This window comes from Acomys minous (genome assembly GCF_964271855.1).
Source record: "Acomys minous genome assembly, chromosome: 5".
In the NCBI taxonomy this organism is placed as follows: domain Eukaryota; kingdom Metazoa; phylum Chordata; class Mammalia; order Rodentia; family Muridae; genus Acomys; species Acomys minous.
In genome coordinates this window covers 64720146-64863487 of record NC_140494.1, presented here as the reverse complement: position 1 = coordinate 64863487, position 143342 = coordinate 64720146, and the positions used below count along the sequence as shown (strand labels likewise).

General features: G+C 41.5%; 2 protein-coding genes, 2 long non-coding RNA genes and 2 pseudogenes across 7 annotated transcripts; 3 read left to right on the top strand and 3 right to left on the bottom strand.

Moving 5' to 3' along the window:
• Nucleotides 1–6757: 6757 nt before the first annotated feature.
• On the bottom strand, nucleotides 6758–10331 carry LOC311597268. Its single transcript, XR_014779160.1, has 2 exons — nucleotides 10263–10331; nucleotides 6758–9110 (listed from the first exon to the last, which is right to left on the bottom strand). It is a non-coding gene; the product is annotated as an uncharacterized lncRNA (long non-coding RNA).
• Nucleotides 10331–15941, top strand: LOC311597262 (uncharacterized protein). Its single transcript, XM_084781479.1, has 4 exons — nucleotides 10331–10712; nucleotides 11085–11169; nucleotides 11395–11452; nucleotides 13437–15941. The coding sequence occupies exons 2-4, from the start codon at nucleotides 11136–11138 to the stop codon at nucleotides 14044–14046; spliced, it is 702 nt and encodes a 233-aa protein (XP_084637605.1). The 5' UTR covers nucleotides 10331–10712; nucleotides 11085–11135; the 3' UTR covers nucleotides 14047–15941.
• Nucleotides 15942–33575: 17634 nt separating this feature from the next.
• Nucleotides 33576–34305, bottom strand: LOC311597487 (annotated as a pseudogene). The gene is made up of 2 exons: nucleotides 33787–34305; nucleotides 33576–33593 (listed from the first exon to the last, which is right to left on the bottom strand). The product of its transcript is annotated as an uncharacterized misc_RNA (transcript).
• A 1785-nt stretch (nucleotides 34306–36090) lies between these two features.
• Nucleotides 36091–106019, bottom strand: LOC311597265 (zinc finger protein 431-like; the record flags this gene model as incomplete). The annotated part of the gene is made up of 3 exons (XM_084781488.1): nucleotides 105954–106019; nucleotides 36407–36533; nucleotides 36091–36155 (listed from the first exon to the last, which is right to left on the bottom strand). Exons 1-3 carry the CDS (start codon nucleotides 106014–106016, stop codon nucleotides 36091–36093), a joined length of 255 nt encoding a protein of 84 aa, XP_084637614.1. The 5' UTR covers nucleotides 106017–106019.
• Nucleotides 37552–40159, top strand: LOC311597237 (CREB-regulated transcription coactivator 2-like; annotated as a pseudogene). The gene has a single exon. The product of its transcript is annotated as a CREB-regulated transcription coactivator 2-like (transcript).
• Nucleotides 106020–106735: 716 nt separating the features above from the next.
• On the top strand, nucleotides 106736–136618 carry LOC311597586. 2 transcript variants are annotated; one of them, XR_014779272.1, is made up of 3 exons: nucleotides 106736–107974; nucleotides 108785–109532; nucleotides 136464–136618. It is a non-coding gene; the product is annotated as an uncharacterized lncRNA (long non-coding RNA). The 2 variants fall into 2 exon arrangements; XR_014779273.1 differs by lacking the exon at nucleotides 136464–136618 and adding an exon at nucleotides 122269–122845.
• The last annotated feature ends 6724 nt before the right edge of the window (nucleotides 136619–143342 follow it).

Genomic DNA, 143342 nt, shown 5'->3' with positions numbered 1-143342 from the left:
CTTCAGCAGCCCTATTTGTTTTATCAAACCTTGAATTTTCTTGCCTTTTACAATAATCCCTTCTTGGTGAACAGGAAATGAATGGCTCATGTTGTTGTTGTTGTTGTTGTTGTTGTTGTTTTTGTGTGTGTGTGTGTGTGTTTTTTTTTGTGGGGCCTTGAGCATAGCCCCTTAGTCAGTTTTCCAAAATCAAGGAATTGCCTTGGATATCTGTGGATGACCTACATTCATGAGCTATATGACCATTCCTTCCACATCATCTACATTTTACAGGAAACTCCCTGAATTATTATCATTATAAAATAATTTATCTTTAGGAATATTTTGCTCAGTATGATTTGAATTTTTACAATCACAGCAGTGAGCATTTTGTTTTGATGGCTCCTGTAGTTTTTTGTTCAATCATAGCTGAGTCACAAGTATTTACTTCTATACCTTAAGTGATTTTACTCCATTCATGAAGAGGTGCAGATCTTGCCCTCAAGGGCCTAATAGCTTTTTTACATTCATCATTTGCATTTTCAAAAGCTGGAGATGGAAGTAGGAGTTCTCTAGCATTTGGATCTGCTATAGTTCTAGTCAGAGCTTTAATTATTCTCTGGAAAAAAAATCAGTGAATGTTTCATTTGAAACCTGGGTTATTTTTTAAATGATTCCGTTTGTCCCTGTTGTTCAACCTTGTCCCAAGCATTCATGGATATTGTTCGGCATTGATCTAAGACGCTTCATCAAAGGCAAACTGTACTACTAATTCAGAATATGGGCCTTCACCTAACAACTGATCCCTGACAATGTCAATGCCGCTCATCCTATTGCACTGCTCCACAAGTGCGGCCTCATCTTTCCACCCTGCCAGCCATTGTAACTGGGGACCTGGCTCTAAAATGGCAATCATTAAATCTCTCCAATCTTTTGGAATTACATGATTGTCTGTGGACCAATTATTAGGTATCTGTCTAACATACAGCGAGTGTGAACCATAACTGCTTATTGCCTCCTTAAACCCTTTTAATTCTTATGCCTCTATAGCTTGCCAATCAAAACCTTGATAACCTTGTGGATTTTTCACATCTCCTGGGAGTTCTCTTATGAAAGCTGGGAAAATCATTTTTGGTTTATTAACAAATAATGAATGCCTTGTAGACTTTTTACAATTTTATGTTTTATGTTCTGACCTTTTTTCTTCAGTTTCTATCTCTGTATTACTATTCTTAGTTATAAGCTTTTCTAACTTCTCTTCTAAAGTTTGTTTCCAAATTTCATATTTTTCATTTTGCTTTGTGTCCCATCATCTAGTATTTTCCTCAGTCCTTTCCCTAAATTTTTTCTCTAATGCCTCTTCCCTTGAAGAATTATAGAAAGCTGAGTAAAATAAAAATAGTATCCATAATCAGTAGCACAATTTCTTTCTCTCTTATTTGTATGACAGTATTATTTAAAAAGACATTTATCAAGGCCCAAATATTTTGTTAGTATATCTTGCATCTTTAAACTACCAAATTATAACAAAGTATAACTTTTCTTTTTGAGCTATTTCTCCCACCAAACTATAATAAGGTATCCTTTTTCAAGGGTGTGGTTACACAGAATACGCTAGGTACCAATTTATTACAGTATTTTGTATCCGTTTGGCCTACAAAGCAAATAACTGATGCAGGAAGACTGAAATGTACTTTAAAGCTGCCAGCACTTCACTGGGCAGAATCTGAACTGATTCTAATCTACTCATAAACTAACAAACTACTCTAAACCTTATAACATACATATATTCCAAGCACTTGCCACTATGATCCCTGGGCCGGTCCTCATCAAGTTCCCACCATCCTCCAACCATCAAAAAACCTTCTTCCTTCTCCAACCATCAAACTTTCTCCTCCCCTCCAGTAAGTCTCGCCTTCCACTTCCTGTCCTTCTGCCCAGCTGATTGGCTAAACAACACTTTATTGACTGTTGATACATTCACTCAGCATTCTGCCACATAAACATATTGTCATCTTCAAATGAAGGAAAACAGGATGATTTGAATATAAGTCCTATTTGCAAATGAAAATGATATATACTGCTATTTTTTTTTCTTGAATGGGATACTTTACTCTCAGGAGTAGACACTTGCTCATAACACTTTCTCAGAAGCATAAATGAATGCTAGAAAATTGTCAGTTGTCTCAGTAGGTAAATAAAATTGGTTGTTCCTAACCCTGATGACTTGAGTTCAGTCTCTGGGAGACCCATATTACTCCTACAAAATTTTCTCTTACTTCTACACTTGGGCTTTTGGCATATACATACTCACAGACAAGTACATACCTAAATAATTTTAAACCCAATAATGGCCAATGAGGTCACAGGAAACAGAAGATCCCCTGGGTTTCATGTCTAGAACTCACTTAGGGGAAGCATATAATAGACAGTAATAAGTTCCTCTCTCACTTCCACATGCACACCGTAGCACAGGTGTATACTCACAAACACAGTTCAAACACTTGTAAATAGATAAATTAACAAAGCAAAGAAAATAACCATATTATTGAGAACATATTAAATAATTGGCCAATTTAAATGATTGTAGAATTTCAAGAAGTAGTAATGTTCATCAAAGCAGTTATGGCTCTTCTTAAATCTTATTTTATCCTTTAATTCTATCATTCAAAGATGGGTTATTTTAAAATCATATCTCAGCTAGGATTAGAGGTGTATTTCTGCAATCTCAGCACCTAGACGACTGTGGCAGGACAATCTGAATTTGAGGGCAGCTTCGCCCACATAGTGAGTTCTATGACAGCCATGGCTATGTAGCAATATCCTGTTTCAAAAAGATTACTGAAACAAAAATGTCTCAAATTATGGAGATTTTCCTAATAGAATCTGACTGGAATCTAACTAGTTTTAAAAAAATACTTTGTTATGTATACTCACATGAAGAGAACTGTCTTAACAATGAAAATGAGAAGCAATTTGGAGACTCCATTCACAGAGGAATCGAAATCCATTGAGTCCTTCAACAGCCAACTAGCAGGGACTTCATCACCTTCAAATGATAGGACACACAGGGAGTATTGGAGCATCTTCATCCTCTGCATTATGACATATTGAAGAGCTGAAAAATTAGTTGTATGGCTCCTCTTGTGGACCTAAGTTTGCTTCCTAGCTTGCACATCAGATGGCTCAAAACTACCTGTATTTCCAGGTACAGGAGTGAGGCATTCTTTTGACCTCCTACTCAACCAGGTACTTATCTATCCATCTATCTATCTATCTATCTATCTATCTATCTATCTATCTATCATCTATCTATTCAGTTTATATCCTGATCTTAGCTCCATCTCTCCTCACCTCCCAGCCCCACCCTCCCTCTTTCTCCTGGTCCCGCTCTGCTATTCTTGCGAAAAGGGGAGCTCACTTCCTGTCCACCCAAGTTCATCAAGTTGTATTAGGGATGAATGTGTCAAATTCACCTGTGGCCTGGCAAGTCCCACCAAAGGGAAATAATTGAAAAGCTGGCAAGAAAGTCGATGTTGGAGAGAGCTCCTGCTCCACTTACCAGGGGACCATATGAAGCCTGTGTTGCACATCAGCTACATTTTGTAGAGGCCCTAGGTCTAGTCTATGCAAGATCTTGGTTGGTGTTTAAATCTCATCAGGCCCCTTTGGGCTCTGATTAGTCACCTCTGTTGGTCTTGTGAACTTCTTGTCACCTGCTAGTCCTTTTCTCCTTCCTCCCGTTTTTCCATAAGGCTCCCTACATCTTGTACAATGCTTGGTTTTCAATCTCAGCATCTGTTTCGAGGAGATGCTCTGTAGCATCTCTCTCTCTCTCTCTCTCTCTCTCTCTCTCTCTCTCTCTCTCTCTCTCTCTCTCTCTCCACCCTTTGGAGGAAAAGGCATAAGCCTCTAAGGACAAGTCTGTTTGGAAGCATAGCAGACTGTAGTTAATATTGTCAGGGGTTGAGTCATCTTCCCAATATTCTAAGTGCCAGATTGATTTCCAAGGTAGTTGTACAAATTTGCGTTCCCACCAGCAATGGAGGAGTGTTCCCCTTCCTCCACATCCTCACCAGCATGTGCTGTCATTTGAGTTTTTTATCTTAGGCATTCTGACAGCTGTCAGAGTTGTTTTGATTTGCTTTTCTCTGATGACTAGACACTGAGTATTTCTTTAATTGCCATTGCACCACACAACAACACTAGAATGTGGAAACAACCTAGATGTCCCTCAACCAAAGAATGGATATAGAATCTGTGATACATTTACACAATGGACTACTACTCAGTACTTATTCATTTTATTTATATCAGTATTTATTCAATTTACTCATGTAAATTTTCTAGAGCAGTGAGCACTGCAATGATCTCCACTTGTTGAGTAGAAATCTGTGGTGACCTTTTCATAATTGGAGATCTACCTTTAACATATATTGATGAAGTTCTACTTGAGGATCCATCAGTAAAAACCAAAAGGGCTCCTGTTATAGGATCCTTTGTTATTTGTGAAGGAAAGATCATGTCTGTCTCTTCCACAGATTTTAATATAGGATGCTTTTGTGTGACCCATATAATATGATAGAGCAATTCCCAATTGTCACATATTTGTAAGAGTATCCAACTGTTCTTTATTACAAGGAATAATTATTTTTTGCATTTCTTTTCCAAATAACTCTCGAGATCTTAATCTTCATTTATAATTAATTAGCTACACATATATGGATAGGAAGAAACCATTTTTACTTGTATATGAGACAAATGAATGCACTCTAAAATCTCATCTTGTCAGAGGCAGACAGTAGGCACATAGTTAGTTTTTAATATAATGAGAGACCAAGGCTTAGTATAATTAATTTGTTGTCCTCTGGCGTCCTGCATCCTTTGTTTTATTAGTTCTAGTTGTTGGAAGGCTTCTTGAATTAATCCGCCTGGGAGATCATGGATCTGCATCTCCTTTCAGAGTTTCAAACAAATGATGCAATTATCCAGTAGTTATTTTAAAATAGGGTCTAATCCAATTTATATTTCCCAATAATTTTTGAAAATCATTAAGTGTTTTTAATTTATCAATCCTCAGTTGTAACTTTTGTGACATAATAAAGTTGTCATACATAGTATTCTCTAGGTAACTAATTGGTCTATGGTGCTGTATTTCATCAGGGGCAATTACCAATCCACACTGAGTTAAAGACTCAACCATATCTTTAAGAATGAATTTAGTCAATTCTTTTGACTTTTCTGTTATAAGGATATCATCCATATAATGCAAAATACAAGTCTTCCCATATTTACATCTAACAGATTTTAGTGCTTGAGCTGCAAATTTCTGACAAAGAATGGGACTATTTTTCATTCCCTGAGGAAAGACTTTTCAATGATTTCTTTGATAAGGTCTCTGAAGTTACCTGAAGGTATGCTAAATGTAGATTTATGAGAATCTTCATAATGTAATTTAATAGTGAAAAACAATCTTTTAGATCTATAACAATAGTATAATAACCTTCAGGAATAGCTATAGGAGAAGGGAGGACAGGTTGAAAGGCCCCCATATCACACATAGTCTTATTTACAGCCCTTAAATCTTGTAAAAACCTCCATTTCCCTGATTTTTTCTTACTAACAAATACAGGAGTATTCCATGGACTATTTGGTTCTTCTATATGTCCTGCATCAAATTGTTCTTTAACAAGTTGCTCTAATGCCTGTATTTTTCCTTGTGTTAGGGGCCACTGATTAATCCAAACAGGCTACTACTTCAGTAGACCCAAAGTCCTCTTTGCCTGTGTCTTGCTTTAAAGTTGGATTAGGCAGTTGAACATAGGGAGCAACAGAATCTGAGCCACCAGCTGATTTTTGTGTAATTATACAGTTTCCTTAAAAGGCCTAATCATAATTTTTATTTTCCCCTGGAAGTCAGAGTCAATTACTCCTGGGGAACTTCAAAGTTTTTCTTACAATTTGAACTCCTTCCAATTATAAGACAGAAAGTACCTGAAACTAATGGCCCATTAAATCTTGTCACTACCAATTGTACTTCCTCATAAAGAGAAACCAGATAATCTTTGTCTATTGCAAGATCTAACCTTACATTTCCTGGTGTTGGTCTTAGCAGATCTAAGATGTTAAATTCAGGGGTGAGAGGATTTAAGTTACTTTGTTCGTCCTCTTTATGCCCTCTTTTTACTTCAGGGATGAGGGCTTGCCCCTGGAGGCTAAACTTCGTTATTGGAGGTCTGCCTTTCCCTGGTGCAGTCACAACTAATGTGATCCTGCTGATCACAAGAAAAGTATGAAAATTTTTGATTGTTACCTCCTTTTAAGTTCTGAACCACAGGTGCAAAAACCTTGCAAAGCTACAGCGTAGGTCATACCCTGAACCACCGCTGGTGCGGCATCCATACATGATTCAATTTAATCTCGCCTAGTCCCTGGTTTTCTAATTGGTCTGATTAGTTTCTGCCAGAGAGTATATCACTCTATACTGCCAGGACCATGCCCGTTCTTGGACTGTGAATGCCCCATGATTCTTACCTACTCGCCTTCTTAGTTCAGCCTTTTCTCTGCTGAGGAGTCTGCAGCACTCTGGCAAGGTTCTATTCTTATGTGAAAAAGTATATAAGAAAGAGGGCAGAAAGCTTACCTTACTTCAAGCCCCATGAGTTGAGTGCCACCTGTCACAGACCGTCTCAGTTGGGCCTAGGTTCTTGGGAACAGGAATTCTCAAAGCGTTGGTGCACAAGAATTTGGCAAAAATGACAAACAGACAAACTCACGAGAGAGTTTACATCTCAGTGTATTTTGTAGACAAACAGTCTAGAATTTTATACACATTTTTTTAAAAGAGAGAGTGTTTTGTGGCTACATTTTTCCATGGAGTAGATTCAAGGAAATCAGTGAGCAATCAGACATACACAATGCAAGTACAAAATAAAAAGTAATAGTGTTGTCATAATTTGAATTACAACTTTAAATGAAACAATACAGGGTACAGAATACACACTTAAGTCATCATCACTTTTAAGTTACTGACTTGGTATCAGTATATATGTGTCCCCTTTTTAAAGGGTCAATGTTCTCTCATAAACAGAACTTATGTCTAATACCTCTGTGTCAAAACAGTTTTTTTTCTTTAGTTCTCCTTTCTAATATCTGAATGTCACTATTTGGAACTTTTTAAAAAACACTTTATTTCTTTGTAAGCCATAATATACATTCTTAATCAATGATTAATTCTTAACCATGTTTCTTCTAATAACTGGAACAAAACTTAGTGGTAAACTCCAAGGCTGAACAGTCCCTGGCTGCAGTCCCAAGTTAAGGGTGTCTCATAACAACGTTGTCATACCTTAAAAGTCCTGATATAAGAGTAAAGTTAGGAAAATGAATAAAAACAAAATATTCCAATACAATGAAAAAGAAAAGAGCTACAATCAGTTACTCCTGACAGGAACATCAGACCCATTGCAAGAGCTCTCCCTGGCCAGGGGTCGTCGCCTCGGGTTGTACAGTAACATTTGTCACACAGACTCCACTAGAGGGGTCATGACAACCTTGGGTCCAGGTAAGTGAGAAGCTGAGAGATCTCCAATCTGAAAGCCTCTTAAGTGCCCAACAGGCTTCCTTGGTACAGTGGACAATGTGGGTTTTGGTTCAAGCCTGACTCACTTTGCTGATTTGCTGTCTTTGTCCCAAGTGGGCCAGGCTGTCAAGGAGCCAGTGGAAAGAGAGCCACACCCAAAGCTACTCAGATATCCCAATGGCTTCATTTGCTTATTTTCTGTGCGTCCTAGATGGACCAGTATAGAGAAGAGTATGTGGAGAGAGGTTCAAGACTAAAGCTGCTCGTGTGTCCCTCAGGCCTCCTCAGGAAGATGGGTAATGTGGGGTGCAGCCCATGACCACCTCATCTCTGCTGTTAACTGTCTGTGTCCTAGACATGCCATGCAAGTGAGGAGTGGGCAGAGAGTGATCCAAGCCTGAAGCTTTAACATATTAAATGCACTTATTGTTTATTTGCAGTATATTTTCATGACTCAAGATAACTGCCATTCAAGTTTTACCACATTGCTTACATTCATAGGGTTTCTCTGCAGTATGTGTTCTTTTATGTATTACAATATGACCATGATATACAAAGGTCTTTCCACATTCGTTACATTCACAGGATATCTCTCCAGCACATACGCTTTTATGTATTAGGAGACAGAGTGTTACATGCAAAGGCATTATGACATTAGTAATATTCATAAGGTATGAATGAAAGCATAAATTCTTTCATGCCTTTGAAGAAAACTGTGCTGTGCAAAGGCTTTACCACACAAATTACATTCATAAAGTTTCTATCTCATATGAATTCTTTCATGCCTTTGAAGAAGACTCTGCTTAGAAAAGGTACTACCACATTGATTACATTCATAAAATTTCTCTTCTGTATGAATTTTTTCGCAGAAGACTGGCCTGAGAAAAGGCTTTACCACATTGATTACATTCATAAGGTTTCTCTCCTGTATGAATTCTCTTATGCATTTGAAGATGACTGTGCTGTGCAAAGGCTTTACCACACTGATTACATTCATAAAGTTTCTCTCCTGTATGAAGTCTTTCATGCATCTGAAGATGACTGTGCCATGCAAAGGCCTTACCACATTGATTACATTCATAAGGTTTCTTTCCTGTATGATTTTGATCTTTCCTGTATGATTATGCCTTTGAAGAGAACTGTGATCTGCAAAGTCTTTACTATATTGCCTACATTTATAAGATTTCTCTCTTGTAATATTTCTCTCATGCCTTTGAAGATGACTCTGACATGCAATGGCTTTAACACACTGATCACATTCATATGGTTTCTTTCCAATATGATTTCTTTCATCCCTCCAAAGACGACCTTGACATGCACCAGTTGTACCACATTGGTTATCTTCATGGGTTATTTGTTCAGTGTGTGTTCTTTTATGTATTTGGAGACTACTGTGATGTGCAATGGCTTCACCATATTGAATATTGTCCTTTGCTTTCTCTCCAGTATGAGTACTTTTATGCCTCTGAAGATGACTGTGATATGCAAACAATTTACCATGTTGAGTAAATTCAGAGGGTTTTTTTCTCCACTATGACTTCTTTCATTCCTGCAAAGATAATTGGCACAAGTGAAAGCTTTAACACATTCATTACACTAATGAATATTTTCATCTGTATGATTTAATTTTACATTTTAGTCTAATTATAAAGAAGAATAACCAGAATTATGGAATGTTCGCTTTTTTTTACGTTCATGGTGTTCCCAATCATTATGGGTTGTTTTGCATCCTTGAAGATAACTGTGACGGTAAGAGCATTTATTACATTTAATACATTTACAATAGCCTTTTAATATATAAGAAGATTTTCACATAATGGAAGAGAAATGGTAGAACTCAGAGCTCTATCACAATGATTGCATTCATAAATTTTCCTATAGTGTGACTCATACTATATTTGCAAAGTGAGCTGAGAGAAACAGAGGAATTTCTCATTCCCATTACTTAAGAAGATTTTCTACAGTCTAAGTTTGTGGATTAATTGCCAATGAAGTTGGAAAACCAATTAATCGTAACCTTGTATTAAATTCAGAAAGTCTAGTCACAATAGGGACTACTACATATCTTCTTATTCTTCTGAGTTAGAGGGGAGCACATTGCTTCTTTCAATACCTCTAAGGTCACATGGCTAGCATCCATTGTGACATATGACATATTTATGAAAGGGAGAATAACAAATTAAAGGGTTCCCCACTATAGTCACACAGTTTGACTTTTGCTTTCCTTATACACATATGTAAAGATTAAAGTTTCTCCATAATAACATTCTTGCCTCTCATAAACTTCCCACTCACTAAACTTTGCAACATTCCTGCATAAGATGAGGAAAACAAGCTTTATGATAGAGTATTTGATTATTAGCTGCTTTGAACATAGACTTATTGCCTATGCAATGGACATAACTCCTGTAATATCTAAGTGGAATGAGACTAAACAGTTGTATAGCCTAGCTCTCATGGGGCTGTGATTCAAATGGTAATATCTGTTAATGCATGGTTTTCTTGTCTTCTTTCTTAGAGAAATGCTTTGTAAACATAAACCAGATACCAGCCATTGAAGTACCTGGTTTTGTGAGAAATTAATAATCATCACTATACTTAAGGCAGTGCATTTTTACACTGTTGATTTTTCCTGAAAACTTGCAGGACATATTGAAATTGTTCAGAGGCACATTTGTATCAACTTGTGTATGGTAATTACCTTCCATGTCTTCTATAACATTAAAAATGTTCTTGAGAATTGTATTGTGGTCTTCCAAATTGTAGCTTAAAATGTAGTAGCAGAAATTGATTAATTTTTTTTTTTTGGAAATAACACAAAATTTAAGTTAGCATCTTCAGTAAAGATTAGAGACATCACTGATTTATTTACCTCATTCTCAATTGAACTTACAACAAATAACTGTATCAACAAAACAGTTGTCCTTACATTGTAAAAAGATAAAAGAAATCACTGTCTTATCTATATCAGTGAGGTTCTTATAAGTCTCCAGCATCACATCTTTGTAGAATCTCTTCTAGGAAGGATCCACATGGCATAGACCAGGTTGACATCCAGTTCAATGAGATATACCTGCCTCTGCCTCCTGAGTACTGGGATTAAAGGCAAGAGACAGTACAACAGTCTGCCCATCAACCATCAATTATTGTAGTTAGTAACTATTCATACAATTTCTCTGATGTGCTCTCTCTCTCTCTCTCTCTCTCTCTCTCTCTCTGTGTGTGTGTGTGTGTGTGTGTGTGTGTGTTAATTGACATTTCTTTTGCAATGCTATATCCTATTCAAATGGTGCAGAAATTACAGAGGTGAACTTAATTATTCAGTTTCCTTCTAAAATGACTTAGTGGTTGCATTAGGACTTCTGTGTCAGGAAATGAGTGGGGAAAGCACCAGAATTATATGAACATATTGTCAATGAAGTATACATTAATTGTTGTCACTACCATGCTTTCTGTTTTACACATGTATGGGACATTTAAGGATGCAGTGACTTATGATGATGTGCATGTATTCTTCACTCAGGAGGAGTGGGCTTTGCTGAATCCTTCCCAGAAGAATCTCTACAAAGATGTGATGCTGGAGACCTACAAGAACCTCGCTGCTATAGGTAAGACAGGTAATTTCCCTTACCATTTTAAAGGAGAGGACAACTATTGCTCTTCTGTTGGTGGTGTTGCTGTTGTTATTGATGCTTTTCTCTAATTTTAATAGAGAAGGAAGAAGAATGAGGTGTATAAATCAGGCATGGTTCTAAAGTTGACTGAAGATAATAACTTAAATTTTGCCTAATTTCCAATAATATATATCATACATTTTCTGTTATATATTTTAGGCTACAATTGGGAAGACAATAATACTGAATATTGTCAGAGTCCTGGAAGACTTGGAAGGTAATTTTTATGTGAGAGCTGATATGCATATGAATTTTCATAATGCCTCTGAGGAAATTTTAATGTTTCCCAGAAGTTTTAAAGAAAAACAGCGGTGCAAAAAAAAAAGTTACTACCTTAAGTGTATTGATGATTATTAAATTCTCACAAACCCAAATACCTTAATGCCAGGTATCTGATTTGTGTTTGCCAGGCATTCTTCTAAGAAAGAAAACAAGGAAACCATGCCATAATAGATATTACCATTTGAATCTTATCACCATTAGAGCTATGCTGTAGAACTGCCAATCTGTATAGTCTCATACCACATAAATATTTGCAAAATGTATGCACATTGAATAGTTGATAAGTATATGTGTAAAATCTTCTAATAAGCAAATAGTCCACAGTAAAGTTGCTGTTGTTCATATACTGTAGAAATGTAGCTAAGTTTAGTGACGGGGCAGTTCATAAAAGTCAAGATGTTGCTCTGGAGAAACTTTAATCCACATACTACATGGACAAAATGTCACACTGTGAATGTGGAAATCTTTTATTCCTTATTTTTCCTTTAACATGTATATAATTTGTCAAAATGAATACAAGCCATGTGAGCACAGGGATCCTTAAAGAAGCAATTTATCTCTCTCTCCCCCCCCCAAATAATCAGAATATATGTTACAGTCCACACTTTGTGTATTCTTTCTGAATGTGATAAAATTTTATAATTACTTTATTATTAAATATTAATTAATAATGATTAAATTGTTAATTAAAAAGTGAAAGAAAATTCACTGGCCACACTATAGCAGGGAGGTTCTTGTAGGTGTCCAGCATCACATCTTTTTAGAGGCTTTTCTTGTAATGAATCTAGCAAGTGTGAAGTGAAGTGACGTTCACATACTGATCATCATTGGTCATTGCATTGTAAAATATCCAATACATGTGAATTACAGAAATCATGATAGTAATAACACTAAATCTATACTGTAGGCTCAGTTTCCTTAACCAATATATTTTATTAACAACTTATTAACCGAGCCTACATCACTTATAGCCCGACTAACCAAAACCATAGGAAATAAGGATTAAGGAACACAACAACAAAACTGTAAGGATATCAGTCCCGAGGAATGATTCTTCTGGTGTAGTGAGCAGGATTTCTTCTGCTGGAACCTGGAGTAACCAGATCCTGGAACCACAACAGGATCTGGAGCCCCAAAGCCTTCCCTCGAGTGGTTCTCTCTAGGAGCGTCTTGAAGTGAAGAGATGAATAGCCAAAACTACCCGACGTCTCCAATGAGCCCCCTCTCTACTTCTGGGCTCATTTATATATCTCCTCCCAGAGTCTGTTCACGGGATCTTTTCAGCTGGCAACAATCAAGCTCCCACACAAGGTGGTTGTTCTTCTAGTGGATTAACCTCACCTGTTCTTTCACAAGACCGTTTACCACTATACTGTATTTGGAATTAACTAATTAGTTACTAAATATTAATAAGTTAATTGTAAACTTGTATCACATTCAGAAAATCTACTCTAAATTGGAGAAATGATAATAAACCTAGCTAATAGAATTAGTTTTCCAACTTCATTGGTAATACATCCACAATCTCCTGGGAGTACTAGGAATGTGAAAATTCTTCTGTTTGTTCTGCTCCTTACTAATGTAATGTGACTCACACTATAGGAGAATTTATTAATTCAATCCTGTGGTAAAGCTCTGAGTTCTTCCAGTTCCCTGCAAATATGTGAAAGGCCTCATACAAAAACGGGTGCTATGATATGAGCCATGTAAAGAGTGGTCTTACAACACAGGCATCTTCAGTGATGCAAAACAACCCACAATAAAGGGGGAAACTATGTATGTAACCTACTTGATAAAACCTTGAGATCTGATTCCTCTTTACAATTAGACTGAATTGTAAGATTAATTTATACAGATAAAAAGATTCATCTGTGTAATGAATTTGGTAAAGCTTACACATGTACCAATTATCTCTGCAGGCATGAAAAAACACATGCAGGAGAGAAACTATACAAACACAATCAATTTGATAAAGCCTTTTCCAAACACAGTAATCGCCAAGTGCAAAAAAGAACATCTACAAGAAAGAAACCCTATGAATGTTACCAGTGTGGTGTGGCCTTTTCACGCTGTGGTTATCTCCGAATACATGAGAAAACACATACTGGAGAGAAACCCTACAAATGTAGTCAGTATGATCAAGCCTTTTCAAAACACTGTAAACTCCAATTACATGAAAGAACACATACAAATGTAATCAATGTGGTAAAGCCTTTTCACATTGCAGTTATCTGCCAATACATCAAAGAACACATACTGGAGAGAAGCCCTATGATTGTAAGCCCTATGACTGTAAGCAGTGTGGGAAAGCTTTTTCATGTCCCAGTAATTTCCAAATACATAAAAGAACACATACAGGAGAGAAACCCTATGATGGTAACCAGTGTAATGAAGTATTTTCACATCATGGTTATCTCCAAATACATAAAAGAGCACATACTGGAGAGAAATCCTATGAATGTAACCAATGTGATAAAGTCTTTTCAAGAAAGAGTTGTTTTCAATAACATAAAAAAAAGCACATACTAGAAAAAAACACTATGAATGTAATCAGTGTGATAAAGCCTATTCAAAACCCAGTTATCTCCATTTACATAAAAGAATGCATACTGGAGAGAAACTCTATGAATGTAACCAGTGTGGTAAAGCTTTTGTACAGCATAGTGGTCTCCAAATACATGAAAGAACACATACTGGAGAGAAACCCTATGAATGTAACCAATGTGGTAAAGCCTTTTCACAAAACGGTCATTTCCAAAGACATAAAAGAACACATACTAGAGAGAAACCCCAGGAATGTATCTAATATGATGAAGCCTTTATATATTTCTATACCCTTTATTATCATGAAATAATGCTGGGGAGAAACCCTATGGATATATTAATATGTGTGTATGACAAATGAAACCTTTGCATTATCATCTATCAGGAAGAGATGTCATCAAGTAGTATGATCAGCAATCAACTGCATGTCTCACAACATTGCTTGATGTGCTATGGATATGTATATATTATTTGATGTTCCTTGATTCTTCATGCTTTCATTCACTATCCATTTGGCACCTCATCCCTTATTAGGGAATTATGTATTGATGTTAGATATTGTAACAGCAAGGAGCTCTATATTGAAAACATATTTGTCATTAGGGGGTGGTATTGGGGGTGGTGTAATATGATTATGGGTTTTTAACCCATAACAGATATGTGGAGACTGTTAGACAACATTTTTTTGGTCTACGTTTTGCCTTCTTAAATATGGTGAGCAAAGGTCTGCTTGCCAGAATTGCCTGCCACAGACATTTCCCACTGAGCCACCGCACTGATTCTCAAATAAGATTGGTTGAAACATCAGTAAGATATTGTCTTCTTTTCAAATTGCAAACACAATCATCTAAGGATAGAGGAAAACATGATTTGAAAATGACTTTTGCTATATTTTTTAATGTGTTAGTTTATTCATAGGAGTAAACAGTTGTTCATGCCACTTGTTAGAACCACAAATCTGTGCCATTCAGAATTGTCTCAGTGGGTGAAGTTAGTTGCTGCTAAGCCTGATACCCTGAGTTCAATATCTGTGAGATTCATGTTACTCCTAGATCTTTTTCTCTCTCATTTGTGCCCATGGGCTGCAGACTACGCACACTAGCACATATATAAATAATTTTGAAACCCAAACAAGGGCCAATGAGGTCACTTGAACCAAAGGACTCTGAGTTTTGTCTCTATACTTTAGTGTAGAGTTTAGTGACATGTTATACATAAACATGGTTACATAACAACCTCATTTTCAGAGTATTCATAAAATGACTGAATTGCTCTAGATCAAGCGATCTCATTAGATTTTCATGTGCATGAAATTAGTACTGTTCATTGCAGTTATATTCATGGTGGCCTACATATGAAAATAACCTCAGTGCTTATTGGCTGAGGACAAACCGGTGCCTTAGGAGGACATCAGGCTAAGAGAATGAAGAGAGTTGCAATGGTTAAAAGATTATATACACTTATAAAGGGCTCTCACAGGCAGTTGTGGTTGAACCATGAGACAGCATAAAATAACAGCAAAGGCCCTCTCAAATTCCATTTTCTACCATCTGATTTTAATTATGGTGCACACTTATTTCTCAGGTGGGTGTGAGGGATTCCTCAATCTTCTGTAGGGAGCAATAGAAAAGGAAGCGCAGAAAGCAGAGAGGCTAGCTGAGACAGTCACCTTCAAACTTTTTTCTTTTAATATTTTAGTTGCTACATGGAGGAGCAAAATAAAATATCAACATGTTGGTAGCAACAGTTGTTCTAAAGATGAGAAGCAAATGTGCTGTTACAGTATGTTGTAAAAAGAAAAACAAAACCAAAAAGTTGTTTTATTCGGGTGGTATGAGAGATTTATGTCAATAAATCAGCACTGCATTCAAAAGTAAAAATTGCTTGAAGAAAGATTGACTTGTTCGAATGACAGTAAATTATAGTTGATCAAAAATGTAATAATTTTAGACAAGTGACTCATCTCTTTTCTTTGTTCTAATTAAATGACTTTCCTTAGATGGTAAAGCTTTTATTTTTGTTTTGGAGAATGTGTGTAAATGTTTAAATTTTTATGTATCCATTTGTTTATTTTTAATGCACTATATAATTAATAGGGCTATACTGTATAATATTATATATATTTCTAATATTTTAATAATTATACAAACACTAATTTTCCTTTTAAGAAGGAAGGGTTCCTTCTCTTCAACTGCTTTGGGTGTCTAGTCTACTTGCCCTTCTAAATGTTAAGCATCCTCCCTAGGGTCCTCCTTGTTATTTAGCTTCTTTAGGTCTGTGGATTGTTGTGTGGTTATCATGTATTATGTGGCTACTACCTGCTTCTATGTGAGTATATATACTATGTGTGTGTGTGTGTGTGTGTGTGTGTGTGTGTGTGTCAGCATATGGATTACCTCACTCAGGACGATCATTTCTAGTTCCATCCATTTGTCCTAAATTTTCAAAATTTTCTTGTTTGTAACAGTTGAGTAGTATTGAGGATGCAGGAAGTCCAGATGAGACCAGATACCTTGGGGTCAGATGATAGGGAAGGAGTGCTCCCCCTTTCTGAAGACTGTGGGGGCCAAGGGAGCATGGGATGAGCGAGGGAAGATGGGGTTAGGGGGTGATGAGAGAAGAGACTAATATCGGGATGTAAAGAGAACAAATTGAAAATAAAATTTTTAAATAAGAAGCAAGAGTGTTCTTTTGGAATGAAATGTGCAGGAAACTCTGTAATCCCACAATAATAACTAGTGACAATTAAGACAAGAAACTGACCTGAGTTTGTTTTCTTTATGATTTTTTTTTCACTTTGCTGAGAGCAAAACTTCTGATTTCACATATCTAGAAAGGGCCCAAGAATGAGCTTGTCATGAACTCCAGTGTGATGCTAAACCACAGACTGGGGTAATGCTGCAATAGGCTTTCCATGGTTTTGTTTGGAAAAAGAGTTGGAGAAGAGGAATAAAGGGAGTGGTGACCCGAGGGAAAGACCCACAGCCAATTAAGTGTCCATCATGTGGAAGAGCACCTTAGGTCCATCCATGACAGTACATAGCTTTAACCGCAGCGTTTAGGAGACAGAGACATGTAGAAGTCTGAGATCAAGGTCAGTCTATGAAGTTCTAGGAGAGCCAAGCTTAACCAATGAGGAAAAATATTGAAAAAAGAAATCTTGTGAAGATTTCATTGACCAATGGGGCCATGTTCCATCCCCAGCAAGCAGAACTTGGCAGCTTCAGGAAGTGGTTCTTGTTTTCAAGTGGAGACTAGAAGGGAGGGGATAGAGTCAAGAATAGAAGAGATGGGTTATGGAACCTTCTCCTGTGTCAAGGGAAGCTGCTGAGGCCAGGCATGCAGAAGGGTTTTCTCTGCATGGATGCCTAGAGATGCCACTGTGTGAAAGCAGTTATGGAACCTCCCTCCGGTACTACAGAAAGCCTCTGCGGCCATGCGTGTGCTAGTGCTGCCTCTGCAAGGTGACCAGGAGACACTATTTTGTGAGACAGTGAAATTGAAGCCTGGATTGCTGAAGTCCCCAACATAATTGGGATCTCAAGACATTGGCTAGAGCCTTGAGTTACCTGCTAAGGGAAGCTATTACAAGGGAGTATTACCTGCCCCTGAGGAAGAAGTGTTTTGCTGTCAACAGAGCTGAAAGTAGTTGGAAACTTGAAAGGATTTTGACATCAGACATAGAGATGGACAGTTAAGAGTTTGCCCAGTTGGTTTTTGGATGATCTTCAATCCAGTGTTTCCTCACTATGATTTTTTTCCCCCGCTTATGGATGGTAATGTCCATAAGTCTTAGAAAAGACATTGTAGTTTGGACATTTAAGCAAGATTGAGACTATAATAGACTATGGGGACTTTTGAAGTTGAACTAAATCCATTTTGCACTAAGTTATAGCTATAAGCCTATGGTGGCCAGGGAGTGGAATATAGGTTTGAATAGGTATAGCCCACAGAGACTCAATATGCTTGAATACTTAGCCATAAGGAATGTCACTGTTTGGAGGTATAGCCTTTTTGAAGGAAGTGTCTCTGTGGAGGCTGACATTCAGGTCCCCTATACTCAAACTAAGTCCAGTGACAAAAATCTCCTTCTGCTACATGTAAATCAAGGTTTAGAAAATGTAGCTCCTTCTCCAGCACCATGCCTTCCTTTACTATGTCATGTATCCTTCCATGACGATAATGAACTAAAGTTCTAAGAGCGTAATCCGGTCCCCATTAAAATGTTTTATAAGAGTCGCTATGAAGCTGGACATGGTGACGCACACCTTTAATCCCAGCACTTGAGAGGCAGAGGCAGGCAGATCGCTGTGAGTTCATGGCCAGCCTGGTCTACATAGTGAGTCCGGGACAGCCAAGGCTACACAGAGGAAACCCTATCTCAAAAAAAAAAAAAGTTGCTATGACCATGGTGTGTCTTCACAGCTTGGAAACCCTAAGATATCAATGACCTAACAGCTAATATTTTCTTATGTGTTAAGACATACTATCTTGTTTGACCATAGCAACACATATGGAGAAAACCATTAAATTGGGTCTGGCCTACAGTTTCAGAGGTTTAGGCATTGCCATCATGATCAGAAGTATGTCAGCATGCAGGCAGACACAGTGCTGGAGTGCTGAGTGTTCTACATCTTGAAGACAGGAAAAGGAGACTCTGTTCCACTGTTGGGTGGACGTTGAGTATATATATGTATGAGACCTCAAAACCTGCCTCCACAGTGACACACTTCTTCCAACTAGGCCACACTTCCTCACCAAGGCCACACACCTTAATAACGCCTCTCCTTATGGGCCAAGCATTCACCACACACATGGGCCTATGGAGTCCTTACCATTCAAACCAGTACATTCCACTCCTGATCCCCATAGGCTTGTAGTCATAATATAATACAAAATGCACTTGGTCCAACTTCAAAAGTTGCCATAGTCTATCACGGTCATAGCAATGTTCAAAAGTCCAAAAGTCTTTCCTGAAATTAATCCTTTATAAAAAGCAAAAGCAAAAAGCAAGTCACATACTTCCAACACATCAAGGCATTCCCACTCCAAAACATAGGGAAGGCAGCCTTGTGAGGAAACACCGGAGCAACACAAGAGCGAAAACAAGCTCAGCAAACTCCAAAGTCTGTGTTTGAAGTCTGATGTCAAAGCGTGCTTCAGATCTCCAAATCTTTGCATCATTGTTGAGTATAGCACACTTCATTCCCTTGCACTGGCCCCATAATGCCCATTCACAGCTTCACACAATGGCCTCCCTGGGCCTCCATGCAAGGACACCCTTGCCAGACTCCTGGCCTCAGTGGCTTTCATTCACCACAGAGGGAATTTGCATGCTTGATTCTAAAGCCAGAACAACATGTTTGCTTGGGGCTGGAACACGGCTCTTTTATTCAATGACATCTTTACCAGCTTTCTGTTTTCCATGGTTTCATTTACTGAATAAGCTTGCCTCTCCTCTCTTGGAATTTGCTGTGTGGACCATGATGGCCTTGAACTCAGAGATCTGCATCCATCTGTCTCCTTAGTGCTGGTATTAAAATCTATACCACCATGCCTAGACCTAAGATTCTCTTTAATTCCTTTCCACAAGATGAAAGCTTAGCTGAGTGGGATCTTGACCCCAAGATATCATTCCCTCAATTCCATTGGATATCCTTGATCGTAGTATTCAGCTCCATTCCACTTCCTCATGCCCCTCTTATCCTTCAACCATATATTTTGTATTTTTGTCCAGCTTCCTCTGCTTAAAAATGTTCCCTTCATAAGAGTTAAGCACAGGACAGAGTCTATACAAGGCTGTCTTGGATTTCCAATTTTGGATTTCCTATGCCATTGAAATTGATCTAAATCTCTTCACCTTGGCCTCAAGCAAACCCTTTGGCCTAAGGCAACAAGCAGTCACATTTGTCACCAAAACATCACAATAAAGATAGTGCAGACATTGACGGAGTGTCCAACCAATGCCTCGCCCAAACCAAGACCAACCCCATGGAAGAGAGCCAGCCCTGACACTACTAATGATACTTTGTTAAGCTAGCAGGAAAAAAGCCTATCAGAGTGGTCCTCTGAGAGGATTCACCCAGCAGCTGTCCAAAATAGGTGCTGAGACTGACAGCCAAACATTTGGCGAAGCATCAGAAATCTACATGAGAAGTTGAGGGAAGGATAAAAGGACCTAGCAGTGACAGGAGCATCACTAGAAGAACAACAAAGCCAACTAACCAGGGATCAGAGATTTATTTATTCATAATGTATACAATGTTTTGCTTGCATGTACGCCTGCAGGCCAGGAGAGGGCACCATTTCATTATAGGTGGTTGTGAACCCCCATGTGCTTGCTGGGAATTGAACTCAGGACCTCTGCGAGAGCAGCTAGTGCTCTTAACCACTAAGCCATCTCTCCAGCCCGGAGGGGCCTGTGGAGTCTGAAGCACCAACTCCGCAGATGCAGCGGATGGGCAACTCGGGTTTCCTGTGCGTTCATTGGCAGGGGTAGCAGAGACATGGACTCTGTTAGCTGCTTTTTGATCTCTTCGTTGTGACTGCCTTGCCAGGCCACAGGGAAAGAGGACAAAATCAACCCTGATGTGACTTGGTGAGCTGGGGAACAGGGCAGTGGGGGAGGGGAAATTTAGGCTGGCCCTGACGGAGAAGAGGAAGGGGCTATAACTGAGACGTGAAGTGAATGAATGAATGAATAAATAAATAAATAAGAAAACTTCCAAAAAAGGAAAATGAAAAGAAAATCAACCAGATGCAAGGTGATCACCTAGAACAAGAAAAGAGGATCAGGAGTCCAGCCTGTGCTACCGAAAAAAATTGAGACCGATCTAACTTATATAAGAAACAATCACAATTTATCTCAGAAATGGAAGGAAACATTTTAGAAAAATGGAAAATCATGATGAATACCAAAAGTTATTTTGGAAGAAATAATCCAAGGACTGTTCAAGTGATGTGGAAAATTTTTTATGTGTTTGCTAATCTGGAAGCCTGGCCACAAGTTTTGGTGCTGTCACTCACTCATCACTGTGCGATCTTATTCGCATTAGTAGCCTTTGCTATGCTGAACTTGTTCATTTGTAACCAAAAGGGACTGAAGTACAATAGAGTCTTTAAATTTTTCTGGGTCCAGCCCATAGAAAGAAATGCATTTTAGAGTAATCTCTACTTGTGCATGCCAACAAAACTGAGTCAAATTTTTATAAATGTATTTGTACTTGCTACGCATGAGTGTTTTGACTACACATACGTCTGTGCACCACATGTATACAGTGCCCTCAGAAGCCAAAGGAGAGTACTGGATTCCTTTGATCTGGAGTTATAGGCATGTGAGCCACCATGTTGGTTCTGGGAACTGAACCCAGGTCCTTTGGAAGAACATCCAATGCTTTTACCCACTATACCCTCTCTTTAATGAAATGATTCTTGTGATGGAAAATATTTGCTATGACTTTTCTGTTTGTCTTGTTTTTATGTCCAACCTATGAGCAATAAATTGATTTTGTAATTTAAAAAAAAGAATTGCTAAAGGGGAAAAACACTGATGACTTTTGAAAAAGCCACAAAGAATATTATTCTTATATTTCATAATTATAAGTAAGATATGTAATTGCATAAACATAAACATAGTTTTTTAAAAAGTTATGACACATAGGATGACAGTGCTCCCCACAGATTCCATAAACTACTATAAAATAAAATCACCATTACTATACATGAAAAAGAAAGCCTTTTTCTCTTTCACATGAGGAGAGTTCAAGGGGCTTAAAAAACCACAGGTACTCTGGTGCCTCATATTTGACCACATCCCCTGGATGGGGAGACCTGGTGGCACTCAGAGGAAGGATAGCAGGCTACCAAGAAGAGACTTCATGCCCTATGAGCATATACAGGGGGAGGAAGTCCCCCTCAGTCACAGTCATAGGGGAGGGGAATAAGGGAAAAATGGGAGGGAGGGAGGAATGGGAGGATACAAGGGAGGGGATAACCATTGAGATGTAATATGAATAAATTAATAAAAAAAACATTTATGTTGCTCTTGTTCCCCTCATTTGTATTCAGGAGGTTGATGGCAATCCTCTATTGGTGAAGCCAACATGCACTTCATAAACTGGACTCAGATAATCCAAGTTGAACCTGACCTGACCGGAAAGCCTCACTATATGGTTTTATGCAGACTCCTAATTTAGGGAAGCAACCAATAATTTTCCACAGCTATACCTATAAACTACAATAATAACTTGCATGGCAAGAAATCCCTAAGAGTTCCACAGTGGCACTCATATCTTGTTTGTGACTAATACCTGTCTAACTGAATTTAAGGCCCAATTCACAAAATGGAAAACATATCCAGTACTAAAAACTTAGTCAAGATCTCAGGTTAGTGATGTCATGGATCTTAGTGGAGAAATTTCTACATTTATTTTAATAAGCCACCACCATAATCCTTAACTGCATTCTGATATATACATGTCTATAAAGAGATAAATGTAGCTCTTTTGCTCATCATAAGATCTCATCAAAACATGAGAGTTTGATCCAAATGGAATATCAATTTATTGTGCAGTAAACAGGACCAAAAAATACATCTACCATACAATGTCTGTTTCTAAGCCTAAGTGAACATCATGCTATAACCACGCAAAGACAACAAGGAACAAAGATATTGTGAGATTTTGTTTCCCAGAAATGGCAAAGTGTCATCTTTGATTCTTCAAAAATGTGGATGCCTAAACCAGATATTATCAATAGACATTCTAAAATGGAAGGAAAATCACACAGCCCCCTTGAGAAAAGGAAATAAAGGAAACTAAGGCAGGCTGAGAAAGGAAATATTTGTCCTTTCTAGAGATGAACCCCAAAACTGGTTATTCAATTCAAGTGGCCACCTCTGACTTTTATATACAAAAAGAAAGCATATATATATGTATATTACATGTATTAATATATGTATATTATATCTTACACAAATTGGCTTATATATGTATATGTATATTACATATATTAAAACATTTATAATATACATCTTTTTCAAAACCACTTCTAATATACATATTTCTGGATATATAATTATATATAAATTATTACAATTATAAGAGATATATAATTACAAAAATTATAATTCCATGCTATGGTATAGTACCCAAGTAATATGGTAATCAAGTAAAATATTAGGATCAAGAAGCAGTAAGATTATGACTGCGTTTTAAACAGTTTGATAAAAGTGGATTTCAAGCTGGAGTGGGATGGTACAGGGGCTTCCCTTTTCTGAGGAATAGAGGTGGGTTAAGGGTGAGTGTATTAAAATTTTAATGTACAAAGCCAGGCGTGGTGGCACACACCTTTAATCCCAGCACTTTGGAGGCAGAGGCAGGCAGATTGCTGTGTGTTCTAGGGCAGCCTGGTTTGAATCCCGGACAGCTAGGGTTGTTACACAGAAAAATTCTGTCTTGAAAAACCAAAATAAATAAATAAAAAGTGCACAATCTAGGTATAGAACAGAGTGTGAACACTGAGTACAATAATAGTGATTCCCTATGATATACGAAAATACAAAGAATTATGTGAAGCTCACAGGCTCCTGACCTATGATTTTTATTCTGATTTTTGAGGTCTTGGAGGGATCCTAGAACACAACTGAATCTTAGTATTGTGAATATCTAGGAGATGCCATTGATGAGGATGTATTCTTAATGTCAACAGAAGCCCAAGGTTTGAAGGAAACGTGGAGAGGTTAATGATTAACATCACGCGGAAGCGTTAGAGTCATCAAAGAGAGCCCAGAAGAGACTATTGGTGAATTTTAATTCCAGTTTCAAAAGACACCTTAGCATCTCTGATATTGCATTGCCACGTGATCTGCAGCAACTAGGAAGTAAAGCCAGTGTGAGCCAGCAAGAGAAGCTATGTACACCAATGATGGGTGACATGGAAAGAGGCTAGAGATGTAGGAAATGGTGCCATATCAAATCCAAAGATCGTGATTATACAATACCCAACACTGAATTTTATATAGTGGAATTTGATTTTACTGGATCTGATAGTTTGGGGAGGATTAGGGAAAGAGTTTGAAATGCTTGGGCTAAAAAAGTTACGTAGTACTCAGCAACAAACGTGAATTTGTTCATGAGGTCTAAGACACAAATGCTTGAGAAAAAATAAAACAGAAATATGATTGTCGGATTCTCAGGTCGGGTATAAGCTATAGAGAGGTTTTCAAATAGTTACAGGTAATATACTAAAGTACAGCATAGGTACTTTCATAAGTTTGATTAAAATCTTATATTTTTTAATGACAGTGAGTTAGATAGATTTCACTTTTATAAAATGTGCTTTGGAAAGTGTAAGTCGTTTCTTTAGCAACATGATGATACCTGATGCGCACTTTCCTAAAGAGAAGTGGTCACACATATCCAGCTGTCGCCATTGCTTTATGGAAAAGATCCAAGAGATTTTAGTAAACAATGTGGAAAAAGAATACGAGCTTTTTAAACAACCATTACAAATGTTACATTATTCCTCTTCAATGTTGTAATATGTATGTTACTCAGGTGTTACACATTTGATATTTGAGCCAAATTATATTGCTCCTTCTTAAGAAAACAATTACCATTAGCAAAAGTTGTAAATAGGGTATATAAGGAATTAACTTCAAATTGTGTAAGGAAAAATTACTAAAATGCTGGTATGCACAAGAGAGAATATGTTGCATTCCATTTCAACATTTAACATATTTCTAATACATATTTATTGATCTGCACCTTTGTATTCAATTATGGCTATGCATAAGTCATACAATGTCAAAAATTCTACAGAATTTGAGACATTATTTTTTATAATTATAGGAAAGAATGGTACACAATCTTTGTGTAAACCTTTTCGTTATCTACCTATTTGAAATAATAAAAGTGTTATCCCTAAAACTGTATGTGGTTCAATCCTTTTGAAGTATGAGTTCTTTGCATTTATCATAATAGATTTTTTCCTCTGATAGTAACAAGTACGTTATTCATTGACTTTGTTATATGGTTGTATAGGAGGATACTTCTCCCTGAAGCAACATGGGCTTTTCCTCTACGTACATATTACGTGGATTCCACACTTAAGCTGTGTCCATCCTATCTAAGTCACAATTAAAGAAGATACCTTGGGCTACACATCAGTGCCAACACCCTCACTTAGGATGACTGTTTCTAGTTCTATCTACTCATCTGCAAATTTTATGATTTCACTTTTCTCAGTAGATTAATAATATTTGAAACTCTATTGTGCCATATTTTCATTATTTGCTCATTATGTGGCATAGAGCTGGGGTGTTCTAATGTCTGGGTATGATATGTAGTGCTGTAATGAACATGGGTGAGTACACATTTCTGTCATAAGATGTAGAGTCCTTTGAGGTTATGCTCAATAGTGGTAGAGTGGGATCTTGTGGTATATCTGTTTTCTTCGTTCCGAAACACCTCCACATTGAATGACACAGTAGATTGACTTCCAACAATAACCAACACGTCTTTCCCTTTTCCCATCATGCTTGCTATCATTTGCACTCACTTATATTAGTAATCTCAAGTATCCTAACTGCAATAAGGTAAAATCTCAAAATATGGTTAATTTGCATTTACTTCATCCCTAAATTGAATGCTTAAGATCGAAAGCTTCCCCTCATGGGGAAAAGAAGACAGATCTATTTATGCATTCCAATAGCAGAAATAAGAAGATGCTTTCAATTTTCTGAATATTATTATCGTAAATAGGCATAGAGAAAAATAAAAAAATAAGTTAAAAAATAGGCATAGAGTTCATAAAATATTATTGCCCGCTTATGTTAACTTTATCATAAACATTTTTCTCACATTTTAAATTATAGTGAATCTTGATTAATTGACCTAAGAGAGGTGGGACACTGAGATTTCTTAAGCTGGAGGAACACCACTCATGAAACCACACTGTTGCTACTCTGTTTCTCCTGAGAGATCACCTTTCCAATCAAGCCTAGGTTTGGGGTATGCTGGAAGAAACACCAGGCATGGATCACCTAAAACTGCAGAATGAAAAAGAGAAGACAGAATCTCAGAGCTTCCTTTAGGCTCACACTAATCTGTATATTTCAGGGAGAAAGAGTGTACCAGTCACAAAATGGGTCTCTGTGTCCTGCACCCATATTAGTCATGCCGTGCCTCCTCTCCATCACCAGGGGTCAACGCTGGTATGTTGGAAGCTCCAAATGGACAGGAGCACACCTATAGACACAAGGCCTTGCCTTCCTCCTGGGTCAGAGAGGAAGTTCCCTGCCAGGAGAGGAGATGCTACCCTTTGTATTATCCTTTGGCCTTTAAGATTCTTGTGAAGGGGTCAGCAAGATCCCAGTGTTCCTATGGGCAAAAAAAAAAGTGTGTCACATTCTGAGTGACTATGCCTCCCTCAGGTAATCTCACGCCCAGCACAGCCTTGTGTGGTATCCAGGTATTTCTGGTCAAACTGTTTATGAGCCTCTTCTAAAGAGTTTCAAACACATTATGAAAGGACCACGAGCAGAACAGACTTACTGCAATAACAGGCGGCCTTCAAGGTCCTGAGAGATAGAATGGCCTCTTTCGCAGGTTCTTCTCCTCATTTAATACATTGGTTATACCTTGCCCAAATCAATGGGTGGACAATGGTTAGGTTTAGGAAGTCCTAAGAAGGATATGGTTCCTCTGTGGAAGGGCAATCTTCTGACACAGGGTCTCACAGGATAGATTAGGCTGGTCTGAGGCTAAGGTGATCTCAGGTGTTAACCACCAAGATGGGGACCATGATGTTTATTCATTTGTCTTTTTTCTCTCTTCCTTTTTCTTTCTTTCTTTTCTTTTTTCTTTTTTTATTTTACAGGGTTTTGCTATATATGCAAAGTCTCCTAAAACTCATAATCTTCTTGCCTTTATTTCCAAAGTGCTGGGGGTTATGTATTAGGCTCCAGGTGCCAACTGAGGTCTGGCTCCTTTTCTCAATTTTTATGGGCTTCTAAAAGCCTGAGCCTTGTTCTGGCAATATGAGTTAGAGGGTAAAAACAGTTGCTGTCAAACCTAATCAACTCACTTAAGTACCCTGTGTTTATTTAATTGAAAGAAAAAACAAAACCATAACTTCAGGAATATGTCCACTGAACTTTATCAATGTGCTGTTTTCCCTGATGCTCACACACACAAACACAGAGACACACACACACTGAGACACACACACACACACACACACACACACACACACACACACACACATACACACACACAGAGAGAGAGAGAGAGAGAGAGAGAGAGAGAGAGAGAGAGACAGACAGACAGACAGACAGACAGACAGAAAGACAGAAAGACAGAGATACAGAAAGAGACAGATACAGAAAAGGAGAAAAAAATCAAATTTTTAATGAAATTAAAATACGCACAACTAAATAATCTCACCAAGCCATATTATTAAATTTTCCCACCCCTAAATCTTTCCCCAGTTCTCAGCTCTTTTCTCTCCTGCAAGGTATGCAGATAATGGCTTCAAGCTTCTTCAGCAAAGAAACCTCATCTGGAGGAATCAGTCTTTTTCAGAGGAAATTCAAATTTCATGGAATCTATTATTTTACTAGATGTTAGACTAAGGAAGACATAAATATCTCTTTAGACTATCCTTATTGTTACCAGGGAGGGTGGGACCAATGGGGAGGGGAGAGAGGTGGCTACAATCAGAATGTAGAGTGAATAAAGAAGAAAGAAAATAAAGAATATCCTTATTCCTAACATGCAGGCAGGTTACATGGATCACATAGTGGGGAGGAGGAGCTTGGAGCTCCAATTGGAAACCAGCAAGTGGTGGTCCTGTAGGGTGCTGTCACTGACACCTACATCTAATTGCAAAAAAAAAAAAGATCTGGAGTGGCTGATCCACCACAGCTGAGTGGATACAGAGACCACAATAGGTGCCAACTTGTCCTCAGATCCTTTGCTTAGCATCCAACGCTCCATGCCTAACACCTCATCCATACTCTACAGCTCTTTGTAAACGACTGATTTCCCTAGGCTTTGATTGACTTCTATTTGAGTCACAGGTTCCCCTGACAACAAGATCAGTATCATCAGGAGTAGCCACTGCTCAGGGCTCATAACTGAGTGTTTTGCAGGCATCCAGGAAGCACACAAGTCAGTCTTCATGCCTGCAAGTCCCTTTTTTATCCTTACAGTACACATAAACTCCAGCAGGCGCATCCCTGGTAGGTTTTCTTCTAGACTCCTATAGCTGCCTACTCACTGCATGTGAGATAAACCCAGTGCTGTGGCTTTGGTCAAGTGGTCAGCCACTTTTTAAAGACTTGTCAGTTTCTCTCCTGATAATTTTTTGGACTCCTCCCTGGTTTTGTGGAGATTTGGGCTGAAGAACATTTTTAAACACCAAGCCTTAGTTTCTGATGCTATCAATCTTATATTTCTTCTGGGTTGTCAGGGCAGCTTTAATTATGAACTTTGGATCAACCGTTCATACTTTACTGCTATTAATGACATGCTCAAGGGGCTGAATAGATGGTTCAATCCATAAAAGCACTGGCTGCTTTTTCATAGGGCCTAGCTTTGATTCACACCACCCAAAAGATAGCTCACAACTATCTGTAGCTTTAGTCACATGGATCAGACACACCGTTCTGGCCTTTACTGATAACCTGGCATGGACTTGGTATGCACAGTGACAAAACTTATGCCCCTAAATTAAATCAATTTAATTACAAAATAATATGTCCAGCTGGGCAAGGTGGCACTCACCTTTAATCCCAGCACTTGGGAGGCAGAGGCAGGTGGATCTCTGAGTTCGAGGCTAACCTGGTCTACAAAGCAAGTCCAGGACAGCCAGGACTGTTACACAAAGAAACCCTGTCTCGGAAAAAAAAAATGTGTACGTGAAGAAAACCTTTTTTACAATATAGAATCACACGTGCAGGTGTCTTTTCACCATTTGCATATCTCCTGCACTCAGAGACCAGAAGGATGTGTCAGATACTCTGGACTAGGTAACACAGGTACATCTGAGCCACCAGATGTGGGTGCCAAGAACCCAATTTGGACAAGCAAGAGAAGCAAAATTACTAGCTCTCCATTTCTTAAATATGTCATTATAATGTAAAAAATTAAGGTGTTCAACTACTTCTTTGTCTCCTGTCTAAGTCCCTCCTAGATAGTTGTTGAAAGCATCAATGGATTTTTATTTCTCTGTGAATAGACTTTCCACGTTGCTTCCTATTTTCATTGTTAACACATTTCACTATTTTTTTAAAGATTTATTTATTTATTTTATCTGAGTGCTCTATCTGCATGTACAACTTCATGCCAGAAGGGGGCATCAGATTACAGTACAGATGGTTGTGAGGCACCATGTGGTTGCTGAGAGTTGAACTCAGGACCTCTTGGAAGAGCAGACAATGCTCTTAACCCCTGAGCCATCTCTCCAGCCCCATTTCACTCTTTTTAATTAAGTAATTTTATTCACTTTTCATTCCAATCATAGCCCCTTCTGTCCTCTCCTCCCAGTCCCTGACTCTTTCTTCGTCCATCCCTTCCCTATTCTTCAGGAAGGAGAGCCACCTCAACCCACTACAGCTCATCACGTCACATCAGGACTAAAAGCCACCTCTCCCCCTGTGGCCGGGTGAGGCAGCCCTGCAAGGGTTAAGTAATCAAAGAGCAGGCAACAGAGTCCATGTCAGAGACAACCCCTAGACACCTTATTAAGGAGACCCCACATGAAACCTGAGCTGCCCATTTGCTACATACGTGTAGGGGCTTAGGTCCAGTCCAGGCATGGTCCTTGGTTAATGCATCAGTCTCTGCAAGATCCAAGGGTCTGGTTAGCTGGCTCTGTTGGTCTTCTTGTGGAGCTGCTGTCCCCTCCAGGACCTGCTCTTCCCCCCACCCCTTCCAAAGACTCCCTAGGCTTTTCCCAATGTTTGGCTGTGAGTGTAAGTGTCTGATGTGATGCGATGTTGGATGGAGCCCCTCATAGGGCAGGCATGCTGGGCTCCTGTCTGCAACCCTAGTAGCTTATTGTTATAGTATCAGGAGATGGCTGTCTCCCATGGGGTGGGTCTCAGACTGGGAGCAGGCAGTTGCTGGACATTTTGGAATCTTTTAAAGATAGAAATCCCTACATAGCCATGGCTGTCTGGGAACTGTCTATGTTGACAAAGCTGGCCTCAAACTGAGACAGACTGGCTTGCCACTGTCTCCAAGGTGCTAGGATTACAGGCATGCACCTCTAAACTCCGTGGAGATATATTTTTAAAAGACCTATCTTTGAATCAGAGAAGAAAAGGATTAAGATTTTAAAGGGAACTATCATTGTTTTATTGAACAGTAATAGTTCCTGAGGTTGTGTAATAACAATTTAATCTGGCAAATCATTTCATATGTTCTCTTCAACTTGGTTATTTTCTTTGATTTGTTAATTTCACCCATTTAAAAAAATGTTTATGTTCATACACTGTGCCATGGTGTGCATGTGGCAGTGAGAGGACAACTTCCTGTTCTCTATTATCTACTTCCTGTTCTCTATTATCAACTTCCTGTTCTCTTTTATCTACTTCCCCTATGTGAGTTCTAGAGATGAAACCCAGGGAGCAGTTTCATTCAAGTGAACTCATTGGCCATTATGTGGATTTAAAAATTATTGATTTATGTGTCTGTGTGTGTGAGTGTGCATCTGCCACATCCCAAGCCTAGAAATAAGAGAAAAATATGTAAAAGTAACATGAGTCTTCCAGAGATTGAACTCAGGTTATCAGGTTTAGCAGCAATTTCACTCACTGAGACAATTCTCTGGCATACATTTGCGGTTCTGTGAAATTTTATAAGCAAGTGTTTACTCCTAAGAATAAACTAACAGACTCCAAAAATTTAGCAATATATCATCTTCACTTGCAAATAGGATTTATTATTGAAATCATCCTGTTTTTCTCCATCATTAGGTGACAATATGCTTAAAATCCAACAAGAAAACAGTAGTTTATCATAAATCTTCATTCGTGCCATATGAAGAATGCCATCTAATAATAATTCATAGGGATTCTATAGCCAACAAGAAGCATTGTCTATGCCTAGACATTCATGTCTCAGCCAGTCTTGGAGCTATTCCCATATAGTGAGATTAGTAATATAAGTTACCTTCTTGTTCGGCAATTTAAATTCTTCACATGCTGACTGTATCCCCCTCCCTCGTCCTCTCTCACTCCCTCCTCCCCTAACATCTGACCTCAGTCTACCAAGTCTCATCTGCACTACCTGTAACCTCTTCCCTGCCAGAGGGAAGTGATCAGAGTTTGTTGGCAAGAGTCCATTACCCAAGTAGTCCCTACTCTCCATATTATAGGATCCACAAGGAGACTCTGCTACTACATCTGAGCAGAGGGTCTACGTCCACATCATATATGGCCCTTGGTTGATGTATCTGTCTGTTATTGTAGTGTAGTTATCCTGTATTATGTGGCTAATATCTGCTGATGAGTGAGAATATACCAGGTGTGTCTTTCTGGGTCTGGGTTACCTCACTCAGGATGATCTTTTCTAGCTCCATCCATTTGCCTGGAAATTTCAAGATTTCCTTCTTTTTAATAGCTGAATAGTATTCCACTGTGTAAATGTACCACAGTTTCCTTATCCATTCTTCAGTTGAGGGCCATCGAGGTTGTTTCCAGATTCTAGATATTACGAATAAAGCTGCTATGAACATAGTTGAATAAATGTCCTTGTTGTATGGTGGAGTACCTTTTGGGAATACTCCCAGGAGTGGTATGGCTGGGTCTTAAGGTAGGATTATTCCCAATTTCCTGAGAAAGTACCAAATTGATTTCCAAAGTGGTTGCACAAGTTTCACTCCTACCAGCGATCCAGTAGTGTTCCTCTTCCTCCACATCCTTGCCAGCATGTGATGTCACCTGAGTTTTTTTTTATCTTAGCCACTCGGATAGGTGTAAGATGGAATCTCAGAGTCGTTGTGAGTTGCATTTTCCTCATAACTAGGGATGCAGAGCATTTCTTTAAGTGTTTCTCAGCCATTCGATAATCCTCTGTTGAGAATTCTCTGTTTAGTTCTGTACCTCATTTCTTAATTGGGTTATTTGGTTTGGTGGTATATAATTTCTTGAGTTCTTTATATATTTTGAATAATAGCCCTTTGTCAGATGTAGGGTTGGTGAAGATCTTTTCCCAGTCCGTAGGCTGTCGCTTTGTTCTGTTGACAGAGTCCTTGACCTTATAGAAGCTTTTCAGTTTCATAAGCCACTGGACAAAATGTTTTCACTTCTACCACAGACAGAATTCTGCCTTAAAAATGGGCAAGATTGGATGCAAGTAGAGTCCATGGCTTAATTCCATCAGGACAGGGTAAGCAAGTTTCCAACAGTTCCTGCATCACAAATATGTCTGTCAGATGTGTTGGGCAGGAAGGCTGAAGATGCTGCTTCAATGTTATCGAGAGTTTTGGGTGACTGCTCAGGTAGCACACTGTCTCTGTCATTGTCTCATTTGGAAAGCTACTAGCCTGCACTCCCTGTAAACTCGGGTAATTAATTTTATTCCTTCTCAAGTCTCTCATGAGGTTGAAGACCAGATAGTTAAGTTTTACAATTAACCATAGTCATTTAGGGGTTAAGATGTTTTTAGGTGTAGACAGATGTTTTAAGTTAATAATGATGAGATATGATATTGATTTACATTCAGAATTTTAGATGCACTAGGTAGGAAAGATGTTTTCTTCAAGGCTGCCAAATACAAATAGCCAAAACACTAAGAATGTAACATTTACATAATTCCTGATTGTTTCATGGTTCTTCATGCTGTAGTTTATTGTATATATGTGTAATAATATAAATGTATATGTAAAAAGCAAATATTTAATAAAAATGGAAAAACAGTAATTTACTGATTTAATGTTTCCACTAATCTTATTTGAGCATCACTGTGATGGCTCAGTGATGGGAAACGTCTGTTGTATGCAAACTTGGCAACCTGACCTTGATCACCATATAAAGATGGTCAAAGTTGACCCCACAAATTTGTATTCCAGTCTGCACATATCTGTTAAGGCCTAAAAACCCATAATCATATTACACAGAAATACACATCAGAATTTTTAAAAATAAATGCCACTGCTGTTACATTATCTAGCATCTCCACATAATTCATTTAGAAGGCTGTACTTCAAGATGAAGTTCCAAATGGATAACTAATGGGAAAGTGAAGAATAATAGAACACCAAATAATATACACATTTTCATAACACATCTGGCTCTGTTGTGATACATATAATTGATTGCTGATTATGCTACCTCATTATGTCTCTACCAGATAGATGAAAATGCAAAGATTTAATTTACCATATTAAATACATTCACAGTTTCTCTCCAGTACGAATTCTTTCATGATAAAGAAGACTATAAACATGTAAAAATGCTTCATCATATTAAATACATTCATGGGGTTTTTTCTCCATTATGTATTTTCTTATGTCTTTGGAGATGACTATATTGTGAAAATGGTTTATCACATTGATTACACGTGTAAGGTTTCTCTCCGGTATGAGTTCTCTTATGTATTCGGAGACTACTATGGCTTGCAAAAGCTTTACCACACTGATTACACTCGTAGGGTTTCTCTCCAGTGTGTGTTCTCTTATGTATTTGGAGACTATTGTATTGTGAAAAGGCTTTATTACACTGATTACATTCATAGGGTTTCTCTCCAGTATGTGTTCTTTTGTGTATTTGGAGATTATTGTGTTGTGAAAAGGCTTTACCACATTGATTACATTTGTAGGGTTTCTCTCCAGTATGTGTTCTTTTATGTATTTGGAAATGACTGTATTGTGAAAATGCTTTATCACATTGACTACATTTGTAGGGTTTTTCTCCAGTATGTGTTCTTTTATGTATTTGAAGACTACTGTGACATGCAAAGGCTTTATCACATTGATTACATTTGTGGGGTTTCTTTCCAGTATGTGTTCTTTTATGCTTTTGAAGATTACTCTGATGTCCAAAGGCTTTATCACACTGATTACATTTGTAGGGTTTCTCTCCAGTATGTGTTCTTTTATGTACTTGGAGACTATAGTGAAATGCAAAGGCTTTAAGACATTGATTACATTCATAGGGTTTCTCCCCAGTATGTGTTATTTTATGCTTTTGGAGATAACTGTATTGTAGAAATGTTTTATCACATTGATTACATTCATAGGGTTTCTCTCCAGTGTGTGTTCTTTCATGCCTCTGAAGAGCACTATGATGTGCAAAGACTTTATCACATTGATTACATTTGCAGGGTTTCTCTCCAGTGTGGATTCTTTCATGCCTTTGAAGATTGTTGTGATATGCAAAGTCTTTACCACACTGATTATATTCATAGAGAATCTCTGTAGTATAAATTCTTAGACACCTGTAAATTAATTGGTACATGTGAGAACTTTTCCACATTCATTATCCCAATGTATCTTTTTATATGTATGTATTAATTTCACAATTTGGTCTAATTGTAAAGAAGAATCAAATCTTAAGGTTTTATCAATATGTTTGCTTTCACAGTTTCCCCCTTTATGGACTGTTTTGCATCTTTGAAGATTCTTAGGATGGTAAGACCATTTATGACATGACTTACATTATAGCATACTTGTCTTTATTAGGTTTTTTACATATTTGAAGGAAACTGGAAGAACTCAGATTTACCACACTGATTGCAATTATAAATTCTCACATAGTGTGAGTCATACAACATTTGTAAAGTGAGACAGGAGAAACAGAAGGACTTCATATTTCTAGTACTCATAGGGATTTTCCAGTGTCAGCTTAATCTATTAATAATCCCCCACTTTGAGTAAGCCTTCTGAATGTGATACAACTTTTCAAGTAATTTGTTACTAAATACTAATTAGTTTATTAAAGAATGAAACATATATACAGTTTAGTCACTTATCATGCTTTCTGCTATACACATGTATGGGATATTTTATAATGCAGTGACTTATGATGATGTGCATATTGACCTCATTTGGGAAGAGTGGACACTGATGGATCTGTTTCTAGAAAAGTCTCTAAAAGATGGGATGCTGGAGACCTATAAGAACCTCATTGCTGCTGGGCATAGTGGCCCATGCTTTTAATCACAGCCCTCAGGAGGCAGAGGCAGGTGGATTGCTGTGAGTTCAAGGCCAGCCTGGTCTACAAAGTGAGTCTAGGACAGCTGAAAAACAAACAAACAAACAAAAAAAAGGAACCTCACTGCTATGGGTAAGGCAGTAAATCTTCTGTCACTATTTTAATTAATAATTGAATTGCTTAAAATTAATTAAGAATTAACAATAAATTAACTATAAACTTTTATCACATTCAGAAAGTCTACTCAAAGTGGGGAGAGAATAATTAAATTCTTTCTTTCCATATCAATCTACTCAAATGAATTGTATCCTTTGTTACATTTATCTATTAAAAGAATAAAAAAGGAAAGACTTCCACAGTCACACAACTTGACTTTTTGTTCCTTATAGACATGTGGTATAGGGATTAAAGTTTCTCCCCAACAATATTTTGGAGTCTCATAAACTGCCCCTCTCACTAAATTTAGCAATTTTAGTGTAAGAGTATACACAACACCAGATTTTTTATGGAATATTTGTTTATTAAAAGGTTTTGGACATATACTTATCTCCTATTCAATGTATACATTGTGAAATAGATGAGTGGTATGAGAGTAAAAAAAAAATTGGCATTTCTACAGAGTACCTGTAATGTGGGTATGATTCAAATAATAATATCTGTTAAGGCACTATTTCCTCGTCTTATTTCACAGGGGACTGCATCGCAAACAGAAGTTATATACCTAACACTGAGGCAAATAGATTTGTGAGAATTTAACAATCAATAATACACTTAAAGCAGTGCATTTTTATACTGTTGCTTTACATTAAAACTTCTGGGAGAATTAAAAATTTTTCAGAGGCATATATGAATCAGCAATCACATGAAAATTACCTCCCATGTCTTCTAGAATTTTGACAATGTTCTTCAATATTATGGTGTTCCCAATTGTAGCCTAAAATATGTACCAGAAAACGAATGATATATTATTGGTAATTAGGTAATTTAAGTTACTATCATCAGTGAACCTTACAACTGTGCCTAATTTGCTCACCTCATTCTTTATTCTCAATTGAAATTACAGAAGAGCATCAATAACAACAACAACTATTACTACTACTACTACTACTACTACTACTACTACTACTACTACTACAAAAGATTTGTCCCTTGTTTTAAAAAGTGAAAGGAAATTAACTGTCTTACCTATAGCAGTGAGATTCTTGTAGGTCTCCAGCATCACATCTCTGTAGAGACTCTTCTGGGAAGGATCCAGCAAAGCCCACTCTTCTCGAGTGAAGTTCACACGCACATCATCATAGGTCACTGCATCCTAAAATATATGATTCATGTGTCCAACAGAAAGCATTACAGTGGCAACACTATAAATGTACACTTCGTTGACAATATATTCATATAATTCCAGTACTTCCCTAATATATTTCTTGATACAAAAGTTCTAATGTAATCACAAAGTCATTTTAAAAGGAAACTGAATAATGAGGTGCAGCTCTTTCAGTTCTGCACACTTTGAGGAGGGTATAGTCTTGCAAGAGAAATGACAATTAACAGACATAAAGACACAGACAAACACCCAAACAGTACTGAGCACAGAGCAGAGAAAGCATATGAGCAATTACCAACTACGAAAATAATGGGCCAACTTGGTGTATTGGCTCCTGCTTTTAATCCCAGCACACAGGAGGCAGAGGCAGGTGTATAATATCGACCTGGATCACAGTCTGATCTAAGCAACGTGATCCCGGATGCCCAGAGGGACATATTTTTTTTAAGATTTATTTATTTATTATTATGTGTACAGTGCTCTGCCTGCATGTACACCTGCAGGCCAGAAGAGGGCATCAGACCACACCATAGATGGTTGTGAGCCACCATGTGGTTGCTGGGAATTGAACTCAGGACCTCTGGAAAAGCAGGGACTGCTCTCAACCTCTGAGCCATCTCTCCGGCCACCACCCCCCTCAGGGGGACATATTAATACCCTATCTCCCTTGCAAAAATAGATCAAAGGAACCAAGAAGATAGAAAGGACTCAGAGGGTTTTACTGAAGGTCCTACAAAGAATTTTACATTCCCTCCAGTTCTGTATTCATCTTCCACAAACCTGAAGTGGCTCTATTTCAACTGTAACATTAATAAGATCTTAATAAATGGGAATGCATGTTTAAACAACTGCAAACCCACAGATGAAACCATTAGCAATGTAAATGTTGATTATAAATAAGCAACATAGGACAAGAGAAAAAGCTCAGTAGTGAAAGGTTCTTCCTGGTCTTGCAAATAACTAGGCTAAATTGTCATTGCTTACTTGGGAGCTGACAACTATCCATTACTCTAAGTTCAGCAGTTCTAAGGCCATTTTCTGATGACTGCGAGAACCAGGTACACATGAGGTGCATATTCATGCATGCAGGTAAAATACACATATTCATTAAAAAAAAAATCAAACCAAGCACACAGGTAAGAAGAATGTCATGCAACTGTAATCCAATAACTCAGAAGCCTCAGTTAGTATTAATATCATGAATACATGCCATCCTGAAAAATAGAATATACTTTGCCAACTTCCAAATTTTGTGGATGTGGATTTGGATGTAGACCAGCACAACAGCATATGCGTGGCAATTACAAATCCTACATTCCCGGCCCATTGCTCAATATATAAAAACAAAAAAGCCAGGCATGTTGGCTCACACTAAATCCAAGCACTCTGGGACCAGAGTCAATTGGACTTCTATGGTCGAGGCCTGCCTGGTCTACATCCCTAATTTCAGAACACTCAGTGTTATGGAAGAAACTTTGACTTCAAAATCAAAAGCAACAAAATTAAAAATAAAAAACATCAGTGGTGGCTGCTAAGGCTGGAGGAGCCGGACCAGGCCTGCGGCGGAGGCCATGGCTGGAACTAGGAAGGTGGCGAGGAGGGACACAGAGGTAAGATGGCAACGTCAGGAGTGAACAGGGCAGCTCTGCCACATCGTCAGCATCCAGCCCATTTAAGTTTAGGGGGAAGATGGCGCTGCAGGAGCAGCGTCAGGCCGAGGAGACTGCGGCCTTCGAGGAGGTGATGGTGGACACACTCCACACGGGTTACAGGCCCAAAAACCGCGACTGGCTTACACAAGGAGTTGCCATTAAGGTGGTTCTCTGCCCAATGTCAACCAGACTGGCTGTGGCTTGGCAGAGTTCCAGAAACCCCTCCATTGGTCTGGATTCATCTCAGAGCATTCGGCACCATAGGTTGGTGGAACGGGCACTACGAGATCCCCGCAGAATGGTGTCCCCACTCTGCCAATAACCCCACCACATTGACAGGTTCTCCCCATAGCCCTGCCTACTTAGCTCCTCCCCCATGGTCTGGCTGGCGAAGGATGATGCCCTGGGGCAACCTCCCAGCTGAGAAGGGGCAGTTGTGTTGACTGCGCTTCACACAGTGTAATGAACCCCTTATCCCAGCCCCACACCTGCCAGTGTCCTGCCCAGGCGCCGAGGAGGTTTTCTGGATGGCGAGACGGATGCTAAAGTCCCTGCTATTGAGAAGAACTTGGTAGATGGCAAGCATTTGCTGAAACCTTGGGATGCTAAGAAGCTGTCTTCATCTTCCTCTTGGCCTCGATCATGTCAAGTCCCTGGAACCAATATTTTTCAATCTCCTGACCAGCCTGCCAATGTGCCTGTCCTCCTAACTGCCATGAACACTGGGGACCCCCTACCTGACCTCACCAACTTGCTCTTTGCCCCTCCATTGCCCACTCCCCTGGACCCTGGGGAGACAGTCTACTGGAGCCTGCGTGGGGGCAACAGTACCTGCAATTTGACCCACACTATGACCCATTTGGGCATCAGTGATCTGGGCTTGGGCCCCAGCTGATGTAACAGGACTTCTCTCACCTCTCAGCCACCCATCCCTGCAGTTCTCCCTCAGCAATCCCAACCTCCAGGCTTCCCTAAGCAGTGCTCAACCCCAGCTCCAGGGCTCCCACTGTCACCAATCACTGCCTGCCTCCTCCTTGGCCCAACCATGCACTGCCCACCACCTCCTTGGGCCACCAGTCACTTAGTGACCCCGCCCTTTCCTCCTCCTCTTCCCCTTCATCCATTTCATCTCCTGAACTGAGCGCCCCTCCCCCTTACCCAGCTTCTACTTCTGGGGGCCTCTCCCCACCATCACCCTGAGCTTGCCCATGGGCACAGCTGACACCGGAAGGTCCCAACAGCTGCTGCCTAAGCAGTTTTCGCCAACAATGTCACCCACCTTTTCTTCCATCACTCAACCATCCCCTTGGATACCAGTAAATTGTCTACTGACCAGCGATTGCCCTATACCTATATAGGGCCCCTAAGTCTAGTTATACCCACCCATCCACCCACCCCAAAGTCTCTGCAGCAGTTACCCTCTCAGGCGTGCTTAGTGCAGCCCTCAGGTAGACAGCCTCCAGACAGGTAGCCACATTATGGAGCACTGTACCCACGTGGGTCCAGTGGACATGGGCAACAACAGCTTTACCACTGGGCAATAAGTGACTTCAGCTTGGGGAATCTGGAGCACTTCAACACAGGGAGTCCATCAACCAGCCTGGTGCTGGATCCCCCCACCATTTCTGAAGGGTCTGGATTTTTAGGGAGTGGGGGATCAGTGAGTGATCCCCAGGACCTTCATGTCCTCAACCACCAGAACTTGACCCACTGTTCCTGCCATGGCTTGGAACCTAATGTCATACTCACAGAAGACTCCTTCCTGGCTTTCTCTAAGGAGACTGCAGCAGCCCTGGCTGGCATACCTGGCTTTGAGGTGTCAGCATCTGAGTTGGAGCTGGGACTGAGGCTGGAAGATGAGCTGTGCATGGAGCCTCTGGGCCTGGAAGGACTGACCATGCTGAGTGACCCTGTGCCCTGCTGCTTGACCCCTCTGTGGAGGATTCATTCCATAGTGACTGACTACAGTGAAGGGACCTGACTGCCCTCCTTTTTTATGGCCCTGCCCTATCACTGTCCTTTTTAATCCCTTCCCCCTGGCCAGCAGAGACTACTCTCTGCCCCCAGGTCCTTTTTTTTTTTTTTTTAAGATTTATTTATTTATTATGTACACAGTGATCTGCCTGCATGTACACCTGCTCACCAGAAGAGGGCACCAGATCACATTATAGATGATCGTGAGCCACCATGTGGTTGGTAGGAATTGAACTCAGGACCTCTGGAAGAAGAGTCAAGTGCTCTTAACTGCTGAGCCATCTCTCCAGCCCGGTCTCTTCTCTAATATGAATGAAGGATGCTAACATAAGGAAAAGGAAGGGGCTTGGCCAAGTGGCCCCTGAATGCTGTACATCTGGTGGGGATGGGGAATCACAAGGGAGGGCATAAAGCACGTGTAACTTTGAAATCACCCGTCTGGAGGCCAGAGCCTGCTGGAAAGCAAGGCAGAGAGGGGGAATCTTGGAGGCTGGCCTTGTCCAGATAAGAGTGGGCATTACCAGCCCCTCCCTATCTCTCTTACCCTTGCAATGGAGGAGAGCCAGAATGGATATTATTTTTTATTAAATATATTATATGTTAATTTTTAAAATCCTTTCAAAAAAGCATCACGCTAGCAAAATAGCTTAACACTGGATAGCAATTGTCTCTATTCTATCTTAAGTTATTTAGCAACAGAATCTATAATGGGGAAGGCATGACAGCATGAGAAGGAAGGTGAATGGTAGGTTTCAACCACAACACAGTAGACACAAAGAACAGGAAATGGGTTGAGTCCACAGACACTCAATCCCATCCCCAATAAGGAATCTAGAAAGGTTCCTCCTAAAAAAAAAAAAAAAAAACTTCCATAAGTCCTATACAGCAAGCCACAAAGAAGAGACAAGTGCTGAAAGACATAAATTCTATCTGGAAGATATTTGATGCAATCAACTACATTGTGAAACCCGTCACTATAAGCTCATGGTCTACCCATGATGAAAATGCATTTAGTCTAACTTCAATGATCCTCATACTCTGAGACAGCTCATACAATGCTCAAATGCCCAAAGTCTCTTCTGACACTCAAGGCAATCTCCTAACTGTCATATTTTATAAACTCAAAAAAACAAAACAAAACAAACTAACAGCCGGGCGTGGTGGCGCACGCCTTTAATTCCAGCACTCAGGAAGCAGAGGTGGGTGGATCTCTGTGAGTTCAAGGCCAGCCTGGTGTACAAAGTCAGTCCAGGACAACCAAGGCTATACAGAGAAACCTTGTCTCAGAAAACAACAACAAAAACAAACAAACAGGCAGACGTAGTGGCGCACACCTTTAATCCCAGCACTCGAGAGGCAGAGGCAGACAGATTGCTGTGAGTTCGAGGCCAATCTGTTTCTACAGAGTGAGTCCAGGACAGCCAAGGCTACACAGAGAAACCCTGTCTCGAAAAAACAAACAAACAAAATAACAAACAAGTTTTATCTTTCTAGCACACAATGACACAGAATACCACATCACATTCCAATAGAGATTGTGTAAGGCAAGAAACCCAGAAGGGCCAATACCAAATCTTGTAGCTCTGTCTCAGACACACAGGGCTTCAGTTTCAAAGGGTTTATTTAGATGGCCCTATCGCTAAAACTTCTCACACATCTTTTGGTTTGCTTACTTCCTCTCACTATATGCAACTCTCCATGGTAGGTGTCTCATAGCTTAGGAATCTCAAAATCTTGTGGTCTCAAAGTGCAACTCAACTAAGACCTCATCCTCACAGCTTCACGTAATGTACTCACAAATAGTCTCACTGGAGCTATGACTCTGCCAAACAGAGATGGCAGCTGAAATGGTGCTGAACTGACACCACAGAGGAAGAATCCATCACCTTAAGTTTTGCATCATTCTTGTTTCCAGAACCAGAACAGCGTAAGTGCACCTGCCAAGTATGACTTCTAAATTGGGATGAACCCTGCCATGTTCGGAACACAGCTGCAGCAGGTGTTCTGTGACGTTCCTGCCTAGGACTAGGAATCACTTTGCCTTCTCCTTCCATTAATTGAAGGCTTAGCAGGAGGGAGTGTTACCCTTGGGGCACTTTCTTAGGCTTCAAATCCAGAGCAAGGGCCTTCCCTTGAATGATGATAATCTCTTTGAAAATTCCTCCCTCTTTTTAAGTACCTGATTGCTATCTAAAGCTATCCAGTGCTGTTTTTCTCTACACAGCACAGACTTTGCATTTCTCTCTGTCTCTCGTGTTGCTTTTTTTTTCACTGTAGTCCTGAAAGAGTCACTACTAATAAGCATTCAACAGATTCAATATTGCATCTAAAAAATCAGCTCATTATGTTTTAATTCTGCCCTTAATTTCTCAGTCATGGCAGAATAAAAAAAAGAAAAGATTCTGAACAGGGTGTGGTGGCGCACGCCTTTAATCCCAGCACTCGGGAGGCAGAGGCCGGCGGATAGCTGTGAGTTCGAGGCCAGCCTGGCCTACAAAGTGAGTCCAGGACAGCCAAGGCTACACAGAGAAACCCTGTCTTGAAAAAACCAAAAAAAAAAAAAAAAAAAGGTTCTGGACAAAAATATAACACAAATAACTTCTGGCTAAGTATTTCATGGAGCTCATTTTCCACTGACATCCTATGATCTCAACTTCTTCTGTTTGTATTACTCTCAACACTCTGATCTTCCAAGTTCTATTAGAATAGAAGATTAAGCTCTGTATACAGCTTTCTGTCATCTAAAGTCTGATATTTTCCACATTCCTCTGAAAGAGAACATTCCCAGGTTTTGTCCAAAACTAAAATCACTTTTTGCATGCAATTTTTTGTTCTAACTTACTGCTCTGCTTCTGTGATTGAATCCTCTAGCCAAAAGCATCTCAGGGAGTGGACAGCTGTACGTGTTTAGTCCTGCCAGGTCACAGTCCACCATTTTGGGAGTTTAAGATAGAAACTCAAGCACCAAGAAAATTAAGACAAAAAAAAAAAAAAGATGTGCAAACATTGTTTACTGGCTTGTGCGCTTGCTTTGCCATTGTCTCATGCTCAGCTAGCTCTCTCATCCAGCCCTGATCCATGTGTTTAGGGATACTGTCACCCTCCGTGGAAGAGCCTTTCACACCAATTATTAATCAACACAGTCACTCCCAGACACAGTGGTCAGGCATTCAGATGAGGGCATGCCCTCAACTGTGGCTCCTTTGGATGACTGGAGGTTCTGAAATGTTGAAAACTGAAGCTAATTTAAGACATAGAGTCAATAATACATTAGAAAGTTTAAAAAACCCAAAACCAATGTGTTATGCATATGAATCATGTAAGTAGAAAAATCCCAAACACATTTGATTGCGACAATTGATAAACACAGTTTTGCCAAGAGATGAGTAGAGACAATCATTTCAATGAGGTGAGGAACAAGAAGAGAAAGCTAAAACAGTTTCTCCTCAACAAGCCCCCCAACTAACAAAAACTAAAAGAATTCATAGCTAAATATAGTAAATTTTCAGAAGACAAATAGGTAAAAGTTTATCATTTTCCAGAGAAAAATATAATTAGATTATAATTAATAAAAACCACACAATATAGATGGCATCACAAATTAAAGGACAAAGAAAGACTAACATATAATTCCTTTAAACAAGAACTACAAGATTATAGTCAAAGTCAATGTCAAAGAAATCACTGGCCAGCACTCATCTTGTGTTCTCTGTTTCAGTCCTTTGCCAATAATAGAAAATAGATTGGAAGTGGAGGGTTATTCCAGAAAAATTGGAGAGATTCACTTAAACCATTATGATGTGAGTTTGAGGCCAGCCTGGTCTACAAAGTGAGTCCAGGACAGCCAAGGCTAACACAGAGAGACCCTGTCTCAAACTTCCCCCCCCCCAAAAATAAAATAAAATAATGATGCTTCAACATTGGAGACAATAGTTTTGACTGCTAAAAGTATCTCATTCTCTTATGATAAAGAAAAGGACATCTGTTAGAATCATTTAGAAAACATTTTGTTTCCTATAATGGATGATAGGATGTAAGTATGAATGAAATAGGCATAAAAGTATGGAAGTGAAAACTGTGGAAATCCAAATGCAAGAAAGCAGTTTTTTTTTAAAAGACATGGTGTATGATTTGTATTATACAGCTGAAGTAGCTTGTTTTGAATTAATTGCTTTATAAGTCGTAAGCACGTTTGAAAACAAGTTTATCCCCATTTTATGTGTATGTTTGCATTTGTGGGAGAGAATGTCTTCCATGTATGAACAGGTGACACATCAGAGAGGAGAGTGTGAGATTCATGGCATCCGGAGTAGCAGGTGGTTATGAGCCTCCAGAATGGGTGTTGATATCTGAACTCAGGTCATCCCTAAGAATAATACTTCCTGAGTGACATGCCCAACCCACGTAGTAGGTTTTATTATGAATGAATGCCTTTAGCAGGTTAACAACAACAAAAATCTAAATAAAGAAGTAAATTAATTATTCCTGGGAACCTGATGGCTCAGAATTAAGATGTTGGGTATGGGGCCTGTACAACCACAGGCCATGCCTTCCAGAAGACTAGACAGTGTGGCCAAAGATGTTCCCACCTATCTGTCACCCCACACCCATTTCTCACAGTCACCCTTAGGCCTGGAACAGATTACCAGGGGCAGTTTTCTCTCCCCTTCTCCATACCTCCTGTGTGTCCCACAGACCATATCCAGTGGCTTTTCCTTTCTTGCCTCCTCATCACTGTGTCCCAGCCCCAACTTGACACACACAGCCTGCTCACCCAATCAAATGCCACCCTTGCCAGAAGACTCAGTAGGCTTTCTACAGATCTATCCACTATCTGTTAACCCAGACACAATTTTCACAACTGCCCCTAGTTCTGGAAGAGAACAAATGAGGAGGATAAATTTTCATTAGCCAGCCTGACTCCATGACAGCCTTCAGAATCAGCCTCAGGCCGACCAGGCCCGAGTTTCAATTTCTCAGAAAATGAAACTGCACTTCCAGGGAAAACAGTAAGTGTGGGAAACCAATCAGCTTCTGCACCCAACACCCATTCACCTTACAGGAAACACAGGATCCTACATGGGCACTCTCCATTACGCTGTCAACACCCAGTGTGACCATCTTTACCTCCTAGCTGGGAAATCCTACAACAAAACTGCAATCAAATTCAAACCATAACAACTGAAGCAAAAATGTGCCAATGAATTTGAAAGCAAGGAGTGGTAAATAGCAGGTAGATGAAAAAAAAAAAAAAAACAGAAAGGACATGACTGCTTCTAGTTATGGTGGAGTAGAAAGCAGAAAGAGCAGCCAGGCGTGGTGGTGCACGCCTTTAATCCCAGCACCCAGGAGGCAGAGGCAGGTGGGTCGTTGTGAGTTCGAGGCCAACCTGGTCTACAAACCGAGTGCAGTACAGCCAAGGCTACACAGAGAGACCCTGTCTTTAAAAAAAAAAAAAGAAAAAAGAAAGAAAAGAAGGGAGGAAGGAAGTAGACAGAGCATTCCCACAAGCTGGGACATCACAGAGAGTCCAGAGTGGACAAGGCCTTGGGCCATGTGAGGAGAGGGAAGAAAGGGGGATGGGGAACCAGACCAAAAGCCCAGGGTGGGAACTGATAGATAAAAAGGACCAGGTAATCAAAGTGGTTGAATTACATAAGGAAGGGCAACTCGGGAAATAACAGCCCAAACCCTGGGCTAAAGGATGGGGATGCCACCCACCCATTACCCTGGAACGGGTAAGGACTCAGGGATGCTGGGAGCCAGCTCTGCTCTGATTTGCTCAATAGGCACCGCAGCCATCTGTCCCAGGGTTTGAGACTTAACAGCAGGAAGGAATGAGAAGGTGAACTGATTTAATTATAATCACAAACATTATTTTAAATTATTGGAAAAGGCTTTATGGTCCATTATTCTCCAGGGACTAGACATACGTATGAGAGAACACCAAGTATTACGCTTTTTCTCTCAGGTTGTGCATTTTCAGAGAGAAAAAAATAATAATAATAACATTCCTGTTAGGCACAGCCACACCAGTTTGTCAAGATCTTCTGTGTTGGTCGAGATCTATTGTAACTACAATAATTTGGTTTCTATGAATAAGTTTAATTCCAGATTCTTTTTTTTTTTTTTTTTGGTTTTGGTTTTTTGAGACAGGGCTCTCTGTGTAGCCTTGACTATCCTGAACTCACTTTGTAGACCAGGCTGGCCTCGAACTCACAGAGATCCGCCTGCCTCTGTCTCCTGAGTGCTGGAATTACAGGTGTGTGCCACCACGCCCCGACCCTTTTCCAGATTCTTGAGTGCCCTGGTCTATGAATCAAAAAAGAAAGAAAGAAAGAAAGAAAGAAAGAAAGAAAGAAAGAAAGAAAGGAAGGAAGGAAGGAAGGAAGGAAGGAAAAAAGAAAAAGGCTAGGTTGGACTTTATTGATCACCTAAAATTGATTACCTGACTACTCACTGCTAATGCCAACTACTGTCAAAGCAGGAAAGCTCTCACTTTCGTCCTCTGTGCTGTGACTACATCAGCTTCAAAGTTGGCCAGGAACTCAATTCTTACACAGGATCTTCTTTATTTGTAAATTCCCCCCCCCCCCACCTCCGCAAAGCCAGGGAAGTCAGGGGGCATTCACTGATTGGCATTTTTTTTTTTCCTTTCTCACTGACCAGTCATGACCCAGGCTGGAAAGAGTTGCAGGTCTGTCTTCCAGGCACTGGGCAGCAGAGGCAGGATTCCGTGATAATAACAATTCTCAAGTAAATAGCATGGGGCAAGCCTGAGCTACAGAATATATTGATCTAAACAGAAACAAATGATCAACACACTATGTTCCATGTCAGCTCCTGAGATCTGTAACCTGACACCCTCAGCTACAGCCAATGAGATGTAGCAAATTTTTCATCTGCCTTAACTATGTCAACAATATTGTTCATCTCTCCAGTGCACTAAAGAACAAACAGTCCCTTTACTGGAAATTCAAACTCACTGACTCAACCTACCTCCTTAAATTGTAGAGCCTCTAATCTGGTCTGTGTCCATTCACATGCTTGAATTATTTCCTGCAGGTTAACTAGAAAATCCCTCACCCTGCTTCAGTCAGTTCTCCCTTCATAATGGTGATGCCAGTGGCTGACTCCCTTACACATTGGTCTGTGATCTAGCTATTGTCCACCCTGTTGCACCTGCAGTGTCACAGTCAACTCTTTCTTCTGTTCTGGCCTGAAGGCCGAAGCCATGCTCCACAGGCAACCCTGTTTCCTGCTACTGCAGTGGAGAGGTCATTACATGATCTAAGCGAGTCATTTTAAAACTCTGCAGTGGTACATCCTTTAACTTAAGAATTTAGGAAGTTTAGGGCCGGGCGTGGTGGCGCACGCCTTTAATCCCAGCACTCGGGAGGCAGAGGCAGGCAGATCGCTGTGAGTTCGAGGCCAGCCTGGTCTACAAAGTGAGTCCAGGACAGCCAAGGCTACATAGAGAAACCTTGTCTCAAAAAAAAAAAAAAAAAAGAATTTAGGAAGTTTGATCAAGAGGAAAGCAAGGCTGGGGGTGCAATAAACCGGGAACAGTGCGACCTGAGGCAACATAGCTTGTCTCAGAAATAATTCTCTAAAAGGCTAAAGCTATAGCTGTTCTAGAATATGCCTTCCCAGGAAGAAATCACACCACACACAACTAAAATGCTGAGAAAGAGAATTCTCTCTCATAGCACCATGCAACCAGCTCTGCTTAATGTTAAAAGAGAAGCCGCCTGGAATGGATTTTGCTTTCCATATATGCTGTCATCCTTGAGTCTCTTTGAGATTCAGGCCCCAGGTTGCACAAACAGGTTTTAGGGCACACCGTACTTCAGTGACAGGGTCCTAAGTGGAAGGTCCAAGAGGACGCAAATGATAAGAAAATTAGAAGATAGAAAATACAGAACCTGGGGTGGGGAGGTCTGACGCAGGCTACATCTTATACTAAGTGACGTTCTTAAGGAGAACAGCATCTTGTATACTACTTCCCGGATGGAAGTGGGAGGCAGCTATGAAGTCAGCAGACGCTATCATACAGTGGGGCAAACTCAGGAGGAGTCCAGCAAAACAGTGCTGCCCAAAGGAAACTCAGGCGATCAAGAACCTTACTTACCGAGACCACGGTGGCCTTGAAACTGACAACCATAGCTCTCTGTGGTGGGAATAGACGGAGTCTCACAATCTGAAGCAAGCCCTGCTCAAAGGCCCTGGCCCTACAGCTACCCCAAGCTTATTCCTGGTTTTATTCTGAATGCCTCTGAATCTTTGGAGGAAGCTCCTAAGGCATTGGGCTCAGGTTATTAGTGGCTCTGCCAAGCATGCTCCTGGGTTTCAGAAGGAGCTAGGTCATTCTCAATACGTTAGGACCTCAGGGAAAGCTTGCTTGATCAGGCCAGCTCTCAACACAGCAGTGTTTTTGTTGTTGTTGTTGTTTTGTTTTTCCTTTTCAAATGGTTGCCACCAGATAGCTTGCTCATGTGGCAGAACTATGCTTTTCTCAAGAAGGAAACTTCAAGTTTATGCCACACACCAGCCACAAATGCTGGCTGAGATCATGTAAATGCCCCATCCAGCAGCTTGTTAGATCGCTCTTTGACATGGAGATGGGCCTGGTGGCTGGTATGCATCATGGTGGGGTCTCCTTGGTTATGGGTTGGAGAGAAATTTCTAGACAACCCTGGCAGGCAAAGAGGTATATCCTAGCACCTAATCTCTAACAGGCCTGGGTAGCGTGCTGCATATGTGTGGGGTGTTTTAGAATATCCCGTATCTAAGTTGTACTTGGTGTGACTTCCTATCTCCTATGCACTGGTAAATCCTTTACACCTACTCCTTTGCATCACAACTTTATATGGAAGTGCCACTCAACACAGGAGATGTCATTTAAAACCTCTACAAAATTAACTCCGAATGAACTTGTAGAAGATACTAAAGAAACTAGCTAGGCCTCTCCGAGTTTGGCATCCTGCAAGCTCACACCCCTACTGCAAATGCTTTGTGTAAATGAAACCCCCACAGCGTAGTTGATGCCACTGCAGCATTCATGGAGTGGCTAGGACAAGGGACCTCACTGGTGGCTGCATCTGGCTGCTGGCGCCCACCCGTCCCCAGGAAGGACAAACCATACTGGCTTGCGCTGTTCAGCAACCTGATCCACTGGGATGGCGGCGCCACACACTCACCATGTCGCGACTTTGGGACTCGCCTGATCTCCCCTCAGAACAGCCAGAAGCTCTGCTCAGATCACATCACAGGAAATAATCATGCTTGCTCAGCTATGGCGCTGAAGCTGCAGCACGGTGCTCGGAAGAACCCTCCTCCTCTTCCGACTGGAGGGTTGGCCAAAAGGTCCTGATTGGCCAATGAGTCTTGAGTGACATAAGCACCTTCCTTAGGTTTAGCGTGTGCTGAAAGCACAAGGCATAGTGTGGTTCTTGGTCCAGGCTTCCATTGCAAGGACAGACTTTTTCCAGGTCTGCAAAGATTTATTATTTCAGGAGCACTTGTGCCTGTCCTCCACTAGCCTACTCTTCTGTTTTCCAGTACCCAGTAGAAACATCCCCCTTTTCCTCCTGGTCTACCTGGATAGCTTGCCCAGCCCATTATTCAATTTGAAATGGATTGTATAATCTGTCCCACAGGTGGAAGGGTACCAAAAATATCAACAATTAAAGAGAGATTTTAGGAAACAGAATGAGATTTTTTTGTTTTGTTTTGTTTTGTTTTGTTTTTGTTTTGTTTTTCGAGACAGGGTCTCTCTGTTTAGCCTTGGCTGTCCTAGACTCACTTTGTAGACCAGGCTGGCTTTGAACTCACAGCGATCCGCCTGCCTCTGCCTCCCAAGTGCTGGGATTAAAGGCGTGCGACACCACCGCCTGGCCCAAATTGAGACTTTTGTTCTGTGACTTCACGCTGGGGGCAGGTGAACTGCAGCTGATTTCCACCTGATAGGAGACAAAAGGGGGGCGGGGGGGGGGGGGAGAGCAGGAAATAGACGACAAACACTCTGGAGCACTACTGTTAGCCAGCACATCTTCCTCGGTGAGAAGATAAAAAGAAAAACAAACAAATGCTGCTATCTTAGCAAAGGCTTTCTAGCTGAACAGAACAGCTAGAATGAATCTCTATGTATGTAGAAAGTAGATTTATAAGAGTGGGTCATAGGCTGTTGGCCAACTAGTGCAACACTGCCTGTCTACCAATGGAAAGCTGAAGAATCCAGTAGCTGTTCAGACCATGTGGCTGGATGTCTCAGCTGGTCTTCAACATATACCAGAATTCCAAAGAAGGGGGCTCTAATGCCAGAAAAAAAAATTTTTGCTTGCCACAAATAGAGAAAGCAGAAAAAGAGATAGAGCCCTCATCTTCAGTGTCCTTTATATATCTAGGCTGCCATCAGAAATGTGGCTTAGAATAAAAAAGGATCTTATCACCTCAAAAGCTCCAGACTAAAGAAGGGTTTTCTAACTTCTAAAGATATAATTAAGATAATCCCTCATGGGGCTGGAGAGATGGCTCAGAGGTTAAGAGCACTGTCTGCTCTTCCAGAGGTTATGAGTTCAATTCCCAGCAACCACAAGGTGGCTCACAGCCATCTATAATGAGATCTGGTGCCCTCTTCAGGCAGGCAGGCACACATGCAGGCAGAATACTGTATATATAGTAAATAAATAAATCTTCACACACACACACAAAAGATAATCCCTCATATTACCCCAACTGTTTGGGTTGTAGTTAATTGAACTAGTGTAACTACAGTATCTTTATTTCATGATAAGTTTAGTTCTTTGTCCAGATTATTGATTGCCTGGTCTATACACCAGAAAAATGGCTATTCAGGAAATGTACTGATGGTCTAAAATAGATTACTTCACTACATAATGCTAATGTCAACTACTGGCAAAGCAAGAAAGCCGTCTCTTTCTTTGTTGCCCATCCCTTTCTATGCTGTGACTACAAATGTTTCAATACTGGTCAGCGAACCCACTAAGTCCTCAATAGAAGCCAGAGAGGTTGGAAAACACTCACTCACTAGACTACTTTTCTTTCTCAGTGACCTGTCAAGGCCCAACCTGGAAGAAGTTACAGGACTGTCTTCCCAACACTGGGCAGCAGAGGCAGGTTGGGTGTTTAAAACAATTACCAAGGGCTGAAGAGATGGCTCAGCACTTAAGAGCACTAGCTGCTCTTCCAGAGGTCCTGAGTTCAATTCCTAGCAACCACATGGTGGCTCATAACCATTTATAATGTGATATAATGCTCTCTTCTTGTGTGGAAGCGTACATACAGGCAGAGCACTGTATACATAATAAATAAATAAATCTTGAAAAACAAAACAAACAAAACAAAAAACAAAAACAAAAAAACAATTACCAATTACTGGTACTTAGCATGAGGCAACTCAGGATATAGGAGACATTGCTCTGTATAGAAATAAAAATAATAGCACTTGAGGAAAAAAAGAGAAATTCTTAATGACCTGGAAACATTGGGAAATAAAAACACATAAGAAATTAGAGTTGTACCGGGCATGGTGGTGCATGTCTTTAATCCCAGCACTTGGGAGGCAGAGGCAAGTGGATCTTTGTGAGTTTGAGGCCAGCCTGATCTACAAGTGAGTCTAGGACAGCCAAGCCTACACAGAGAAACTTTGTCTCGAAAAACCAAAAAAAAAAAAAAAAAAAAAAGAAAGAAAGAAAGAAAGAAAGAAAGAAAAGAAAAGAAAGAAATTAGACTTGTGATGCATTCAAGAAAATCAAATTTAAAGAACAAAACCAAATATTGACTTTTTAAAAGATAATTGATAAAATGCATAGTCATACTGACTTTGAAAAAGAGAAGGTCAGGTCTTTAATTACAGCACTCAGGGAGGCAGAGTCAGGTGGATCTCTGTGAGTTCCTGACCAGCCTGGACTAAACAGTAAGTTCCAAGGCAGCTGCAGCTGCTACACAAAAACCTTGTATCAAATAACAAAAAAGAAAGAAAGAAAGAAAGAAAGAAAGAAAGAAAGAAAGAAAGAAAGAAAGAAAGAAAGAAAGAAAGAAAGAAAAGGGCTGGAGAAATGGCTCAGTGGTTAAGAGCACTGTCTACTGTTCCAAAGGTCCTCAGTTTAATTCCCAGCAACCACATGGTGGCTCACAACCATCTATACTGAGATCTGGTGCCCTCTACTGGCGTGCAAGCTAACATGCAGGCAGAACGCTATAATAAATAAATAAATCTTTTTTTAAAAAGAAAGAAAAAAGTAAAAGATCAGTCAGCTATACTGATTTTGAAAAATAACAAGCGATTCCCTGGTAGAGATAACGACATTGTTAAGATACTGTTTGACTTACCTCTATATGCAATGTGAGCTGCTGAGCTCTGTAGACTGACACACAGCTCCAGCCAATGGACCGCGTCTCAAATCTTGAGCAGACTTAGTTACATCCACCAGAATTACACATATATTATAGGACAGTTTCTTAATTATAAATTCAACAGCAGTTGGCTTACGCTTACCTTCTCAAAGTGTACACTCACCAATCTGGTCTGTCTTCATTCACATAACATGAATTAATGCATGCTGGGAAACTATAAATTCATTCACCCTGACAAAAATCAGGCCCTTTTTCATAATGGTGACTCTAGAAGCTGACTGCCAGCCCTATTTTCCTCTGTAGTACACACAATAAACTAGTCCTCCAATTCTGGTCTGAAGGCAGAAGCCATGCTTCCCATGCAAAGCCTATGCTAAGCTGGAGGTCTGTGGTGTGATGTGTTCATGTCTCAATATAAAATGAATTCAAATATTTGCATTTTTTGAAGAATTTAGTTTTGAGATTATACTATACTCACACTTCCCTCTTTTTGTTCTCTCCAAATACTTCCATATGGTCCTACCAATTGTTCATGAATTTGTTGTCTCTTAATTCAGTTCAAACATTTTTATATATATTATGCCACTAAAAGCTTAAATGAATAAAATAGCACATTAAAACCAACTGTAGGTAAAACATGGGGGAGAGAAAATATGTCCAAAGCTCAAAAGACAATAAAGTAAAGAGCATAATCTCTATTCCAAAAGATGGTGTGGCTGTGCAAGCATCTATAATACACTGTCGATAACAAGTGTGAAACTGAATCTTCCTCACCGCTTAGGCACTGTTTATCTATGCAATATTATGTGTGTCCTGCTGTCAGCTAACACAAAACCAACCACTGATGCCTGCAGGTAAGCATTTGACAGCAGTCTTGATTCTGATATATGAATTATCCTTGAACTGAAAAAAAAACAAACAAACAATAAAGTATGCCAATCCTAAGTCAACATATTAAACCCTGTCAAACATATTAAGAGTTTTCCCCAACTCCCAAAAAGTCTTTTTTAAATGTACTTTTTTGTGAGATACGCTGCATTATGGCTTAAACTCTCTTATTATAATTGGATAGAAATGGTGAACTTTACTCAAGTAGCTAAAGAAATTAAAGAAATTGCTGAGCAATCCTAAATGCCATCATTTTTTGGACTTCCTTCTTCCTTCGAGTCCTGACATCTGCTCTTTGTAAGGCTCAAAGGGAACCCATAAATGACAGTGCTGCCAAGAAAGTCCTACTGGATACTGCTGGAGAGCCTCCTACAGGGAAACAGCAGGACTGCTGCTAGATAAACAGAAATAGAAACCCAGCCCGGCATTCTTCAGAAATCTCTGGAGTGGATTTCTTCTTTTACTAGAGAATTCACTCCATTCTTTATGTACCACAACATGTATCTAGTGCCTGATAAGACCAAACGGCCTGCAACAGATCAAATACCCCATGCTAACTCACACACTATCCTGAATGGCACCCTTCTTCTCCCTCGAATCTGTCAACCTAAAACTGACATGGGTTTTACAACCAGTTACAGTTCTCTGCCATGCAGAGATATCCAACAGTTTCTTTTCCCAAATCCAACTTTTCTTTCTACCCACAAAGTGGTCTAAGTCAGTCATTCTACTGTACTTTTTTACACTTCCCATTGCTGGTAAGAATTCCTTCAGGTACTTGCATGGAAATTTGGAACCTGGCCAGGGAATTCTGGCCTAGTTATAAGAAGTTCATGACACAATCTAGATCTTTCTAGAGCTTCCCCCTTCTCCTCTGTCCCTCCCCCCTCCCACTCTGAATCAGCTGAAGGTCTGGTGCACTACCTCAATGGTCCAAAAGAAGGCCTTCCCCACTTTCCCAAACTTCCTTAAACCACTTTCTTGCTTACAGTGTAAATAGGTTGGAAACGTGGTTGAGATTTGTTTTGGCTTTCTTGGCCTTGGGCATATCACTTCATAGGAAAATCTAAGCAACTGGTGCCTGTATCTGTCCATCATCCTCCATGCCCCCTGAGTCCCAGGTGGTCAGTCATCACAGCTGGGGCCAATGGACTGGTATACTAGGTCTACCATAATTAGCAGAGCAGCTTGAGTTACGTGTCACCTACACATTCACTATACAAACAGTTGCCAGGGAGAATTCCTGATTCTCCAAGTCATAATCCCAAGGTCCCTTGCCCTATGGCCAGAGCATAGGCTTCTCCAGGGTCAATGTCCTCCCTATGGCAGGCAGCAGTGCACCACAACACCATGCACATCCTCGGTCTGAGCATCACCCTGTATCATTCTTTCACTTTGCATCCTGGGGGTAGCCCCATCCCTCCTCATCTCCCAGTCCCACACCCCCTCCCATTCCCCCTCACTGCTTCTCGTTCCTCATATATAAGAGGAGCACCCCTACTCACACATCCCACTTCATCATGTCGCATCAGGACACCCTCTTCCCCTGTGACATGGTAAGACAGTCCTGCCAGGGTGAAGTAATCAACGAGCTAGCAAGAGAGTCCATGCCAGAAGGAGGCCCTGCTCCCCTCAATAGAAGACCCACACGAAGCCTAAGATCCACCCATCAGCCTCTCAGATGCACTCTGGAAAATGAGGTTGGGCATGAAGACACCCTGAAGGTACAGACTCCTGTGACTTCAGAAAAGCTGGGTTGACAAACTGGCGTCAAAACAGTCAACAGAGAAGTAGGCAGAATGACTATTCCAAATGCTGTTGGAATCATTATTGATATGATTTTATAGGGTTTTATGCATTTCATTACTCTCATAGGTCATCATCTGTGTATGAAGGGTCAGTTTCCCCACTTTGCTCATTTGCTGTTCCTGCTGAGTGAAGTGAGGTGGGGATGGTGTCCCTCGGGAACCATAGACGAATGGCACAGGGCCAGCCTAGAGAAGCCACGCTAAATCCAAAGTGGAGGCTTGAGAAAGAGGAAAGGAGGCTAGCAAACCAGTGGAGGCCTGAAAAAGAGGAGCAGATGTCCTCAAGCTGGGGCCCAGAAGCCATGTCTCGGTTCTCATCCACTGCGACTAGCCATTTGCCTGAGGGCCTACTGTAGTCCCACTGATCCTGGAAGGCATAAGCTGGCCTAGGCAATGTCAGCACATGTCTGATGTGAATCCAGGTAAGGCCTGGAGTGCCCAGTGCTAAGCACCCCCCAGCTCTCATAACCTGCTTCCAGCATCAACGTATCTGACTGTCTGAGACCTTGGTAAGTGGCCAAAGGAGTTTTCCTCCCTGTAATTGGCATCAGATACCCATGGAACCTAAAGGAATCGACTGAGGATTAAGTGTTGCAACATGCTCCCCTGGCAGGGACTGTGCATTCGTCTGGACACCTTTGCTATGAATGAAATTAATAAGTTCCTAGAACAGCAGCTGTGGCGGCAGCATTGAAAACTCCCGGCTCTCGGCCAAACTAACCATCAGAAATCCTTGATACTGGCTCTGCTTTTAAGGAACTCAAAGAAACCAGATGGACCCCTTGATTCTCAGAAACTCCCACCTCCAAAGCGCTGCTTCTGAGGGCCCAGTTCAACCCTATCTCCTCCAGAAGCACCCCATCTCCTGGTCAGGACTCACAGGGAATCATGGTCATTTTACTCAGTTTATACATTCTGTTAAATAGCTAGTTTGTGCGCTAAGTTTTTAATACTTTTTAAACAGTATTACAGATTGCTTTCTATACCTACATTCATCTTTCCACATTATATCAGCGAAAATTGCTTTGAAATCTACTTTCATCAAGCTCTGCTTAAAATACTGTCATAATATTCCTAGTTCTTGATTCCATATTTCACTTCCATGGCATATAATTAAACTTTTTATAATTATATACCAGATATAATTATAACATGATATGTCTATAATTATATATATTACAATATTAAGCCATTTTTCCTTTCCTCCATTCATTCTTTTCATTTACCCCATTCCCCCTCTCTCCCAAATTCATAATTTTATATTTCTTTTTATTACCTAAGTCCATGATTATATATGCACAGCCTGCTGAGCCTGTTTACTGTTGATTTTATGTATATGAAGGTCAGAGATGGCCACTTGAATTGGATAACCAACTTTGGGGCTCCTCCCTAGAAGAGTCTAATGCTTCCTCTCTCAGCCTTTTTTAGTTGCCTTTCATTCTTTTTCTCATAGGGGACTCTGTGATCCCCTTCCCTTCCGTTTTAGACTCTGTATTGATATTGTCTGGTTTAGGCATCTATAGTTTGGAAGAATCAAAGATGACTCCTCTTTGCTAGTTCTAGGAGACACAATCACTCAGTATGCTTCTTGGTCCTCTGTCTCCTCCAGTGTTTGTAGCCCCCTTTCCTTATGTTGCCTGAGACTTAGGTACAGAAATTATATGGTAGATATATGGGTTGGACCTGGTTATTGCACAATAAGTTGTTACTCTATTTTGACCAATTGTCACATTTAAATGAGCGTCTATAATGAGTGCAGGGGCTACAATTATGTTTATAGAAGCATATAAATCAGGATGCAGTTAAGAATTATGGGGGCACAGTGGTGCATGCCTGTAATCCCAGCACTTGGGTGAGGAGGCAGAAGCAGGTGGATCACTGTGAGTTCAAGGCCAGCCTGGTCTATGAAGCAAGTCCAGAACAGCAAAGGCTACACAAAGATATCCTGTCTCGCAGACCACACACACACACAAAAAAAAAAAAAAAAAAAAATTATGGTGGTTTGTAGGTGGTGTGAGGTTGTTGTGTAATACAAATACTGATTTCCGTAACCCCCATTTCTGGTTGCAATCTTTGTTCTGAGAATCTCCAGACTCAATGTTATGTAAACACTGCTCCCCAATTGTCTGCAGGTATGCAAATAAAGCATCTTACAGCCAATCACTGATCAGGAGAGAGAATAGGCCTGGATTTCCTGCTAGCCAGGGGAGGAGGAGTTAGAGGAAGAAGTAGGGGATTCAGCCATGGGAAAAGTGCAGTAGACATCCATAGAGCGGTATCGAAGTGGAAAAGCTACAAAGTGCAAGTATCTCTAGAATGTACTTTGGGAGGAAACCAAATTAACTTAGAGGGTTAAAAATAGATTAATACTGAGAAGAGACTTGATACCCTATGAGCATATACAGGGAGAGGTAATCCCCCTCAGGAACAGTCATAGGGAAGGGGAATAAGGGGGAAATGGGAGGGAGGGAAGAATGGGAGGATACAAGGGATGGGATAACCATTGAGATGTAACAAGAATAAATTAATTTAAAAAAATAAAAAAATAGATTAATAACTGCTCAGTTCTTGTGCAGAGAACCTTATTTCTTATATAATATAATAGAGTCTCAATTATTTGTGTGATAGGCAGGTAAAGAAAGAAACTGAGAAATAAACACAGTTCAATAATAATAATAGTAGTAATAGTAATAATAATAATAATAACCTTAACAGTGGTTTATTAAAGTGAGTGTAGTAGTTTTTTCTCGAAGATCTATGAACTCAATGATCTGGAGTACTTAGCGAGGGTTCTAGTACCAGACACATTTTTCATTTTACTGATTGGGCCTCATGTTCAGTTAGACAGGTGTTGGTTACAGCCAAGGTATGCATGCTACAATTGAACCCTTAGTACTATCTTGCCTTGCTAGTTACTGCTGTAGTTTATAGGTACAGCTGTGGAACCCTACTGGTCGCTTCCCTACATTACAAGCCTGCATAAAACCATGCAGAGCCTCATGCAGGAGGCTCTGCATAAAACCATGCAGAGCCTCATGCAGGAGGCTCACAGGACAGATCCAACTTGAATTCTCTGAGTCCTATTTTTGAGGAGCATGTTGGCTTCAGCAATAGGATCTTACCATCAGCCTCTGGGATACAACCAAGGGTAACAGCAGAAATCTAAATGGATTTTCAAGTCTCTTGCACTATCCACGTGTGAAACAGCAAAACAAAACAAAACAAAACAAAAACAAGCTTTTTCCTTTGTAGTACTGATGGAGATATTTATACATATTTTTTTATTCTTTTATGTATACATTTATATTATTACACATATATAAAATAAACTACATACAGCAAGAAGAACCATGAAACAGTCAGGGATTATATTAATGTTACATTCATAGTGTTTTGGCTATTTGTATTTGGCAACCTTGAAGAAAACATATTTCTTATCTTGGTGAGTCTAAAATTCTGAGTTTAAATCAATATCTATCATATCTCATCTCTATCAACTTAAAACATCTATGCAGACCTAAAAACATCTTAACCCCTAAATAACTAAGTTTCATTGTAAAACTAAACTATCTGTTCTTCAACCACATCAGAGGCTTCAGAAGGAATAAAATTAATTGCCTTAGTAAACAAGAAGTGCTGGTTAGCAGCTTCCAAAATGGGGGGTGGGGGAGGGGGGAAGAACAGAGTACAGAGACAGTTTGCTACCTGAATAATCACCAAAACTCTCTATAATGGTGCAGTGTTTTCTTCAACCTTCAGTGCCAGTATATCTGGCAAACATACTTGTGAGGCAGGAACTATTGGAAACTTGCTCACCTTGTCTTGGCAGACTTTGGCCATCAACTCTGCCTGCATCTAAGCTTGTCCATTGTTAGGAACAATTCTGTCTGTAGCCAAAACAAGGACATTTTGCCCAGTGGCTTGTTTACCACATATGAAGCCATCTCCATAAAGATGTTCATTGATGCTCATCTGGTCTTATTACACAGTAGTCTGTTGCCTCTGTGGGAAGCATTGGCAGCCCATGCACCATAACTCTTTTTTTTAAAACTATGTATATGTTTGTGTATATACACACATACATACACACACACATACACACATACACACTTGCATGTCTTAAAGAGAAGTTGTGAAATAAGGAATCACAATCCTTGTGGCTTTTCAACTTTATTAGTGTTATTTTTCTCTTTAGCAATTCTACCCCAACTCCCAATGGTAGATTTTTACTTTCCTCATTTCTACAGTTATCCTAAGTTATCTACTCACATCAGATTATTTGGAGCTATGAATCACAGATGTCAGAGAATATGGAGTGGTTTGGTTTTTTTTGTTTGTTTGTTTTGTTTTTTTAATGACCATGAGTAATAATTTTTTACGTCTGTCTACTTATTTGCAAACCTTACAATTTCAATTTTCGTAGAGTTGAGTAGTGTTCCACCATGTGTATGTATCACAGTTTTGTTCTGTTTTCATCACTGGAAATACGCTTAAACTGTTTCCATAGCCTACATAATTTTTTTTAAAGTTTACTTCTTTATTAAGTATACAGTGCCTGCCCATACACCTGCAGGCCAGAAGAGGGCACCAGATCTCACTATAGATGGTTGTGAGCCACCGTGTGATTGCTAGGAATTGAACTCAGGACCTTTGGAAGAGCAGTCAGGGCTCTCAATCGCTGAGCCATCTCTCCAGCCCCTATCCTACATATTAAACTATGTCAGCAATGAGCAATCTTGAGCAAGTACCTAAGGAGGAGACTGTGGAAATTTTAGAGACATTCTAAGAAATAGTATAGCAGGACCATGTGGTAAATTTGTAATTAGCTCTCTGAGTAGTCTCTGAATTGATTTTTAATGTATCTGCATGGAGATACAACCCTGCCAACAGTGAATACGGCCTCCCTTGTCCCACATTCTCTTCAACATCGGTTGCCAGTTGTTTCTTTGATCTTGGACATTCTGGTTGATTTAACTGCCTATGGTTAAATGCAGTAAATATGTATTTAATTTTTAGTAGTTTTAAGTTACATTTAAGCATTGGATAGTCTTAGCATTTTAACTGGCCATTTAATCATTTTTATTGGCACTTTTATAATATCTTATAAATATTTATAACTATTCCAATTTAAGTTGTAATCCTAGTCTACTTTTTTTTTTCATCTTTTTTTAGACAGAGCTCTCTCTCTATCCTAGGCTATCCTGGATTGACTTTGTAGAGCAGGCTGGCCTCTAACTCACTGAGATTCACCTGTCTCTGCTGTCAAGAGTGCTGGAAATACAGGCATATGCCACAGTGCCAGGATTACTCTACTTTTTTTTTTTTTTTGGTTTTTCAAAACAGGGTCTCTGTGTTAGCCTTGGCTGACGTGGACTCACTTTGTATACCAGGCTGGCCTCAAACTCACAGCGATCCACCTGCCTCTGCCTCTCAAATGCTGGGATTAAAGGCATGCGCCACCATGCCCAGTCTTAATCTACTTTTTAAAAATGCTTTGATTTCTATGAGCCTTAATAAGTGTTGAAGGTTCTAGGCTCCATGCATCTGAAATCTTCTCCATCACATCATTACTTACATTTTCTAGGCATATATTTCTGAAAAAGCTGAATTTTTCTCAACAGATGGTAGTTTGCTTCTAAATCTTTGATCTATAGACTACTATTAACATATCAAATAATTAAGTTCAGGCAATGAGACAACTCAGTGAGTAAAGAAACTTGCTGCCAGCCTGATGAGATGTCTTTGATCCCTAGAATTTACTAAAAGAATAGGACAATCTCCCACTCATCATTTCTGGCCTCCACACTGTCAATATCTTGTGTATATGCATGCACATATGGTATGTCCCATGTTCATGGACACTGAAAAAAAGATGCATAAGGAAATAAATGTAAAATGTAAAAAGTATAGTAAATTCATTTATTCAACATTCAATTAAATAGAGTCAATTTGAAAATAAACAGGAATGCCGGGCGAGGTGGCACATGCCTTTAATTCCAGCACTCGGGAGGCAGAGGCAGGCGGTTCTCTGTGAGTTCAAGGCCAGCCTGGTCTACAAAGTGAGTCCAGGAAAGCCAAGGCTACACAGAGAAACCCTGCCTCAAAAAAGCAAAACCAAGCTGGGCATGGTGGCGCACTCCTTTAATCCCAGCACTCGGGAGGCAGAGGCAGGCGGATCGCTGTGAGTTTGAGGCCAGCCTGGTCTACAGAGCGAGTCCAGGACAGCCAAGTCTACACAGAGAAACCCTGCCTCAAAAGACAAAAAAAAAAAAAAAAAAAACCAAAAAACAAAAAGCAAAACAAACAAACAAACAAATAAACAAAAACCCAACCAACCAAACAGGAATGCATTATCAAAAATATTAAAAATTACAATGCCTCCTAAACTGTCTTAAATATCCTTTAGTTTATCTGAAGCAGAGCTGGAATTTATTTGCATGAAATGGTGAATTTTCTGTACATCTCATATTAATTCATGTGGTATCATGACCATCCCAATAAAACAAATGGAGAAATTTTGGGAGAAAAAAAGGAGATGGGCAATGTATATAAAGCACCTAGGGACACATTCATTTTTCATTATTCATATTTATGTGCACATCTGTGTGCCTCTGTGTGTGTGTATGTCCAATGGGTGCAGTTCCCCTAGGAAAGGAGAAGAGAGTAACACATTTCTTGGAGCTTAAGTTATAGGAAATGGTGAGCTCTGGGACAAGAGTGTGGACAATGGAATTTAAGTTCACTGGAAGAGCATCAAACATCCTCAGCTCCTAAACCATCTCCTCTGCCACTCAATCACAAATTTTATGTTAACTCCTAATGGGATCTCAATTTTGAAAACATTTTGATCACAAAAATAGTGGCTAGCATAATTTCAATAACTTGGTAAACAACAAAAGTGAATTGAAATTTGGTTCCCTTGCTAGGACTCCATGAGAAAAAAAAAATCACAGGATTTTGTCCAGCATGAAATCTGTTCTCTGGTCACCCAGAATATGGCTGCAGTGATCTTTCTCCCATCTTAAAAGTTGCTTCTTAATAACCTACAACTTTAATGGATATAACTTTTTGAAGGAAGACTTGGTAAGAGCTTGAATACTCATCCTTACTTTCTGTCTAGTAGTGATTCTCCATACCACACAATAAACATGCTTTTTGAAAGGGAACCAGTGTAAAGCAAATGTAACACACACACACACACAGAGAATGTGGAACTGCTTTAAAATATTGAAAATGCCCATGCTTGCAGTTCTTGACTTAATTCTGTTCACTGCTTCTCTCTTCACATTATTATGTGAACATGAATGCTATTGTTTCTTACATTTCAACATGACCATAGATTTATTCATTCTTATGTTTCAATAACAGATTCTCCATTGCACACTTACAGAATGCAAGCTATGAAACAGAGAGTGCCTTAAGACCCAAGTAGTGTAGTAAATGAACAAGTGTGATAGTCAGCTTGTAGTTGATTTTCTTCTTTCTTCGTAATTATATTCAATTCATTCCTTAAAGAAAAATAATTCAGGCCTGGAGAGATGGCTCAGAGGTTAAGAGCACTGACTGTTCTTCCTGAGGTCCTGAGTTTGATTCCCAGAAACCACATGGTGGATCACAACCATCTACAATGTGATCTGATGCCCCCTCAGATGGACACACAAGCAGAGCACTGTATAATAATAATAAATAAACAAATCTTAAAAAAGAAAGAAAGGAAGGAAGGAAGGAAGAAAGAAAGAAAGAAAGAAAGAAAGAAAGAAAGAAAGAAAGAAAAAGAATTCAGGTATTCAAAAAATAATATGGAGGTGCATTTTTTTATTTTTGCTAAAAAAAATCTTATTGACTAAACTACTAACTAAGGAAAGGATAGTAATTACTAACAAGTGATTCAATATGATTCCTGTCAGAGAGACAGGGAGATAGTTTTACTGTTCAAATGTACTATACTCTGAAGATCTTGTCCCAGTTTAAGTTAATTTTACACATTTATTCATATCGACAAAGATTTTTTTGTGCAAGAAGAGAGGAAGTGTTGTCCTCAGAACCCTATCAAAACTGAAGAAAGCTGTCCTGTTCCTTTACCATCAAAGCAAACAGAGGACACAGCACGTTTCTGTCAAGGACTGGGAATGGTACGCAGAAAGTGATGTCACTGTCATTCCCCAACGTGGTCTTGATAAATACCCAGTGTTGGTCAGGTGTGCTGGCGCATGCCTTTAATCCCAACACTCAGGAGCAGAGGCAAGTGGATCGCTGTGAGTGCGAGGACCACCTGGTCTACAAAGCGAGTCCAGGACAGTCAAGGCTACACAGAGAAACCCTGTCTCAAAAAACAAAACAACCCCCCCAAAAAAACCCAAAAAACAACAACAACAAAAACCCAAACCCAGTATAGTACATGGTTCCATTCATTGGATTACTGTAGATGGGGAAGCTGGTACTAGCGTTACTGAAAGTGCATAACTCTTTCCATTTTAGGAACTTGTTTGACTTAACACTTTGCTAATATACTCAGTTTACCGAACAATGCTCAATAGGAACCAAATAATCTGGCATCATTGCAATGGAAGTTTCTTTCAAAACACAGGAAGTGACCTAATAGGCTTACTTCATTATTGTGCCATATCAGTGAATATTATTTTCTGGGTCCAGTTGTGGGCTGAGTAAGGCTAGAGAAGATACCACAAAAGCCACAAAACTATTGGTTCTACAATTTTCAATATTTGGTTTCCCTATAATATATGCTTAAACACACACAGAGAGAGAGAGAGAGAGAGAGAGAGAGAGAGAGAAAGAGAGAGACAGAGAGAGAGAGAAGGAAGGGACAGAGAGAGACAGAGAGACAGAGAGACAGAGAGAGACTTATCTCCTAGATCAACTGTGAGTTTTTCCATACAGGATAAATGAGGAGGTAAGGTTTTGTGAATTTATTCACACAATTCATTGATGCATGTCCCAGATTATCCAGGAGTAGTGAATCATAGAAATATCTGAGAAGAGGGAATCTTTTTTTTAAGATGTATTTATTCATTATTATGTATATGTTGCTCTGCCCACATATGCACCTGCATGGCAGAAGAGGCCACCATGTGGTTGCTGGGAATTGAACTCAGGACCTTGGGAAGAACAGTCAGCGTTCTTAACCTCTGAGCCATCTTTCCAGACCTGAGAAGAGGGCATCTTAATTGAGAAAATGCCTAATAAGATTGGCCTTTAGTATAGGGAAGCCTGTGGGATATTGTCTTGATTAACAGTTGAATTTTTAGGGCACAGGTAACCAGGATGACCCCACCTTTGAGCTATTTGTTCTGGGTTACATAAGAAAGCAGTCTAAGAAAATTATGAGGTGAGCAGCACACTCACTGGGTGCCCTTCCCCCTTCCCTGCTCTCCCATGCTCCTATAATAAACGTCTCCATATCATATCTATTCCCTGGCACCTCATTTTTAATCATTACATTGGTGCCAAAACCTGGAAAAGGCACTGTCAGTGCTGATGTCGAAATCCTCCCATTGAACTTTCACCCTGCCACTGCCAGGCCTTGCTCCCTTCTCCCCTCTCCCTCTAAGCAGCTGCTGCTATGTTCTCTCCCACTACATGCAGCACACCTAGCTGCAATCTGCAACACCCAAGCCAAGCCATGCGCCAAACCGTCTATTGTTATTGCTTTACAACAACCAGATTTGCCACTGAGGTAAACGGATACCCTCTTTTTCTCAGAATGCCCCAGTCCTTGGGAACCCTGCAGCCTAGACTCAACCTTGCTGTCCCTGCCTCTGAGAGAGAGAATTTTTAATTAGCTCCCTAATTCACAGCCCAAATAGTTGAGATGCAGGTCAGCAGGTTTGCTGGCCCAAGGTCCCAGATGATGGGTCACAAAGAATGCAGAGCTAGGAAACAAAGACCTATTGAGTGTTCCAGGGACCTGCTGGCCATAAAGAATAGGAAGGATACACAAGAACAAATTCCTGAGAGAAACAGGCACCGGACATGATCGAGTGAGTAATGAGCCAAGACCCCTCATCCGATCTTATGGTGTTTGCTTAATCCCCCCTTGAGGCCCGCACACAATGTTCCAGGTTTGAGTTTGGCCAGATGTGTCATTAGTTCAGATAAACATCTACCCTCGAGTTTCGAGGAAAATAGGAACCAAGGATTGTTCCCATATGACTAAGTCTGACCTTGCTGCAGATCTGCCTATGCAATTTGCTGATGTTCAAATATTTGAAGCAATCAATCGTGTGTGGCCACGCCAAAACTTCCCACTCCGCCCCCCTAACCCTTGCCCATATAGACCCCAAGCCCCTGGGCTTCTGGGTCAACTCCTCTGTCTCCTGCGTGAGATACGTGTCGACCCGGAGCTCTGCCAATAAACTACCTTGTGCGTTTACAACAAGATGGTCATTTGTGTGTCTTTGGGTGTGCGCCATCCCGAGGCTTGAGTGAGGGTCTCCCTTTGGGGGTCTTTCACCTCCATTGTCTGTGCATGGCCATGGTCTGGAGCTGAGCTGAAGACATGATGCACTCACTCATTGCATGTTTCATTAGAGTGGACTGGTGACAGAGCTTGCAACCTGCGGAGCATGCTCAGGATGATCAGGTTGCCCTCTGCATGCTGTGTGATTTGAACGGTCTTGTCTGCTACCGGCCCAGCTGGCACTGCCCGCTTCATGGACTGTGACCCAACTTGTGCATCTGCAGTGCTCCCAGGCACTTAGCTGGCTTCCCCAGACCATTTCTGGGGTGCTTAAGGACTGCCTGTTGGTTCCCTTCCATTTCTCTGTTGCCAATTGTCTGAATTAAATTCTTCCACATGGCCTGTCCACATGACCACTCTCTTATTAGAGGAACTTGCTCCTGGCCCCTCCCATTTTCTAGGTTGGTCCTCGGGAAACTGGGTGCTATAGCAACCAACCCCCTGCCCCCTCCCCCCACCACAGCATTTTTAAAACCTTCCACCATTGACTGCTTACATGTGGCTAATCTGATTGCCATATTGGTTTGGGGATGGGAGTGGAGTGGAGCTATTGTCCCGCCCTCATCTTGCCTGAGGCATAGAATTCAAATGTAAGATTATTCTTCACACACATAATATAATATAATATATACATATATACATATATATATATATACTCTAATATGAGGCATTGTACCCATATAATTCAATTATAGTACAAGATTTACTTCAAATACTTTGAAAATGCTATTGGAGGCTGCTTAGGATAAATAAGTTACACAAGATAATCATTGATCATGTCAATTACTAGTCTACTTATATCACAAGAATATACATCTTAGGTGTGGCAGATAGATATGATTCTATAGAAAGATAAGGTAGGAGAGTTAGATAAGGTCTTCAAAACCCTAAGAGACATGCAGAATATGCATTTAAACATGTTTTTATTAGCCAAGTGTGGTGGTGCACGCCTTTAATCCCAGCATTTGGGAGGCAGAGGCAGGCGGGTTGCTGTGAGTTCGAGGCCAGCCTGGTCTACAAAGTGAGTCCAGGACAACCAAGCTATACAGAGAAACCATGTCTCAAAAAACAAACAAACAAAAAATTACTATTCTAAAGATTCACTGACAATGAGACAGGTTCACTCATGGCAACACCCACCCACTGGGCAAAATGTCCTCATTTCTACCAAAGACAGAATTCTACCTAGAAAGGGGCAGGCTTGGATGCAGGCAGAGTTGATGACCAAACTCTGCCTAGACAGGGTAAACAAGTCTTCAATAATTCCTGCCTCACAAATGTATCTGTCAGATATATTGGGCCAGAAGGCTGAAGAAGATGCTCCAACATTATAGAGAGTTTTGGGTAACTATTCAGGTAGAAACTGTCTCTGTTATCTTCTCATTTGGAAAGCTACTAATCTGTTCCCGGCATACTCAGATAATTCAGTTTATTCCAGGTAGCTTAGTTTTACAATTAAGCTTAGTTGTTTAGGGTTTAAGATGTTTTTAGGTCTAGATAGATGTTTTAAGTTGATAATGACAGGATGTGATGGAGACTGATTTACATTCAGAATTTTAGACTCACCAAGATAGGAAAAAATGTTTTCTTCAAGGCTGTCAAATGCAAATAGTCAAAACACTAAGATTATGATTTTTATATAATTCCTGATTGTATCATGGTTATTCTTACAATAGGTAGTCTATTGTATTGTGTATAATAATATAAATGTATGTGTAAATTTTTTTAATTTAAAAAAGAGAAAAAGAAAAATGTTCCTATTAAAAAAAAAAAAAGAAAGGAAAGAAAGAAAATGGCATGCTTCCTAGGCATATCAACCAAACATGGCATATCGAGTTGCAATATTAAGTCTGGATGAGGCATCCTATCAGGAAGAAAAGACAACTCAGAATTATTATGATTTGCATTTTCCCTGATGGTTAAGTATGCTGAACATTTCTTTGAGTGGTTTTTAGCCCTTTGAGATTCTGCTGTTGAAAATTCTCTGTTTAGATCTTTACCCTACTTTTAAAATTGCATTATTTTCTTGATGTCTAATTTCTTGAGTTCTTTATAAATTTTGGAAATTATCCCTTTGTCAGATGTTGAATTGGTAGAAATCTTTTTCCCTTGTATAAGCTGCTGTTTTGTCTTATTGATGGTGTCTTTTACCTTGCAGAAGCTTTCAGTTTAATGACTTCCCATTTTTTTTTTCTTTAAATATACAATTTATTTATTTATTTGCATTTGTGTTTTGCCTGCATATATGTCTGGAGAGAGTGTCAGATCTCTGGAACTGGAGTTGCAGACAGTCGTGAGCTGCCATGTGGGTGCTGGGTCTTGAACTCAGGACCTCTGGAAGAGCAGCCGATGCTCTAACTACTTAGCCCTCTCCAGCCCCATGTCCCATTTCTTATTTGTTGATCTGAGTACCTTATCTGTTGGTGCTCTGTTGAGGAAGCTGTCTCCTGTGTCAATATGAGGAACTTAATCTTAGTTACAACTAGGAAACTTAACTTGCAAGGTTTCTTTTTTTTGTTGTTTTGTTTTTGTTTTTGTTTTTCGAGACAGGGTCTCTCTGTGTTAGCCTGGGCTGTCCTGGACTCACTTTGTAGACCAGGCTGGCCTCGAACTCACAGTGATCTGCCGGCCTCTGCCTCCCGAGTACTGGGATTAAAGGCGTGCGCCACCACGCCCGGCTACTTGCAAGGTTTCAAGTTAAATTTGGTCTCAACATAACACATAGTTTTTTTTGGTTTTTTGATTTTGTTTTTGTTTTTTGTTTTGTGGTTTTGTTTTTGTTTTTGTTCTATGGGTTTCCTTAAGAAACAGGACAATCAGGAACTTCATTTTAACTCTCATAGCTGCACAAACAGAACTCTTAACCTGCAAGGCATATCTTCGGGTTTTGGTCTCCCATTAATTTGCCAGATATTTGTCCCTGCCTTTCTTTTCACACATCCACTCAGGCTCTTGTATTATTTTTCTTTCTTCTTCTGAGGGGTTCCCTGAGATATGGGAGGAGGGATTTGATGAAGACATCCCATTACAGCTGAGTATTTTTCAGCTTTTAAATTCAACCTTCCAGAAACAAAAAAATGATTTGAGTAACACACAGAATTTTTGAGGGCCAAAGGTTACTCATGATGTTAGATATATTTTTAATTAGCATACCAAGGATCAGGTTCTTTTAAAATACAACTTCTTTTGAGGTCCTCCACTAATATTCTCACCTCTTGGCACCTTCCATCCCCAGTATACTTTTCGGGTTTTTCTGTTATAGGTATCCTATTACACGTACTATTAAACCCCGCACCTCCCCCACCCCCCCCCCCCCACCTGCACAGAGAACTATTTACCCTCTTTACCATAGATTCATGATCTATGCCACATCACTGATACAAACACATATAGAAACAGCTATGATCTAGGTGCTGAGGATGTGGCTCAGTCAGTACAGTACACACTGTACAAGCTTGAGGGCCCAGTTCTACTCCTGAATCCATGTCTCATTTCCCTAAGAAATTCCTTTTCCCAAAGTCTGGCATTTAGGCAAAAGCAAGCATTCCCTCAGGGCTTGATGATAGTTCCTGATGCTAAAAGGTTTCATTCTTCTTATCTCAGGCAGAAGGGACCTGTGGTTGTTCCATTAACATATGGCTGTGGTGTCTATTAGCATGACAAGGTTGGTGCTAGCCTCAGGCTCTCTCAGTCTCTACAGTTCAGCTCACAGGCATCCTTCCTCCAGGTGAGGCAGGAGGATCAAGACTGGGGAAAGCTACTACAATGAATCCCTGTTACTAGAAAAAACCAAAGCAAAATAAAAATATAACTGACTATATTTCAACCTTACTCTGTAATCACAATATAATTCCTTTTTTTCAATATTCATAAGACCAGTCAATAAATATAGTTCTGTCTGTGTTGTTAATTATAAAACATGACTTTTTTTAAAGACAGAAAACTATTTCTGTCTTCACTAGAACAAAAATACTGATTAGTCAATCAAATCACTGAAATATAAATATTAGTGTATGAAATTCTGTATCAAATTTCCAACTCCCTTTGTTTAAAGTGTAATAGAGTAGGGGCTGGAGAGATGGCTCAGAGGTTAAGAGCACTGGCTGCTCTTCCAAAGGTCTTGAGTTCAATTCCCAGCAACCACATAATGGCTCACAACAGTCTATGAGATCTGGTGCCCTTTTCTGAATGCAGAAGTGACATGAAGGTAGAATACTGTATACACAATAAATAAACATTTTTTTTTAAATGTAAAAGAGTAAGAAGCTTTATTCTAAGAAGGTGCTGTTGCAAGCAAGAAGGGAGATGTGCACAATTAGTATAATGGAAGCTATTTTATTATGCTGAGGGTCATCACACAAGGTTCAGACTCTAAATGCCTAATTATGGTCCTAAGCCAATCTCTGTGTTGCTGCTCACCTGTGTGACCTTTCATAGCTGAATGGCAGGTCCAGTCTCTTAACAGAAGTCTCTATTTTGAGGGTCAGGATCCTGGGGGAGACTCCAACCACAAACCATATCAAGATGGTGTCTCCCAGATGTGCAGAGCAGAGCCTTGCTCTTGCTCTCTGTTTAAATACTACTGTCCAGTGGGTGTCATGAGGTTGTATGACTGTGTCTGGTTATCTTAAGTTAGTGATGTCACTGAGTTTTGATTATCAGGTGCAGCCTTGTATTTAGTAGGAATACTGACTAAGCTATTTTTAAGTCTCTAAAGGGCATTTTTACTGTACTCAGTACATTTCATCCCCTGATAGTGCACATACACAGTGATGATGAGGACCACATATTTAAGAGCCCAAGGAGACCCCAAGCTGTGGTTGGCTGCCCTCCCCCTCCCCTGCCCCACAAATTTTACAGGATGCCATTTGCCCAGATACTTACAAGTTACAGAAAAGACCATCTTGCCTGCTCAGCCCCATTAAAATTTGAGATAAGAACTACTGTGCCTTGTTGAAATAGCCCAGCTGCTTCCGCATTATTGTAGCTACTCTCCTTCTATTCAAAGGATGCTGACAAGCTGACTCTGGGGGCAATCTCTGACTATAATCACTCCTCACTAAGTGGAAGGGATACTCAAAAATTCCTCCCTCCCCTTTCCCCAACCAGTGGGTGACTAAGACTATATTGACTCATTACCATGCTCTACTCTTTAGCTCCCCTCACATCAGGTTTCTTCTGAGTGCCACCCTGCTGCCTGACTTGAACCTAGATCTTCTACATGACTGGGCAGAGGTTCTTCAACAAGTACATGGAACTCAGCTGGACTTCTGCTCATGGTCTGGCCATATCCAGATGTGTATTTTACTGATGGTGGCAGCTTCATGTGAGAAGGAACCAGGTACACAGAGGAGGTAGTAATAGCGTTTACAGAAACTGTCTGGAAATCAGCCTTACTACCTCTTCTGCCCAAAAGGCTGAACTAAAAACACTAATGAAAGCACTCCAGTTGGGGCAGAACAAAAGTGTTAATATCTACATTTGCAACAGCTCGTGTGCATGGATGGGGCCATTAATTAAGAAAGTAGACTCTTAACAGCCAAAGGAAAGGCTATTAAAAATAAACAAGTGATCCTAGACTTACTGTCAGCCCCCTGGCTGCCAAATAGACAGGCTATCATCCATTGCCTGGGGCACCAGAGAGGGGACTCTATGAAGCCCAGGGGGGAAAAAAAATCAGACCACTCAGCCCAAGAGACTATGGTGACTGTTACCAACTTACTGATAAACCATGCCAGCCTCAACGTTGTCTGAGATGCCAAATACTCTGCTCACGAAGATAAAGACTTTGCCTCTTTGCCAAACACACAGGTTCAAGATGGATGGAGGTATACTACAGATAAAACTGAGTTATCCTCCTAACTGAACTGGCCAAATCCTTGATCCACCAAATCCACAAAGGAACACATCTTTGCCAAAGAAAGTTAAAAGTGCTTCTGGGACGTTCAAAATTTAAGATCTTCAATGTAAACCAGTTAGTAGAGAACTGTGTGACTCAGTGTTTCCCTTGCCAGGTTACCAACCCACAGAGAAACAAGCTCCCTCAAAACAAAAGGGAAGAGAAACTCTGCATAGTGTCTTCTGGGAAGTAGACTTCACTGAGGTAAAACCTACTAATTATGGATATAAATACATTTTAGTCTTTACAGATGCCTTTTAAGGATTGGTAGAGGCTTATCTCACACAAAAAAAGAAAGAAATAGCCTCCACAGTGACCAAGAAGATAGACTCTCTTCTATAGTAGGATCAGACCTGCTTTCATCTCTAAGGTAATACAAGACTTAGTTAAGGTACTAGGGACTAATTGGAAATTATATTGTGCATACCCCCAGAGTTTTTTCAGTCCTTAACAGTACAAATATCTGTCTAACTAATTATTGTTGGCTCTGCCTGGAAGCCAAACTTCCATCCTATCTTGGAATGGGAACAACAGACCCTGCCCTGTTCAACTCCCTATCATCTGTACCACTGGGCATTGCCACCACATGTCCTCAGGAATTCTCTAGGACCTTGAGGGACATAAGAGGAAATGCCACATGCTTCAGGTCTCGTAATTATCCTTTGAGACATACACTATACTCCATGGTTTGCAATGATCCAAATGTATTCGTAGCATAGGAAACATTTGATTCCCATCAGCTAAACAGCTCTCACTACCTAGCATCCCCTAAAGACTTCTGGTTTGCTTGTACTACTAAACTAACCCCTGCATCTCCCAGGGATAACTTATGGGGACATGGAGAAGCATGAAATGACAGATTATACATATCCACAGCACATTAAGCTATGTTGTGAGATAATACAATTTGATTGCTGGATATCCTACTGTATTACATTTCTTCCAGATAAATGAAAATGTTGCTTTGTATAAGCATATGAGTTATTTAATGTAAACATTTTAATAATACCGTTGTTAAAATGTGCTGGCCTATCAGGACCTATTAGGGGGTATATCTTCTATCCTTGGACTTGTACTCAAGATGCTGAAACATGAGAAGGAAGAGTTCAAAGAATCCTTGATTAATTACTAACATCAAAACCAGGTTGGATAGCAAACAATAACATAGCAAGTGAGTTTGTAAACATATGAAAAACAAAACCAGAAACCCACCACCTTTTCACAGACACACTTTCTTGAAAAGTATGATCACTCATTGTCTAATGTTTAGAAAAACAATGGATCACTTTGGTAACAGGTATCCCATTCTATACAGCAAAGCAGAAAAATACTTACCACAAAGTGAAAGTGCAATAGAAGATGAACAAAAGCCACTGAAGGAATGTAAGAACCACAAAATAAACTTCACTAGATGAATTTACCACCCATATGGCACACTTTAATACCTACTTCAATACTTAAAATTGAAACCATAATGCAATGATTTCCACCATCAGTCTTAAATACATAAGGCTTATTTGATTCAAGGCTATGATGAAAAGATGAATAAGATTTTTTTCTCCTCAAACGGAAGACTATGTGATGTCAAAAGTCTTCACCAAGCAGTTTACCATCGACTGTGGGACTTCAGAGTTGCGGGTGGTCACCCTGCATCAAGGACAGGAAGATGCCACCCAAGAGCAGAGCTAAGAGAAGGTCACCCCCAGAAGATGTCATCCAAAGCAAGAAGGTGAAAGTCTCACATAGGTTCCACAAGACAGACCTAGGCTTGGTGTTGACATTGGGTCAGGTGACTTGGGTCATCTTAGCTGGGTGAGAGTGTGCTAGCGAGGAAAAAGCTGGCCTTGGTACCCCTTGTACAGGATGTTGTTCAGGCTGAAGCCAGGGGTATGTATACTGTGTGCCTGAGCCAAAGTAGCCAGATCAACTCTTATGGCTGCAATGATGAGAGTGCCCTGGGAAGGGACACCTCAGAGATGGTCCCTGAAAAAGTGGAACTGCAAGACAATGTGGTACAAGTGTTGGCAGGAGACAGTAACAAAGGAGCCCTAAGCAAAGATGGTTGTGTCTCTGTGTGGGGCTCTTCCCAGGACCATAACAGTGTAATTGGGTTGTTGGAGCCCATAAAGAAGAGCATGGTACCTGTTCAAGTGCAGCTAGAGATGCCAGTAGAATAGGTAGCCTCACGGAATGACCACTTGTTGATGCTGTCAGCAGATGGAGATGGTTACAACTTGGGTTGTGGAGAGTAGGGTCCGCTGGGCCTTGTGCCTGAGTTACTGTCAATCAAAGTAGCTGTCAGGTCCTTGAACAATTCCAAGTCCGCAAATGTGTGCTGCCAAAATCCAGGGGAAGCCGTGGCCATGAATGGTTCCAGAATGCCTTCTGTGGTGCCTATTTCACTTTTGCCACCTCCTGTGAGGGTCATGTATATGGCTTTGACCTCTCCAACTATCACCAGCTCGGAATTCCAGGCGCTGCATCTTGCTTCACTCCTGAGAACTTCACATTCTTCAAGAATTCCACCAAGTCCTGGGTGGGCTTCTCTTTCTCAGGACTATGACATCAGTGTAGAGAATTCCAGTTTTTAACCTTTATTTTTATTTTATGAATGTAAATGTTTTGCCTGTGTGTATCTGTGCACAGTACCTGCAGAGGCAAGAAGGGGTCATCAGAAGGCTTGAGAATAGATTTACAGGAGATGGCTAGCTACCAGATGTTTTCTGAAAAGGAACATGTGTTTTGTGTAACAGCACTCAGTGCTCTGCTCTGCAATGCTCTCTCTCTAGCCTTTTTATTTAAAACTTATTTTTATATGTTAATTAAAATATATTACACCATTTCCCCTTTCCCTGTCCTTTCACCATCCCCTCCTAAATTCTTCCCTTTTAATGTCTTCATTTTAAGAATGTGTAAGTATGGGGCTAGAGAGATGGCTCAGAGGTTAAGAGCACTGACTGCTACTCAGGAGGTGCTAAGTTCAACTCCCAGCAACCACGTGGTGGCTCACAACCATCTATAATGTGACCTGATGCCCTGTTCTGGTCTGCAGGTATACATGTAGCCAGAGCACTGTATACATAAAAAAATGTGTAAGTATGTGCAAATATATGAATAAACCCTACTGAGTCTATTTCTATTGGTTATGTGTATATGGTTTCAGAGCTCAACTACATTAGATACGCAGTTTAGAGAGCTCATCCTTGCCTGAGGTTAATTCACACACTTGCAGGAAAGCTCCACTGTTTAATGACTAACAGGAGTCTGACCCTGAAGGACCTAAGCTGCCCTAGACAGTAAACATGCTGCTGGCATGGCCCTGACTTTCTGGAGCTCCAGGGAAGACTGGGCATTGTCCTGAACCAAGCACAGTCTTCCCTTGTTCTGTGGGCCTCTCACTACACCCCTCTTTCCATGGATGACATTGAAATCTTGAAATTCCTGACTCCTCTTTCCAAGTACCATGATTATAGGCTTCTGTCACCATGCCTGGTTCAGGTGATTTCAACCGCATTTAGTGATACATTTGAATGATGGATGAGTAAGGTGAACAGTTACACTTAACAATACTGAAAAACCACTTATATTCTTAAGCCTGAGTTTCCCCATCTGTAGAATAAGGACCGAGTTCTCCCCCTAGGCCTTTGATGAGTTATAACAGACTCAAGGACAAAGAAAACCAATATTGCTCATAGTTGGAAGACAGTGGAGTTTAAGGCACCAGGGTTACATTTGATTGGAGCCGCCTTCTGTTACTGGAGTTGGGAGCAGAGGTCATGCACTGGCTGCCCTAAACAGCAAGGCTCAGCCACTCATCCTCTGTAAGACAATTAAAAGAACTGAATTAGCTGGACGGTGGTGGCGCACGCCTTTAATCCCAGCACTCGGGAGGCAGAGGTAGGCGGATCACTGTGAGTTCGAGGCCAGCCTGGTCTAGAGAGTCCAGGACAGCCAAGGCTACACAGAGAAACCCTGTCTCGAAAACAAAACAAAACAAAACAAAACAAAAAAACAAAAACAAAAATAAAAATAAATAAATAAATAAAAGAACTGAATTACCTAGCTGTGGCATGTCTGCCCATAGTGCAGGCATCCTAGAGGCATGGTGGGCAGACCTAGTATAGATAGATACAAGTTTTAGGTTAGCCTGAGTTCAATAGTGAGACTATTCTTTAAAATTAAAAAGGGAAAGAAAAATACAATGGGAAAAAGCAAATTATGAATAAAAATTGAAAACATGGTAACATATTTATTCAGTGTAACTAATTTTGACCAGTGATGAAGGTAGGTGGTAGATGATCTTTCTTTCCCATGAAATGAGCTAATTCAAGACACATTGAAGTATTTAAATGTGGCTTATTGGGAGCACCTCTCTGCAGGTTCACTGATCCCAGGGAATGGGGCCAGAAAGGCTTCCAGGTAGGAGTGACCTAAAAGTGGAGGAAGAGAAAGTGGTCACAGAAAGAGGAGAGGAGGAAAGCAGAGAAAAAATTAGAGAGAAGGGGGAAGGGGAAACACAGAAAGAGAGAAAAGCAGAAAGTGGGAACCAAAAGGTCTGTTATATAGTGGAGAGCCCTGGGGGAGGGGAAGCCCCTGCTGCTGTGCTGGAAATTTCAGAGGAGAGGGCAGGATATGACAGCCACACTCTGTAGCAGGTAGGGACCAAGGGATGCTGGGAGAACCTGGAAGCCAGGTTCACTTAGGTCAGAAAGGCACCTCAGCAGCTTGCCCTGGGTCTGAAGGCCAACATGAGGTAACCAATCCATCCTTGAGGTCCTAACATCCTAATATCCCTTTACATATAAGGAAAAAGATATGAACCACTAAGTAATCTAATCAATCCAGATAATTAATTTTTCTGATTGGATCTGAAATGACCAGGGCTTCTGGCACCAGACTTGTTCTCTAATAGATCCTTGCTGAAGGACTGATTTTTTTATTTTTGGTTTTTCAAGACAGGGTTTCTCTATGTAGACTTGGCTGTCCTGGACTTGATGAGTAGACCAGGCTAGCCTCAAACTCACAGCGATCCACCTGCCTAACTTCCTGACTGTTGGTATTAAAGGCCTGCGCCACCACGCCCAGCTACACCAAAGGATTTAAAGTGGACTCATTCCAAAAACATTTCATTATCCTCATCCATAAATCCCTCCCCCATTCTCAGCTCCATTCTCTTTTACAAGGTAGTCAGCTAATGAATTCATGCTTCTTCAACAGAAGAATTCTCATGTGGAAGACACAGTCTTTTCCCAGAATGAGATTCCAAGAGAAATTCGAATTTCATGGAGTTCATTGTTTCGCTAGATGTTTGCCTAATGAGAGATATAAATTTAGAAGATCTTTATTCCTATCATGCAGGCAGGTTACAGAGATGACAGAGTGGGGACTGAGGGAGCTTTAAGATCCAATTGCAGACCACCAAGTGGGGACCTACAGGGCACTGAAACTGACAGCTACATGAACTTGCTAAGAAAAGGAAAGAAGGGAAGACTGGGAAGGTGCAGACTCACCACAGATGAGCAGATACAGAGCAAACAGTAGGAGCCAGGTTGTCAACAAGTTCACCCCAAACACTGCTCTCTGACCTTTTACTCCTATTCCTTTAGCACCCAAAGCTCCATCCTTAAGAGTTCATCCATATTCCACAGCTCTTTGTCAAGCCTGACTTCCCTTAGAGGGAAGTTTCAGTCTCAGGTTGCCTTGACAACAATCTCCATGGCATCTGGAGTCTCTATCACTCAGGGCTCCTAACGACATTTTGCAGACAAAGGGAAGCAGAGTTCGATCCCATTCACAAAAGTCAGTCTTTATTCCAGCAAGATCCTTTCCTTTCCTTACAGCAGGCATAAACTCCGGCAGGGATATACCCTACATGTGTCCTTGTGGGCTCCCATTGCTGCCGATTTACCGCATGTGAGATAAACTCAGTGTTGTGGTGTTGGTCAAGAGGTCAGCCACTTCTTAACCACTTGTATTGTCAGTTTCTCTACTGATCATTTTTGGACACTTTCCTAACTTTGTGGCGATTTTGGATGAGAAACTACTTTAAACACCAGATCTAAGTTGGTTTCTGGGGCTATTAATCTTATATTTCTTCCAGGTCAATGGTGCTGAGTTAAAGATGAACTTAGGATCAACCATTCACACCTTACAGCTATTAATGACATGTTCATAGGGCTGAAAAGATGGCTCAGTGTAAGAGGCTGGCTGCTCATCCACAGGACATAGCTTTGAGTCCCAGTACTCAAGAGACAGCTCACAACTGTCTATAACTCTAATCATCATATGAATCAGACACTGTCTTATGGCTGCCTCTGACACCTGGCATACCCTTGGTATACATAATGGCAAAACTTATGCACCTCAATTAAATCAATTTTAATTAAAAAATAACATATAAAAAACATATACATGAAGAAAACATTTTTTTTTACAGTATGTGTTCTTTTATGTATTTGGAGACTACTTTGTTCTGAAAAGGCTCTATCACATAGATTACATTTGAAGGATTTCTCTCCAGTATGTGTTCTTTTATGTATTTGGAGATGACTGAGTTGTGAGAAGGCTTTACCACATTGATTACATTTGTAGGGTTTCTCTCCAGTATGAACTGTTTCATGCCTTTGAATATCACTGTGATGTGCAAAGACTTTCCCACACTGATTACATTCATAGGGTTTCTCTTCAGTATAAGTTCTTTCATGCCTGCAAAGATAATTGGTACAGGTGTAAGCTTTACCACATTCATCACATTGATACATTTTTATCTATATGAATTAATTTTATAATTTGGTCTAAATGTAAAGAAGAATTAGAAAGGTTTTATCACTTTGTTTACATTGATAGTTCTCACTTCCATTATGGGTTTTTTTTTTTTGTTTGTTTTGTTTTGTTTTGCACCTTTGAAGATGCCAGTGGTGGTAATTACCATAATTACATGGCTCACTTATACCATCCTTTTTTTTTTTCCCGAAACAGCATTTTTCTTATAGTTCTGGCAGTCCTACTTGCTTTGTAGACATGGCTGGCCTTGATCTTATAGAGATCCCCCTGCCTCTGCCTTCCATGTGCTGGGATTAAAGACATGCACCACCACATCTGGCATATAGCATCCTTATTCAATATATGGTTTTTCACATAGTGTAAGATTAATGGACAAACTTATCTTTACCGTACTGTTTGAGTTCATAATTTTTCCTATACTAAGAGCCATACTATATTTCTGAAGTGAACCAGAACAAACAGAAGAACTTACACATGCCTAGTATTTATAGAGATTTTCTGCAGTGTGATTCTGTGAATGTATTCCCAATGAAATGGGAAAACTAATTAATTATACTAGTTTAAGTTATTAGTAGTCCCCCACTTTGAGTAGATGTTCTGACTGTGATACCTATTTACAATTAATTTATTATTAATAATCAATGAATGAGTGAAGTATACATTTACACTATCACGCAATCTGTTCTACCCATGTATAAGATATTTTAGAAAGCAGTGACCTATGATGCTGTGCATGTGAACTTCACTAGGGAAGAGTGGGCTTTGCTGGATCCTTCCAAGAAAAGACTCTACAATATGTGATCACATCATAAGTGATCCTGCCAAATCTGGCTTCTAAATTGACATGGACCCTGCCATGCTTGGACCACATTTGAAGCTGGTTTTGTGTAAAGTTCCTTCCTGGGATTAAGAGTCAGTTTGCCTAATCTTGAAGGTTTAGCAGGTGACAGTGTTTTCCTTTGGGCGCCTTCTTAGGTTTTTAAATCCAGAGCAAAGCCCCTCACTTTAATGGTGATAATCTCCTTGAAAATTCCTGCCTGTTTCACATTTGACTACCAGATGAAACTACCCAGTGCTGTTTTTCTCTATAACCCAGACTTTGCCTTTATTTCTGTCCCACTTGTTGCTTTTTCCACCTTAGTCCTGAATGAGTCATTAGTAACAAGCACCCAACAGATTCAATAGTCCTTCTAAGAAAACAGCATACTATTTTTAAATTCTGACTTACTCAATTTCTCATTGCATGGACACATTAAGAAAGATTTTGGGCCAAAATATCACACAAATGACCTCTAGCTAAATTTTTCATGGAGTGTGTTTTCCACTGAAATCCCATGACCTCGACTTCCACTGTCTGCATTACTCTCACTAGTCTGATCATCTAGGTCCTACAAGAACAGCCAATTAAGGGGGCTGGAGAGATGGCTCAGTGGACCCGGGTTCAATTCCTATCACCCACATGGTAGCTCACAACTGTCTGTAATTCTAGTTCCAAGGGATCTGACACCCCCACACCAATGCACATAAAATAAAATTAAATAAATTATATAAAAAAGAATAGCCGATTAAACTCCATGTACAGATTTCTACGCTTTTTGCTATCTAAAGTACTGTTATTTTCTACATTCCTCCAAAAGAGAACACTATGAGGTTCTGTCCAGCAGCAAAATACATTTTTCTGTACAACTTTTTACTCAAATTTGTTACTCAGCTGTTGTGAATGAATCCCGGAAACGAACAGGTTTTCTTGGTTTATCCTGTCAGATCACTGTCCATAATTTTGGGAGCTTAGGACAGAAACCAACTCTTCAAAGAAATTAAGGCAAAAACCTTGGGCAAACATTGTTTTCTGTCATGCTCTCTTGCTAGGCTAGGCCAGGCGGACTTGCTTAGGGATATTGTCACCATCAGTGGAAGTGCCTTCACACATCATTGATGAATCTACACAATCTCTCCCAGACATAACAACCAGCCATTCTGATGAGGGCATGCCCTCAATTGAGGCTTTCTCAAATGACAGGCTCAGAAATGTTGACAAATACAGCTAATTAGGACAAAAAAGACAATAACACATGAGAAAGATTTAAAACTCCAAAACAAATGTATTAACCATATCAATCATTTAAGAAGCAAAAACCCAAACATGGATTATTACAACAACTGGTAAATGCACATTTACCAAGAAATGAGAAGTAAGCCTTTAGAATCAAGAAGAGAAAAACTAAAATTATTTCACCTCAGAAAATCACCAAGCCAACAACAATTCAAGGAACTCATAACATAATATAGTAAATTTTCAGAAGACAAAAGAAAGTGAAGGTCTATCACTTTCCAGTGAAACAACAATACAATTAAGATTGTAATTTTAAAATCCTACAGCAAATAAAAGACAGAAAGACTGGCATATAGGTCTTTCAACATGAATTACAAAATTATAATCAAAACCAAAAGTCAAAGAAATCACTGGCCAGCCCTCACCTTGTGAATTCTGTTTTTCTCCTTTACCAATAATAGAAAATGCATTAGAAGTGGAGGGATATCCCAGCAAAATTGGAGAGATGCACTTAAAGCATTCGGATGTTTCAACATTGGCGGAAATAGTTTTGACTATTAGAAGTATCTCATTGTCTTATTATAAAGAAAAAGATGTCTGTTAGGATCACTTAGAAAACATTTGTTTCCCATGATTGATGATGGTACATAAATCTGAATCAGATTGAATAAATGAAAATTTTTCATTCCAAAGGCAAGAAAACAGACTTTTAAAGAAACGGTGTAATGTGTATTATATACCTAAAGTTTTGATTTAATTGCTTAATAAATCATAAGCACATTTGAAAACAAGTTTATCCCTGATCCAAGCATGGTGACGCATGCCTTTAATTCCAGCATTTGGGAGGCAGAGGCAGGAGGATCACGATGAGTTCAAGGCCAGCCTGATCTACAAAGCGAGTCCATGACAGCCAAGGCTACGCAGAGGAATCCTGTCTTGGGAAAAAGAAAAGACAATTGAAAAGACCCATAAACCATAAAGAAATAGAAGATGTTATTACAAGACTTTAAACAAAGAAAGCTAGGGCTGGGTGGTTTTAGTGCAGAATTCAATGAGACTTTAAAAAACAACTTAACACCAATACTGCTCAATGTAGTCTACAAAGTAAAAAATAGAAGGAACATTATTACTCAACTTGTTTTATGAATCCACAGTTACTTGGATAGCCAAAGCACATAGAGTATCAAAAAGAAAAAGGATAATAGACTAATAGATGCAAAAGCACTCAATAAAATAACTGCAAACTGAATCCAAGAACACACCAAAAACGTCACCCACAATGATCAAGTAAGCTTCTTCAAAGAGATGCCCAGATGGTTCCACATGAAAAATCAGTACATCTAACCTATCATTTAAATAAACTGATAGAAGAAACCCACATGATCATCTCATTCGACACTGAGAAAGCCTTTGACAGAATCCAACAGCTCTGTCTTGGAGAGTAGAGATACAAGGGACACACCTAAACATAATAAAGGAAATTTACAGCAAGCTTATAAGCAACCTCCAATTAAATGGGGGAGGAACTCAAAGGAATTTCACTAAAATCAGGAAAAAGACAAGGCTGTCCACTCTGCCCATATCTATTCAAAATTCTAACCAGAAAAATAAGACAGCTGAAGGGGATCAAGGGAATATAATTTGGAAAGGAAGAAGTCAAAGTATCCTTCCTAATTGGCAGATGAAAGGATAGTATACACAACTCAATTAGTGACACCAAATTCCACAACCAACTTCCTACAGCTGGTAACAACTCATGGTAAATGGCTAGACAAAAGATTAACTCAAAGCCAGGCATAGCGGCACACACCTTTAATTCCAGCACTCCAGAGCCAGAGGCAGGTGGATCTCCGTGAGTTTGAGGCCAGACTGGTCTACAAAGCAAGTCCAGGATAGCCAGGGCTGTTACAAAAAGAAACCCTGTTTCAAAAAACCAAAAAAAGAGTATCTCAAAAACCAAAATCAAAATCAGCAACCCTCCTATATCCAAATGACAAATGGACTGAGAAAGAAATCACTTCACAATAGCTTGAAATAATGTAAAATATGATAGAGTAATTCTAAACACACAAGTTAAAGACTTGTATGATGAAAAACTTCAAGGCATTGAGGAAGGAAGTTGGAGAACACATCAGATGATGGGAAGATCACTTCATGCTCATGGATTAGTACAGTAAAAATGGCCAGCTTATCAAAAGCAATCGACAGATTCAAAACAATCCCTATCAAAATTCCAAAATAGTTTACAGACCTTGAAAGAACAATTCCCAGCTTCATATGGAATAATAATAATAATAATAATAATAATAATAATAATAATAATAGTAATAATAATAATACAGGATTTTAAATATATCAATTATATAAACAATCCAGAATGATAAAAGGACTTCATGTTATTGGTATAAAAACAGAACCATTGATCAGTGGGATCAAATTGAAGACTCAGATATAATTCCCACCACATATAAATATCTGATGTTTGATAAGGAATGCAGAAACACAGAATGGAAAAACAACAGTCAGAAGTGGTAAACTGTATCTCTACAAGTAGAATTCAAATAAATCCATAGTTTTCACCCTGCACTTAAAACTCAAGTCCATCTGGATTAAACACCTCAAAATGAAACCAGCCACACTGATACTGAAAAAAGAGAATATGGGGAACATCCCTGAACATACTGTCACAAGAGACAGTCTTCTTTGGTTGTTGTTGTTACTTGATTATTTGTTTGGTTTTTCAAGACAGGATTTCTCTGTGTAGCCTTGGTTGTCCTGGACTCATTTTCTAGACCAAGCTGGCCTTAATTTCACAGAGATCTACTGCCTCTGTCTCTTCAAGTGCGCCACCACACCCAGCTGACCTTCTGAACATAACAACAATAGTGTAGGCACTAAGATAAACAATTAATAAATTAGACCTCATAAAACTGAAAAACTTCTGCAAGGCAAACAACTCAATCAATTGGACAAACAGGCAACTTAAGGAATGGAAAGTTTTCTTTCTTTCTTTCTTTCTTTTTTTTTTTTTAACCAAATCCACATCTGATAGAGGCCTGATACACAAAATATAAAGACCTCCAAAATACAGATGTTCAAAAAATATACAATTAAAAAGTAGGGAACAGATCTAAACTTAGAATTCTCAACAGAGGAATCTCAAATGGCTGAGAAAAACACTTAAGGATATATTCACCATCGTTGGCCATGAGGGAAATGCAAACCAAAACTACTTTGAGATTCCATCTTACACATTTCAGAATGGCTAAGATCAATGTCACTAATACAAGTGAGCACTCATGCTGACAAGGATGTTGAGCAGGAAGTGCAAGCTAATACAGCCACTAAGGAAATCAATATCATGGTTCCTTAGAAAATTGGGAATCCATCTACCTCAAGACCCAGCTATCCCACTCTTGGGCATATATCCAAAAGGTGGTCCATCCTACCACAAGGACACTTAGTGAACTATATTCATAGCAGCTTTATTTATATGAGTCAAAAACTAGAAACAACCTAGATGTCCCTAAACTGAAGAAAAGATAAACAAAACGTAGTACATTTCACAAAGGAGTGAAATGTTTAAAAACAAAAACAGGAAAAAAAAAGGCATCATGAATTTTTACGAGCACATGAATGCAACTAGAAAAAAGTCACCCTAAGTAAGTAAGGCAACTTAGTCCCAGAATGACAGATATGGCATGTATTAGATTATACTTAGATATTAGCTATTAGGTAAATGATAATCAAGCTACCCTCCACAGACCCAGAGAGAATGGGAGAAAAGGAGGCCTATAGCAGGGAAGCATGGATCTCCCAGGAAAAGGGAAATAGAGTAGATTCTATAGGTAGACTGCGGAGTAAAAGACATTAGTTGAGGGGGTTGAAGAAAATGAGTAGAGTACAGGTAGAAGCAACTGGAATTAGGATGCATTGGGAGTTAGAAACATGTCAACTTCCTGCGACCCTTGAAGGTGACCCTAGTGAGGACGCCTAGTAACGGAGGATATGCAGTCTAAACTGGGCACCCTTTGGAATCAGGCAGGGCTTCAATGTTGAAAATGGGTTCCATTTGGTTGAGTTGTTGGCAAATGGGGTCCCTTGGATATCCCTAAACCACCAATGCTAATAATGGGATAAAATTTGGCTCTCTGAAACCTGACAGCAGGGCCCCATTGATGAGAAAAATGTCCACACAGTTTCTGAATGCAGAGAGGCTGAGCCGATAGAGGCTCGCAGCCTTCATCCCTGCTCTCATCCCTTTGTCAAGAGAAGGCTCTGAAAATAGAAACCTGGACACCAACCCAGCCACAAACCTCCACCCCTACAACATCCTGTCTGCAATTTGTATGGGGTCATGGAGACACAGGACAGGTGGGAATTCAATCCTAACATGTGCTTCAACTTGAAGGCCAGGACATGAGAGGGAACCCATGCATTACACTGCCTGGAGTTCCAGGATCCTCACAGAGAAGGGAAGAAAAGGGCTGACCCTGCTTAAGCAGTAACGACATGCTGTTTCCTGACCACTCCAGCACTGGCTGTGAGAGTTCTTTATCAGTGTGGAACCCTTTAACCGTTGCCATCATCTTCATTCCTTTAAGCACAACATCCTCCTGAGGCACGCAGCTTGTTCTCAGCAAATGAATGTTGAGGTTGTTTTCATATTTAGGCAACCATGAATATAGCTGCACTGGACATGAGAATTCTGATTCTTCTTAATACTAATGTCAAGTGCATAGAAAATCTACTGAGAAGATTTCTGGGATCCATAATATTCTGTCATTTTATGAGTCCTCTATATGAGGGGTTACTTGTGTGCAAATACTACATCCAAATGTCTCAGAATACCCAGAGTGAATATGTGCAATTTTACATCCACTATAACAACAAAACACCATTTTAACTAATTTTAGTGGATATCTGTGGAAAATCCCAACCTACTGATAACAGAATTTATTTTGCATGCTAATACACAGTCCCATCTCATGTTCAGACCCACTGTTCAACTCAGAAGAATGTTTTATTTCATTCTCTTTGTTTTCTCAATTAAATGATACTTAGAGTGAGATCTTTTATGTGACCATAACAATGTATAGTGTGTCACTAAACTCTACATTAAGGTCCTCATTTCATGGCTTTGTACGTTATTTCACATCAGTTTCCCGTTCACACACTTACTGTTTTTGCTAAGTGAATGTTATACAACACTTTAAAATTTATAAATAACACATTTATCCAAGTGTAAACAGCAACAAATAAAATGAAGTATTTTCAAAAGAAAAAGAAAAAAAATGTTTGGTATATTTAATCTACACCATAAACTCAAAAAAAAAAAAAAATCCAAACAAAATTCCTAACAACTCAAAACAAGAAAGCTGATTCCAAACTTATGTACCAGGTGAAAAAAGTCAGAATTCTCAATAGGATTATGAAGAAATAGTACTACACACAGAGAGACACTATGAGTTCTGTAGCTACAGCAACCACGAAGGTATATAATATTTGTGAAAGAATAAGGGGCTGGGGAGAAAAATCAAGAACAAAACCCCCCAAATATAGTTTTCATCAAAATACCTAATAAAATACAACTACTAAATATGTGAGTTTGACCACTGTTACCTATGTTTGTATGTGTACAGAAATGAAATAAACACAGACTTTACAATTCCCACAAAAATAACTGAAAGTGACTCCTAAACTGTTGTATCTCTGACCTTCCAATACCACTGATCATTTTTCCAGAGGCCCCATGCTCTAAAACTCTCTTTGGAAATGGAGGTGAGCAGAAAGGTGGGCTACAGCTCTGCTGTTGCTCACACCCCCTTGTGATTTCAGGCCAAACCCAGGCCCACTGATTCCACAAACAAAACAATGTTGAATCGTAATTTCAAGTCTGCTTTCTGCCACATGGGCCATGGCCCAAGGTTTGGAATCCACCCTACCCACCTGCACAACACCATGCACACCTGAAAAACTGCTGCAGCTCAGCAACATCTTTTGTACCCTGGAATTGAATTTAGCTGCATCACACCAATGTGGCTCGTGGTAGTAGAAAGGTAAAAAGATGCTAATCAAAGATTGCTGAAGGATGATCCTGGCCTTCTCCTTTCTACCAGTTTCTAAACTATTTGTAAAATGTATCACACAAGACTGAATGTGGAATGCAATGTTCAGAACTTCCAGAAACCAAACTTTTTTTCGCAATCTGTCTTCCCACTGCATACAGAGTACCCATGTGTGCACACTGACAGTGATAATGTAACCACCAGAACTTCTTACATCCAGAGCTGCAGAGCCTCTCTATGTGAAGTTCTCCCCAAATAGCCAGGGAGGTCAGAGGACACTCATTCACTGGCCTTTCTGTCCTTCTCACTGACACATCTTGCTGCAGCATGGAAAAGCTGCAGGACTGTCTTTGCAGGTGCTGGGAAGTAGAGGCAGAATTAGATGTTCAAAGCAACTCTCAATTGCATAGCACGAGGCAAGCCTGAGCTACAGAAGATATTGCTGTAAACAAAAACAAATAATCAAAGTACTTGAGAAAAAGAAATGACATTTTTAACATCCTAGAAACACTGGAGAATAGAAACAAATAAGAGAGTAGAGCAATGATGCACCAAAGAAAATGAAATTTAAAAGTAATAGCAACAATTGAATGTTGAAAAGATAAATATATTTGAAAACAACATGTAGGTATACTGACTATGAAAGAGCAGGCCCTTTCCTGGTAAAGGGAATGGCATCAATAAGACAGTGTTTGATCTTAACCCTGTGTGCAATGTGAGCTGCTCAGATCTGTTACCTGACCATACAGCTACAGCCACTGGCCTGTTATCTCAAATTTCTCAGTGTCTTAACTATGGCAATGAGGACTGTACATATCTTCATAGGACAGTCCCTTGACTGGATATTAAATATCCATTGGCTCCACCCAGCCTCCTAAAGTTGTACATCCACTAACCTTGTCTGTCTGTATTCACATGAAGTAATACATGCTGGGAATTATGAAATCATTTACACTGTCCAAATCAAATCTCTCTTCATATTGCTGACGCTGTAGTGTGTGATCTAGCTATTGTCTACTCTGTTTTATTCTGCAGTGAACACAGTGAACTGCTCCTCCTGTTCAGGTCTGAAGGCAGAAGCCATGATCCACATTGCAAATCCTTTTCCTGTTACTACAATGGAGAGTTCATGACTCAAATGAGGAATTTTCTAACTCTGTTGTGGTACAGCCCATTAGCTTAAGAATTTAGGAAGTTGCCAGGCAAGGTAGAGTATGCCTGTAATCCCAGCCCTCAGGGAAGCTCAGTCAGGCAGATCACTGTGAGTTGGAGGCCAGCCTGGCCTACAAAATGAGTCCAGGACAGCCAAGGCTACACTGAGAAGCTGTCTTGAAAAACCAAAAATTAAGGTAGCTTAATCAAAAGGAAAGCCTGAGTCAACATTTTTTGTCTCAGAAATATTTTCCTAAAAGGCTGAAGATGCAACTGTTCTAGAATTAATATCCCTTCCCAAGGAGAAATCACTCCACACACAATTTAAAAGGCTAACTTATGATAGGCAGATTTGGGCCCAGAGGTCCCGCTCAAACTAAGGCACCAGCCAAGGACAATACAGGTGGTAAACCTTAAACCCCTGCGCAGATCTAGCCAATGGTCAGAACACTCTCCACAGTAGAGTGGAGAGTGGGATATGACTTTCTCACATACTCTGGTGCCTCACATTTGACCATGGCCCCTGGAGGGGGAGACCTGGTGGCACTCAGAGGAAGGACAGCAGGCTACCAAGAAGAGACTTGATACCCTATGAGCATATACAGGGGGAGGAAATCCCCCTCAGGAACAGTCATAGTGGAGGGGAATAAGGGGAAAATGGGAGGGAGGGAAGAATGGGAGGATACAAGGGATGGGATAACCATTGAGATGTAACAAGAATAAATTAATAAAAAAAAGAAAAAAGAGGAAAAAAGGGCTAACTAAGAATAAAATCTCTTAAGAAAGAAAGAAAGAAAGAAAGGTCTTTTTAATAGCAGCATCCTTCAGCTCTGACTATTGCTAAAGGAGGAGCTAGTCTAGAACAGATTCTGCATTCCATATATGTTGTCATGCTTAAATCTCTTTTTGGTTCTGGATGTGGTTTTATTTTGAACAATTTAAATATGTACTTGAGACTGCATGTCTATCACCTTAGGCAGATGGGAGATTTACACAGAAAAAATACACACACACACACACACACACACACACACACACACACACACACATATGGAGTTCGAGACAGGGTTTCTCTGTGTAGCCCTGGCTGTCCTTGATTGGCTTTGTGAACCAGGCTCGCCTTGAACTGACAGCGATCCACCCAGCTGTTCAGAATTATTTCTTTAAGTGTACCACTGCCCTAAAACAGGTCATTTTTCACTGACAAGGTAGTTACTTTGAGCAAGGTCCCAGAAGTTGCAAATGATGGCAAAAGTAAAATGTGGAAAGTATAAAAGCTGTGATGGGAAGGCCTTGCAGAAGCTACGTCTTATTCTAGGTAAGCTTCTTAAAAGAATAGCATCTTGTACACTACTTCCAGAGAAGAAAGGTAGGGAGATTGAAGACATCTATTTAGTTAGCAGAAACTATCATACAATTGGGTAAACTCAGAAGGCGTCTAATAAAATAATATTGTGCAACAGGAACACAGCAAATCTCAGTAACATTAATTACCCAGACCAGAGCGGCCTTGGACCTGATAACCAGACCTCCAAGTGGTGGGAAGAGTTAGATTCTCAGAATCTGAAACAAGCCCTTCCTAAAGGCACTGGCCCCACAGGTCTCCCAACCATATTCCTGGTTTTAGAGAAAGAGCTATGCTTTAGTCTCAATACCTCAGAACCTTGGACAAAACTCCCCAGGCCTAGGCCCCAGGCGGTTACTGATTCTGTTAAACATGTTCCTGAATTTGAGAAGAGCTATGTCATTTTCCATTCATGAGGACTTCAGAGAAAGCCTTGTTTGATCAGGCCAGCCCTCAACATGGAGATGGGCCTAGTGCATGGTTGTGAATTGGGGTTGTCTCCTTGGTAATTGGTCAGAGCCAAATTTCTGGACAATCCTGGTGTAGTAAACATGTGTATCCTAGCATGCTAATCTTGAACAGGCCTGGTTAGCACGCTACTTATCTGTGGAGTATTTTTTAAATATATTTTATTAATTTATTCATATTACATCTAAATTGTTATCCCATCCCTTGTATCTTCCCATTCCTCCCTCCCTCCCATTTTCCCCTTACTCCCCTCCCCTATGGCTGTGACTGAGGGGGACCTCCTCCCCCTGTATATGCTCACAGGGTATCAAGTCTCTTCTTGGGAGCGTGTTTTTTTAAATATTAATTTATTCATATTACATCTCAATTGTCATCCCATTCCTTGTATCCTCCCATTGCTCCCTCCCTCCCGCTTTCCCCCAAGGTGGGATGTTTTAAAGGCAGTAGGCAGTGCTCTCTTAGCTAAATTCTACTGGTAAATGCTTCTCATCATCAATTCTGTACTTTTACAGCACATCTTCATTTTGGAGTGCTACTCAACACAGGAGATGCCTTTTACAATCGCCACAAAATTAACCCAAGTGAATCTCAGTCCTCAGTATTAAAAGCCAAAGGCAGAACATGTAGAAAATACTAAGAAACTAGGCCTCTCTGAATTTGGCATCCCGTGAAGGATGTTTCTACATTCAAGCCTCTAATGCAAGCCTGGCGTGGTGGCACATGCCTTTAATCCCAGCACTTGGGAGGCAAAAGCAAGCAGATCTTTGTGAGTTCCAGACCAGCCTGATCTAAAAAGTGAGTTCAGGACAGCCAGGGCTACATGGAGAAACCCTGTCTCAAAAAAAAAAAAAAAAAAAAGAAAGAAAGAAAGAAGGCAAGCCTCTGTTGCAAGTGCTTTGTGACAATGCAGCTCGATAGTAAAGTTATTCAGATGGCATCACCGGGTTCCTGGGGTGGCTAGGGCAAAGGATCTCACTGGTGGCTACACCTGCTGCCTCTTCCCAGCCAGGTCCAGTAAAGGCCAAAGACACCAGCTGCTGATATTCACAGCAGTGTGTTATACCTGTTTCAGGGCAGCAGCCACACACTCACAATGTTCGGACTTTGGAACTCACCTGAAGTCCCCTCATAGCACCAGGCAGCTATGTTCAGACCTCATCACACCAACCATTCAAGCCTGCTCAGCTGTAGAGTTGAACCTGAACCACTGAGCCTGGAAGAACCCGCCTCCTCTTCTGACTGTTTCCTTTGCCTAGAGGTCCTGACTGACCAGTGGTTCTTAAATGACATGCACACCTCCCTTAGAGGTTAGTGTGGACTGAGGGACAATGCATAAAGGTTTCTGGCCCAGGCTTCCATTCCAGGGCAAGATCTTTCCCAGATCTGCAGAGATCTGTATTTCTTTTTTTTCTCCTTTAATAATTTATTCTTGTTACATCTCAATGGTTATTCCATCCCTTGTATCCTCTCATTCTTCCCTCCCTCCCATTTCCCCCTTATTCCCCTCCCCTATGACTGCTCCTGAGGGGGATTACCTCCCCCTGTATATGCTCATAGGGTATCAAGTCTCTTCTTGGTAACCTGCTGTCCTTCCTCTGAGTGCCACCAGGTCTCCCCCTCCAGGGGCCATGGTCAAATGTGAGGCACCAGAGTATGTGAGAAAGTCATATCCCACTCTCCACTCTACTGTGGAGAGTGTTCTGACCATTGGCTAGATCTGCGCAGGGGTTTAAGGTTTACCACCTGTATTGTCCTTGGCTGGTGCCTTAGTTTGAGCGGGACCCCTGAGCCCAAATCTGCCTATCATAATGTTCTACTTGTAGGTTTCTAGGACCCTCTGGATTCTTCTACTTTGCCATTCTCCCATGCTTCCAGCACACAACAAGAAAATTTGCTCAACCATGTTCATAGCAGCCTTATTCATAATAGCTAGAACATGGAAACAGCCTAAGTGTCCATCAGTAGAAGAATGGATAAAGAAACTGTGGTACATATACAATATTGAATACTATTCAGCTATTAAAAACAAGGAATTCCCGAAATTTGTGGATAAATGTATTGAGCTAGAAATGATCATAAATGAGTGAGTTAACCCAGAAGCAGAAAGACTCAAATGGTATATACTCACTTATATCTGCATATTAGCCCAAGGGGCATGTCCCACGAAAGCCTTCACTTACCAGGAAACTGAGACAGAGGGAGAACATTCTATTGAGACTCTAGATGAGAGATCTGTATTTCTGTAGCACCTGTGCCTGGCCTCTACTAGTCCACCCTTCTGTCTTCCAATAGGCCCTTCCCCTTCTTCCTCCTGTAATCAAGGTGGACAGCCTGCACAACACATTATTCAACTTACATGGAGAGTACAATCTGTCCCACAGGTGGAAGAGTGCAAAGAATATTAACAAAGAGAGATTTTTTAGGAAACAAAACGTGATTTTTTGTTCTGTGACTTCAAGCTGGGGTCAGGTGAACTGCCACCACTTTTCACCTGGTAGGTCTGACACAACCCTGGGAGAGAAGCAGGAGACAGATGACAAACACTTCAGAGCACTACTGTGAGCCAGACATCTTCCTCAGTGGGAAGGTAAAAAAACAAAACAAAACAAAACACCCAGGTGTATTAGTACAGGCTCTCTAGAACTGACAGAATGAATCTCTATGTATGGAGAAAGTGGGTTTATAAGAATGGCTCAGAGGCTATGGTCCAACTAGTCCAACATTTCTTGTCTACCAATGGACAGGGTAAGAATCCATATTTATATATTAGAACACATAGGGGTTTTGTCCTATGTTTCCTTAACATACAGGACAAGTGTGAACTTCTTTTTAACTCTCTTAGCTGCAAAAACGGAACTCTTCAGTTACAAAGTATATTTTCCTGTTTTAGTCTCCCATAAACTTGCCAAGTATTTGTCCCTCTTTTCTTTTCTCACATACACTCAGGCTCTTATACTATTTCTATATCTTCTCCCAAGAGGTCTCCTGAGACTTGGGAGGAAGGATTTGAAGAGACATCCCACTTAAGAGTTCAGTATTTTCTACCTAAAACATTCTTGTACGATAAAAGGTCCTCCGGAAGAATCTCCATACCTGATCTCAAACTGTACAATAAAGCAATATAATTAAAACAGCATGGTACTGGCACAGCAACAGGCTGGTTGATCAGTGGAATTGAATCGAAGACCCAGATATGAATCCACACATACATGGCCACTTGATTTTTGACAAAGAAGCCAAATCCATTCAATGGAAAAAGGATAGCATCTTCAACAATTGGTGCTTGTCTAACTGTATGTCTATGTGTAAAAAAATGCAACTGGATCCATATTTGTCACCTTGCACAAAACTCAAATCCAAGTGGATTAAAGACCTCAACGTAAAACCAGAGACACTAAGTCACTTAGAAGAAAAATGGGGAAGAGCCTGGAACATATAGGCACAGGAGGCAACTTCCTGAACAGAACACCAACAGCCCAGACATTAATGTCAACAATTAATAAATGGGACCTCATGAGGCTGAGAAGCTTCTGTAAAGCAGAAGACACTGTCAAGAGAACAAAGCGACAGCCTACAGACTGGGAAAAGATCTTCGCCAACCCTACATCTGACAAAGGTCTAATATCCAAAATATATAAAGAACTCAAGAAATTAAACACCACCAAACCAAATAACCCAATTGAGAAATGGGGCTCAGAACTAAACAGACAGTTCTCAACAGAGGAATATCAAATGGCTGAGAAACACTTAAAGAAATGCTCAACCTCCTTAATCATCAGGGAAATGCAAATCAAAACAACTCTGAGATTCCATCTTACACCCATCAGAATGGCTAAGATCAAAAATTCAAGCGACACCACATGCGGGCAAGGATGTGGAAAGAGAGGAACACTCCTTCATTGCTGGTGGGAATGCAAACTAGTACAGCCACTTTAGAAATCTATCTGGTGCTATCTCAGAAAAATGGGAATAGGGCTTCCTCAAGACCCAGCTATTCCACTCCTTGGAATATACCCAGAAGATGCTCCAGCACACAGCAAGAAAATTTGCTCAACCATGTTCATAGCAGCCTTATTCATAATAGCCAGAACATGGAAACAGCCTAAGTGTTCCTCAGTAGAAGAATGGATAAAGAAACTGTGGTACATTTGCACTATGGAATACTACTCAGCTACTAAAAATAAAGAATTCCTGAAATTTTTGGACAAATGGATTGAGCTAGAAATGATCATAATGAGTGAGTTAACCCAGAAGCAGAAAGACTCAAATGGTATATACTCACTTATATCTGCATACTAGCCCAAGGGGAAGGTCCCATGTAAGTCTTCACTTACCAGGAAACTGGGACAGAGTGGAGGACATCCTATTAGGACTCTAGATGAGAGAAACATGGGAGAATAGCAAAGTAGAAGGATCCAGAGAGTCCTAGAAACCTACAAGAAGAACACTATGATAGGCAGATTTGGGCCCAGGGGTCCCGCTCAAACTAAGGCACCAGCCAAGGACAATACAGGTCATAAACTTCAAACCCTTACCCAGATCTAGCCAATGGACAGGACATTCTCCACAGTTGAGTGGAGAGTGGGGTATGACTTTCACAAGTACTCTGGTGCCTCATATTTGACCATGACCCCTGGAGGGGGAGACCTGGTGGCACTCAGAGGAAGGACAGCAGGCTATCAAGAAGAGACTTGATACCCTATGAACATATAAAGGGGGAGGAAGTCCCCCTCAGGCACAGTCATAGTGGAGGGGAATAAGGGGAAAATGGGAGGGAGGGAAGAATGGGAGGATATAAAGGATGGGATAACCATTTAGATGTAACAAGAATAAATTAATAAAATAAATAAATAAATAAAAATAAAAGAAAAAAAAGTAGTTCAGAATTTTCAGTTTTTAAATTAAACCTACCATAAACAAGACATTATTTGACTAATACTCAAATTTTTTGAGGACCAAAAATTACTCATTCTGATGGTAGGTGTTTTTTAATTAACATGTCAGATATCAGGTAGTTTTAAAATACAACTTGCTTTAAAGAACTTTCTCTAATATTCAGGCCCTTTTGCACCATTCCATCCCCAAGAGACTTCCTTCCGTTCTCCTATCACAGGTATTCTATTACGCATATTATTTTTCCTCTCTCCCATAGGTTGATGAGCCACCTATAACTACATCACTGATACAAACACATATAGAAACAGCTAAGATCTAGGTGCTGAGGACATGGCTCAGTCAGTACAGTACATGCAGTATAAGTTTGAGGGCCCCGTTCTACCCTTTAATCCATGTGTCATTTCCCTAAGAAACTGCTTTCCCCAAAGTCTGGCATTTAGAGGAAAGCCCCTCAGGGGCTTGATGATACTGATGCTAAAAAGTGTGTTCTCTGGCAAAAGGGACCTGTGGCTGTCCCATTAACACCTGACTGTGGTGCCTATTAGCATGACAAGGTTGATGTTAGCCTCAGGTTCCTCAGTCCCTTCTCAGCTCCCAGGCACCCTTTCTCCAAGGTGAGACAGGATGATCAAAGTGGGTAAGGCAACTACAGTGAAACCCCTTTTCAACAACAACAAAAAGAAAGAAAGAAAGAAAGAAAGAAAGAAAGAAAGGAAGGAAGGAAGGAAGAAAGAAAGAAAAGTAAAAAAAGAAAAAGAAAAAAGAAAGAAAGAAAACAAAAACCCAAATATTTCAACTTTACTCTGTTATTGTAGTTGTTACAACAGGGTTTCTCTGTGTAGCCTTGGCTGTCCTGGATTCACTTTGTAGACCAGGCTGGCCTCGAACTCACAGAGAACCACCTGCCTCCGCCTCTTGAATGCTGGGATTAAAGGTGTGTGCCACCACTGCCTGGCTCAACTTTACTCTTTTTTTCTTAAATGAAGATTTTATTTATTTTTTATTATGTATAGAGTGCTCTGTCTGCATGTACACCTGTGGGCCAGAAGAAGGCATCAGATCACATTATAGATGGTTGTGAGCCACCATGTGATTGCTGGGAATTGAACTCAGGACCTCTGGAAGAGCAGTCAGTGTTCTTAACCAGCCCCTCAACTTTACTCTTGATCACAATATATTTCCTGTTTTTTTGAAACCCCCCTAAGACCACTCAATGACTATAATTCTGTCTGTGTTATTAGGTATCACTTTTTTAAAGAAAGAAAACCGTTTGTTTTCACCAGACCACAAATATTTATTAGGCAATCAAATTCCTGAAATACAAATATTAGTACATTTAATTCTGTGCCAATTTTTCAACTTCCTTTGTTTAAAATGCTTTATTCTAAGAAGGGTGTCACAAGAAGAAGCAAGACAGACAGAGTATAATAAAAGTTTTATTTTATTATGCTGAGGCTCATCAGACAAAGTTCAGACTCTCAATTCCTAATTATGGTCCTAAGCCTATTTCTCCAATCCTGTGCACCCCTGTGACTTATCTTAGCTGAACTTCAGATGGTTGTCTTCTGATTTGAGGGCCTGGATCCTGGGGGAGACTCCAGCCAGAGGGCAGATCACCGTGGTGTCTTTCCAGATGTGCAGAGCAGGGTACTCCTCTTGGTCTCTGCTTATATACTGTCCAGTGGGTGTCATGGGGATGTAGGACTGTGTCTCTTTATCTTAAGTGAGGGATGTCACCAAGTTCTGATTATCAGGAGCAGCTCTGTGTATAGTGGGGATCCTGACTAAACTATTTTTACATGTCTAAAAGGCTTTCTTTTTTTTTTTTTAACTGTGTTCATTAAATTCCATCTCCTGGTCCTTGAGGCATACACAGTGATGATTAGGACCACATAGAAGAATTATTAACAATTTCACAGTAATTTTGGGCCACAACAGGAAAAGGAAAAAGCATCAATAAATATTCTAATCACTAATAAACAAGTAAATTCAGGAAGTTAAATCTCAGACTCTAAAACATATACTTATAAAGCAAAATAATCAAAACAATTTATCACAGGATGTTGCCATGATCCCTATAGCATATACCTATTTTCCCAAATTTTTATTTTCTCCAGGTTTGGTATACAGAGTTGAAAAACACATTCAGAAATAAAGGCAATGTAATCACTTTCAAACAAAAACGTTGTTGAGTCGAGCTGGAGAGATGGCCCAGCAGTTAAGAGCACTGTCTGCTCTTCCAGAGGTCCTCAGTTCAATTTCCACCAACCACAAGGTGGCTCACAACCATCTGATGTCCTCTTCTGGCATGCAGGTGTCCATGCAGATAGAGCACTCATCTACTATATAAAATACATATTTTTAAAAATGTTGTAAAGTGGGGCATAACGTGGTTGGAACTACAGGACTCTAAGGTAAGCCAATCGTTAGCATGACATAATCCTAACTTGATCAGGGTCAAGTAGGAGCATACGGATCACCTTATGAGCCAGGTATTTCTTCTTTTGTTAATGAAAAGAGTAACTGGGGATTGGAGAAATGGCTCAGTGATTAAGAGCACTGACTGTTCTTTTAAAGCTCCTGAGTTCAATTCCCAACCACATGGTAGCTCACAACCATCTATAATGTGATCTGATGCCCCCTTCTGGTATACAGGTGTATATACAGGCAAAGCACTGTATACGAATAATAAATCGTTTTTAAAAGAAGAATAGAGCATCCAGGAGGTCAGTAAGCTTTGTAATTAGATTCCAGTGTTCCCCCCACACCCCAGTTTTGTGTGTGCTAATATTATGAAAAGGTAAATGATGACTATAAAGCATCAGGAAGTCTGGTTAATTTCCTGAGGCGCTCACCTCATGTCTTAATACCAATATATACAGACCACCTCTTTTTGCAAAACGGAAATGAGTTGGTGGAGTAGAACTAAGAACCTGGAACAGAATGTTGTCCTGAAATGTCACCATGGAGATGACACATCTCCTGAAGAAGTTTGTCTAGTCATGGTTTGCACAGATGTGTCTAATGGAATCCTACACAGCTGGTTTGTTCCTTCTGGAATGACAGTAGCCTCTGAAGCTCATTCTCATAGTTCCTCTAAAATGAAGTTTATTAAACAAACCTAATACAGTCAAAACAAATTTGCATGCTAGAAGGGTAGATATAATGTACATGAAAAGCCAAAAGCTCTCCTGAATCTAGTAGAATAAGTCCACATGGGGAAGCAAGTGTAATCAAATCTAAACATCTTATTGGTTTCATAACACAGAGAACAATTTTTAAAGCTTAACAGCTTTGCAGATATAGACAATCATGTCCACTCTTGAGTACTGCTGAAAAACGTTGGATTCCATTAGTCATCCAAAAGTCTTAATACCCCTAGTAATTTCATAATCCATTGACTGTAATTGTGGTGTTAGAGGAAAGAACAGTAAAGACTAAATTGCCAAGATCTGTGAGTTGGTTTTCCAAAACCAAAGGGGTCAGTTATGATACCTGGAGGTCACTGGACCGAGAGGGTAGCCACAAAGTTGTTGGCCTCAAGCGAGCAGTAAATATCTGCTATATTAGGCCAGTTAGTCCACAGGAAATAATCAGTGAGTATAAGAAATCCACTCCCTAGGCTGGAGAGATGGCTCAGAGGTTAAGAGTGCCACCTGCTCTTCCAAAGGTCCTGAGTTCAATTCCCAGCAACCACATGGTGGTTCACAGCCATCTATAATGAGATCTGGTGCCCTCTTCTGGCCTGCAGGTGAAACACTGTGTACACAATCATAAATAAATAAATCTTTTTAAAAAATCCACTCCCAACTTTCTTAGGCAACAGGTGTTTGTGATAAGCTGGGATTGCACTATCATATAGACTAAGTGTAAATGTATTTTGCAGAATCCATGCTCACATCAAGAGTTCGGCTTGAGTCCAGTAGAGTCTTGGTAGACCACCCTTTCTATTCCAAGTCCTGCAGAAAGAAGCTGAGACACATTTGTCTCTACTCTGTGAAAAGAAACTCTTGTTTGGATACATTCTTCTTTTTCTTCCTCAGATTAAGTTGTAGCAGATAATCTTGAGATGTCTGCTTGGCTACTGCAAACCTCTTTAAATTTTCAGCTATATATTTGTTATTATCTGCTAATGATTGCTTTAATAAATTTAGTTCCAGATGAGAGCCTCAAATCAGTTTGTGAATAGTAGCTAGTCCATCAGACAAAGCGTTAAAAGGCAATGTTTGTTGTTCAGTAATATTTCTGATGCCTGGCATATCTATATTAATGTCCAAAAGAACGAAAGACGCTATGCCAGCTCCAAGCAAGGAGCCAACCAATGTAGCTCCAGCAACCAACAATGGTAAAAGTTTTCTTGCCACAAACCTGTTTTCTGAGGAATTAAAGAAGACTAGTATTCTTCTAAATTCAGGCTCTGAGCAAAGTTCTTCAGGTGGGAGCCATGATATGAGGTTGAACATGAGTAAGATGTTCTGGATCCTAGGTACAATTGTAAGTCTTTCAGGTAGGCAAATATCAGGCACTCCAATAACCATCAGCGGGGAAGTAGGGGTTTGACAAATTCTGCCTTGTAGTGGGCTGTGAAGAATTTGTTCTCTTCCCATCATCCTCTACGAATAATGCAAGGTGTTAGGCTGCCTTCATTATTTCCACAGGATTTCCACATTATCAGGAAGACTCATCAAATCGGGGTCCTTTGTGCAGAGTTCTTGCATGGGATAGACTGAGAACGGGCTTACTGGCCACAGAGTTTCCTGCGCCCCATTCACTGAGCTGTAGTAGTGGAAGAATCATGTTGAAATAATACGGAAGTGCTGGGTGTATATATTTCCAAGGTTCCAGTTTGGAAAGATCCATACCTCAAGTTTTACACACACACACACACACACACACACACACACACACACACACACACACAACACACACACACACACACACACACACACAAACACACACACACACACACACACACACACACACAATACAGTCACATGTAGCCTATTCAATTGTGGGTATAATCTAAAAAGTAACTTTGGGCATTTGAATCCATTTTGTGGTAGAATAGTATTTCAAGAAAGAAAATGATTTCATAGTGTTCTCCTAACATAGGTCAAAGTTATAGTTCTGCCAAATCATTCACAGAGGTTTGTTGTGGCTGCTGTTGATGTGCCCATCATATGTGCCCAATCATATACTTCGTCATGTGCTATCCCAATAGCTTTACTGCACTGGTAGCCAAACACAGATTTCATCCGCCATATGTCCAGGTAAAGGACGCTGAGGGGAATTTTGTCTGTGCTGTGATTTCACAGTCAAACCTGGACTCTTCCTCTGGCAGCTCAAATCTTGTTCTCTCCATGTTACTCATTGTTAGGTGGAAGGATGACTTAAGAGATATTTCTCTTGTGGCCAGGCTGGTGGTGGTGCACACCTTTAATCTCAGCACTTGGGAGGTAGAGGCAGGTGGATCACTGTGAGTTCGAGGCCAGCCTGGTCTACAAAGCAAGTCCAGGACAGCCAAGGCTAACACAGAGAGACCCTGTCTTGAAAAACAAACAAAAAACAAAACAAAACAAATAGTGATCCTTGACATACAATTTTGAGTCCTCCTCTACATCCCTAGTGCATAATTTCCTTACTACTCTCTAAAGCTTTTTAGTTTTGATTCCTGTGACTGTGGTAGTTGGTTGAACTGACTGGTTTGACCAGATAAAAAAAAAATTCATCAAGTGATGAGAAAATATATAAAGGTATATGTGGAGAGCCACAGAGCCCTTTGTAGACCTCGCCCCAAGATGGCGCCTGGCATGCAGCCAGAGCCGCCTCGATTTAGACAAACAACCCCTTATTTGGAAAAGGCCGGCTGCTTGCATTAGCTCCGCCTCTACAAGCCTATCAGTGTGTGAGATGTGGCTTAGTGTGATTGGCTGTTTGGGTGGTAAATGAGCGTGACGGGAGTGGCTCGGGGGATTCTCCTGGAAACAAAGCCTGAGTAAAACCGCTTGATAAAAGAACCGGTGGTCGTGTCTTTCTTGCTGGTCGAGCGAGGCGCGACAGGTATAGATGTAATATTATTTCATAAAGATTATGATATAGGACTTGGATAAATGGCATTTATACACTATTACTTTCTCAACATGATAACCATTTCAAAATTGCTACTGGGGAAAAAATGAGGTAAAACTTGAGCATAGCATAAAATGTCTGAATAAGTCACAAAAAAAGTTCATAAGAAATAAAACATCTTAAGAGTAATTTCTCCTAGAAAGTAGTACTGATTCCTGATGTTCAAACAGACATTATTTCTAATGTCACTCCTGTTTCATTTATCCAACTTGGAGGGTGGAGACTGAAACGAGACACAGACAGCTAGTCAGTTATTCAGCAATGCACTAGAGATCCTTGCCATTGAAAGAAGCCCCCTCCCCCCTTTTTTTCAAAAGGTCAACAGATGGGTCTAATGTTAAATACTGAAGACAATTTGACCTTGAATGTAATGAGAAAATGCCTTCCTCTTCTTTTACAAAACATTCTAGGCACCATATGAGGTGAACAAGTACTTAAAATAACCTGGGTATAATAACACTTACACTATTTCTAAAAGAGAGGTGGTTCGGGTGTCACTAATATAAAGCTTCTTGATCAACAGCCATGACCTTTCCCATTTACAAATGAGCCAAGGAAACTGAAAAGAAAGGAGATACTTATTTCCATGTAGACATTGTTAGTAATCTGTTCCTGAGTTCAATATAACTTGTAGGAGGTCTCAGTAATCGGTACTATTCTACCTGTTTGTTCACCCGTGGATAGACTAACATTGTCATTGTCCTGTCTGAAGTTTATAGGAAGGATTTCCTCATTTGCTATAATACTCATATGCTATGCTTAGATGAGTGTTAGCATTGCTTCCTCCGTGATACTAGTAGGAAGAGAGAAGGCAAGGGAGGTTATCCCGAGCTTAGCATTGATTGTAAATTGACTTGGAATTGACTGGATCACAGAGTACATTCAAAATGACCTTAGCAGAACACACCAGCCTGCCTGAAGTCATTGTCACTTCTGGAATACAGGAAGCAGACACTCACCCACTGGTACCACAGTGGGACTCTACCTCCCTGCAAAAGTTCACCTCCTTGGTGCAATATTAATCTTTCTCCTTAAAGTGAGCCAGAGTCTTTTTCACCTTCCCACCCATGGGCCCTGGAGGCTCCTGTGGAATCCTGCAGACTGCATCCCTTTTGTAGCTTTTCAACTGTTTTTGAAGAAATGGCCTGTCTCCATGATGAGTCTTTTCTTCTTTAATGTATTTTAAATGCCTTGATTCATAATGGCCTTAGTTCTCTGACTGTTACATGAGAACAAGGAATTTGTGTTCATTTCACCTGTTTTCCTAGGTCATTGTCACTGATATTTGGCCCCAGAATTAACTTTTCTCTTTTGAATGTGAAATATTTTCCACAGGGGAATCCTGGACCCCAAGTTGGCAACATTTTGTAGCTGTGCAGCTTTTATGAAAAGGAGCCTCCTTTTAGAAATGAACTGCTGTGGAGTTCTCAAGTTTTACATCTATTGGAAACTTCTATTTGTTTTCTGATTCCTGATTGTAGACCTAATTCCCCATCTAGACTTTCAATACTCCCCAAATCTTTCCCACCATAGTGGAATATTTCTCCCATGGAACTATAACCTGTAATATAACTTCCATTACTTGTATCACATATTATCAGTTATTTTGTTGCTCCAAAGAAGACAGTAACTCAATTTATTTTCTCATGTTCCCTTGTAAGACAGAAGTATATTTTTATGTGACCAATTTTTTAACCTAGACATCAGGACTCACAGGCCAACCTCTCATTGCTATATTCAGCCAAGTCACTGACAGGTACCAGTTTACACCAACTATTAAACTTTATGGTTCCTGTGGAATTATACTTAGAGACACTTTTAGGCTCTCATGTGGGTGCTAGACATGGAACGTAGGACTGTACAAAGACCAGAAAGTGCTCTCACCCACTGGACAGTCTCTCCAGACTCTCTAACCCACTTTTAAGTAAGTGAACTATAATACCATACAGAGAAGACTGGAAATAGGAGGTCCTTTGAAATAGCTCCAGGAGGGGCTGGAGAAATGGCTCAGTGGTTAAGGGCACCGTCTGCTCTTCCAGAGGTCCTGAGTTCAATTCCCAGCAATCACATGGTGGCTCACAACCATATATAATGTTATCTGATGCCCTTCTCTGCAGATAAAGCACTCATATACAATAAATAAATCTTAAAAAAGAAATAGCTCCAGGAATCTACAGAGCTGGCCTAAAGGAGAAGTTCTGTGTGCTGCATCTGTCAGTGCTGGAGGAGGAACAGTGTTGAAGCCTGGAATACTGAAGCCTGCTTTGGGACTTAGTTGCATCCATTTTTATATTCTGTTTCCATTTCATTTATAACCTTGTCTCTAGAAGTAGTTATTCATAGCTGACAGTTACAAACCCTGCACAAGAGCCAAGTTAACCTATACTAACAGCCACTGCCGGAGGGTCAAGCTGACCTTATATATTACTATGAACCAACAGTGTCATGACTTGTACTTTGTTATCTATGCACCTGGCTGTACTCTGGTTGCACTCTTACTGCCTATACTCCTGGTTGCACATAGTTGCACACTGCTGCACTCCAGTTGCACGTCAGAAAACCCTTACTTAACCTCACCTAGAACCAATCAGCTTAAAGGTCAGCTGATAATACTTTGTCTAGCTAGCCAAAAATGTAACATTGCTGTGTACAGCTAGCCAAAATGTGTTACTGCCCTCCCCCATGACTTTTGTGTTTGGTTCTTTCTATAAAAGCCCTGATGTAAGAAAAAGTCAGCGTCACAGGTAGGATCCAGAGTCCTGGATGTGGCCCTGTTCTATCAACCTGGAAAAGGCATCCAAACAAACCATCACGAGCTCACTGAGATTAGTGCTTGAGTGGTTTGTGTGGCCATTCTTGTGCTGTAACAGTGGGAATACCTTAGCCCTTTGGAGCCCAGACAATTTCATCATGATCTTAAGATGCTGGACAAGGAACTGCAAGATGTGATGTTTGCCCACATACAGAAAAAACAAAAAACAAAAAGCAAATACACCATACATACACAAAGGCAAAACCTAACTGCTTAACATCCTGTTTTATAGGCCAGGGAAACAGTCCAGCACTTTCCATACCAGGACCTGAGTTTCAGCCGTAGCGTCCATGAAAACCCAGGCATGGTGGTGTGTGCTAGTAACATCAGTGCCAGGGGAGCAGACACAGGAGGGTCCCTGGGGCCCAGTGAGAGACTCATTTCTTTGTCTTTTTCCTCAAACTTTGTTTCTTTGTTTTTCAAAATAGGGTTTCTTTAAGTAGCCCTGGCTGTCCTGGAACTGGCTCTATAAAACAAGCTGGCCATGAACTCGCAGAGATTTTCCTGCCTGTGACTTCTAAGTGCTGGATTAAACGCATGCACCACCATCTCCCAGCTGGGACATATTTCAAAACACAAAGCGGACAGTGTCTGGAGGATGGCTCAGTGGTTAACAGTGCTAGCTGCTCCAGTAGAGAACCAGGGCTTGATTCCCAGGACCCAAATGGCAGCTCACAATTGCAGCCCAGCTAAGAGGTTCATCACCCTCTTCTATACATCACGGGACTACGTACACATGCAGGAAAAACATCCATAGATATAAAATAAATCAAGCAAACAACCCAAAAACAAACAAACAAACAAACAAACAAACAAAAAGCCCCAACTTGGACAGATCTCGAGAAATGACACCCAAGGCTGACCTTTCAACTCCACTTGTACATGACATACATGTACATTTACATGTCTGTGAAATATCCACACCCACACACCATGCCACCTACAAACAAAAGATTTCACAAGCACACCAATACATGCCGAGAGCGACAGTAAAGTGGAGGGAAATTATGGCAAGAGGGCATTGGAAACGTCCCTCAGAGGGATGGGTGTCTTCTCCAACTAGGGTTAGACATGGGGAACCTGCTATCTATCTCTAAACAACCTCCTTCCTTCTCCTGCTTGGCTCTGGTTTTCCGGGAGATGGTATGGTTTGCACCTTCCCCCAATTTTCCCAATTTCAGATCCCTTTCTGCCCGTGAGTGCCCGATGGTGTGTACTGTCATACGGATCACACTTGCTACACTCTGGCCTGAAGGGTGAAGCCCACCCACTTAGCCTCAGAAGAACTCACGCGTCCCTTGAAGTGAACCATGCTGGTTCCCGGCTCCTGGTCCCTTCTCCAGTACTTCTGGAACACCCTAACCTGTCATGCCTGCCTGGTGACTTCATCTATAAATCATTCCTGCTACATGTTCCTGGATGTCCTAGGGCTGTGTCGGTCCTTTCTTGGAGCTCTTATAGCAGCACAGTGTGCGTAATTCTGTGTCCTGCATCCCTACTGCAGCAGCAGGGGGTGATGGCAAAGGCACACACTAGAACACTGGCTCCTTCCAGTTGCTCAGAGGATTAACTGAGGTGATATGTAAATGATGCTTGGCACAGCAAACACAAGGCATGAGGTCAATCAGTGTGTGCTTCTGGGTCCATCTTTTCTACTCTCTCCGAGCTGGCTGTGCAGGCTTTACATACAGGAAACTTGACTCAGTTCCCTGGGACACAGTTGGTTGTTACCCATGATGTGACATTACATTCTACAGGAGGGAATCGGGACATGTTTATGACCTACCATAAAAGCACAGACACCAAAGACAATGGCTCTATATCCTCAGGCTATATAGCAAAACTGTGTTGGTTGCACTCAAAAGCTTGAAGCCTTCTGGTACTTTCTAGAGTTCAGTCTATCCCAGGGACCCTTTCTACCCAGCTGTGCCCATCTATGCAAAGTGCCCTGGGGAGTGGGAGGAGGTCTTGCAGTTTCCTTCATGACCTTCAAGTCTTCATGGACTCTTGCTTTCAAATGTGACAAACTTCTATCCCATGTCCAGGGAACTATGGAGGTCATCAAAATGGCTGGCCATTAGTACCCATGTCCCCAGTCCTACATGGAGATCCCTGCATGACTACAAGTCCCACAAGAAACCATCTTTTTTCTTCATTCTGTCAGCCCCAATTTAAGGCAGCTTCCAGCAAGATGGTTAAGTCCTTCATACATGGCTACTATCTACTGAGGACAGGGATCATCCGGGCCAGTGATGCTACCAACTTTGATATGGGTGTGTGAGGTCTGTCTCCCTAAACCCCACTGTTATCCTTTATACTGCTCCCAGGAAACACAGAAGGCCACACCCTAACCTAACTGGCTCCCCTGCATCACAGAGTACTTCTATGCTAAGGGTTTATCCTCCCATTTTCCAGGTGGAGAAGTTAAGGCTCTGGGCCAAGATGAGTTCCCTTTTCAAATCTGTCCAGAATTTGTTTGTAAATACTCTACAGGGAAGTCTATGCTTTTTATCTCAGTCTTTCCAGGCATCCTAAATGCTTGGTTGGGGCTGGCTCTTTTTAAATTCTCTTTAGACCCTGTAGTCCTACAAACTACAGCCAGTTCAAAGGACTGTCAGAAGCGGACCTTGATGGGAACTTTGGATGGCAGCACAGACTCTATCATCTCTCTGATGCCAGCAGTTCCCATAAGTTCAGGGATGCTGGTCCTTACCAGTCTGATCAGACTTTAGGATTGGGGCTAGGAGCAGCTGGAACGTCTCACTCTCCATGGTGTGTGTGTGTGTGTGTGTGTGTGTGTGTGTGTGTGTGTGTGTGTATAGTGACACTGATTTGGGAATGGGCAGTGGTTCCTTTTGGGACACTGGTGTAGGAAAGAATGTCCTTCCTATTAAGAGGGCAAGGCAGGGAGAGACAGGGAAGGGGAAGAGATCTGCAGTAGGTAGTCTAGGCCCTGACACCCTCTGGACTCCTAGTGTGGTCCCACCTCAGAGAGAATGGGGTGAAAGGGACAGGCTAGCTGCTGGGGACAGAGCTGTCACCTCACAATCTTCTGTCTGTTGTCTGAGTTAGGAGGCCTGTTGAGGAAGCTGGACTGACGGGGTACAAAGAAGTGTGACGTTCTCAGCTCTGTATGTGTGTGGGAGGGGGCACTCATGGGCCTGGGTCTGTGTTGAGCCCCTAGGTTTCTGTATGTGTTGGTGTTTTTGTTTGTTTGTTTGTTTTTCAAGACAGGGTTTCTCTGGGTAGCCTTGGCTGTCCTGGACTCACTTTGTAGACCATGCTGGCCTTGAATTTACAGCGATCTGCCTGCCTCTGCCTCCCGAGTGCTGGGATTAAAGGCATGCGCCACCACGCCCACCACATGTTAGGGATATCTTAATGCTGTGTGTGTGTGTGTGTGTGTGTGTGTGTGTGTGTGTGTGTGTGTGTGTGTCTCAGTAAGATGGATTGGAAGGGTGTGTCTATGGGGAATGGGATTCAGCACTATGTTTTGGGAAGTCCTGAGTGTCTATTTCTCCACCAACCTGAGATCTAGATGGGTCAAGATCAGCAACAGTGTATGGTCTTCTCAGAAGACTAGAAGGTGCCAAAGAGAGCAGACTGGACTGATGTCTGTGCAAATCTTCCCATTTAAGGGGCAAGACATGGGTTTCTGAAAAGAGCAAGCCCACCAAGCCTGATCAGGGGCAAATAGTACACAGCAGGATGAGGGTTTTCAGGTTGAATACGCTCTTAAACACTGTGGAGTCAGAAGGAAGAATACATGGCTCTGATCTTGGTCTTCTTGCAGAGGATGAGGATGCAGGCCAGACACAGGAGACAGGAATCCAAGTGAAGGGCTTAGGGGGACAGAAAGGCAAGGGATGTGCAGATGGGACTGGGATTTGTGGACTGGAGGCGGACCCTGGAGGACAGGTTCTTAGAGAGGTGTCCTAGGAAAGATGTACAGGGGTCCTAAGCCTTCGGGGGAGGGGCGTAGGGGGCGTCCGATTAAGAGGCATGGAATCCTAGAAGCCCTGGGAGGCATCCTGTGGGTGGATCCGCAATGAGCATAGGCGGAATCCGGAGTTCCAGGATTTAGGGCTGGGAATGCCAAGACTTCTAGCAAGGAGGTTACGCTCCTGGCCCGGCTTTCCCGCGGGTGGGGGGTGGGGTGGGGCCGCAGCACTGATGCCCTACCCCTCTCCGCCCCCCGCAGGAGAAAAGCCCAGCCGGGGAGCCTTCCTACTGTGCCAAGAGTGTCGCCATTGCTCTGCCGAGTCTTGCAGTCCCTGCCCTGCATAGCCGATGCCCCGCCCGGAGGCGGAGGCGTCTGCTCACGGAGCAGGAAAACCAGATAGCACGGCCTTCTCGCTCAGCAACCCCTGAGGACCGCACCAGACTTTGTCGCAGCTGCCTTTTCACTCGGGAGCTGACAAGAACCGCTGTCTCGCACTCGGGAGCTAGATCAACCAATACACCGCCCATCAGTCCCTTAGCCCCGCCTCTTAAAGGAGTAGCAGGAAATCTTTCCGATCCATATCCCCAAGAGGCGGACCACAGGACGAGAAGAGCGAATTGAAATGAGAGAATCTGTGATAGATACATAAATTCACCTATCATGATAAGGAATAACATTGACAGCTATGCTACCAGTAATGACCGGTAAGAGGTGTGCCTCTGAAGGAAGACACCAGCCTTGGGCAACCTTTAGCTGGGGCACAGAGCCGGCATTTCTACCCAATCATGAGAGGTCCTAGGGACGGCCATTATTATCTGCTCCTCAAACCTCTGCCTGATGGGCTTGATGAGCTGGGTTGGATGAGAAGAGGGGTTCCTCTTTTCTGAGGACTAGGGGAAGGGGAACGGGGGACAGACAGGACTGGCGGCGGTTGGTGGGGGGGGCAGTGGAGGGGGTAGTACTGTGGGCTGGGAGGGGAGGAGGGGTGGAGCCACAACTGGGAGTTTAAGTGACTAATCAAAAGTTTAAAAAGAAAAGGACAAAGATTGGGGTACAGGTATGCCTTTAGGGCATATTCTTAATTAATGATTGATGTAGAAGGATCCTACCCCTTTGATGGTATTGTCATCATTGGCCTGGCAGTCTTAGTTTCTCTATAAGGAAGCTGACTGAGCAAGTCATGAGGTGGTAGCCATCAGCTCATGGCTCCATGTTCTTGCATTGTTTCAGTTTCTGTTCCAGCTTCCTTCCATGATAGACAAAGAAGAACTATAACCTAAATAAATCCTTTCCTCTTCAAGTAAACACTAAAAATAGGGTGCCTTTTACTCCTCACACCCACACTGAACATAGTTTACCACCCCCAATTAAGACATAAAGATTAAACATTCAAACTTCACAGTTTTCTACAAACACACACTCAAAACATGCAATGGCCACTCAGTGTGCATAGATTTCATTAGTAATTGGGCTTTCCTCTTTTTTTTTTCTTTTTTTTTCCTGGCTATTTTCAGGAGTAACACACTGAAAATTCTTCCTCACACCTCGTTACTGCTTCCATTATTACTGTGTACTAACTGATATTTATAATCCAGTGGACAGAAAGGCTACTGAAGGTATTTACTTATGCTACTGAAGATGCCATCCACCTTCAGTTCTAAGATACGTCTTTTAAAGACACATCAGCAAGGAAGAATCTTCCAAACGATGTCCGATGAAATGGTCAGCAGGTGGAAAAATCAACAAAGCACAAGGAAACAGTTTTGCACATTAAATGTATATTCATATGAGTATTGGTTAAAATAACACATATGTAAAACAGAATTACATAGCAGTATGTTCTTGAATCAAAAAGGAAGGAGATATGCATACATTATGATTTCCAAATGGAGCAGAATAGGTGAAATATTTAAGCATTTGGTTGCTGCTTTTAATACCACTAGATGAATAACACTGCCAAATTATAAAAACGTCCTCTTCTAATCTTAAAAGAAAACACCACCACTGAGAAGAGAAGGACAACAATCAAAATTAACAATATAATCTGTGTCATATTCAGGAGGGTGTCCAGCAATCTGAACATAGTTCCAAGACAATGGATGGGCATCTGTAGCTTTGTCAGGATCGCAAGTTTGTGTGCAACCCACCCGTATCTGGGCGCTGAGGTTTGGGCCACTCCATTGATGATGAATATGCTGAACATTATGACCGGTATTCCAGCCTCCTCTTGCTGGTCTTGATCTCTGAGACCTCAAAGCAAAGGTAAAGAATGTTATATTAGTGAGCAAGGTCTCTCTGTCCACATAGTGTAAATGTAGGATCTCATTAAGCAGAGTCTGACACCTGCTAGATCAGAAGGTAAAATCAGAGGCCATTTGGACAAGGCGATTATATTTGAGATGCAACATAATGAAAAAAGAAGATCTGGTATTCTCTTGGCCAGAGGTGGAGTTTGAAGAACCCATTAGTTAGAAAGAGTTTATGTGAGACATTTTTGGTCAGTGTGGGCCTTATTGAAGATCTCAGATGCAGAACCTGAGTGTCCCCTGAAGTAGTGAGAGATGCATGACGAGGGATCCGGGGGTCTCAAGTCTTGAGTCTTGCCAAGGGGCATGGGAAGCAATGAGAACACAAGAGCCATGGATAAAATATAAGGGTCTCAAGCCAGGCATGGTGGTGCATGCCGAGGCAGGCGGTTTTCTGATTTCAAGGCCAGCCTGGTCTACACAGTGAGTCCAGGACAGCCAGGGTTGTTACACAGAGAAACCCTGTTCCCCCACCTCCCCCCACCCCAAAAAAATAAGGCTCACGTTTACAAGGAAAATATTTGAGGGCCTTTGGGAAGAGAGTAGAAATCTGAGGCCTCTTTCTAGAGGTAAGCTAGGCTTGTCTAGTTGGGTAGAGCTTGAAATCTGCAAAGCCTCTCTTTCACATTAGATGCATGTTCCAGCCTACCTCATGCAGGGGAGCATGTACCAGGTACTGTGTTATCAGCTTGCAGCTCATCAGAAATGGGAATATCTGCCCACTTTGGTGAATGTGGTACCTGGTCAGGCAGCAGTATAAGTATTGGTCACAAAGTCTAGATGGCAATGCTGTGTGAGTTCTCCTTCTCAAGCATATGTTCAGCTGCTTGGGTCTAGGTATGAATGCTGGGGGACACATCATTTTGTTTTCTGACTTGATCTTTGGGTCTGGGCTCTACTTGCTATGCTTGGGCTCTGGTACTTTAAGCCGTGCTGTTCTGGAGGTTTCTTCAGTTAAAAAAAATATTCTGGGACCTCAAGTTTGGGCGGAGAATGTCTAAGTCCCCTGAGTTAGAAAAGGACAATGTAAGGGCCTACTTGGTCAGAAAAACATGTTTGAAGACCACTTGGGCAAAATGAGGGGATCTAGGGAACCCTAGTAAACCAGAGGCAGTAAATTGGAATCCCTAAACCTACTAAATCCCCTGCCATGGGGACCTATTTAGAAGATCTGAGAAACTATGGATGTTTATGGACTGTAGCTCTCTATTAGATCAAGCAGGTCTGAGATCCCTTTAGGTAGAATAGAAATAGTTGGTGTTTATTTGGAAAAAGGGGATAGTAAAAGCCACTTTAGTTAAAGAGGATATTCTCTGACATCTTTGGGTAGGTGGGCTGAATCCAGTTTTGATGTGGGCAGATGAGGAAATCTGCTGCCCTTCTGGGGACAGGTTACAGCTCTAAGACCCTCAAAAATAGAAAAATGAGATAGGAGCACCCCACACTTAGATGAAGTAACCTCAGCCTCACTTAATCATGTCTGTGGTCCTATTGGATAGAAGCTTAGGGTTAATTGATACCTTGGGAGTTACACAAAATTCTAGTGTTTTCACTCCTTTGTCCACTCCAAACTTGAAATCACCATCTTAAATACACATCTTCTGAATGTCCATGTCAGGTGTGGCAGCAGTATTAGAAATCTTCTCAGATGCTGCAACGCCGCAGTTTCTGAATCTGTGTCTTTCTTAAATTTATGTCCATTCACACATTCCTCTACATGTAGAACAGGAGGTATAGGTCTAAGGAACCAGAATAAAGACAGCAGTTGGAGTTACCCTTATCTTGCACTCTTGTGTTGATGATCTCAGTTCAGAGTGTTCTGAGATTTTCAGGACACTCCAAATAGAATTTGTAGCTATAAAATTATCCGGGCATATGGTGACCATGTGGGATTTCCTCGATCACACAGGCCATGTCCAGAGCACTCTTTATTGTAAATGTCTAAATATCCCGAGGTAATATTGGGAAGGACCCAGGAATCTTTGGATAGAAGTAAAAGGACCATTATGTTTTTCATCAAAAATATTGTGGCAGATTCCATGGGAACAAGGGGTGTTAAAGCACCCTGGTAATAAGCAGAATTTCTGAGACATTTTGGGCAAAGGGGAAGGTTGCATCTATTTGTCAGAGGGGTAAAATCTCTGAATAAGTTCAAGAAAATAAGAAAGCCCATTTCCCATTGGACAAAACATAAATACCTTTGAAAGCAAAAGAAGTTATGGTACTGCCTGATCAACTTCAAATTCCTTTTCAATATTCAGAGTATCTATATACATTGCAGGCTGTGTGAAAGACCAGGTAACAATCGTTGCATCCTTCCAATAGGTTGGATGGTTATCATTGGTCGAGAGAGCCTTTGGTCAGATGACATAAGCCGAAGGCCCCTTTCTTCAGAGTAGTAATGTCTTAGACTCCAGGTAGCAGGAAGGAGGTTGGAAAAAATCCTAGATAGTTGGAAATATAGCAGGCATACATAGTTAATAGAGAAAGATATATAGATCCCTTACAAAAGCTTATAGGCTCGAGTCCTCTATTGGCAAACAAGACATTTTCATTTCCTGTCACCTTAGACATAAGGAGAAGGTTTTGTTGACCCCTAGACAGAGGGACTAAAAGTGGAGGGTCTGAAGCTCTTGTAGGCAGAGGGAGGAGTCCTGATCCCTGTAAGAAAGGAAGACATTTTTCAGAACGGTTGGCCAGAAGGTGTAAATTTGAGAACCACTGGAGCACAAGAAGTAGTTCTGATGTCCCTTTCAGAGGGGGTGTTGGATGTGAGACACAGTTAAGTAGAACTGGAAGGTTTGAGCCTCTTTAATCACAAAGAGAATTGCTGGAATCCATCTTTGTTAGAGGATAATTTCTGAGAGCCTATTTGACTAGAAGTGGAGTTTGGAGTCTTGGGCAAGTAGAGGTGATCTCAGGACCCCTCAATCATATGGGTGAGATATTGGGTCCTTTTGGTTTCAGAAGGTGCATTTGATCTATAATGAACAGAAATTGATGGTCTAAAGCAATGTGTTTAGGAATAGAAGACTGAAGCCAAAGGGTAGCTCTTTGTTCCCTTATTCAAAGAAAATAGATAGTATCCGTCATCCTTGGCAAACTGTCTGTGTCAGAGTTTCTTTCTTTCCTTTTTTTTTTTTTTTAGTTTGTTTTTTGAAACAGGGTTTCTCTGTCTGGACTCACTTGTAGACCAGGCTGGTCTCGAACTCACAAAGATCCACCTGCCTCTACCTCCCAAGTGCTGGGATTAAAGCATGTGCCACCATGCCCGGCGGTGTCAGAGTTTCTTTCATTGCATCATTCTTGAACCTACAGTTTACCATGGACTGAAGGACAAATCTGTGAACCATTTATTAGGAAAAATGTCTGAGACTCACTCCATAATATCAGGAAGTCCTATGGGCCTCCTCACACTCAATGAATGTTGAAGCCTCCTTTGGACAAATTGGAATGACCTTTGATTCATTAGGAAGATCTGACCCCTCCTTAATTAATGGTAGGAATGAGTACCCTTGGTAATAGAGGAGGTTCTGAGGGGCATGAGACAGGGCAGATGTGTGAAAAATCCCATACTACTCGTGAGACAAAATAGACTACCATACTTCATGAGGTCCTGGCATTGCCTCATCTTCCAATTCTTCTTCACAATCTAGCATATCCACATCTTCAGCTAAATCTGCAAGAGACTAAGCATCTATACCAGTATACATGAATAATTTGGGTGGGGGGGCTCCCAGCATGTTTGTCCCCTAACAGCTGTGTTTAGCCAGCCAGAACTGAGCTGGACCTGTGATTTTCACACCACATCACGTGATTTTTACTGAATTAAGTGACATGGGGTTCCAGGATTTGGGTTCTCTTCTTGATTCCTGCGAACTCTAACCAGTGGTACCAATGATCGTTAAAACAAATAAGATATCCCCTGTGTCCTTGCTCTAAGGAGAATGTACTGAGGGCTTATTGGGTCAAATGTTTAAAGGCCTCTATCATCAGAGGAAGCAAAAATGTAAAGGTTCTGGAGAGGAGGAGGATCCCAGACCCTGCTGGACAGAAGGGAAATACTCTTGTTTACCTTATGTAGTGTAGGAAGGTCCATGCACTGCATATCTCCATGTCTTCAGGGAATTCTAGGAAATTCTTATCTCTCAGGAGTCCACTGCAGATTTTCAAAGCAACCTGAGGGTTCTTCAGGCAGGTGGCATCATTCTCAGGGTATGTTCCCTACTTAAACTTACAATAAGCTTCACAGGTGGTAGACATGGAAAACAAACAGGAATCTTTCTGGTGAGCAGCTTAAAGGTAGATGGTCTTGGATCCAGGCTGAGACGTTTATTCACTGGCCATGGGACTTGAATCTAGAGTTCTCTGGAGGAGAACCTCTGGTCTCCCTTAGTTCAATGGTAGATCTAAGTTGGCCATGAACATAAAGAGAAGCTCATATGCTTTCTTGGCCACAGGGATTCAGTCTCAAACACCCTTCAGCAGAGCCTGAATATTTGGAACATACCATTCAGTCACAGGGTCAGTTCTGTGGCTTGCTTCACCAAGAGGGTGTGTCTCAGACCACTCCTTCTGTGTGTCACCACTCTTGAAGTCATAGTTTGGTATAGTTCTGCAGGAAAATATCTAAGTCTTGATTGAGTCATTATTTTCTGGAGGTATAAATTGTCCTTATTCTAAAAAAAAAAAAAATAGTTAAGTCTGAAGCCCCATTGTGACTTTGTAGAAATTGCACTGTTCATTTATTCTAAAAGAGTCTTAATTGTGAACTTCCTGAGACATTTGGTAAGTTCTGAAGCCCCTTGACTCTCAAGTCAGATGTCTCAGGACCACGTCAGTCATTGAGGATGCATGTGACACGCTTGTTCTTTAGTGATAACTCTGAGGCCCATTTGGGCAGTTAGTGAATGGCCAAGGTTTCCTGATTTTCAAAGGAAAAGTGTGTCAATGTGCCTATGAACATTGGCAAATGTCTGAAGCGTTTGGTATTGAGATAAAACATCCTTGAGCTATTGATAAAAGTTGAGGGGTACCTTGCTTCTAGACGGATAAGATTGAGGCCATTTGGATTACTGGGGAGGACCCTTGGACAGAATAAGAATGTTGGAGATATCAACAAATGAACAGGGAATTTTGCGGATGCCATTCCTTAGTGGCAGAAACTCTTATACTATGTTGGGGGAAAGCAGGAAGTCCAAAGAGTCTCATGTGTAGCAGGGGAAGATCAAGAGTCAATTTGGGGATTAGAGAAGTCCTGAACATTTCCTTATCCAATCTTATTGGAATCTAGAACATCCATATCATGCTAGCTAGGCATTTCTGTGATTAAGTCTCCAACATGCTGAGAGGTAATTCACTAGATCTCCTTAGTAAATTCGGCTGCCTTCTTCTGAACATGATGAGGATAGCTTCTTCATTTCTACTGACCAAGGTGAAGGCATACATCCTGGGTTTAGGGCCCTTCTGGTTTCTATTAGTCTCTAGGACCTCACAAACCAAGGTCCTATTCTTTGCACACATGTCATGAGGTCAAAGGACCAGAATCAGAAGCATCCAGAACATCATAGGAAAAGGAAGCTTATTTGTCACCCATTAGGTCAGATGAAGTAGGTTTATGGCCACACTGGTCAGAGGTAGCGTGTTATTCTCCATGGGGGATGCATTGTGTAGCATGGTCTTCTAGCTAGAAATAGTGGTATATTCTTAATCAGAAGGGAAACACCTGCTTTGCTTTTAGTCAGGGGCCTATCCTATGCCTTAGCATGCATCTGAACATGCTAGTAGTGGAAGGTGTAGGTTTGACAGATGGTTGATGAGAAGGAAAAGTTACAACTCTGTTCTTCATGTGGGCACAGAATGGCAAAATACGAGGCTGGCTTATGCATAAGAAGATCTAAAAATGCCATGGTAAAGGAAAGCAGGGTCCAGGATCTCCTCTTGATAGGGCAGCTTTAGAATTTCTATGTGAGAGGCCAAGGAGCTCTATTGCCTCCTTGGGCTGAAGGGCTAAGTCGGTGACTGCCTAAGGCAGAAGTTAAAGGTCTGATCCACTGTGGATTAGACAACAAATTTCTGAAACTCCTTTGGTCACCAGAAGCATGTCTGAGGCCCAGGTTGTTTGGTGGGGTGCATAGGAGGCTCTCTATATCATCTAAAGCATCCAGAGGCTGCAATGCGCACTGGGGGCATGGCTGATACATGTCATTGTACTGAGAATATGAAAATCTGGGGCTATGTTGGTCAGATTGAAAAGGTCTTTGACCTTCTTTAGGGGAGAGGTTAGAACTAAATCTCCATTTTTTCAGTGGGATCCTTTGGAGATTGGTTGGGAATAACTTTGAACGATATCTGTGGCCTCCAAGGACAGAGGGGTTATGTATGAGCACCCCATATTCATCTTGCAGAGCAATGTCTTTCCCTTTGTAAGATATGGAAGATCTCATATCTAGTTGAGATATGGTATGGCTGACTGTTGGATAGCAGGGGATGAGCTGGCCTTCTCTTTGGGAATTGGTGCATATATGAGTCCCCAGCAGCCCCCTTTGGCACTAAAGGAAGGTTTCTCTTCCTCTTGTGCATGTTTCAACCACTGATTAGTAGTATCTAGGTGGCTGACCTCTCCTTGGGGCGATGAGCAAGTTTTGACACCCTCATGGGTACTGTATACATCAGGAGAGGTCTTAAAGTGTTCTTGGTCTGTAGGGGAAGTTTTTATGGCTCTTTGGTTATAAGGGTCGTCCTTCAGGTTTCTTCTGGTAGAAGTATGCGTGGGAGTCCTCTGGGGAGAGGCAAAATAGGTGAGGTTCTCTTCATGAGAAGTAGTAGTTTCCATGCCTCCTTCTGTAAAGATGGAAGGTGATATGCTGTCTTTATGAGTAGCTTTTTGTTTCTGGCCCCTTATGGAAAATGAGGAAGGTGTGAGCCCTTTTTTTGATGAAGAGGATGGTTGGCAGCCCTTCTGTTTTGAATGGGAAGCATGAAAGTCTCTTCAGTCAGAGCAGGCTTTTTCCAATTTGATTTTTGGTAGATTTGGACCATCCAATGATGCCTTGGTAAGATGTAGGACTTATGAGGCCCTCTGGTTGAGATCCAGAGGTTCTACAAACTCCCGTGCAAGATTCAGAAGTGGAGAGGCTCCCATTGGCCTGTTTTGTGCTTTGTACCCTTTTTGTTAGAAATGGAAGTTACCCCCTCCTTTTTGTAAGAAGGGCAAAGTTTTGAGCCCTCATCTGATGGCACAGATTTGAGGCATGCTTGGTCTAAAGAGGCATCTTCTGATCTTGTTTTATTAGACTCAGACTTAGAATGTGTAGAGCTCTCTTGTGAAGGTGGAGATGGAGATGAAGAATGTCTGAGGTCATCTTTATGAGAGGTACAAGATATGAAGCTCAATTCTGATGATGTTGGGGTTGGGACAGTCCTTTGAGGAGGAGAAGTAGAACTTGAGTCATTTTTGACATACTTGGAAGATGGGAGCCTACTTTTTCCAAAATGAATAGATTTTTAAGCCATTAGGTTCTGAAAGGGAATATCTGATATCCCCTCCAGGAAATGGGACACAGCTCAATAGCCTTTTGTTAGAATTTGAAGCTCTGGGCCTTGTTTGGGCATACAGGGACTCTCTCATGCAGCATTCATGGGGAGTGATAGATGTTGATGCCGCTCCCGTCCAGCAGGAAAGACACCAACTCCGGGAACTCTTCTTGCAGGAGTTTTTATTCAGAATCCTTGACTACCAGAGTGACCCCGGGAAAAGCCCCCACAGAACCTTTATAGTGTGCCTGTCCTATCAGAAACTACCATGTCATCACTCCTGGTTGGTGCATTTGGATCACACCACTTCACACTATGTCTTGTTCGAATCATGCCACCTTATGTCATGCCTTCAGGCATGCACATAAGGGGCTTGCTCACTGCGCATGATTGCGCCGGGGAAGCAGCAGGGGGCGCTGCTATCTGTGGCTCTCCACAGTTCCCCCTTATTCATTCAATTTTGAGCAAGTGGCACAGAGAATGCCTGGTAGGTTGTCCCCCCTGCACTGGAGAAATAGGCTGACAAGATGGTTGAACATTGGCCTTATAGCCCGTCCCCAACTTCTTCTTCTTCTCCTCCCTCGCTTTATTAGAAAAGGAGGTAGATAGATCCATCATATACAGGTGAACTGGGTCCCCGAAGGGAGCGGGCATTAACCAGAGGGGGGAAGCATTGACCTGATCCTCCTAGGGCCACATTGGCCTGTCAAGATGTCTTTTTGAGGAGGAGAGGGGGGTCCTGATCTGCTGTCTGTGGGCATCCCCAACATACATCGAACAAGACAGTTTCCAACATCAACCTCTATGCAATCAGGTTTACTTCTTGGGGGACTCAGAGTCGGACAATCAGGTCCTCCCCCTGTGGTACCTTGTTCTACACCCCTTGCAGGTGCCCATGCCTTACGGCAGGCAATATCTGAGTATATGCCATTCTCACCATGCCAAGGAAGGGGAAACGGAAGCACATTAGTGTCATGGCCTTGGTCTGCCAAGTGCACGGAGGATCTATACCCATCACTGACTACTTCTCTATCATGCCAAGCCACATTTGAGGAGATTGCCCAGCCTCCAGTGCAGCAAATGCTTGCATCATAGAGGCCTGAGTGTGATGTTGGTGGGTGTGCATCCTGCATATGCACCAGAGTGCTAGGCAACTGACAAGGACCAGACACACTGTCAAAGCTCTTATTCCCGCCCATTCCTGCTGATGAGAGAAGGCGTTTTGGAACCACTGCAACAGCCCAGAGACCATGGAGACATCAGTTCGTGTAGAATTGATGTGCACTAGGGAGAGACGCAGTTCCTGCAGGGGACTATCCAGGCTTCTGCTCCAGTTACCTGCAAGATACTGGGAGAGACTGCTAGACAAGTTAATAATCTGAAAACATAAGCTTCCCTTAAGGGGAAAGCCCATATTTTCTGTATCAGGTGCAATCTCTTTTGTTAACGAAACATTGGTGGTGAAGATTCTTGGGAAAATTGCGGTTGTATGTTTTAGAAAACCCAACAAGATTCCCCACCTATACTCAGGCTGTGTCATGGAGCCCGGAATGTTTATAAGGCCTTGCAATGTAGTAGAACTACTGCCAATTAGTAGTCCCACTGTGTCTTTTGGTAGAGGGCCAGTGAAATCAGTGGCTACCAACTGAGGCCCTATTTGTGAGGTGAGTACGAGTCTGGTGGTGGAACAGAAGTCGAGGCCTGTGCTTCCTCTAGTAGCTCTCCGGGGCATTGCCATTCTATGGGAGAACACAGACTCGGCCACTGTTCCGGAGCTCTGGTCTCCTCCATTGCCCCATATATTTGAGGGCTCTGAGGACAAGGGCCCCATGTCCCGTTTTTTGGCCGTGCTCCCCTAAATCCTGCTGCTAGTGGTTGACCATTAATGTCTTTTACTGACCGGCATTCATTAGCCCAATGATTTCCTTTCCTGCATTTGGGACAGAGGCCAGGTGTACATGGAGAAGGATCTTGACTAGTCTGATTAATCCCCCTGGGACACTGGCGTCTGAAATGTCCTTCTTTGCTGTACTTGAAGGAATTTTGAGAACCAGTAATTCCCTTTCTATTCCCTCCTTGGGCTGCCTGCATCACGGCTGCAGCCAATCCTGCATTTGATAATGGCCCTCCTATCTCTCTGCAGATCTTTAACCACACATCTAAAGATTTATGTTTGTATGGATTTATAGCTTGTCTACATTCCTTGGTACATTGCTCAAAAATAAGTTGTTTTATCAAAGGCATTGCAGTATCTGGGTCGCCGAAGATCTTTCCAGCAGCATCAACTAACCTGGCCACAAAGTCAGCAAATATTTCATTGCCTCCTTGATTAATTTTTGTGAGATTTCCAGATACTTCCCCTCGTTTAGGAAGGGCTTTCCATGCCCTTGTGCCAATAAAATTAATTTGCTCAAAAACTTGCACCGGATATCCTGTCTGTTGGTTAGCGAAATGTCCCTGCCCCATAAGCATATCCTGGTCCCATGCCAGTTGTCCGTTAGCTGCATTGGCAGTTGCCTGCTCAGCTGAGAACTCAATGTAATAAGCTTTCCAATCTAAATAGGCGCCAGGTGAAAGGCAGGCTTGTGCTAAATTTTGCCAATCTGAGGGTGTCATGCAATATCTCCCTAGGGATTCCAACTGCGCCATAACAAAGGCTGCGGTCATGCCATAAGCACGAACAGACTCAGCCAGTCTTTGGACAATTTTAAAATCCAAGGGTTTGTGATAATGATTCCCTTGTGCATTCTGAAAAAACTGGGTAACAATGAGGGGCATTTTGCAAATGAAATTGCTTCCATACCTCAGGAAAGGCAGACCTACCTCCCCCTGGTATATGGGGCGGGGGTCTTATTCCGCCTGGAGATTTAGGTGGTTCTAGTTCAGGAGCTGACGGCTGCATAATCTTAGTCTCCTTTTTTGGTATAATAATGCTATATAGCTGTTCAGCCAACTCCTCTAATTCTTCGTCCTCAGGGCCAGAATCATCCCCTTCAAACTGTTCCTCTTTCACTTTCCCCAAAATATAATTCCCCATTTTGTCCGAGTCCTGGAACTTTGTTGTCTCAAAGCCTGAGAACTTAACAGTTATGTCCCACTTACCGGAAACTTAATTCCCCATTTTGTCCGAGCCCCGGAACTTTATTGTCTCAAAGCCTGAGAACTTAACAATTATGTCCCACTGACCGGGAACTTACCAGCTAACTGCCCTGGCTGCCGCAAGTTCTGAGATTCCCCGTACAGGCCACCAAAATGTCGATGCTGCTCCCATCCAGCAGGAAAGACACCAACACCGGGAACTCTTCTTGCAGCAGTTTTTATTCAGAATCCTTGACTACTGGAGTGACCCCGGGAAAAGCTCCCACAGAACCTTTATAGTGTGCCTGTCCTATCAGAAACTGCCACATCGTCACTCCTGGTTGGTGCATTCGGATCACACCACCTCACGCTATGTCTTGTTCAAATCACGCCACCTTATGTCATGCCTTCAGGCATGCACATAAGGGGCTTGCTCACTGCGCATGCGCAAAAAAGGGGCGCACTGCGCATGCGCAAAAGGGGGCGCATTGTGCAGAGGAAGCAGCAGGGGGTGCTGCTATCTGTGGCTCTCCACAGATAGGAATAAAGTCTCCCTGTGCACCAGGGAACTCTGTTGAAAAGGAAGTTCCCACAGACTCTTGGGTAGATGCCATAGCTTTTATAAGCCCTTGGGCTGGTATAGAAAGTGCCAGCACTTCCTGTAGCATTGTTGGTGTTCCTGAATCCCTTGGCCAAATGTTAAAGGGTCTAGAGCACCTTCAAAAGATTTAAAATGTCTCAGAAGTTCTGGCACAGATGCCAAAGTATCTGGAGCCCCTGATTTAGATTCTGAAGTCTTACAAGTCTCTTGCATAGATGACAAATGTCCTGATGTCTCTGGAGTAAGTGTTAAAGGTTGCTGAGTCTTTCCTGAAGGAGGTGAAAGTCCAATAGAATCTTGGGCAGATGGGGAATGGGGCTGAAGTTGGAGTGCACCTTGCACAGCTGAAGAAGTTTCTACAGTGCCCTGGGCAGAAGATGATGTTTCTAGAATGACTTGGGAAGATGGCAGAGTTCCCAGTATCCTCTGGGCAGAGACAGGGAGTCTAACTCCTTGGAGAATTGGGCAGTGGTGCTATAGACCCTTGATTATCCAGGCCTACGACTTTGTGAGAAAATATGGAAGATGTTCGAGCCCCTTGAGCAAACATTGACTGTCCTACAGACTGTTGTGCTGATGTCAATAGTCCCAAAGCTCCTTGGGTAGATAATGCATTTGCATCATAGCATTCCTGAGACAGAGACTGACCTAGAGTCACATGTGCTGATTTAGACATACTCTGCCACCCTTGTTGTGGAAGGGAATGAGTACCTGGTGCAGACAGGGCAGGTCGCAGAGATCCTTGGCAAGATGTAGAATGTACCAGGGAAATTTGGGCAGTTTCTGAAGACTTTAGAGACTTCTGTGAAGATAGGGAAATTCCCAAGTTATTGTGGGAGGATAAAGAAGAGACTTTAGCATCATGGTGTACAGAAGTAAAAAATCCTGGAGACTCTGAGGCAGATAGCAAATTGGTTACAGGCCATGAGGTAGATGGAGCAGTTTTGAAATCCCCTTGGGCAGATGGCAGCAATTTTATCTCCTCCTGAGAAAATTGGGAAGATGGCTGAGTTCCAAGGCATGCAATCCAGAATCCCAGATTATCTTGCCCAAACAGCAAAGCTTTTTTGTTTTCCTGGGTAGCATGTAAAAATTTCACATCCCCTTGGGAAGATGTGGTTATTTCTAGGACACTCTCTGACATGGGAGGTCTCACAGGCAATGGAACAGGTAGAGGTGCACCTAAATCCACTTGGGCAAATGGAGAAGATCCTAGGGTTGCTGGAGTAGATGGCAAAATTCCAAAATCCCGCGGTGGTGAAGGGTTGGATATTCCAAGACTGCCACCTGTACATATGGAGAGGTTCAGAGTCTCCTGTGAAGGCGGGGAAGGACCGCCAGATTCTTGTACAGACAACAAAGGTACTGGATTCTCTTGAACAGATAAGTGAATTACCAAATGCCTTAAGGCAGATGGTATAGATTCAAGAGTCCCTGGTATGGATTAGGAAATGATTATGTGCTCTTTTGATGAAAGCATAGATCCTGAAGAATCTGAAGCAGATGGATGTGTTTGTTGAACACTTTGGGAAGACAGCAAAGACTCAAGCGGTCCCTGTGAAGAAACAGAAGGTCCCAGAATTCCTTGTCCGGATAAAGAAATAACCATGTGCTCTTCTGAAGAAGGCATATATCTTGAAGAGTCTGAAGCAGGAGGATCCATTTGTTGAACTCCTGGGGCAGACTGCAAAGACTCAAGAGGTCCCTGGCAAGAAGGAGAAGGCCCTAGAGTGCCATGTGTAGGCATGGGAAGAACAAAGTTCACTTGCTTAGACAACAAAGGTTCCAAAGTGCCTTGGGAAGAAAATAATGGATTCAAGTTTGCTTTGGTAGATCTGAAAAATTCCCGAGGCATTTTATCAGATATCATGTGTCCTGGGGTAGCTGTAGAACTTTTTCTTATGCCTGGTTCAGATGATGGATATCCAGACAACTGCAAGGAGACATAGAAGGCTCTACAGACCTTTGTGAAGTTAGAGAAATTCTTGGAGACCCTTGAACAGATTTCAAAGTTCCTCCCATGTTTTGGTCATGGTGGGTGTATCCCTTAGACACTGGGGTAGATAAAGAATGTGCTCCTGTGCTTTATGCAGAAGTAGACTGTGTGCCTGTACCTTGTGTGTGGGAGGGAGGGTTTAAAGTCCCTGGGAAATGGAGAATGTCTGAGAGTGTTTTTGTTAGAAATGGACAGTCCTATAGACCCTTGTGTAGATAGGCAGGGACTCACAGCTCCTTGAGCAGAATGAGAAGTTGCTTGATACCCTTTTCCCAAGGCACCAATTCCTAGAGGCTCTGAAACACAAGGTAGATATGCTGAAGTCCCTATTGGGAGTGGGAACACTTCCAGATTTTCTTCTAGAGGTAGCAATTGTGCCGGATTCCTCTGTAAATTTAGGATATAAGAAGAAAAAGACAAGGAATCTAGGCACCCTGTGGAAGATCCAGAGGGATCCAGAGACCTCAAAGCAGATGTAATAAGTTCTGAAGGACAATGAGCAGAGAGCAAGGGTTCTGGATCACCTGGAGCATGTGCTGAACGTCTCCTAGGCACTCTGTTCAATAGTGAAGGCTCTGCAGGACATGAGGCAGATGGAGAATTTTTCATAGACCCTCTGACATGTGACAAATGTTTAAGATTCTTTTGGGCAAGTTGAGATGTTCCCAGATCACCAGAAGGATACAAAGGATCACGATTATCTTGTGAAGGTGAAATAGAACACAGAGTCCCTTGTGCGCATATTGAAAGTCTGGGAGACCCACCAGCATGTAGTAAATGTTCTGGATACCCTGCAGAAAATGTGGGAGTTTCCTTGGATCCTGCCACACATGGTGTAGATGTTCCAGTACCGGGAGGAAATTGTACAGACCCTGGAGTGTAATGTTCATATTGGAAAGAATCCAAAAACACTGGGACAGACGATGGATGTTGGAGGGAACTTAGGCCTGACTGAGAAGTTCTTTGAGGCATCTGAGAATAACTATGTGTCATCACTCCTCGATGTGAGAGTGGCGCTGATGCTAGAGCCCCATGCGGAGACATAGATAGTCTCATAGGCTTTGGGGGGGGGGGGGAAGAGAATATTCCACAGGGCCTTTTGTAGATAAGGAAATTCCCAGAGGACTTCTATCAGAGAACAAAGATCCTATTGGATCCTTGGTATTTTGGGTAGAATCCAGAGGACCTGCAGTTGATGGCAAAGGCCCTACATTCCGTTTCTTAGATGTGGACTTTACTACTGTAGTTTGTGCAGATAAGAAATGCCCCCCAGTGTGTGGGACAGATGGTGAATATGCTATAGTCTCTTGTGAGGACTTGGGCATGTTTGGAGTCCCTTCTGCTGATAGGTAAGGTCGCACAGCCCATTGATCAGATAGAGAAGATGAATGGAGCCCCTTTAGCAGATACAGGAAGACCCAGATGTCCTGGAACAGATTTAGAATTTCCTGCAGTGCCTTGAATGGATGGGGAATTTTCTACAGGACCCTCAAAAGATGAAAAATGTCTAGTAGTGCTCATGAAAGGTTTGTATGTTTCTCGAAATGTTTCAGAAGGTGTTGAAGACTGTAGAGCCGATTCAGGAGATTGTAATGAATGTGGTTTTTACTGGGAGGATATGAAAAGTTTTAGAGGCTCCTTGGTTGATTGCATGGATGCTAGACACTCTTGGACAGATGGAAAAAATTGTGCTCCTTCCAGGATAGATGAATGTCCCCTAGGCTCCTGGTGTGATGGTTGCAAAAATCCTATGGTCCGTGGAACAGGTTGAGAAGATTGCACATCCTTTCCCAACCATGGGAAATGCTGCAAGGTACTCTGAATTTGTTTGTGTTGTTCTAAATCCTTTGTGAAATATGATGACTGTTGTAGGGGGGTTTGGAGAAATGACAAAGACCTTTGCACAGGCAAAGTGTCCTCTGCATCTGTGGAAAATTCCTTAGGCCTTTGAGAAGATAAAAGATGTCCTAGAACCCCTGAAGTAGATAGAGGATGTTCCTCAACACCTGGTACAGATGGTGAATGTTCTACATCCCCTGGTAAAGAAAAGAAATACTCCTGAGATGTTTGAGAAGAGATGAAAGGTCCAGTACCTCTTAGAGAATATAGTGAATGATAGGCATATGGAGAAAATCTCAAGGCCTTCTGGGAAAAAGTCAGAAGTTTAGAAGCCTTTTGAGAAGGTGGAACAGTTCCAATATTTCCTTGTTCAGATGTGGACAATTTTAGAGACCCTTGGGCACATAAGGAAGGTCCCAGAGCCCCTTTGATAGATGACCAAGGTTCTTGAGTGCCTTGTGCAGATAACGAAATTCCCAGAGGCTTTGGATCAGAAGGCAAACATCCGAAAAGCACCTGGGTATTTTGTGTAGACCCCTGGGGTCCTGGAGTTGATGACAAAGGTTGCACAGGAGGTTCTGCAGGTTTGGCTTTTCCCAGGCTTTCTTCTACAGATAAGAAATGCCCCACAGAGTCTGTGACAGGTAATGAATATGCTCTATACTCTTGTGAAGATTTGGTCAATTTTGTAGTTCCTTCTTCTGATAAGCAAGGCCCCACAGTCCCTTGATCAGAGTGAGAAATTGATGGAGTCCCTTGTACTGATGGAAAGTGATCCACATGTCCTGCAGCAGCTGTTGAAGAACCTGCAGCCTCTCTGGTAGATGGAGAATTTACATATGTTTCTGGCATAGGCTAAGCTGCTGAAAGTTGTGGAGCACTTTCAGCAGATCGTGATGGATACAGCATCATCTGGGAATCAGACTGCCCTGGCTGATCGCAGAGGTGCTAGACACCCCTGGCCACATGGAAAGGATTATGCAACTCCTTGGACAGAATACAAATGTCCTACTGGTTTTGGAGGTGATGATGGCAAAGCACCTATATTCCCTGGAGTAGAGCGAGAAGATTCCACATCCTCCCACACACTTGGAAAATGGCTTAAGGTACTCTGCGTTTGCTTGTATTGTCTAGAAACACTTGTGGAATACACTGAATGTCCTAGAGTTTTTTGGATGGATGATAAAGAACTTTTCACAGAGAATATTCTCTCTTCATCTCTGGTAAGTCCCTTAGACCTTTGAACAGATAGCAAAGGTCCTAGAGCCCCCGAGGTAGATAAAGGATGCGTGTTAGCATCTGATGCATATGCTGTGTGTTTTTCACTCTCTGTTGAAGACAAGAAAGCATCTGTAGAATTCTGGCAAGAGAAAAAATGTCCAGTAGCCCTTGGGGAAGATAGGGAATGTTGTACAGTATGTTGGGTAAATGGAGAAAATCTTGGAACCTTCTGGGAAGAAGTTGGATTTTTAGAATCCATTTCAGAAGATGGCACAGTTCTTGCCATTCCTTCTTGAGGTATGGACAGTTTTAGACATAAGGAAGGTCCCAGAGCCCCCTGGGTAAATGACAAAGGTCCCAGAGTTCCTTGTGCAGATAAGGAAATTGCCAAAGGCCTCACATCAGAAGGGAAAGATTCTAAAAGCACCTGGGCAGTTTCCGTAGACCCTTGACATCCTGAAGTTGATGGAAAAGCCCCCACAGACTGTTCTGCAGGTGTGGACTTTCCCAGTGTGGCTTGTGCAGATGAGAAATGCTCCCCACTACCCTGTGATGCTGGAGAGTAGCCTGCAGTTCCTTGTGCATGTAGGGACAGTTTCAGAGCTCCTTCTGCTAACTGGCAGGTTCCTGCATCCCCTGCATCTGAGGACTCCACTGAGAAAATTGTGGAGTCCCTTGTGCTGATGCAGAAAGATCCACATACCCTGAAGCAGGTAGAGAAGTTCTTGCAGCGCTTAGGGTAGAAAAAACATTTTCATATGAATCTGGAACTGCTTGGTAAGCTTCTAAAGGTCATGGAGCATGTTCCGCAGATTGTGGTGTATGCAATATTGTCTGTGCTGGATGCAGAGGTGTTAGACATCCCTGGGCAAATGAATAAGATCATGCCACTGCTTGGATAGGTGATGAATGTCCACCGAGTTCTATTGTCCCTGGAGCAGATTGAGAAGATTCCACATCCTCCCCCACACTTGGAAAATGGCACAAGGTACTCTGGGTTTGCTTATATTGTCTAGAAACATTTGTGGCAGATGATGATCGTTCTAGAGCTTTTTGGGTGGATTATAAAGAACTTTACACAGACAATGTATTCTCTTCATCTCTGGTAAGTGCCTTAGGTCCTTGAGTGGATAGCAAAGGTCCTAGAAGCCCTGAGACAGAGAGAGGATGTTTCTTTGTACCTGGTGTAGAAGCCGAATGTTTTGCAGCCCCTGGTGAAGAAAGGGAAGTTTCTTGAGATTTCTGGTGAGAGATGAAAGATCCAGGAGCCCTTGGGGAAGATGGTGGATGTTGTACATTATGTTGAGCTGAAGAAGTTAGGTGTTTAGAAGCCTTTTGAGGAGATGACACAGTTCCTACAGTCCCTTGCTCAGGTGTGGACAGTTTTAGAGATCCTTGGGCACATAATGAAGGTCCCAGAGCCTTTTGGGCAGATGATAAAGGTCCTAGAGTTTCCTGAGCAGATAAGGAAATTTTCAGAGGCCTTGGATCAGATGACAAAGATCTTAAAAATCATCTGGGTATTTTGGGTAGATCCCTGAGGTGCTTGCATTGAGGGCAAAGGTCCCACAGTCTGTTCTGCAGATGTGGATTTTCCCAGTGTAGCTTCTGCAGATAAGATATGCTCCCCACTGCCCTGGGCATATGGTGAATGTTCTACACTCCCTTTTGCATATCTGGAAATTTTCTGAGTCCCTTCTGCTGATGGGCAAGGACCCACAGCCCCTAGATCAGACTGAGATATTGATGGAGTCTCTTGTGCTGATGTAGAATTATCCACATGCCCTGCAGCAGATGGAGAAGTACCTGCAGCTTCTCTGGTAGATTTGGAATTTACATACATTTCTGGAACTGCAGGGTAAGTTGCTGAAGGCTGTGGAGCACATGATGGATGCAGCATTGTCTGGGATGATGTGGAAAGTTTCAGAGGCCTCTGGGCTGATTGCAGAGGTGCTAGAACACCTTGGCCAGGTGAAAAAGATTGTGCAGTTCCTTGAATAGAAGATGAATGTCTTTGAGGCTCTCGGAGTGATGATGGCAAAGCTCCTAGAGGCCCTGATGATTGAAGGTGTGCCTGAGCACCTGGTGCAGATGGTGAATATTTTGCATCTCTTAATGTGGATGAGAAAGTTTCTTGAGATTTCTGGCTAGATATGAAAGGTTCAGGACCACTTGGAAAAGATGTTGAATGTTGTAAAGTGTGTTGGGTCGACGGAGAAAATCTCAGAGTCTCCTGGGAAGAAGTTTGATATTTTGATGCCTTTTGAGCAGAAGACAGAGTTTCTATAGTTTCCTGTTCAGGTGTGGTCACATTTAGAGACTCTTGTACAGATAAAGAAGGCCCCTGAGCCCCTTTATCAGATGGCCAAGACCCAAAGTTCCATCCGCAGATAAGGAAATGGACAGATACCCTTGGGAAGATGAGAAAAGGTCTAAGTTTTGCTGGGCAGTTTCCTTTGTAGAAGCCAAATGTTCCTCAGTTTCCTGTGAGGTTATGGGCTCTCCCAAAGTGGCTTCTGCATAAAGGGAAACCTGTCCAGGCATCTGAGTATATGGTGAAAGTTCTAGGCAACCTTGTGCTGATGCTTTCAATTCTAGTGTTGCTTTTGAGTATTGGAACATTTCCACAGCTTTTTGCAAAGGCATGGGAAGGGCTGGGCTTGTGTGTTGTCGTGAGTAAAGACCAACAGGCTTTAGGGAATGTGGCAATGTTCCCCGGGTCTTTGTGACACATGGAGAAATCCCCAGTGTATCTGAGACAGATGAAAACTGTTTGGGCATGCACTGACCACACTTGGATGCTCCAAGAAACTCTTGGGAAGATGATGAATGTTGTAGAGACTGTTTGTTATACGAGGAAGGGCCCAGAGTTCCCTAGGCAGATATGTAAAGTTTGGTAGATAACAAATGTGCTAGATCTCTTGATATTGATAAAGAAGGTTCCTGACATCCTTGGTCATATCCTGAATTTCCTATAGACTCTGAGGGAAATGGCATAGGGCCTGGAGTCCCTTTGACCGATGGTGAAGTATCCTGAGATTCTACCATGCATGGCAAGTGACCTAGCTTTCTTTGGAAAGATGCTGACTGTTCTAGAGACCCTGGGGTAGATAACAATGGACCCAGAGTTCCCTGGACAGATATAGAATGTTCCAGAGGCATTTGATTACATGCCAGAGTTGGTAGATCCCTTGGAGTAGTTTGGGGATATTTCTGAGCACTTAGTGCAGATGATGTTTTCAAAGCCCCTGGGGAAGATAAGAAAGGCTTATTTATTCTCTGGGTAGAGGAAGAAAGGCTCTGAGCCTCTGTGGCAGATGATGACTGTTTCAGAGTACTTTGTATAGGTAGAGAATGTGAAGAAGTCTTCTGAAAAGAATTGAAATTGTTTGTACGTTGTTGATCAGATGGCAAATTTTCTAGAGTCCTAGTTTCAGATACGGGCAGTTCCAGGGCCACTCTAGGAGATAGGGAATGTTTCTTAGCCTCTTCAGTAGATGAAAACATTCCTGGCTTCCTATGAGCACATGGAATGGGTCCTTCAAACCCCATAGTACATGGTGATGTTCCTAAAGTCCCCTGTGCCGATATATTCTGTCCCTGAGTAAGTGCTTTTGATTGAGATTTTGTCCCTTCCCTTGGGCAAATACTACATGTTCTAGTGGCCCTTGTGCTGATGACATTGTAAGAGTCCTTTTTAAAGGTAGGGGATAGGTCCCACCAACTCTTGATTAGTTAGAGAAGTTGCTGAAGTCACTTGTGGTAATGAAGAATGTTCCAGAGGCTGTGAAGAGATGAAGTTACTGTGGTTCCTGAAACAGATAAAGATTCCACAGTCTCTACCAGAGGTGTTAAATGCTCATGAAACTTCTGGGAAGATTGGTGAGTTCTCACAATACCATGGGGAGATTTAGAACATTCTAGAGACTCTTGCATAGATGCTAAATGACCCAGTATCCCTTGAGTCAATGTGGAAAGTTTCAGAGGTCCTTGGGCAGAAATCAAAGGTGGGAGATACCCTAGGCTTGACTGAGAAGTTTCCTGAGCACTGGAGACTAATGATAATTTCTCTGTACACCTTAGGGGTGGAGACAATGTTCTTGTATTTGGTGGCGCTGATAGAGAATATTCTACTGTCTGTTCTATAGTTGACAAATATCCTATCTCCCTCTGGGCAGAATTGGATGGTCCCAGAATCCCTGGGGATAATGTAGAAGAAAGCTCTCCAGACTCTAGGGTGGAGGGCAAAGGACACAGAGTGTCACAGGCAGATATGGAAGAGTTCAGAGGCTGTTTTGTAGTTAGTAAAGTGTCTTGAAGCCCTGGAGTATCTACAAAAGGTTTCTGAGCACCTATTGCAGATGCTAGATGTTTCATATATTCTAAGGGAGATAACAAAGATTTTTCAGTTCCCTGTTTAGAATGGGAAGGCCCCAAAGCATCTGTGACATGTATATGTACATGATCTTGGGCAGAGAAGGTTTAGTAGCTTCCTAGGTACATGTTGGAAATGCCATGGCCTCGTGTGTAAATGGAAAGTTTTCAAGAGCCTCCTGTGCACATTTGCTCATTCCCAGGGCCTTTTGATCAGAGGGAGAATATATGAGATCTTCAGGGAGAGAGTGGGAAAGCCCCACCTTGATCTGATTGTTATGTTTAGATGCTGAAGGCCCAGAAGATGGCAAATGTGCTTTAGACCCTGATGCAGATGTAGACAGCTGTATAGTATCTTTCCCAGAAAGAGAGGGGACCCCTGCCTCTACTGTAGATTCTACTAGTCTTGCAGAACTTTTGGCTGATGTAGAAGGTCCCAAATTCCCTTGTTCAGATACAAACGACCCCACTACCTCTTGAGCACAAGACAAAGGGGCCGGAGTCTGGATTTGTAGTGAGGAATGTCCAAAGGGCATTGGAGCAAATAAAGAAATGTCTGTAGGTCCTAGTGTAGATGGAGAAGATCCCAAAGCCTTCCTTCTAGCTGGCAGATTACCAAGAGCATTTTTGTCAGGTTGGGGTTGTGAGGGAGATGGAGAAGGTTCCTGCACATCTGGTGCTGAGGGGGAATCTTTTACACCTTCTCTAGGAGATAGCCAAGACCTTTGAGATCCCTGGCCAAATGAGGAAGATCCCAGAGCCCCAGTGGCAAAAAGGGATTGTGGAGCAGAGGGAGAAGTTCCTTTGGCTACTGTGTCAGGTAGAGAAGATTCTCCATCTTTTCCCACATATGAGGAATGTCCAGGCTTCTTGTGTTTTGATTCTGATGGTTCTTCTGAGGAAGAAACCAAAAGTCCTAGAGCCCCTTGGGTAGATGATGAGGGATCCAGCATTCTCTGTTCTGGTATGGGTAATTGACAGGGCCTTTCAGCAGTTTGTAAATGATCTTGAGTTTTTGGGATAAATGGGCCAGGTTGCAAAGTGCCTGGTGCACTTGTTGAATTTCCTGAAGCCCCTGATGGTGGCCATAGTCTTTGTATGCCAGTGTCAGAGAAGGAAGGTCCCAGAGGCCCTGAGGCAGATAGTGATTCTTGGTGAGGACCTTGGCTCAATGGAGAAGGTCTTGAAAGCTGTAAAGAAGTAAGAGGTTTCATAGGCATTTCAGGAGATGATACATTTTCTACTCTCCATTTTGTGTATGTGGACAATTTCACAGACCCTTGTGTAGAAAGGGAAGGTTTCACTCCTCCTTGGGAAGATGACAATGACTTCATAATCCCTTGTCCAGATAAAGAATTTTTCAAGGAAGTTTGGGCAAAGGACATAGATTCTGGAATTCTTCTTGCAGGGGAGGTTTCACAACCATGTCTTCAGCACATTGTGAATTTTCTGGCATCTCGTTTGGTAAGGAGGAAAGTCTCATATTCCCTGGAGAAGATGACAAAGTCACTGGAGTCCCAAAAATACTTGGATTTGAGATTGCAGATTCCAGAGCAATTTGAGGTCATTCCAGAGCAATTTCTAGGTCTCTTCTTGGCAGATTGGCAAGGTTCCAGATTCCTTAGTGAAGGTGTTAAAGATTCAGGGGCTTTTTGGACAGATAGTGAATGACCCAGAGATCTCAGTGCAGATATGGGAAGTTCTTCTAGCTTTTTGGCAGATAGTGTATCTTCCAGAGCCCTTGCAGCAGATAAGGAGGACTGCAGACCACCTGTGGCATGAGGACTCTCTACAGCCTTAGAGTTAGATGGCAAATTTTCAAGAGCACCTTGGGCAGAAGTGCAACATTTATGAGTCCCCTGATCAGCTGGGGAATGTTTAAGAGCCCCTACACTAGGTGGAAATGGTTGTAAAGCAGCTTGAGCACATTGAAAATTTCCTAATATTCCTTGGGAAGAAGCAGGGTTCATCAGAGCCCCTCCAGTGGATTCCAAAGGTCGTGCAGTCACTTTTACTAATGTGGGCAATTCTGGAGCTCTTAGGGCAGACTGGGAGAATTCCACAGCCTTTTGAACAGATGGCAAATGTCTGGGACTTCCTTGTTCAGCTAAGGAAGTTGCTACAGGATCCTGGACAGACAGCATGCGTCCTGTAAATGCTGAGATGTTTGTGAAATGTACTAGAACTCCCAGGACATGTGAATATGTCCCCATATCCATTTGACATTTGTCCTAGGATCCCTTGGAAGACAGGGAAGGTGCCATAACACCTGGACCAGAGAGAGAATGCCCAAGGGTTCCCTGTGTATATCTGGAGGATTCTAGAGTCTGTTGTTTGGACAGAGCATGTCCTGCTGCCCCCTGGGCAGACCACAGTGCTGCTACACTACTTTCTGAGGATAGAGGAATTCTGTGGTAGATGGCATCAAACTGAGGTTCCTTGAGACATTTTGAGATAAATCTAGAGCTCCATGACTATGTGGCAAATATGTTGACCTCTCCTGAGGCAATGAAACAAAGCCCTGATGCTCTGGAGCTGCTGTTGAGTGTCCAAGAGCTACAAAGGTAGAAGGAGAAATTTCCAGACCTGTTTTTGTGGGTGGCAAATGTTCTGACAATTTTGGAGCAGGTTGGGAAGATCCTACTTTGCTTGTGGAAGAGAACAAAGATCTGAGAGACCCTTGGATAATTGGTGAAACACTGGCAGTACTCTCGGTAGTTGTGGAAACACCCAGAGGTTTTTGCAAAGAAACCAAAGTTCCTGGAACCCAAGGTGAGCATGAAGAAGTTTCCAGAGTTCCTTGAGCAGGGAGGGCATGTCCTAAAATCCCCTGTGACAGTGAAGAATGTTCCAGATCTCCTCAAAGATGATGCAAATAATTCAAATGCCTTGGTGAAGATGGAAAAGATTCCTGAACCCCTTGGACAGAAGGCAAAGTATCTGTTGTTCCCTGAGCCAATGGGCAAGAACACAGAATTCCTGGTGCAGATGATGAACGTCATCTCAAAGACCCATGGACAGATGGTGAAGTTCCAAGATACCCCTGCTTTGATGTTGATGGTACTGGGGACCCTAGGGAAGATGATAAATGTCCTCCAGGAAGAAGGCAGGATACAGAGGACTTTTTAGATGCTTTGGAAGACGTGGAAGGTGTCAAGTCCTCTTGTGGCACCAGTCCTACATGGTTTTATATAGATCTGGACTCTTCCTCAGATCCTTGGCCAGATAGGGAAGGTTTCACCACTTTTAAGTCAGATTTAGAAATTGACAAAGCACTTTGAGCACGGGGAACATGTTCTGAAGATACTGGCAGAGGCACGGAAAGCCCCTGAGGCTCTGGGGCAGAAAATGTGGATCCTAGAACATTGGGGAAGATTGAGAAGGCCCTTGAGCCTCTTGAGAAGATACCGAATGTCCAGGAAGCCCCTGGACGGATTGGTCTGGCAGGGACTTTTGGACAGATATAGACGGTGGGGGACTCACTTGAGGAGTCATTGTAGCTACTGGTCTTTCCTCGGCAGCAGGAGATGCACAAACCTTTTTTGTATAAGGAGGAATGATGAAACTGTCTTCCTCAGAGGGGTACACTTGGTCAGATGGATCATCTCTTAACCTCTTTCTGGTAGAAATGGGATGCCTGGACTCTACTTGGGAAGAGGGAGAATGTCTAATCTCTGCCTCCTGAAAAGGGATCTTCACAAAATCCTTTTGTATAGTTGGGGAAGACTGTGAAGCATGCTGTTCAGAATTGGTAGACCCTGAGACCTCTTGCTTAGATGGGGAAAGGGTGGAACTTTCATGGCTCCTATGGAGTGCCTTTGCATGTATTTGCCTCTTTGGGGCTTGTTGCAAAGTCATGAGGGCCTTTTTTGCTGGTGAGGGACATTGGTAGCTCTGGCTTTCTGATAGGTACATTGTGGAGTCCTTTTGCTTGGAGGGAACCTTGCTAGACCTCCTTCTGCTAGACTGGGAATGTTCAGGGGCCCTTTTCATAGCAGAACATTTGAATCTCAACTTAGGTGGAAGCCTAGATTTGAGGACACGTCTTTGACTCTTTTCTGTAGATGTGGACAATCCTAGCTCCCCTTTGACAGATTGGGAAGGACAGATTGTCAAATCCCCTTGGTCAACAGGATCAGTACTTAGGCTCACTTTACCAGAAGTGGATTGCGTAGTGTCCTTTGGGGGAGAGGGGGAATATCGTTGGCTGTCCTTTTGATGGGGAGCAACTTCCTGGTTGCCCTTGGTCACTTTCAAAGGTGTTAAACTCTCCTGAGGAGAGGTGGTAAGACTTAATCCATTTGGTAGACATGAGAGATCACTGAGATCCCCTTTGTGAGAAGGCTTGGAACTTTCTGTGTCTAATGGGACACAATGGAGGCCCCCTTGATCAGAAAGGGCTTTTCTTAGCTTTTTGGTTTTGAGCCTAGCCTTTAACGGCTGAGCCATCTCTCCAGCCCCAGGATGATCTTTTTTAAAACGCTTTTGGGGACAATCAGAGAGAGCAGAGAAACCTTGGTTAGAGGATGGAATTTTAAAATACCCTTGGGAATGTTGGACGTGTATGATTTTACTCTCAACACAAGTGGGAGGTGTTTGAGGTGCCTGGGCAGATGTGGTATGTCTCATAGACCCTTGGACACATTCAGTAAGTCCCAGAACTTCTTGTCTGGTTAGGGACTGTCCTTGTGTATCTTGGGAAGAAGTAGAAGACCCCACAGCTCCTTGGCTAGATGAGGAAGGCTTCGGGGATACTTGAATATGTGGGGAAATTACCAGCCCACATTGGACACTGGAAGAATCAGCACAAGTTGCAGCAAGCATAGGGTCATCTTCTTGGAAGTTTTCAGTGGCATCCCCAGAACAGTGTTTTGAAGGTATTTCTGGGACTCTGGTGTTTGCCTGGCCAAAGTCCATGGGGGAACCTCTTTTTTCCTCAGATATAAGCACAGAGGATAAGTCCTCTCTTTTTCTTTTTCTGGTGGCAGTTCCTAAGTCGTCTGGTCTGTTTTCCTTGCTCAGTGGGTTTCTCTTACCCTCAGGAACCTTGAGAGGAAGTGAAACATTCATTTCCTTGATCTTTTCCAGTTCCTTCATGGGGTCTGGGGTCTTCTTACTGGCTGAAGCCTTTATAAGAGCTCTATGATTTCACAGGCTGCTTTCAGTAAGAACGGAAAGTCTCTTGAATCTCTTGTCTTCATAGGGCTTTAAGCCGTGTGCAGAGTGGTTCAAAGTAACCCCAGAGATCCAAAGTCCTGGTATTTGAACTTCCCACATTTAAGCAGGGTGTCAGACCTCGATTGCGGGACACTGAAGGGAGGCTGGGTATACTGAGACCTAAGGTCAGAAGGGAACTGGGGGACACTGAAGGGTGTCCCAGGCCGTGGAGGCTGGGTATACTGCGGCCTAAGGTCAGAAGGTAACGTCCTGGCTGAGGCTTGCTGGCCTCTCTCTCCACTTTGGTCCATTTCTTCGATAAAGTAATTTAGCAAGAAATAGGGAAATGGGCTACTTCCCCTCACTAGGTACGTCCAAGTACTTGCCTATGGTGACTCGCAGCAAGCAGTAGGGAAATGGGCTACTGCCCATTGCTGGGGACAGCCAAGTACTTGCCAGTTGGTCCGGGGCCAATATACTTGCCAAAGGCGAGTCAAGGCAAGCTGTAGGGAAATTGGCTACTACCCCTCCCTAGGGCCGGCTAAGTACTTTCCAATGATGGCTTAAGGCAAGCAGTAAGGAAATGGGCTAGTAGCCCTTGTTATGTGCTGGGCCAATGAACTTGCCAGTGGTGACTCTGGGTAAGCAATAGGGAAATGAGCTTTACCCCCTCGCAAGGGGCAGCCCACGTACTTGCCAATGGTGTCTTGTGGCAAGCAGTAGGGAAATGGGCTACTACCCCTGGCTAGGGGCAGTAAACGTACTTGCCAATGGTGACTCTGCGGCAAGCAATAGGGAAATGGGCTTTTCCCCTCGCTAGGGGCAGCCAAATGGTGAATCGCGACAGTAGGGAAACCAGCTTCTACTTCTCTCTAGGAGCAGCAGACGACTCCTGGCAAATAATAGAGAAACGGGTTACTACCCGTCTCTTAGGGCAACCAAGTACTTGCCAATGGTGACTCCTGGCAAGTAATAGGGAAATGGACTGCTACCTCTCGCTAGGGGTAGTCAATGTACTTGCCAACAGCAACCTGCGGGAAGCAGCAGTAAATCTGTAGTCACTGAGAGAGCGCCTTTCCTTCCAGAGATTTGTGGACATGTCCGTAGGACAAAGCACACAGAACTCCAGTGATGTTGGCTTTCTGAATCAAGCAAAGTTCCAGCAGAGAATTTGGAACCGTTGTCCTGGAACCTGCAGGAGCTGCCTCACCTGGTGGGTCTGTATGCAGTAGCATAGGCATCACCCAAGCTTTCTGAATAATAAGGGAATGCTGAGGACCCATTTCTTTAAGGTCAAGTGTGAGAGCTAGTCTGGAACCCATAGTCAGAGGCCATGGCAAGGGATTGTTGAAGGAGCAACGTGACTGGGAATGACAAGGGGGGGCTTAGGAGACTGTCCTCTCAGGTCCTTCTTGCACCAGGGTAGAATGTGCGGTCAGGAGGCCATCATCAGTGTTGCAGTGATACCTGTTGGAGCCTCTTAACTGAATGAGAAAGTAAAGCAATCCTTGCTTATTGTGCTAGGGGAAGAATAACTAATAGTGTTCAAAGAGAATACAGAATGGATGGAATTGATATTACAAATATTATTCTGTCTTTTACAGACAACCTAGACTGTCTTCAATAAATTTGTGACAACTTCTGTGAATGGCTTACATCTTCCAGTATGCTACAAGACATCTCTTATGTACTTAATAGTACGTACTGCAATGTTATCATTATGTAAATATTTATTATATGTATTGTTCAGAATGTAAAGAAAAAAATCTCCTTATATTACAGATGCAAGTTGTTTTTCAAGTACTTCTATCTGTGTTTGGTTACATTCACAGATTGAGAACACAGACACAGTTAACTCTGAACGTGGCCCCTATGGTCTTAAACAATTGCTTTGTCTGTCATAGTTTGTACATTAGGTCCCCATAACATTTACATATTTGGAAGACATTTGGATGGTCATATAATTCTCCTGAAGTCACAGTATGGCTAATGGCTCCTATGTGTAGCTCTGCATGGGCCATTCACTTCCATTCCAATGACAAAGCTGCCTCATAGTTGAACAGAATGATTTTTGCAACCCATAGTCAAGTTGATTCTTTGAAAGATTATGTTTATACAGCAGTTGATACACCGAGGAAGTAGAAAACTGAGGATATGGATGAATATGTTATTTTACTGACCAAAAAAAAAAAAACCCAATTTCATTTGTTTGTTGCACACTTTGCCAGTTTTCTTTGAGCTGTTTTTGTTCTTGCTGAATAAAAGGTGTTTGTTTGTTTGTTTGTTTTTGTTTTTGGTGTTATGTTTGGTTTCTGTTAAGGATTTCGGTGTCCTTTGGCTACACAGGTAATAAACCTTGCATCATTCAGAAGCATGGGGCACTATTTTTTTCATTTAGTTATTTTCCTGAGCCTTTGCCTCAGTGATTTGGCACATGCTCTTTGTCCTTGGAGTTTCTGAATTCTTTATCAACCCCTTTCTTTGTTTAACCCCGTTCATACAGTAATTTCCATCTTAAAGGTATCTACCTCCAGGAAACCAATTTTTTCCTTACTAGCTGTGGTAAATTCTCTTCTTGGCTAATGTTAGAGCTCACTATGCTCATCCTCGTACTAGCACATATCACAACTGCCATATACCATTTGGCTCAGTTATCTGAATTTCCTTTTGAAATCCTTGAAAAACATTGGATTTAAATGCCAGAGTAATCCTGCTAGGTATGAGGAACTTACTTCAGGGCAAAATGGATAGGAAGTCATGAATATAAATCCAGATAATATACACTTTCTGAGAATTAGCTTGGCAATTCTAATGTCATCACAAAATAGCTTTTTCAATTTCACTTGCAGTGAATATGTTTACCTCAGATAATCTATCAAAAGTAAGTGAGCAGCAGTTATATATACACAAATGACTGATTTAAACATGGTAATATCTAAAAGAAATTTCAAATTTTCACTTCAACATTAAATGTCTGAAGATAATTCCTTTACATATGATTAGCTAAGTTATATGTAAATCATTCTATATCAGAATATTATACTTCTGTAGCATTTAACAAAGTGATTAATATTATTTTCTAAAACTTTTAAAATGTATTCATTTTCTTTGTCAAAATACAAAGAAATGAGTTTCAGTATGGCATTTTCATACACATGCTTTTATTTATTTATTTATTTATTTATTTATAATGTGTGTATGTGTGCATGTGCACGTATGCACACACACGTGTGTAATGAGAATGACCAATGTCTTGTCCTCTGCATGGGCCATTTACTTTCATGATTGATAAGATCACCCCATGGCATGTACAAACACCTGGACAACCAGAAAACACACAAGATCAAGCACTATAAAAAGCAAAATTATTAACTTTATATTCAGGATGAGAGATGCTTGAGGCTGGGAGTCAGTTAAAGAGATAGTGGTCTGGATATTTAATAGGGCCCCAGGGTCCTTTCCTTTTTCAATATTGGTGCTTACCTGTGTGCCTTCCTGCTATGTCTCCTGGCAGAGGCCTCTGAGAACAAGAAGCCACCATCTCAGGGAGACTGCCTTAGTTTTTCCTTCTTACTTATGTCTGTCTAACCTCACCTCATGTGCGTGCGTGTGTGCGTGTGTATGTGTGTGTGTGTTATGAGCATGTATATGTAGTGTGTTCTTGTATATGTAGTACACGTGTGTGCATATAGATTTTGGGTGTCCTTGAAGACTCACACATTTATGTTTTTGTTTTAATTTTTAATTTATTATAATTTATTCAGATTACATCTAAATTGTTTTCCCCTCACTTTTATCTTCTCGATCCCACCCTCCCTCCTTCTTCTGCCCTATTCATCTTCCCAGACCTCTAACAGAAGGGGACCTCCTCCCCCACCATACGACCACAGCTTATCAAGTCTTATCCAGGTAACCCTGTTTTCCTATCTTCTGTGTACCCCATGGACCTCCCCACCAAAGAGAAGTTATCAAATCAGGGTCACCAGAATTCACATCAGAGGCAGTTCCTGCTCTCTCCACAACCATGGAGAACAAGTTATCCATTGCCAAGATCTGAATAGGGGGTCTAGGTTTACTGCATACGTTGTCCTTGGTTAGTGCAACAGTTTGTGCAGACTCCCTGGATCCTGATCTGCCAGCTTTGATGGTCTCCTTGTGGGGCTCCTGAACCGTCTGGGTCCTTCCATCCCCCTATTCTTCCATACTCCTCTCAGTGATCCACCCAGAGTCCAACAGGGAGTCCCATAATCTGTCCTGATCCCCCATTAGGTGGAATCTTTCAGGGGACTTCTATGTTGGGCTAATATCCACTTATAAGTGAGTATATACCATGCTTGTGTTTCTGCCTTACTCTAGTTCCATCCGTTTGCCTGCAAATTTTAAATTTTCCTTGTTTTTAATAGCTGAGTAGTATTCCACTGTGTAAATGCACCGCAGTTTCTTTATCATTTATTCAGTTGAGGGGCATCTAGATTGTTTCCAGATTCTGGCTATTACGAATAAAGCTGCTATGAACATAGTTGAGCAAGTGTCCTTGTAGTATGGTGGAGCATATTTTGGGTATATACCCAGTAGTGGTATAGTTGGGTCTTGAGGTAGAGCTAGTCCCAATTTTCTGAGAAAATGCCAGGTTAATTTCCAACGTGGTTGTATAAGTTTGCACTCCCACCATCAGTGAAGGAGTGTTCCCTTTTCTCCACATTGTGGCCAGAATGTGCTGTCACTTGAGTTTTTATCTTTGCCATCCTGACTGTGTAAAATGGAATCTCAGAGTCATTTTGATTTGCATTTTTCTGATGAATAAGGGTGTTGAGCATTTCATTAAGTGCTTCTCAGTCATTTGAGATTCCTCTGTTGACAATTCTCTGTTTAGCTCTGTACTCCATTTTTTAAATTGGGTAATTTTGTAATTTTTGTTTAATTTCATGAGTACTTTATGTATTTTGGATATTAGCCTTTTGCAGGTGTATGATTGGTGAAGATCTTTTCCCAGTCTGTAGCCTGTTATTTTGTTCTATTGACAGTGACCTTTGCCTTACAGAAGCTTTTCAATTTCAATAGGTCCCTTTTATTAATTGCTAATCTTAGAGCCTAAGCTTCCTGAGTTGCATTCAGGAAGTTTCCTCCCGTGCCAATTAGTTCAAGGCTCTTCCTCACTTTGTCTTCTAATATATTTAGTGTATCTGGTGTTATGTTGAGGTCTTTGATCCCCATATATTTGAGTTTTGTGCAGGGTGATAAATAAGGATCTAGTTACATTTTTCTACATGTAGACATCCAGTTAGATCAACACTATTTGTTGAAGACACTCCTCCCCTCCCCATTGTATGGTTTGGGTGCCTTTGTCATAAATCAAGTGTCCATAAGTGTGTGAGTTTATTTCTGGGTCTTTGATTTGATTCCATTGATCAGCCAGTCTATTTCTATCCAGTACCATGCAGTTCTTATTATTATTGCTAGGTTATATAGCTTGAAGTCAGGGATGGTGACACCTCAGGAAGTTCTTTTATTGTATAGAATTGTTTTCACTACTCTGGGTTTTTTGTTTTTCCATAGGAAATTTTGAATTGTTCTTTCAAGGTCTGTTAAGAACTGTGTTAGTGGGCTGGTGTAGGAGACGGGCTGTATGGCCAATATTCTTCCATCCTGTCAGAGCCTAGGTTCCTATTTCTCCAGCAGTCTGCCATTTACCAGAAACCAGCTGACCTTCCCGTGGTTTGGCAGTTAGATACCTGTTGTGGTTTATTGTGGGGGACGTTCATTCTAAGACCCCCTGATCTCATAGTAAGAGCTGCTCCTTTCTGGCTATAAACTAGCTTTTCCAGTAAGATTACAGGTAAAATCAGAGTAAAGGCTAGCTGCCTGCGAGCAGCAGTTCCGGGAACTTTTTCCTTACTAACCAGATCTTTTACAATTTCTCTTTCTCTCTGGAATTTCTCCATCTTCTGTGATTATAGCAGCTGTAAAGGTAGACACCTGCTAGAGCATTCCAGAGTTAGGTATCTATAACAACCCTCCCTTACACAAATACCCATGCCTCTGTGCCTATAAAAACTCTGTGAAATTTTTCAATAAACAGGGTTTGATCAGAATCCAGACTTGCCCCCTTCTTCGTGTCTTGTGTTCTGTGCCTATACAGGAAAATTCTCCTCCCGAGCGTTAAACCCCGGCAGGCCAGGGCATTTAGCACCCAACGATTAGGGCTCGGGAATGGAGAATTCACCTGTCTTCTGGACCGGCCGGTCACCCTGGATCGCCACGGACTTTGTGCCCCTGAGACAGATCGACTTGGATCACCACGGACTTCACGCCCATGAGACAGATCAACTTGGATCACCACGGAATACCCGACCGTGAGACAGATCGAGTTGGATCGCCACGACCCCCCCAATCGTGAGACAGATTGACAAAGTGTAATAAACATGTCAGGGCTTGTTTCAAAGCCCAGTGTAGAAAGCAGCTACATGTCAGGGCTTGTTTCAAAGCCCAGTGTAGAAAGCAGCTGGCAGTCCAAAAAGCTGACGTGTGACCAGATGTGTGAGTGATAGATAAAACCTTAGTAGTAAATTGTGACCTAGGAGCAGCCACGACTGCAAGTTGGTAATAAGAGTGACGCAGAAAGCTAGATGTGTGAATTAGGGAGGATAAGGTTAAGTTAAGTATAAAAACCCTGAGAAAAAGCAGCCAGCTCTCTCGCTGTCACCATGACTACCTGAAATGCTGCCAGCCGACGAGGCGCTCTGACCGAGCAGACAGACATGCTGTCAGATAACAACCCGAGAACTGATTCAAGTCGCAGCAGCGAACCTGTTCGGCAGAACTTCGCGATATCAGGTCGTATACCCTAATGGCATAAGCTCCCAGAACATTGATATTATAAGATGCTAAATGCTACTCCTATTAGAATTAAGATAGTTTTAAGAGTATAATGGAATGGTATTGGTGGCTTGGCCTTGGAGCCTTAGCTGCTGCCTTTTGTTGTAGTTGCCTTTGTATTGCTAATAAACCTCTCTTGCTAAATCGTGCCACTTGCTCTTGGCCTGCCTCCTTTGTTCCGGATTCTGAGTGTAAACTCTCTGCTCACGACACAAAGGTAAACGATGGTGATACACACATGGGACAGTCACTCAGCAAACATGAATTATTTAATAAGGGACTCAAAATCTCCCTCAAGGTACGAGGAACGCTGGTAAAGAAAAAGGACTTAGTAAAAATTTTCCTCTTTATCGATGATATTTGCCCTTGGGTTTCCCCAAGAAGGCACTGTGGATGAAAAACCTGGCAACGAGTAGGGGATTGCCTTCGTGATTATTATAGGTCCCGGTGTCTGCCATATCTTACTGGAATCTCATTAATTATATTTTTCAGGTTCATTATTTTCAACCTGATGTTAACAAGGTTGTTCAGGCTTCAGAGGAATATCTGAGATCTAATAGTGAAAGACAGACTCCTATCCCCTCCCCTCCCCTGTACCTTCTTTTTTTTTTTTTTTTTTTTTTTTTTGTATTTTAAAGATTTATTCATTATTTATACAGTGTTCTGCCTGCATGTATGCCTGCAGGCCAGAGGAAGGCATCAGATCTCAGTGCAGATGGCTGTGAGCCACCATGTGGGTGCTGGGAATTGAACTCGGGGCCTTTGGAAGAGCAGCCAGTGCCCTTAATCTCTGAGCCATCTCTCCAGCCCTAATTGCCCTTCATTCTCTATTCTGATGCCTGATGATGTTTAAAAAAGGGGTGGACCTTAACCTTCCACCCTCTGCCCCTCCAAAGTCAATTTATCCTGTCTTAAGAGGTTTCCAACAACCCTTTCCTGATGCTTCACCTCTCTCTCCTGGAGAGGAGACAGATCTTGAGGAACAGGCATGGCTGCAAACACATGGCCGATTGGAAAAGTATGGCCTAAAGAATAGAGTTTATTGCCTAAAACTTAAATTTTTCTTGCTTAATTTTTTGCTTGTAAGT

Excerpts from the sequence above, each read along its gene's own strand:
- LOC311597262 (XM_084781479.1), top strand. The coding sequence starts at position 11,136 with ATGCTGGAGACCTACAAGAACCTCGCTGCTATAG. Across the intron at positions 11,170-11,394 it reads CAAGAACCTCGCTGCTATAG|GCTACAATTGGGAAGACAAT; the intron begins GTAAGACAGGTA and ends TATATATTTTAG. Across the intron at positions 11,453-13,436 it reads AGTCCTGGAAGACTTGGAAG|GCATGAAAAAACACATGCAG; the intron begins GTAATTTTTATG and ends TTATCTCTGCAG.